This window comes from Tamandua tetradactyla, chromosome 15 (assembly GCF_023851605.1).
Source record: "Tamandua tetradactyla isolate mTamTet1 chromosome 15, mTamTet1.pri, whole genome shotgun sequence".
In the NCBI taxonomy this organism is placed as follows: Eukaryota; Metazoa; Chordata; class Mammalia; order Pilosa; family Myrmecophagidae; genus Tamandua; species Tamandua tetradactyla.
This window is the reverse complement of record NC_135341.1, coordinates 63,123,673-63,267,851: the sequence shown is the minus strand read 5'-3', so window position 1 is coordinate 63,267,851 and position 144,179 is coordinate 63,123,673. Positions and strand designations below refer to the sequence as shown.

General features: G+C 37.8%; 2 long non-coding RNA genes across 4 annotated transcripts; one reads left to right on the top strand and one right to left on the bottom strand.

The window, feature by feature from the left end:
* Positions 1-41,746: 41,746 nt before the first annotated feature.
* On the bottom strand, positions 41,747-101,191 carry LOC143658015 (uncharacterized). Of its 3 annotated transcripts, XR_013163070.1 has the most exons (6): positions 101,021-101,191; positions 56,262-56,391; positions 53,817-54,011; positions 52,320-52,435; positions 42,205-42,376; positions 41,747-42,009 (listed from the first exon to the last, which is right to left on the bottom strand). It is a non-coding gene; the product is annotated as an uncharacterized LOC143658015 (long non-coding RNA). The 3 variants fall into 3 exon arrangements; XR_013163068.1 differs by lacking the exon at positions 56,262-56,391; XR_013163069.1 differs by lacking the exons at positions 41,747-42,009; positions 42,205-42,376; positions 56,262-56,391 and adding an exon at positions 46,222-46,347.
* On the top strand, positions 73,719-80,409 carry LOC143658016 (uncharacterized). Its single transcript, XR_013163071.1, has 4 exons — positions 73,719-73,768; positions 74,153-74,217; positions 74,674-74,803; positions 80,312-80,409. It is a non-coding gene; the product is annotated as an uncharacterized LOC143658016 (long non-coding RNA).
* Positions 101,192-144,179: the final 42,988 nt, after the last annotated feature.

Here is a 144,179-nt window from a genome sequence, read left to right as displayed (position 1 = left end):
CCTTAGCTCACAGCTGAGCCCACTTACCATAAAGCTCAGTATAAAGATGCCTGTTCCGAGCATGAGTTTTCCTTCCTTTAGAAGGATACAGCTTCGGAGGCGATATTTCACTGTGCCTTTAGAGTTAGCAAAGGAGCTCGGTGGTCCTTCCTCATTTTGAGAAGAATAAAAATGTCACTTTATGAAATGGAGATACTGGGAAGAAGCAGGCACAGACTCTGAATAATCAAGTCTACATTAATTACTTTTTCTGTGCAAGGCTGCTAAATGAAGATAATTATCATTTCAGGAGGCTGAATATCACTATAAAGAGACAGTCACCCATCTTTCTCATCTAAAGGATTATTCTCCGTATCTACAGACAAGAGGTACGTTCAGGCTTGGTCCTTTTCAAAGCCTTAACGCTTTTATTTGAAGGTATGTGGAGCCGTTTTCTATGTGATCAGCTCTGTCTGGTTGCTGGGATATTTTGATTTATTCTAGTTCATCACTTTGATCCACCACAACAGTTTCTTTCCAGGGGGAACTCAGAAAAGAGTTCGTATTGATGTCTTGCTATTTGTTGAAGCCTGTCTTGGAGCAAGGTGGTTCTGGGGGCCTTGACAGTTTGGTTTCTGTTTAAAGCTTTGCTATTGTGAAAGTGAGGATGGATGCCTGCTGGGTGGAGGTGGGATTCTGTTTTGAAGCTATGTGATGAAACTTGAATTTTTATTACAACTCTTTAGCCGTTGTAATAAATGCTTCAAGTTAGAGTGACTTTAGTTTCAATGCGATTGTACTTACCTGAAAGTGAAACAGAGTGTTCAAAATCAATCTTTTCACTTAAGAGGATTTTTTTCTCAAACAACTGTACTCTATAGCAACTCTAAGTTTGCTGATCTTTCTGGTTTATCATGTCTCACAAAATCCTAAATTCAACCAATATAGTGGTATGTTTTGCTAAATCATTGAGATTTCCCAGAATGAAATATGCAAAAATTTTAATGTTGGAAACAGAGGCTTTATATATTTATGTTGGGGGGAGTGGGTATGAAGTTGGATGTTTAGATGAGCAATTTGGAAAGTAAGGAGCCAGACAGAAAACACTTTAAGCTTTGAAGGCCATAAAAGTCTCTTTTACAAGTACTTGGTTCCGCCATGTTCACAGGAAAATGGCCATAGATGGTACCACAAATAAGTGAGTGGCTGTGTCCCAATAAAGCTTAACATGAGGGCATTGTAATTTGAATCCCATATTATCTTCACATGTCACAATATATCTTTCTTTTGACTTTTTTTTCTTCTTCAGCGTGAAGGGTGGGCATCAAATGCAAAACAGGCTGTGAGCTAGATTTGACCCGCAGTTTGCAGTGTGCAAACCTCTGCTTTAGATCAATTAACAAGGCAGTTTCTCTTAAGAACCTTCGCGTAGTTTGCACTCACTGACTGCAATATGCTCCTGTGGTAGTGATGCTTTCCCAAACGGAGCTGGCTCGTATTCAGGGGATCAGTGTGTCCTAGGGTTGGGCTTCATAACTTGAGTTGTGGAAGAGACAAAATATTGCCAAAGAGTGAAGACACCTGGGGTGTCCTGGGCACTGATTCTGTCTGATCTAGGGAGGAGTCTGAACCTTTTGTATCTGGGACATTCTGTCTTCCCAGCTAGAAGCCTTCTACCCCCTTCCATCCTCTGCCAGCCTTCTTTTCGTTCTCACCCAGTTGCAGGATGTGGAGTTGTCATCTTGGCAGCTGTGTTTCAGCAGATCATATGGCAGATCTCTTTATGTACAGCTTTTATTGCTTTTCTGTGATTGCAAGGATTGTTTGAACAAAGGTATGCCTTGATGTAGGCAAGCCCAAGCAAAAGAAACTAACAGACTCATGCCACTCCACCTATACACAGGTAAGTATGTAAATGAATGAATGAATGAACAGGGGATATAACATTGGAAAAAATAATCCTTTATAAACAAAACCATTGTAAGTAATCCTTAAGTAATGTTCCCTTACATTCATTGCAAGTTTTCTCTAAATAATATATTCCTTAAATTTATTAAAAATAAGAAACTTAAAAGTTAAAAGTATGAGTTACTTGTGTGCTGTGTGACCTTATGCCAGTTACTTCACCTCTCTGTGCCCGAGTTGTTTTATTTAGTAAATGAAGACCTTTAGCTACATGAACTCAAAGAGCTTCTTGTCTACTCATGACTTAGGTTGTGTAGAGAGGTAAATATGTTTTTAGAAATCATTAGATGGAAGAACAAGAATCCTTTACTCGGGTATTATTAGGGCTGTGTATAGGAGGAAGTGAAACAGAGGCCATGGTACCAGGCATTACTCCCCGCCTCCCCCACCCCATTCCTTAGCCTATGGTCTGGAGGGATTGGTGGGGCTGGATTTGAACACAACGGTGATTGGATTATGTGGGCCTAACTGCTGTCCTTGAAGAGAAACCTCAGTGTTCTGGATCTCAAAGAATAAAGGATCGTCCTATCCCATTGTGAGTATAATTTACACGTGTGTCATAATTCATAGGGTTAAACATATACATTTGGCAAATATTTATCTCATGCCCTGAGATAGAGAAATAGAGAAGTAGTTCTCAACTGTTTAGTCTGCAGTCCATTTTATACTCATCATTGAGGACCTCAAGGAGCTTTTATATATGCGTTAGATCTATCAATATTTACCATATTGGAAATTAAAACTGAGAAAAATTGTTGTATTGAATAACAAATCTATTACATGTTAACATAACATAGCTTTTTCAAAAATAACTTTTCCCAAAATAAAAAAAAAAATTAATGAGGAGTACAGCACTTTTTCATATTTCTGTAAGATCTTTTAATGTCTGGCTTAAAAGACAGCTGATTCTCATCTATTTCTACATTCATATGTAGAATGAATACAAGCAGACATACAAGCTGTTGTGATGTCAAATGTAGTGGAGCCTCTGAAAAACTCCATTGTACACTCTTGAGAGAATGAGAGAGAGAAAAAAACAATATCTTAGTGTGGTATTAGGGAAATAGTTTTGCCTTCAGGGATGGCTTACCAGATGCTGCTGGGTTTGACACCAGTAACCCAAGAATCAATTGTGGTTCCTTCAATATAACCTGATCACAATATGACTTTTGATTAAACACCTTTAAAAATGTAAGCTAACATCTTAGGGTTAGCGCCGTGACTGTGTGTATGAAAGAGGCTGCTCTCCACAATTTAAAATGGTATGGCGAGAATGAGATATAAAAAAAGGAACAACTGTTATTCCTGACCCACATTGCCCATAGGATTTGGATTTGGTTTTGCACTCTGGTCGTAGTTTTGTATTTCTCTATTCATAGGATTCCATCCCATCAGTCATCAAGCATTTGAGTGCTACTAAAGATTGGCATGATAAGAAGTATAATGCCAAGAATTGCAGTTCTTTTCATCTTTTCAAATGAGGGAACACAGCCAAAGAGGCTAGGTGAATTGCCCGAGATGACCCAGCTAGGAAGTACAGAACTTGAAACAGAAGTTGGAATCTTCTTTTATATCACTCTGCGCTATTTCTCTGGGGCTTGTCCTCAGGCGGCATAGAGTTTCAAACTGAATATGATTATGAACTGAACCATTAGAGGTCAGAATGGGGGGGGGGGCATTCTGGTATATACAGACTGATCCTGGAGTCACCTGAGAGAAATGCGGGGACTTTAGTGGGAATCGAGGCAAACCCTGAAGTGCGGAGAGTTTGGATACAAACTAGGGCAGAAAGAATCGTCAAAGTGGAAGGAATGGCTTGGGGAAGGGCACAGGTGCAGGGAAGGTCAGGAAGGAGCATAGCCGAGTTGGCATGGAGGACACCTGTGAAAGAACAAGGCACACCGAGGCTGGTTGAAGGGGTGATGGCAACCATACATCTGCGTTTGTGAGGCGCCTCGTCTAACTTGAGGCACAGATAAATAGCTTGTAGACAGAGCCATGCTAACATAGATTTAAAAGGATTCCACCCAAGATTTCAACCATTTAACTTCGTGGATGAACAAACCCAACTAACCAGATGCAGATGCTTTGTTTATAACTGGAGGAATTCACGTGAGCTCAGTGATGACACTTCCCTGTCTATAAAATGCTGATAGTTAAACAGTGATACTGTGTAAAGCACTTGGAATCTCTGTCTTGAGAGGCAGTTCTTAAATGTAATGGTTTAATGGTCATTTAGCATGATGGGCCTTCAGAGTGTAATAGCATTTGCCTGCCAGTTAGAATGAACACTTCTCCATGGGAAGCCAAAGATCATGTCAACGTAACCTGGTTTTAGGTGACAGAGAGCACTCAGAAACAAATGCCAAAATCTAGAAACAAGAGCCTATGCCAAAGTACTACAGGGAACAAAATCTCATGTATGTCTAGACTGTACATAAATCCATTGTAATTAGAGAACACAACTAATTCTAACTAATTAGGGGTAAATACACTCCGGGCAAAGACTTTTTTTTTTCTAATTTAAGAATTACTGCTTTATTTACCTTCTCCGCTTCTCTCTTGTCCCCAGTCCTTTGTTGATAAAATTGAAGTTTTCAGAAAAAAGAAACTAAACTTCAACCCCACCCTAAAACTTCTGACTCCACTCCTGCTAGTATGTGGGGAAGGCTTGTGCCTATTCAAGTTCAAGGCTGGTTCTTCCCATCTCCTAAGCAGTCCCAGGCTACTAGTACTGCCCTTTCCCAATTCACCTTCTTTCTTCTGATCTGCAACTTCTTTCTGCTCATTAATTTTCCTCCCTAAGCTTAGAAACTTCCTATCCCCTTTTCTTCTCCCTTTACTACCCTTACTTTGAACTTGTTCCACCCCCACGCTTGGCTGTGACACGCAGTCACCAGCAGCGTCCTTGTTGAAGGCATGATCCCACTACTCAATCCTCAGAACACTGGATGTTCTAGAACTGCCCAAGTCCACGTTTTCTCTAGGGCATCAGCATGCCATCATCTTCTGACTCCTTTCCTGCTGTCTTCTCTTCCTTTCCTGAATGGTATTGGTGATCCTCCGAATTCCATCCGAGGTCACCTTCCTTGCTTGTGTTCCATGTGCGCCATGGGCAAATGTTGTTTGCACCTATTTTTTTTTAATAAGCATCCTACTACTTTTCAAATCCATATCTTCAGCCGTGTTCTTTCCCTCAAGCTCCAGAACCAGATATTCTACTGACAATTGGCCATTACTACCTCAAACACATCATCTCAAACCTGAACTTAGTTTTCCCTTCAAATCATTTTTTCCTTCCTTATTGCTAGTCTCGGGTGCTTGCATCAGCATCCTAAAGAAGGGGGTCTGCACACAATGGCCAGTTGGCCAGACTGCACATGGCTTTGTGGGTGTGGATGTATATCACGTGTTGGAACAGAGCCTCACCTGTTTGTGTTGCAAAAGAGACCAATTGGGCAGCAAAGCCTAACATATTTCCTATCTGGCCCTCTATGGAAAGTTTGCTAGTCCATTATTCTGGAGAATCAAAGTCACTTGGAGACTTTGTACAAACACTGGTTGCTGGGTCCTACCTCCAGAGTTTCTGGTTCAATATCTAAATGACACTGGTCCAGGAACCACATTTTGAAAAGACTCAAAGAACAGTGTTTCACAATCATTGCCATTCAATTCTATCTCCAGATTTGAGGTAGAGATCTGGGTTTCTACCATTTGATCTATTCTGTCCAGTGCTGCTAAGAGGATCTTTCATAAAAACACATCTATCCTATTATATAAATTGTCAGGGTCTTTCTCTTACCTACAGATGTGTCATCTTAATTAGCTTAAATGGGTTAATACAATAAGAGAAAAATGGGGACCATAATGGCACTCTGAGCATGAGCTGCTTTTGTTTTATGACAAGTACTTTACAGCATTAACTCATCAAATCCTCACAATCCTGTGAGGCAGGAATTTGCATCCCTATTTTCCAGATGAGCAAACTGAGGTTCAATAACAATGTCACACAGAAAGAAGGTAGTGGACTCATGATTTGGACCCAAGCCAACTGGTTCCAGAGCCCATCCTACACTGACGACTTCTCTCATAACTGCTCTCCCTATCCTCGTGCTGATTTTGTAACTTATTCTGGTATTGATTTAACACATAGACATATAAGCCTAGATATAGTTTCCTGTGCTGATTTGAAAGGATGGATGCCCCCTAGAAAAGCCATGTTTTAATCAAAATCCCATTTCATAAAGGTAGAATAGTTCCTATTCAATCTTGTATGTTTGAAACTGTAATCAGATCATCTCCCTGGATGATGTGATTTGGTCAAGAGTGGTTGTTAAACTGGATTACGTGAGGACATGTGTCCACCCATTTGGGTGGGTCTTGACTGGTTTATTGGAGTCCTGTAAAAGAGGAAACGTTTTGGAGAATGCGAGATTCAGAGAGAGCAGAGAATCCACCAGCCAGCGACCTTTGGAGATGAAGAAGGAAAACGCCTCCCGGGAGCTTCATGAAGCTGGAAGCCAGGAGAGAAAGCTAGCAGATGATGCCATGTTCGCGATATGCCCTTCCAGCTGAGAGAGAAGCCCTGACTGTATTTGCCATGTGCCTTCTCATTTGAGAGAGAAACTCTGAACTTCATCAGCCTTCTTGAACCAAGGTATCTTTCCCTGGATGGATGCCTTAGATTGGACATTTCTAAAGACTTGTTTTAATTGGGACATTTTCTCGGCCTTAGAACTGTGAACTAGCAACTTATTAAATTCCCCTTTTGAAAGCCATTCCATTTCTGGTGTATTGCATTCTGGCAGCTAGCAAACTAGAACATCTCCTAAGCTAATAGTTCCAATATGACCATAAAACCAAATCAAAGTGTATACAAACACAAGTCCATTAACATTTAAGTTAACAAATTGAAATGACACTTACTGCTTTACTGAATATTAAATTGTCTTTTGCAACATGAATTGGCATCAGTTTGCTGCAGTGAGGTTCTTGTGAGCTGGATATAAATGTAGCCTGTGGAATGTTACATTTGGTATTAAGTTTCTCTCTTCAAACACCTGTGAAACCTTCAGTTCTGTACCATGATGTGCTGTTTGGCCTGACTGTGTCATAGAGATACCAAGTTGATCTGCTTTCCCCTCATTAATCCATTTCTAGTTTATTGTATTGCCCAAACAAAGGGAAAATGCTGGTCTTGAATCCCACAGTGACCCTGGATTGTAAGGTGGCTGTCCTAAGACCCATTGGCCCCCCAGGATGAAGTCTAATTCTTAGGCTTGGCTTTTAGGCCTGGTCTCTGCCCTCCCACCCCCCATTTAATCGCTTACTATTTTCTCTTGTGCTTTACATTTCATCAATACTAAGCTGTTTGCTGTTATAAATACTAAGGGAAGTGTTTCCTTCCTCCGGACTTTGCATGTAATCTTCCTCTGAATGACTTGTCCTCCCAGTCCTCCACTTCTTAAATCTACTCTACTTCTACTCATTCTTTAAAATCCTGCTTCAGCAGGGATATCTCATAAACAAGCAAAGTGACATTTATGCAGTGTAAAAAGCTAATGTCTCTCTGTAATGCAAGGCAAGGCCCTTCTGGCTGTCTCCTATCATTCAAGATGAATCCCACAATGCCACAAAGCATGCATGATTTAAGAAAAAGGCTCTGTGGGAAAGGGAAAATTTATATAGCCAGGTGCTTCAGGGTCACAGTTATCTGCTGGCCTTAAGGTAAGGATTTGTGTTCCAGAAAGGGAGAATTCTTCCGCTCTTGCTTTTCAGGGGGTGAATAATAAGACCAATTTGGCTCCAGACAGGTTGGATTTTGGAGTAGCAGCTGTTTAGAGTGATCTTGGAAAGCCAACTGCCCGGCACCAGGACATCTTGAAGCCTGGGAGATGTTGCAACCCTCTCTTCCTTGTTGAGGGAGGGGGGCATGATGGTGGTAGGCCCTCAGTCCCATGGGAGTCTGAGTTCTGCACAGGCCCCTCCCCTGGCAGAAAGGGGAGCCAGGTCAAGTCCAAGATTAAAGCTCAGGGTCATTTTCAGATAGTCTTCCTCACTCCTCTCTTTCAGTGTTCAGTCCTACCAGATCTTCAGTGGTTAATTAATATGAAAATCAACTTTGGAAATCCTCTTCAGAGAAACCCACAAAAATAGCAAAAGGGAACGGATAGAGCTTGGGAAATTTCTGTTGACTGCCATTGAAATAAATGCTACCAAGCAAATTTCCAAAGGAAGTGTCAGGTTAACGATTCACTATTGAGATAAAAGTATTCAATATGAGATAAAAAGTACCCTTAGGAGTGATTAGGATTGAAGGTAAGTAACTCACCCCTACTGAGGAAAGATGCAATTCCATATCTCTGGATGGGTTACAAAGAGAGACTAAGAATTGATATCTCTGAGCTGTAAGAATCATCCAGTTAATTCTGCGGGGGCTATGTTAGCACTCAACAGAAATCCAGTCTTTAATGTTGATTCAATAAAATAGTATGAAATGCATATGTTGCATGTGGGTGTTAGTCTCTTAAAATATATCCAGCTGGTATTATCTATGGGAAACCTAGGTTTCTAAGATAATTCATTCAGTACACACCAAGAATAAAAGATGCTTCATAAAACATCTGTAACAAATGATACCAAATTTAGTGTTTAATCTGTTTATATGGCTGCTAAGGTGAACCATTGTCAAAATACTTCATATATTAACTCCATTTGTGGCTACTTTCCATTTCTATTTCTGTGAAGTAAGAAATCAACACTTCTCATATTATTTCTCTTTTGTCCGAGAAACTCTGAATAATTTATAATAAGGAATTCATAATAATGAAGCCTTCATTTATATAGGATGTCTAAATGCCCTCTGTCGAATGTTTAATTAAAATAGCTAATTGCAGTTAAAGTTTGCATATGTCAGATTTTCAGAATAGTTTGTTGATTATAAATCTGGTCAACTTTGGTATTTTTGCATGCAATATTTCGATATAGTAGAGAGAGTTCTTTTAGGAGGCAAAATCAGAGTACATTTTTAGAGTTTAGAATATAAGACTTTTGCACAAATAAAATTAAACCAACTAAAATCAAGTTTCATGAGCCTTAAAAAATTGAGCATAGCACTTATATCTTAATGAATTATAATATGCTCAATGTTTAAAATTTGTAAAAAACAGAAAAAGTTTAAAGGAGAAAATCACCCACACAGCATACCAGGTTTTTTATGTATGGATACATATTATCTCTCCTGTAGAATCATACTGTAAACTAACAGTTCTGTAAGCAGTGACATGTTTCCTTCACTAAATATTCTTTGAAAATGTGATTTTTTTAAAGATGTCTGCGTAATATTCCATCCTAGGGAAGTATTGTATCATATATTTAACCATTCTTTTTCCTTTGTTAGATACTAACATATTTCCAATTTTTGCGTTTTATACGAAGGGAACATAACTTAAAATGTGTAATATTCTGATTATACTTTAAAGATGGCTTCCTAGAAATGGAATCAATATATTAAAGGTCAGAAAAGGAGTTTTATCCATATTGACAAATATGTTTAAAATAGGGTACACTAATCTGCATTGCTTTCTGTAGTATATGAAACTACCTATTTTTATTTTTAAAAATCTTAAGTCATCTTTTACTTACTGCTGTGAAATGTTTCCTTTGTCCTTTGCATGCATTTCTGATTTCTCTCTTTGATTCCATCTGTTGATTTATACAGAGTTGCAGACTATATTAATTACTGTAACTTTATAGTAAGCTTTAATGATTGGGAGGGTTAATCCCTGTCAACTCTGTGTTGACGGTGTTTCCAGAACTTTTCTGGCTGTTCCCACTGTTTCCTTTCTTCTCCTCTGAACATTCGAATCAAATTGAAATTACGATTTTTGTTTGGAGAGAATTGCTATCATCGCAGTATTGAATTTTTCCGACCAAGAGCAGATTAATTTTTTTTTTAACTTATCTCTATGGATCTCTCTTTCTATCTTCATTTCTAAGTCTGGTGACTTTCCCAAGATATGTCTTCGTGTTGTTTATTCTGTGTCATTCCACACCCCCCTTCCCACCAACACGAAATTCAGGAGAGTGCTGATCATTCTCTTGTATATGATTTTATAATTGACATGCTTTCCTAGACAATATATTGCCTGTGAGTAGTCCAATTGTTTCATATACTCACCCACACTTTGTATTGCTAGACGTTGTTTTTTTCCAGCCTTGGTTGATGTGGAAAAATAGATCACTGTGGTTTTAATTGGCATTTTCTAATTTAGTAATACCGTTGTACATCTTTCATAGTCAATAAATGTTTGTGTTTTGTCTTGTCTTCTGTGAAATACCTGCAATATTTTTCTATCAATGTCTAAAAGGATTTCTATATATCCTGGAGTCTTGTTTCTTGTTAATTATTTTTTTGTAATCACTTCTCCCAGTTTGAAGCATTTCTTCTTAACTATCTTTCCATCTTTTGATGAACAGTTTATTTTAATGCACCCTAGTTTCTCTTTTTTATGACCCATCCCAAGGAAACAAAAATATTCTTTTCTATTTTCTTAAAAACATCTTAAAACTTTGCCTTTCAAATTTTATTTCATTCATTTGGAATTTTTGTGACTGATCCATTACAAAAGGGGTACATTTTTTTTCCCCAAATATGGAAACCATTTTTTCCAATCTTATTTACTTTATAGTTCATCCTTATCCCACTGAAAAATCTTTTGTCATAAATCAAGCTTCCAAATGTGTATTTCTGAACTTTTAGTTCTATGCTGTTGTTTGTTTACTATATACTGATAGGTCTTTGTCTAATTAATGTTCCTTATACTAAGTCTTGAATTCTGATAGGAAACTCTCTACTTTATACTTCAGGAATCTTTTGGATTCTCTTTTTCTTTGCTCTTCCTAATAATTTTAGCAATCAGCTTGTCAAGTTCCATGAAACTCTGTAGGATTGTGGTTGATCCGTAGAGATAAAACTATTCCAATCTAGGCAGACATGATACATTTGCAAATACCTACATATATTTGACTTATTAATGTATTTCAAATACACATATAATCTATAGTCTTCCATATGAAAGTTATGTAACTTTTGCTTGGCTTATTATAGATATTATTTTTTCACAATGTACAATAAATGGCAGCTTTTTGAAACCATATTCTCTGTTTATTCATAGCACATTGATAAAATTATATTTTTTAGATTTCAGAGTACATTTTAACAAGTAGTTAGAGAACAGAATTCAAAGTATTGGTCACAGTTCCACAATTTCAGGCATTTCCTTCTAGCTGCTCTAATACACTGGAGATTACAAAGAAATATCAATATGATGATTCAGTAGTCATACTCATTTGTTAAATCCTATCTTCTCTGTTCCAACTCCTCCCTTTCATTTGATCCTTCTCTCAACTTAAGGAATTTTGGGGCAATGACCATTCTAACTTCATGTTCAAAAGGGGTGTCAATATTATGGGGTAGGTGGATGCAAATGATTGATGTTCTTGGAGAGATTGGTACCCTTGGGTTTCAGAGCTAGTCTGGACTAGGAATTATCTGGAGGTTTTGGCTTTCTGAAAAGCTGAATGAAATTACTATGGAGTCTCAGAACACTCCGTATTCTTTAGGGTTTTCAGGAATATTGGTGGTTGGGGCTTGGCATACCATGACAATTTGCAAAATCTAGCTGAAGCTTGCATAAGAACCTCTAAAAGAGCCTCTCTACTCTATGTGAAGTCTCTAAGCCACTGATACCTTGTTTTGTTACATTTCTTTTCCCCCTTTTGATATTTATTTTTCTGAGACATTGCCAAACTGTCTTCTCTAGTGGCTGTACCATTATAGGTTCCCACCAGCAGCAAATAAGTGTTCCAATTTCTCCACATTTTTCCAACATCTGCAGTTTCCTGTTTGTTTAGTGACAGCCATTCTTACAGGTGTTAGGTGGTATCTCATTGTGGTTTTGATTTGCATTTCCCTAATAGCTAATGAAGATGAATACCTCTTCATGTGCTTTTTAGCCATGTGTATTTCCTCTTCAGAAAAAAATGCCTATTTATATCTTTTACCCATTTTATAAGTGGGTAAATACAATTATTTTTGTATCCAGAACCTCAGAAAGTTATACAGATTTTTAATTTGTTTGTAGCTTCCTTGAGATCCATATTAGTTTCTTGTTCTTTTCTAAGATTTTTAAAACAATAATTTTGCTGTGCCTGTTTATGTATGTGTCTCTGAGCATGCTCACGCCTCATCTCGGTGTGTGTGTCTGTCTGTGTCACAGGGTGGAGGGACAGTTGACAGGAAAGTGATGTGTCTCAAGAACACTAGTTAAAAACCCTAATATGTTTTGCTAATAGTACTTGGGATGGTGACCAGCCCTATCTTGTTCATAATTTTTAAGGGAGTATTTTTAACTAGTGTTTAGTACTTGCTGACATTTTTATATAATAACCTTTTAGATTAAGAAAAATGTACTTCTAGTCCTTGTTTTCTAAGAATTTTTATTGCAGTTGTTTTAGTCTCTCTCTTTTCTTTTTTTACATTTATTAAAATAGTTTTGTTTAATTTTTTATGTTTAATCCAGTGGTCTATCAAATCTAAAGTTGAACTCCTGATTTCTCTCCCCCATCCCCAGCAAACTTATTCCATGAATGTCTTTTCAACTTCTGCTATCCTCAAATCAATCAGACCAAAGACCTTGGAATTACTCTATACTCCTCTTTTTTCTCATATCAGACTTTTAATCAGTCAGGAAATCTTGTTAGCTCTTCTAGCAAATATATATAGAATCTGATCACTTCTCATCACCTCCAGTGGTCTGATGTATTGTCATCTCTTCGCCTTCTAACAGTTATCTGCTTAATACGTTTCCCCCCTACAGACTGTTTTCAAATAGCCGTTAGAGTTCCTTTTAGAAGAGTATATTAGGTCATGCTACTTGTTTCCTCAAAACCTTGGAATGCTTCCCCATTACACTTAGAACTAAAAGCCAGGCTCCTTGCAGTTCTCCCCTTCCTTGTATACACTCACCCAGCCCCACAGTCTATACTATTCCATGACAACAGAAAACACTCTCCTGTCTTGGAACCTTGTTTCAGTGCTTCCTTCCACCTGGAATGCTCTTTTGACCAGACATCTACTTGGTTAATACCGTCAACCCTTTCAAACCTTGGCTCAAATCTCACCACCTCAGTAAAGACTACTCTAGCCATCTTTTTTCCTACAAAAACTGTTTTCTAACATTCTGTGTCAGGGGTTGGCAACCTTCTCTGAGACACAATAGCAAAATTGTCAGCTCTGTATCATACCATATGGCACATCTACACAACTTTGCCATTGTAGCATGAAAGCAACCATAGACTCTGCCACTGTGTGTGTGTGTATACATATATGGCTGTGTTGCAATAAAACTTTATTTACAAAAACAGGTAGCAGGTAAGTCTTGGTCCATGGAGCATTATTTGCTGAACTCTATTTAATTTCTGTCTTTTTTTTCCTGCTAGAATATAAGCTGTACAAAAGTACTCATACTAGTTTTGTTTCTGTATGCAACTCATGAACTTTTTTTTTTTTTTTTTTTTTTTAAAGAGAGAGGGAGGAAGGGAAGGAAAGACAGAGAAGGAAGGAAGGATGGAAGAAAGGGAAACATTTTCTTGTTTTATTATATTTTGTTTGTTTGTTTGTTTTTTACATGGGCTGGGGCCGGGAATCGAACCGGGGTCCTCCGGCACGGCAGGCAAGCACTCTTGCCCGCTGAGCCACCGCGGCCCGCCTGCAACTCATGAACTTTTAACTCTACATGGCATACAGTAGGTTTCCAGTGATTATTTAAGGAATAAATGAATATGAAACCTAATGTTGAGCTGAATGTACTGTCAAAAAAATTCCAACATAAAAATAAAACTACCACCACTATTTTGACCATGATGTGTAATTGCTCATATATATTGACAGATTTGGTTTGTTAATGTTTTATTTAGGAAATCTGCATCTTAAGTTGAGGAAGATTTTTCTGTAACTTTCTTATTGTCCTTATCTGATTAAGCATCTGAGTAATTGTAATATTAACCCCACAAAATGGATTGAGAAGAGTTCCTTTCATCTCAAGTCTGAATAAGTTTGTAAAATTAGAATTATCTCTTGCATAAATAGTTTGTGAAATCATCTGGGCCTGGTATTTTCTTTGTGGAAATATTCTTATTCAATTTCATTAATGGTTTTAAGATCATTTAGACATTCTAATTCTTGGGGTCAGTTTTAATTTATTTTTAAATTCATAATTCTTTTTAATCTCTCTACCCCAGTCGTGTCTTTTGCTATAAATATAATTAATTCCTTTCATTTTTCTGACTCTTTGTCAGAAATTTTATTTAGTTTTTTCAGAGGACCAAACAAATTTTGTTGATTCTCTCTATGGTATGTTTTTCTAATTCATAAATTTCTGCTCTTATTTTTATTTAATACATTATTCTTTGGCTTTCTTTACTTTTTCTGTATACTTAGCTTGTTAATTATGGGTATTCCTATTTTTTCCCTACAATTGGCAGCTAATTTGAAGGAATTAGGGCTTTGGCTTTATCTGGTATATTTAGATATGTGGTATTAACATTTTTGTTTAGTCATTAGTATTTTCTTATTTGTGTTATTTCTTCTTTGACAATTAGAATCTATAAAGCACACCTTACCTAAGTGAAGTTTTAATTTTTTATGGATATTAAAAAAATTATTTTTAGAGAACAAAGTATGTATGGTACTATACTTAACCTTTGAAATTGGTTGAGACTTGCTTTAGGAACCATAGTTTTATGGTTTTCTATGTTAGCCTGAAATATATACTGTGCTTTGTTCTAACAATTTTAATTATATCAAACCTGCTAGTTTTTTTCTGTGACTAATTCTTTTAATCATCTGCTAATCTACTAAATACTAAGATATTTGTTAGTCTTCCAGAATGATGGTGCGTTTTAAAAAATGTAATTGTTATAAAGCCCTTCAAGTATTTTGAAGTTATGCTAATAGGTATAGGTAAGTTTACAACTTGTATATTTTCCTGGTGAATTAACTTGTAACATTTTGCTGTGATTGTCTTTAGTGATAACTATATTATCATATAGTCTATTAATATAGTCTTATAGATCATTTTGATTAGATTTTGACTCATTTCTTTTTTTTTTTATTTCTTGGTTTCTTTCCTTATTATTTTGGCCCTTTTAAGGTGTTTTGGGGGATAAATATCACAACTGGAATTTTCTTTTGCATTTAATAGTCTCTATCTTTTAAAATCTAGTACATTCATTTTTATAATAGCTATTTAAAATTTTGGCTGTTTTGTCTATTTGTCTTGATAGTGCTGTTTTATATTTTCTCTTTTAATTTTTCACTTGTTTTTTTCCTACTCTATAAGATATTCTTTTCTTCTAGTGGTTACTCTAAAAATGAACACTTTTACTCTAACTAATCAAAATATAATATAAATCAAAATCTTTATCTCCTTATAAATACGTGGAACTTAGAATGCATTAACAGGAATAAACACTCTCTGAATGTATATGCTTTTGTAATTAGATATTAGGGCTTTATTAATTTTTTTAATCCCACAAATTTAAGATTATTATTATTTTTTTTTAAAGATTCACATATGTATGAGTCCTTTCTTCTTTCCTTTCAGTCTTCCTTTTGGAGTCATTTTTCATCTAGAAATACATTGTTTTACAGACTTTTAGTAAAGCCAATATTAATTGTTCAAGTTAGTTCTGTATCTAGGAACTTTTTTATGTGTTCAGGATCAAATGCATCCTGAGACTGGCAAGCCACTGACTACTTTCTAGGCTCAGGCCGCCTGTCAGTGAGGTGGGGTAACTTGGAATGTGGGCCCTGGGCTCAGACTTCCTCCGATAGCAGGGAAACCATATGGTCTTTGGGAAGTTCCTTATGTACTTTGAGCCTCATATGGTTTGCCTGTAAAGTAGGGATCATTACAGTACTGAGCCATAGGTCTATGAGATTTTAATAAGTTAATGCATGCAGTGTTGAGGACTGCCCAAGTCTTGGAAAAAGTAAGCATGCAGATGTAAGATATTAATATGTGTCTCATAACTTTTACTGTTGTTTTTTGTGTGTCTGCCCTAATTGAAGTAATTGATGGTTTACAGGAAAGTTGCAAAAATATTTTAGAATCCCCATACATCTTTACGCAGCTCCCCCTGATGTTAATATCATCCACGACCATAGTACAATGATTAAATCTAAGAAAATGAGTTTGATAAATACTATTAGCTAAATTACAAAACAATGAAATTTCCCCAATTTTCCTGTAATGTATACTTTCTTTCCATAATATTAACCAAGATCCCACCTTACATTGAGTAGCCATGTCTTGCTCTCTTCCAGCCAGTGACGATTCTTCAATCTTCTCTTGTCCTTCAAGACACTGACACTTTTAAAGCACAAAACAGTTATTTTTTTTTAGAACACATGGCCCTCAGTTTGAGTCTATCTGATTTCTTCAATTGACTCAAATGTACAGTTGAGATTGTACATTTCTGACAAGAGTACCACAGAAGTATTCTTGGCCCTTTTAGTAACTGTCTTGGGGCTCCATGCTGTCAGTGTGGCTTATATTTGATGTTGACTTTGATCATTTTGGCTAAGGTGGTATATGCTTGGATTTCTCCATGGTAAAGTCACATTTTCCATGTGATTAACAAATATCTCGGAGGAGGTACTTTAGAACGATGTCCACATTCATTTTAATTTAACATGTAATATACTGGGAACACGTCCTGATAATTCTGAACTGCATTTTTCTTAGTTCTCAATTTCATATTGTATAAGCCAGAATCTTATATTACAATTTTATAAAAATTGTATCTTTAATATCTACAACATACTCATTGCTGGACGTTTTTTAGCTTTGGTAAACAACTTACCATCTTGTAATATGCCAAAACACAGCACTTTCTCATGAGTAAAAGCATAGTGCCATTTAGAAAAAGGAATTTAGACTGTGGCATTTTATTAAGAATTTATTACAATAGATAGATGTAAGAATTACAGCATATAATCTCATTCCCAGGAATAAGCATATTCAGATGTAAAATTTACATGAATTTACCATAAAATAGTAAGTAGCAAGAGAAAATAATCTATTAACCCTGAGGCTATCTTGAATATTAATAAGAATATTTAGGACTGGTTGAAATGACAATATATATATCTACTTAAATGCAAGTGCATTTTTTTCCACTATATATATTTCCTCTAACATTTATAAGCAGAATCTTAATTTGGAATAATATTTAATTTAATGGTTAGATATACTATATAAAAGTAATACCAATATAATTCTTAAGCTATTTGTTTCAATTTAAATAGAAGCATTTCTTACCTGCACAGAGATCTTTATAAAAACCCTTTCTTTAGTTCTGAAATACACTCCTCCAAAAAGAAAATATAGTAAACTCTGAAAAGTTGATCCATTTCTTCATGAAATTGGTCATAAAATCTATGATTTCATGTTTTTTTAAAGAACTATTTTTTTTCTTTTCTTTTCTTTTTTAGTAAATTCACATTGCTCCTTCTAAAAATCTAGAAAGTCTAGGAATAGAAAGCACCAGGATCCTTTAAAAGTGAGTTCTGGCACGGCCACAAATGGGACGATTTATTGGAAGCCTATACAAGAAGCAATTGTGATCATTTCAGTCTCCTTAGTAAAATCCTAGAGATTCATTTGCAAAAATGTGGAACTAACAAGACTAAAACCCTCCTCAAGGCAGGGTGATTGGGTGAAAAATCTACATACAGGAGAGGGAAATATCTAAGCCAGTTCCTCCACTGCCCTGAGAGCAGTGTCAGGCTGGCTGGTATCTCAGGAGGCCCTGTTTTTGGAGATGGAAATAAGGGCTTACAGGTATGACAGGGACGTGGCCTGTTAACAAAATGACCCACAGGTCACTCCATGACCTATTGTATCCTTAAGCCCCCGACGTGCAATTGGGCTCTACAATCAGACTTTAAAGAATATTATCAGGTTTCCTTTTCACTTACTTAGTTCTGGAAATATCTTTTTTAAGTGTCTTTGTAGCTGTGAGAATTGTCCAAAGGCAGGAGAGTTGGCACTGTTGACATCCTGGGCTGGGCCATTCTATGTTGTGGGGTCCACCCTGCGTGTTAGGGTGTTTAACAGTGTCCCTGGCATCTTCTTTCTAGAGGCCAGTAACACCACCACCCTCCCCGATTCTGATAACTACAAAAATATCTCCAGGCATTGCCAGCTGTTCCCCAGGGGGCAAAATCAGCCTGGTTGCCAACAGCTGCAAAAGGGTAGCTGCAGGGACCATTTGCTGAGGAACCCCTGGTGTTAGAATCTTTGTGGTCTCCCTCGGGCCGACCAAATTGACAGAGGAGAACCGTGTAATCTCACACCTGTAGAATTAGACCTGCTCATCTTGCAAAATTTGTATTTCCTTTCACTTTTAAAAGCGAGGCATTTGGTATGTGTGTGTTCCATGGGTTTTGACAGTGAGCTTATGATGTTGGAGTTTTATCTGTGGTCAGCTCCAAGGCCTGGGTTAAAGTGAGTACCCCCAGGGTGAGCCTTCTCCCTTTTACTGGGGGGGGGGGGGGCCCCTACCATCAAGAAGCATGGGCAGGCACCGGGAACTGAACCTGAGTCTCTGGCATGGCCGGCGGGAACTCTGCCTGCTGAGCCACCATGGCCTGCCCAATCAAGAAACATTTTTAACTGAACTCTGACTAGCAACTTATTAAATTCCCCTTTTGAAAGGCATTCCGTTTCTGGGTTTAGGATCACCTTGGTAGGGAATAACTTATGCTATAAACTTGTTTGAGGTTCTGCTTGGATTCTCCATTTCTCACTGGAGGTTTTTCTCTTTCACATATTGACAAGATTCTATAGAGATGGGTCTCTCTGCAGCCCCCAGGGTTGTTAGGGGGTGGGTTCCACTTTGTTTGTGGTTACACTAAATTGTGGATTTTGGGGTGCCATTATGTATTCAGGCAGTTTTCTCCTTTTTGAATCCCTGTCTTGGCAATTTCTTGAGCCAGTCTGCTGCCTTCTTTACCCTACAAAGCAGTGAGTACAGAAGCCCAAGGGCACCTAATTCAGTAAATGCTTTTAAGACAAAAACTGGAGAGGGTGCTTCACTTACCTGTCTCCCAGCTTTATGAAAATTTCTGTGCTTTGAATATTCCTGGCTTTATTGCCAATTAATTCATGTGTAATTTTATAAAACTTTATCCTAGAATTTTTAGTTCTCAATGCAAGTTAGTCATGAATGCTAGTGTGCCCAAAATTTAAACTCCGAAGATATTTTGCTCTTTAAAATGAGCAGCTAAGGAGATCAGACATTTGAGGAATGAGTACAATACACAAGACAATGGCCAAAAGAAACAGATAGAAAAAAAAGATCTTTGAAAAGATGAAAGTAATGCAGGGAGCAGAGTAAACTGGTGGGTGGGTTTTGGGGAATCTTGGGGGTGATAAAGGAAGATAATGACTCCACAAAATAATATGGGGCTATAAAATGAAACTTCTGAAGCTCAGAAAACATGAGTAGAACTTAAAAAGACAATTACATAAATGAAAAAATTAAATAGAATTTATGGGAGATAGTTGAAGATATGATGATTAAATAGTAGAAATAGGTAGAGATAGAAAATAACTGAAAAAATTAGAACCTTGAGTCTCAAAGTAGTACGCAAGGACTACTAAAAGATCCTAAGATCCTTGAAGGGGTTTCTGGGGGTGTCCCCTTTTCTACCCAATAGGTGAGAGACTGGATTTTCTTTCTAGAAACATTTAACCAAAACAGCATTTCCCTACAAATTAAATGTAGAAGAGGATATGAGAATCCCATTATCTTTTAAATCAGACAGTAGAGATTTTTTTTTAATGTAAAATAATACCATTCTCTTCACTAATTTTAATGTTTGGGGAAATATTACTATTTTAAAATATTTAATAGATAACTTTTAATATATCTGTAAATAGAATCCCCAAAAGCTTTTTTGAATCCTTAATTTTAAGACTGTAAAGAGATTCTGAAATCAAAATGTTTAACTGCTGAATTAGGAAATTGGACTAGGGGAATTCAACATCTGGCAAATAGGACTTGAAAAGATAAAATAGATGAAGAGGAATCTATCCAAAAAATAATTCAAAAGAACTTCCTGAGCAATGTACAAGAGTTTCCAGATTGAATGGACTCATGCAATCTTAGCAAAATGGATTAATTTGGATATATATGCATTTGAAAATCCTGGAGGGAGAAGAGAAAGTTGTGAACACTTCCATAAAGACATAGAAATAGATTCCATAAAAATGGGAATTATAATGGCATTGCTCTTTTTAAAAGCAAAACTGGAAGCCAGAAGACAATGGAGCAATAACTTAAATTCTGAACGAAGAAGAGTGGGTTGGTGCAAGAAAAACAGGAAGAGAAGAATGATGAATGGCAGCAGGTGTGAGATCCAACTGTTCAGAGTCTAGGTAAAAAAGTATCTCAGGAGGTATAGGACTAGAAAAAAGATGAAATGATCAGTTTTCTGAGCTCTTTAAATGTATTAAGTTGCACTTTGGCAGAGTTTATGGATGAACTGATGTCATTAAATTAAAAATGAAAAAAAGAAACAACTTTTGACTCTAAAGAAAACAAAATTTTATGAAAAGAGAAATGCAATCATGTATGACTGAGCTCTAAAAAATACTCATTTAATAACTGAATATTGATTAAGCCAATTCAACTAATACATTTGGAGAATGTTGAGAGAAGAGTTGTACATATGCGTGGTTAGTCGGGATGGCAGGCAGGAGTTTAGGATCTAAATCATCTTCTTCCATGGTAGGAATTTGGTGTGTGATATTCAGAATTGAATTCAAAAGCAATATAATGTATAAAAAAAGAAATATGGAAGGAAAGAGAAGAAAATACTATAGGAGTTGAAAATGTTTATATAACTTTGTAGTCTATGGGGACATAACCCTCTCCCTTTCAGCGTAAGTATCTAATTAGCACAACTAAACCAAACTTAGTATTTTATAGAGTTTTTACTTTACTAGAGAAGAGCAGAGTTGCCTATGTCCTCTCAGAGATCCACGACCCCAACACACTGGAGTCTGTCTAGAAGGCCTAGCTGGTTAACCAGGTATTGCTCAGTCAATTTCCTCTTTGATGGCAGAATGACCATTTTGCTTATCTTCCTCTCCATAGACATGAGACCAACTTCCAGATTGATTAAAAATAATGATAATAATAAACCTTAGAGTTTAAAAAAAATCCCCCTCTTCAAGCCAATCAGATCAATCTGTGTATTTTAACTGCAACCAAAGTCACTTTAATTAATTTTACAAAAGCCAATTGTGTTTAATAGTCCTAGTTGTCTTCTAATAATTACATTCCTTTGTATTCTATAACTCTTGCCCTTTGATATTCAGGAGTAAAAGATAAAAATTTATTTGGACATGTTTGAAGCCACGTTTTCAACTCTAGTATTAATGGTATCTTTAAACTGGTAAAGGAACCATTCTGAAGTCAAAGGAATAGTGTTCTGTGCAGTAAATAAACTTTTAAATACTATAAGAGTGAAGGAATCAAGAAAGAGGGCAAAGTGGGGACACTATTGTTTTGACATTCTAATTATAAATACATTAGACTTGGTGCAAAAAAAATCATCAAACCATCAGTCTTGGCGATGGTTAAGTTAATTCACTTCTTGAAGTTCAATAATTCATCTGTGAAGTGTCAGCAGCTGGGTCTTGTTAATGGTAAGCCTTTCATTCCTGTTAAATCAATTGTAAATAATAGAACCCCTCAGAGAAAAATGATGAAATGAGCATTGATTTCCAAATTGGGTGTCAGATACTGAGCATTAATAAAACACATTGCAAGCAAACAAGTACCTAATATACTCTCATCATTGAAATAGTAATCAGAGGGAAAAAAAATCAATGATTTTTGTGTAAGTTACTAGTCTTTTAACATTTCATTTGTATCTTTGCATCGTCATATCAAATTTCTCATTTTTGGCCTTATGTGGCTTTTTAAATGTCATTATCTTTACCGGAAAAACCTGGTTACTATTTAGCTTTGTATAATGTTAGGTTCACTTCCCCCTTATTCTAAATAGGTAGCGGCCAGCTGGTCACATAGTGTCTGGTCGCTTGACACCAAAGAATTTGTTGTGTTTAATGTGATACAATCATCACTTACAGCAAGTCACATAAAACACCACAGAAAAATGTAACACCTCTAATAAAACTTTTAAAGAAAATAAAGCTCTCTAGCAGGTGTCCATAAAAGTGCTTTATGCCCACAGACTCGATTAAATGTTAATATCAGTGCTCTGTGATTGCCACATAAGGAGTCTAAACTGAAAGGAAAATGCTTCTGTGAAATCCTGTGTTGGTTTTCTAGGAAAGGAGGTTGGAAGGGCAATGCCATATTATGCATTGGACTAAAATATGAAAGCAGTGAAGGGCTCTGCTCGTGCATTTTGCAAAAGACTGGTTGGAGAGAAAGTACATGAATTTTTAAAGTAATACATTGGGACAGGAGTGGAAATACCGAGGGCTCAACTTTCAGAAGAGTATACCTAAACTTCTCAATGTTGTATGGCACACATTATCCCCCCCTCCCCAGATGGTCCCTAAGGATAAAATAGCCGTGACATACTGATGATAGATGTTACCCTGAATTTTATCTAAGTGCTGTTTCCTCAAATTTCATTTCCAGTTGCCTTCTGTTTAGTCCATTGTGATCTCCTTTTTCTTATTTCTAGATTTCTTCATACAAACTCAAGTTCAAGTACTATTTTAACCATTACCAAATGGTTAAATAGCTCTTTGACCTCAATAACTGGCTAGTTAACCCTTTGTATGAATCCCAGTATGAAGAAGAGACAAACTCTTAATGGTCACTGCAAAAGTAGTCCTGTCCTTCAGGATAGAGCTTCTGTCCTGAAGCTCTTACGAAAAAGAAAACACCTCCTGAATACAAGGTGCAAAGTGACTGCCCAGTGTAAAACAACATGTTTGCAGAATATAGGGGACATGAGATCTGGCATGCTTCACATACACCCACACAGACATGAGAAATATTGGTTATTCAAAAGGCAACCAGGGAGGTGAAAAAACTTGATATTATGATAGGTGAAAAATATGTGAAGGAGCTGGAAAATTTTAGCTGGAAATAGGTAAGGCTCAGGTCATCTACCAGCTGGATGAGATCTGTTCTATTAGGATGACCATATAATTTATTCAGATGGAGGCACCTTTGAGAGTTAAAGGGATGAAGGTAACAATTCAGCTGGGACAAACAGTAAACACAGGGACTGCACTGGGCAAACAGGATGTGTGGTCATCTCTGTTTAAAGAAGAGTTTGCCAGCCTCAAAGTTCAAGTAGGGTCAGTGATCAATAGCTACAGAGAACTGCAATATAAGAAAGATTTCTAAGGAACTGTTGAGTGGCTGAGATAGACTGCCTTGGGAATTTAGAATTTACAGTTAGTCAGTGGAGTAACTCAAATGAAAGCTGGGGGGACGTTTGGCAAGCACATTGTACTGGGAATCTGAGCATTGGAATTATGGTTGAGCCAAATGAGTTTTAACATTGCCGACCTTGGGAATCTGGTTCTAAATTTTAAGTGAAGAAGTCTTATAGAGAACTTTAAGTTCTAAGTTAAGGTACTCTAAGAGCCTTAAAAGATTTGTATTTAGAGATTTGTATTCTAGAATTAGTACAGTCTAGCGTGGTTATCATGTAGCTGTAAATCAGTGATATTAGAAAGAAACTACGTTTCAGACAAGAATGAGCTGAACAGAAACCTTAGGATCTTAATTCTGATTTGGACGGCACAGTATTAGGACTGCAAAGCTAGGGCTGGAATTGGTTAAGAAAGACACAAAACTGAGATTAAAGACTTAGGCACACAATGAAAATTCCCTTTGAAGCAGGGTCTGCAATCCCATAGAATGCCCATTTATGCTTCTGGGAGGTGAGATTGACCTTTCATTTAACATGTAATACCCCATCTAACAGCTCTGTACATTAAAGTTGCATCACATGTGCACTTAATCTACCCAATCTGAGCTATGTACTTGTGTATTTAGTAGTTCTACAAAATTGTGCTCTGCTTTTGTATGCATTCTGTATCAATTATTACCTTATAGTGCGCTATATAGGCTGATTTAGGGAGTTTTCAATGGATGATTTTGTCTTTGAATTTAGCCTTGTTTACTGACTTACGTTAGAACTCCCTTGCTAGATGTAACCACACAGTGCTTCTGACTTCGACCTGTCCAAAAATTCCCTTCTTCCAATACAACTCAAGGCCCAGGTTCTCTGTAAAAGCCTCCCCAATAGTTGTAGTTAAGACCAGGCAACCTTCTTTTGAGTTCTGGGGGCACTTGTCGATGCAGTACATTTTGGCATTTATACTTTTGTGTCTGCTAGTTGTACCTTGGATATATTTGACCTCTTAACTAGACTGTAAGCCCCTTGGTGGAAGAGACAGAGTCACTGATCTCCTTGAAGTCCCCTAAAAGTTTTGTGCGGATAATACACACTCCATAGGTTATTCAGTTGAACTGGGTTTAATCACCGTTGTATTGAAAAGTAGGCCTTGCGGGAAAGGAAGCCTCTTATGATGCCCTCAACTCCAGGTGAAAGGATCTAAAGTTGACACTCCTCTAAGGGCAGCTAGAAACCTATAGAAAGGCCAAAGGTACCCATAAAAAAAAACAGTAAGTAAATGAGACATTCTGCCAGATCAGTTTTAGGCCACTGTCCTATATTTTTATGTCCATGGGTACAGACTGGGTACCCACAAAAGGTTTTGAATTGTTTTAAGCTTCTTCCTGCAGGAGATTTGTGCATAAACTGGGATGATTTCAAAATTATGGATTCATATTTAAGAATTGTTTTATATGTGATACAGTATTAATAGTTTGAAAAACATTTCTCAGCGAAGAACCTAGGATTCTATTTTTTTCTGCTCATTCCCACTTTTTAGAATCAATGCCATGGAGGTGTGGAAGTTAGTGTATTCTGAACACCTGCAAATTCAGGACTGTCAGGTACAAAATAGTGAGTAATGGGATTTAAATAGGACAAAGTTACATTTCTTCTGCTAACTAGTATATATGAGAACATTCAGAGGGAAGAAAAGAGGCAAAAATGCAATAGAAGATATTTTTTTACAAGCTACAATCTCAGTGCAAGATTTATAGCTAATATATTGGAAGATAAATTTTGACTGAGGCCAAATTATTATAGCCCATTTCTCTATCGTATATTAATTTCAAGCAGTGCTGGTGAATGTGAACACGAAATCCACTCCCCTGAGTTCCATTGCTCCTGAAACATTAAGAGTAGCGATTGCCCCTACTTTGCAGCTTAGCACAGTTTTATGATGGGATTATATCATGGCTGGGCTTATGTTAATATTTATCAAATGGCTAACACAGAAGCAACTGAACAGATATTCTTTCATCATCACAAGTTTGAAAACTATAGACAATAACCCAGCTTCTTGAATCATATTCAACTTGCACATCTGCTATTGCTAGAAACAATGTTCAGTATTATGGTTGGCTGTTCATTGTGACCTCGGAAGGCTTCTATTAACTTTTCCTTTCAATCTTTACCTTGTGATGGACCCAGCTGCTGACCACTTGGGAGGAGGACGGTCTTTATTTTTCATTAGAGAAGTTGTAGATTTATGGAAGAATCATGCTTAGAACACAGAACTCGCACATATCACCCTATTAACCCCTTGCATTAGGGTGGTACATTTGCTACAATTCATGAACGAACATTTTTAAAATTGTACTAGAAATTATGGTCTATTGTAATAGGGTTCACTATTTGTACTGCACAGTCCTTTTTGTTTGTTTTTTTCTAGTGACACCTATAGAACATTCAAATATATAATTCAGTGCTGGTAATTATGTTCATAATGTTGTGCCACCATCCCCAGAGGAGGACACTGACTTGCGGCGTCTCCACCAGGTTTTGGTTTGGCCAGCCGTGGTTTCACTGTGGCAGTCGTGCTCTGGGTGCTCAGGAGGAGACTGCTGACGGCCTTGGTGATAGGGGGCCTGCGGTGGTGATGGACGCATGGCGCCTCCACGCTTCTCTCCCCCGGATCCTGGCCCACTCGTGCTCTTGACTAGCTGTCCTCAGCATCGCTTGACTGCCTGACTCACAGGCCCATACTTTTATGATGGCATAAATCTTGGTTAGTGATTAAACTACCACGGGTCTTCATTTATGGAGGTAAGAAACCCATCCTTGTTGTGCAGGGATGCTGGAGTAGAAGATATGACCTTATCCAAACATTCTGAAACTCTGAAAGATGGGCTGGTTCTACATGGGATGTTCAAATTATTTTTTAAAGTGTCATAACGACAGTGATAACAGCAAACACATAATCTTTGGTGAAGGTTAGGCAAATAATATATGTGCATATATATGTGTGTATATATAGGGGTGTGTGTGTGTGTATTAACTTGTTAAAACTCACACAGAAACCCAGTGAGAGACCTACTGCCTTTGTCCCTTATTTTAAAGATAGGAGAATGGAGGGTAGAGAGATTGACTTGTCTGAAGATGCACAGGATTTAGTGATGAAGCTGGGAGTTGAACTCCGGCAGTCTGTTTTCTCAGCTTTTATTCTTAGCCATGAATATTTAACTAAAAACTCAGGCCCTGCAATTAGCCAAAGCTTGTTTGAGTCCTACCAATGTGACACTTCACATCCAAGCCTTTTCTCCCCCCATCAATAAAGAGAAAATGATAGGCTCTAGCTCTATAAAGTTGTTCTGAGATCTGTGATGTTCCTAGCGTATAGTAAGTGCTCAGTTAAGATGTAAACTTTAGTATTTTTAACAATGGAAATAGGACTGTCAGTTGGATATAAAATGGCTTGATGTATGTTTTGTATATTATGGGTGTACATGAGAAAGGACTATAGAATGAAAGTTGAGAGGTGGCCATATTCTTGTTTTAGAATATGTATTTAATCCGTTCTCTAAGGCTGCTGAGGCAGGAGTGTGGCAGAAGCTTTACCTCAGGACTTCGGTTCGGTTTCCTTCATTTTATAGCAAGTTCACCTCACTTTACAGCTGACAGTCCTGGATCTTATTTAACTGGAAAACAGCAACTGTCAAACTAATTTCCTCTTGATAATCTTATGCATTTCCTTTTCTAATTGGATAATGGAATTATTAAGAACTTTCAAATAAAAAATTGGATGATCTGTGAGCAGGAAGAGATAGCAATGGGTGATACTCCTTGAGGCCTCACTGCTTGCAACCCAACCCACAAAATGTGTGGATTCATCAAATCACTGGAACTGCCACCTCTTTCCTTTTTGTTTTTACTTCCTTTCACTGCTGATTGTGAGTGTGTATTACCGTGAACCATAATCATCACATCTTTTAGTAATTTTGCCTTCCTTGACTAATTCATCCTGTGGCAGCTGAATTTCACTAATAAGGGAGTCAACTTCATGCGTTTAAATTTGGGTTTTTAATTACTGAACTAATGCAGTAGAAAAAATCTTGACTTTTGGGGGGGGAAAAACCTGTTTTAGCAACCACCACTTACTGCAGTGTTTACATTTTTTGTGACCTTATATTAAAGGGAAGAAAATCAGCTCAGGAAATAGCAGGAGCAAATCTTTACTACTTCCAAAGAAAGCTTTATGTTGATGAAATTATATGTCACAAGTTATTGCCAATGCTCCTGAAATCATCATAACAAACATTTGCTTAGAAGTCATTTTAAGGTTTAACTATAGTGCCTGGATTCTCACTCAATCTTTTTCTTCCTTTCTCTTTCTGTGTGTTTGTGTGATTAGTTACCTCTTAAAATTAAAAATACATATTTTAGAGCTACCTGCAATGAGGATAAAGCCTCTCATTTTTAGGTTTAAATTAAAAAAAGAATTGTGTCCAAAATACTGAAAGAACTCCAGAAATAGAAAAGTTTCATGCTCTTAAAAGCTGTTCAGAATTTTGGCAGACCATTCAAAAACGATTATCTTCAGGCTGTGAGAATAGGCATGGAAAAATATCTCAACTCCAGGGTTTCTTGGATCACCATGAAAGAAAACCCTGATGATGAATGTTTGCGTAGTACATTCGTTATTATAATGTGATCACCAGCACACACAGTAATTGCTTTTATATCAACTCTGTTGCCAGATGAAAACGGTGAAGAACTAGGGTAACCTCGGTGTGGCTTGGGTGACGGCTATTGGTGTTAACATAGATGTGCCCTTCTCGTTCTTTTCCTAGAGTTTATCATTTTCCTGTCATCTCAAAGCACTCATCATTACGTGACAGTTACCTGCCGGTGCTGCAGGTTGGGAGAGTCTCAATAAGCACTGAGGTGACTCTTCCCAGTTGAGCCTCACCTCGTGTGTGTTCCCGACTTATAGAATCCCTGACCATGGCTGGTGTCACAGTTCCTTAGACCAGCCTCCCAGTTACTCACGGGGGATTCCAGGAAACTCACGGCCTGCTTTCAGGGTGAACAGCTGTCAGGGTCTCTGAGAATTCTGACTTGTGTTTCTTGGGCAGCACCATGGAGGAATGATTTTTATCTTATTTTTAATTGAGTGTAACTTTGATGTGTGGGCCCCCCCTGAGAATCTAGGGAAACCTTTTCGAACAGCTTGCCAGAAGGAATTGCTGGAGCATAGGGAGTAGAGCGCTGCTCAGAAGACTGGTCCCAGGCCCAGCGGGAGCCCAGCTAAGGTGAGAGGGTAAGGCCTGGGGATGGAGGTGGGGGGACAGCAGGGGGTGGATGGCAGATTAGGCCATCCCTCTACATCAGAACGGAATGTTACCGAATCCGGGTGAAAAAGGACTCAGGGCCTCCAAGGATGATTCAAAGCTTACATGGTTTAAGCTGTTCAATTGTTTCCCTTCCATCAATCTGACGGAGAAGTCTTACAGAGGAGTGCAGATGCATGAGAGACAAAATAAGAGATATTTTCTCAACAATTTCAACTTATACTGTATATAAAATGTTGTAACCTCAGTCCATAGACAAGATGTTTTTGTGTGAATGCCTATGATAATTTTATGGGAAGAGTATTGACTGCACGTTTCCTGCTCAAAAGGCCCTGTGACCCTCTAAACTAAAGCACTTGGAACTATGATTTTGCGAAAGATTAACAAAGAAAATTCCTATGTATAAAAGGGTTTCTTATATATAAAAGGGCCAGTCATTATATCCATATTTCTTTTCTCAATGTGTATTCATGTATGACACATGCAGTTAAAGAAATATGAAAGGCACACACCCAAAGCATGATGTTAAATTCAGTTGATGATCTTGACTTAATATGGAGAGAGACAATAGAGATCTGAAGCAATGAGTAGCCAGCCTCTTAGCTGCCTCCCTGGAATATGAGGATATGATTTGTTGGCAGTTGCTTTACACTGAGGTTGGAGTTCTGAGTTTCAGAATGGCCACATTCAGAGGAGCTGGCTAAGGAGAAATCCATGTGTGTTCTGTAGCAGATATACAACACCAGGGTGACAGCTAGTTGTAAACGGCCAGAGTCCTGCCCGTATCTCCTTAGATGCTTTGAACGAGCTTCAGTAATGGTGTGGGACACCTGTTGAGTGAGAACTTCACAAAGGTTTCTCCCCCAAAGCATGGGATTAATTCACGTTGGGATTCTGTATGACTAATTTGCTCTCTTGACCTTGACAAACATTGGAGTGGCCCCTGGGAGACTTTGGTAAGGTGGATCATATTTATATTCGGTTGTTCAGATGTGTTAGGTAAGCACAATGTCAAAATGGAGGGATGAAAGGAACATTAGAATGGATTATCGAATATTCCCTGAAGTATTGAGACATTATTCATAGCTTTAATATTTTTAACTGCCCACTCTGTGCCATGCACTATGGGACACAGAGATGAATAAGATGTGGCTCCTGACCTCAAAGAGTTTACTCTAGTGAAATAAAAATACCTGCATATGTAAAATTGTTTTTATGCCTATGGTCATGTGCATTTTCCAGGAAGATAGTCTACAGCACTTTCATTTGCTCTTCAAACAAATCACTGACTCCAAAAGGTTAAGAACTGTACTTTTAATCTACTTAATGCAAGTTGTGCTTTCCAATGATAATTATTCAAAAACTTCTGTGACTTAGCCAGCCTACTTTTGGGGAGCAATGATAAAATCATGAGTAAGAAGAAGAATTCAACTATTCAGCATATTTGTAGAGTAGCCACAATACATCAGGAATATATGAGATGCCAGAGAAACAAAGATAAGGAAGATACAGTTTTTGCCCTCATGGAAGCCAGTATCTAATAGGAACTAACAAATATGCTGCAAGATGTGGTGGAAGCTTGAGCTAAGTGTGCAAAACAAGAGTCCAGTGAAGTATCTCAAAGTGTCATTTAAATTGGGTTGGAGAACATGTAATCAGAGGCTTGTTTTCCTCTTTGCTTTATTGAGAGAGATATATTTAATTACTCTACTTGTTTTACTAAGTTTTATATAAGGCAAAACCAATCATATAGGACTTAAATCCCCTACATGACTTTGGAAGGTAAAACTGACTATTAATTACCAAGTGCTGTGCTAAGTGGTTCTTTTTTTGAGGGGTGGGGTGCATGATCCAGGAATCAAACCCGGGTTTGATTCTAACCACTGAACTACCCCTGCACCCTGTGCTAAGTGCTTTTAAGAATTGACTTAACCATTTAAAAGGTAAGTAATACCTCCATTTATTCAGATGAAGAAACTGAAGCTCAGAATTTTGTGGACTGTTTGGTATGGCACCGCTAATTCACTGAGAAGTAGATTAAAATAAAATTTGATCAATCTGTTAGATTGCAGCCAGCTCCCACTTAGATTTGGGATTGTGTTTTTCAAAAGCTGCTTCTGTTCTATCCTGAGCTCTGAATCAGTCATTATACTTGGGCTGCCTCAGAATCGCCTGGAGGGCCTGTAAAAACAGACTGCTGGGTCTTACGCTAGTTACTCATTCAGCATGTTGGGAGTAGAGCCCTAGACTTTAGGTCTGCTGGCTATACTTTGGGAACCAGTGATCAAGATTAAAGGAGCCTTATTTAAGTGTTAATGTTTGAAATGCAGTCATGGATGAATGCAAAAGTTTCGCTTTTTCTCCTTTTCTACACACTAATCATCTGTACCCCATTCGGTCCTTGTAATTTTTAAGCCTTTCAGAAGAGAAAGGGGAAGCATACCAAATGCATTCTTTCCCTCTTGCTGTTCCCGGTATTTCTCTAAAGCTTGCTAGAATAGTTTAGGGGTCTCGTTTGGATGGCTGATGAACTTGGAAAGGGGTGGTATATGCTCCTTCAATGAAAGAACAGACCTCTCTTCTATACGTCTCATACCAAAATTTGATCTGCGATGGAAACTGACCAAGAAAAATAATGCATTCCTGGTCTGGACTTGCCTAGAAGTTAACCCTACACATCCAGCCACTGGTCAGGCTCCTAAGAAAATAATACATCTCAATTTGCCTGAATGGGAAGCCATTGTCTGTAAGTTTTAGCCCTTGAGAAAATGGCTGGAAGTCAGAGGCTGTCTGAATTGGCATCCCTGAAGTCTGTCTCTGACACTTATGTCTAAATTAGACGGCTGCTAATTAAATAAACGTGTAAAGCCAGCTCCATGCCCTCTCTCTCCTCCTTCATAAAGCAGGGCATTGCCATTTTGCGTAGTTGTCTGTATTCGTCATTTCATAATTTCTAACCCTAGGCAGAGCTGTTTAACTCAATTAAATGTGACCAAAGTGAACTTTCCTGATAAACCTAATAAGATAAATACATGGAGTGAAATGCTTGGGGTGATTTCTGCAACTGAAGTTATGGCTATTAATTTTAGGCACTATGTGTAGTTCTTAATCCTGACATTTTTCAAGAGAAATTTCTTCTGTCCATATTATGCTTTTATAAAGGGAAGATTAAACATTTCCCCCATCTCTATGTTAATGTAAACTTCATCGCTGTGAGGTGCTCAAATTTCTTACTCCTTGCAAATAACAGAATTTAACTACAGAATTTTTCGTTAAAATATTATTCAGTACAAAATGAATACCTGATAAAAATTTTAACTTTATGCATTTGTTCATTCTTGTGCTGGGTCTCCTATTGCCTTTAATCAATGAAATCTTAGACCAGCAGGGACTTGTATCCGAGAATAGCAAAATGTTTCATTGAACACGGTGTTCTCAGAGATGTTGAGTTTTTCCTTAAAGAAGTTATTGGTCAAATAGGATGATAGTGTACTCTGATTATAGTGATATCTAGAAAGTACCCCCATGTATAGAGCAAATATTGTTGGAAGGCACTACATCTGAATGTTACCAGTATTTTGTTTTGTTAGGGTTTGGGTTAAGAACTTTTTTCTAATTTTTAATCTTCTATAATATTTCTAGTGTAGAGATTTCTTTTTATGACCATCCCATCTTCTAGAAATTCTTCCTTCCCCCATACTAGTCCCATAACCCCTATTATGATGGCTGCTTTTTGTTTTCTAGTCTAATATCTATTGTATTTGGCTTTTGTCCTTTTTGTTGCAAGTTGGCTGCTGCGCTGCCAGGCTTTACAACTGCATTCCAGGCAGGGAGGGCAAAGGGAGGTGCGGAAAACCTACTTTCTGAAGAGTTATGATTTTATTCAGAAGGACCCTTTCCAGCAAAATTCTATTGATAACTCCTTGGTCTGAACTATGTTTGGCAACCTCTTGCTTTTGAAGGTGATTTGGGAAATCAAGTATTTGGCATTCTAGTGTCTACCACAACAAAGCAGTTTTCAGAGTGTGATCCCCAGATGAGCAGCACCAGTACTACCTGTGAATTTTAGAAAAGCAAATTCTCAGGCCCCACAGTTGACCTTCTGTCAGGACTAGCTACTTAATTTGTGGGACAAAGTGAAAAGGTGGATCCCCTTATTCTTCTAATACTTCGAAAGTATTAGAAGTTAAGACAACAAAAGCAGAGCATTAAACCAAGTCCAGGACCCTCCTAAGCACGGGTCCCAGGAGACTCCAAATGTCACATACCCACGAAGCTGGTCCTTCCTTAGGTGCCAGAAAGAGTAAGGAGCCCCTCCAGGTTTTCTGTGGCATGTTCTGGTTTGAGAACCTTGGAAGTAGTAGATTTGACAGCCTAGAATAGGTACTTATTCCCCAGACCCTCCAGCTTCTTCAGAAACCTGCTGGCTGTTTGTAGGAAGGTTCAGAATCACTAAACATGTGAACATCAGGACAAGACGTGGCTTTCTTCACCATTGGTGAAAAACTTCTCTTGATATCCATCTCTCCTCCTCACTGGGGGTGGAAGCCCAGTGGGACGGGAGCAGCACCCGAAGGAGATTCTGTCGGCCAACAGCTGTGGCCAAGGATAAATTCCAGACTAATAAGCTGGGTAGTGCTGCTCCTCTGATAAATGGTCGTTTGAGGGGAGGGGGGGGAATTGCAGATGAGCCTTCAATGAAACTGAAATTAAAGTCATTTATCCCAGATCATTTGGAAAATATCAACTCCCTTCTTAAAGAAGGAAAATATAATAAAGCTCCCTCATAAAGATATAAAATATTTAACATGTGACTTCTGCTTTGTACCAACATCACCTCTTAATGGTCCCATTATTTTGTTATATTTAACTTCAATGAAAAATTTAGGAGGAAGGATGGGCAAATGTTTAACCCAAATCAGGTTTTTTTTTTTTTTTTCTCTCCTGAAATCTGTGATTACATCATTGGCACATTTGTATTGTGCGACGTTTTTACGATATAAGCACTTTTTCATTTGGACGGCAACCATAATAAATTGAAATAAAATTCAGTCTTGATTGATGTTGTAAGTGTCATGTATAGGGCAAGTCCCATCTATTAAGTGTGGTTTGCCAGGGCAGCAATAATAGTAGCATTTGAATGTTTTTCTTATTAAGGAGAAAAATGGCCAGTAACAGCGGTGTGGTGGACTCCGAGGACTCTGGTAAATGGGAAATGCCTGCTGCATGTGGAAGTCATTCCCAGGCTTCAGGACAAAGGTGGTCAGAAGCCTGCAAGCATTGTTTTTTCCTTTTTTTAAAATTAGGATAAACTATTATAGTTGGTGGAATGAAAGAGAGAGGCTGATTACAACATAATGGAGTGTACCATATTCATCTCTTTGAAATATGACCTCACCCGGCCTTTTCCATTTTACAATCGATTCTCTCATTCCCTTAATGAACCTTTGCATTCATGAGTCTTCCTTGGAAGTATGCACATGAGGTATTGCTAGAGCAAAGAGTAATTGTCTGCCAAGTAAGTAAGAACAAAGTGCTTCTCTTGTCGTTCAGTTCAATAACATTAGAAACTGTTAATGCATCATGTTGGGCACTGTATTGTTTTGCTTAATAATTATCTAATTTGCCAAAGCTTGCTTTAAAAACTATTTTTTTTGAAAACTGGCACAATAGAGTTATTTGCCTGTTTCTCTGAAGGGTAGGATGATGGGAGTGATGTGAATGTATTTAAGCACAATTTTAGTTCTTAAATTGTTGCAAAGCATATCTAATTTGAACCAAGTTGCATATTCAGTTTAAGCAACAATACCACAAAAGGGGAAATTTAGGGTTGTAACAGAAAGCCAATAATAGAGTTCTTGGGCTTTTAAATAATAACTCATATTTTAGAATGCATTTAAACAAGGTTCATTGATCTGATACTAGGAAGCAATATCATAGGTGGTACATAAACTAACCAAACTTAAAGTAAAACATGTACAAGTCCCATCTTCTGATTTCTTCCTCCTCTAGCTCCCTGACCAGTAGAAAGTTAACCATGCTCTGTTAAATATGCTAGTTGGGATACTACTGTTGATGTGAGTTGGGCAAAATTCTTGATGTGAATTGAGAGCAGATGGCATTAAGAGAATAGAACAGGCCCTAACCGTGACTGTACCTGTCAGTCACAAGTTTTCAAGGCTATGTTCTTTCCTGGATGCTTAAATTGACACAGTAGCATTATGGGCAAGCTGTTGAAAGTAAGGCTTTTCTAAAATAAAATGAAGAGGAAAATAGCGGGCATTAATGTGGGATCTCTATGTGAAAGGAGGAGATTGATAGAACAAACCAAAATCTATAGGGCTCATAAAAATAAAAAAGTAAACATATTTTCCCCAAAGCCCATGACAACCAGTTCTTAAACATATATGAATTACGCTCAGATTTATGTTAGCAAATAAGGTTCCATATACTAGTCTAGCATGCCCGTTCTCTTCTCTCCATCTAAAGTTACCCTTCTTGCAATGCCCCATTGGCCTTACTTCAGGAACTTTCTGACTGACGGAGGAAGGGAGAAATTGCTCTCCAAACTCGCACTTCTCTGAACAGTACTTTTACACTACAGCTGGTATTTCTTGCTCATTCATCATGCTAGGTGCTATTATATCTTTACCTAACCCTTTAGCCATCATATGAGACGGATACTGTTATCTGTTTTACAGATAACTGAGATTCAAGAGGTGGAGTGGCTTGTCCAAGTTCCTATAGCTGAGAATTAGCAGACTTGGAATTTGACCACAGACTTATCTGTTCCCAGAGACAAGACCATCATGAGCAATGCCTCTAAAACATTTCTTTGAGCTCATCAGGTTTTTATGTATGTGGAATGTCTCCTGCCTACCCTGTAAACCCTTCAAGGGCAGGAGGTAAACCAATAGAATGAGATGAGAGTATGAGTTTTCTGTGAACAGCCTTTCAGAGCCTCACACCCTGCCTCAGTTGAGACTATTTCTTCCTTCTTACTCTTCTTCCACTTTTCAAAAGAAAAGGCCCACCTTTCACTCTTCCAGATATTGTTGTGGCTCATTGGTAGGGCTTTCAGATTTAGACATATCCTGCTGTGGGCACAACGGGATGATAGAAGTGGGTCAACTGGGCTGTGATGGACATTTCTGGTTTTAGATGTACTCTGGAGTAAATGAAGAAGGTGGCTGATACTGCCCTCCTTTTCCATCTCCTGACGTGTCAAAGAAGGCTCAGCTCTGTCTGATCACCCTCTCTCTCCTCAGAAATAGTGGATGAGATGGTCATTATAAGATGTTTCACATGAAGAATGAAGGCATAACTTTTCTGGTAAAGTAAGCTTAATTTGGCTGGTTGGTTTGAAAATAAGGACTGGTTTTGTCTTTGTCAATCCAGTTATGGTAGATATTTTGCATTTGTTACCTGCACTAAATCTGTAGCTTACAGATTTTAACAAAAATATAAAATATATAGCATGAAAGCATATGATCATCTTTTTAATTGGTTAAAACTGTTTTTAAATTAATTTTTTAGAATAAATTAAGAAATAACATACCTCTAAACAGCAGAGTAATAGGCATAGTTAATAGTAATTTGATAAGTCTTTGAAAAACCTTTTTGGCTTCCAAAATTTATTGAAATCTTAAGAAAAAGCTCCATCTATATCATTTAAATGGATTTCTAATGCAGTTTCACCTTATGTTTAGTAGCTATTTTTACTACCTAATTTTTAAACCTGTGTAATAACAGAAACATAAGGACAATTCAGCCCAGAAAGTTTGTTTTTACATCCTTTTTGTCACAGAAAATAAAACTTAAAAATTTTGCCTTGTGGTGGCGGAAAATTAGGATGAGATCATAAGCATAAAAATATACTAGTAATAAATATGGATATGAAGTCCCTCAAGTATTTAGTCTATTGATACATTTAAAAGTAATAAGATTTATTTTGTCTGTATTTATAATCACAATATATTTATATTTGCTGTTATTTATCACAAAAAATATTTTATATTGTCAACTATTTAAACTTTTGCTGAAAACTTTTAGATGCCAAAAAAATCAATGCAAGGGGGATACCTGATTCTTCAGAATGCTTTTTTTTTTTCAATAGTTTATGCAAATGTTTATGGAAAACGGCCGCCCCATACTTCTTTGATCTCTTCTAGCCCTGGGCGCGGGTGCCTGTAGTAGCACAGTAACTGCTGGTGCAGTAACAGAGAACTTGTCTAAAGTACTTTTTCATGTAAATAATACATATCTCTGAAAGTGTTCAAGTGATTAAAACCCCCATAGAAACCTTTGGACGGGGGTAGTGTTGCAGTTATAGAAGGAGGAACTGAGGCTCAGAAGAGCCCTAGTTGACCGGAGTGAGTTATCCTGTGACTGAGCTCAGAGCTAAAAGCAATGACGCAAACTCTTCAACTTGGTCTCCAAGGCAAAATAAGTTTAATTTTAAAGTAATGGAATAAAGGGGAAAATTGCTTTAAAGTAATCCTTTTTTTTAAGGCATAGGTTATATAATCACAGATTACCCATAAGGACAAGAACTTGAAAAAAATAATAATGTATTAATAAATCCTTGAAGATGTGACCATTTTGAGAATATCCTAAAATAATTTTTTATCTTTAGGATCTTGAGTCTTAACTGGAATGTATCATGTCTCTGGTAAATTTTGAGGTCAGGGTTGGTAAAAGGAGCATATTTTGAGAAACCTAAATATTTTGGATTCCACAACATAGGGGAACTGAAGTATATTTACAGCTTGAAATGAAACTTTGAAATTAATTTGAAAATATTTTGCCATTATAATATAAAATAGTTTCAATGAGAACTCTTATTTCTTATTCTAGTTACCAAAGTCACGAGTCCTAAAAGAAACATTCTGGAGGAATGCCACCTGCCTGTAATTTGTTTTCCCAGGACATACATGAAGTTGGACCATAAAGTTTTGGCATCAGTTTCCACCTGTGTCTTGTGGAATTAGTCTTTTTCCTTAAGATGAAAGAAAATTGGATGTTGACTCCAGAAAACGTGGTGGGAGTCTTTGCTCTGGCTTTTACTAACCAAACGGGGGACTGTGGCTGAGCAAGTTGTCTAGCTTTCAGCTGTCTTTACTCATCTCTAAAATGGGAAAGATAACATTGACCTCTGTAACGCCCTTTTGAGGATTAAATGATTTGCTGTGTGTATGTTAGTCTGAGTCCTCTGAGAAGCAGATGCTGAGATGGGATTAAATGTTCAAACCATTTATCAGGGGAAATATCTATGAAAGAAATGGGGAAGGAGCCAGGAAAGGCCGGGAGATAAAACAGACTGGGATGATCCAAGTCTTGACCCCAAGAGAAGGAAAGAGGAATGAAAGGTTGGGGGAAGTGTCCTAGATCTCTGTGCAGTTGAAGGAAAGTTTGGCAAGACTATTGGGGAATCCTGAAGCCAGAGTCCCCAGTTAGGAGTCCTGTGTCTCCCAGGAGTGGCTAGCTTTAGCATCCCTTGTAGCACTCAGTCTCTGAGCAGCCTGTGAGAAGCCTGACCTTGGTGTAAATGTAAGGGGGGATTTCAGAGCCCAGTAACTGGGTCTTTGGACAATTATGCTCCCTGTAGTTGGTGGTCAGTGAGGTGCATTCTTGTGGGACCCACAATATACAGAGAGATCTGTCATGGAACTCTTCTCTTCATTTTGCTTTGCCTTTTATGCTTTTGGGGTCATAGCTTGTGTTTCCATGGCTTTAGTTTAGCCTAACTTTTTTCTTAAACCATTATTTCCCTTTGCTCTATTAAAAAAAAAATTTAACCAAAACCTTTAAAACGGGGTAAACCAACAGAAAGATGAATCTGTAACTTATTTATTTCACACATGCTAGAGTGAAAAGCCATTTCTTGTTTACACTGGGCCCTTGGGGATTCCTGATTTGATGGTTTTTGAGCTGTTAGAATCATAGTAAATTAGAGTATTCCAAAATAGAAATCCAACTATTCCTCCTTGTTTTTTCTCATCTTAAGACTAAATCGACCCTTTTTTAGTATGCCTTGAAAATGGCCCTGTTTATTTTAAGCATCTGACCACATCTGTTCTCACTTTGCTCATCTTTCTGCTCCAGTGCTACTGGTGATGGTCCTCAGTATTGATGGGCTGACTCGCTCCCATATGCACCCTTCTCTCTGAGCATGGCCAGTGAGACTGGATAGGGCTTATGGGAAAGCTTTCTCTTTCCTGGTTTAAAAAAAAAAAATCTGTCCTGGCAAGCAATTTGTCCCTTCCTCTTCTTTTCTTCTTTGCACTTGCAACACAGGCTTGAAGTCTGGAGCCCTCTTGAGTAAGGTCACAAGGATGAGGATGGATGCCACACACCAGAATGGTAAATCGTAACCATAGTGAGAGCCTGCATCCTGGAAAGTTTCACAGAGCAGCTGCACCAGTGTTATGAATGTTGGCATGGCCTGTAGCACAAGGATCTAACCTAGGCAGGGAAGGTCTCATTTAGACATGGTAACTCTTCACCTGAGTATAAAAATAGCCAGGTAGAGAGTAAACAATGGCGGTAAGAATATGCAAAGTTCTGGAAGCCAGAGAGAGTATGGTGTGTTTTTTCTTTAAATTTTTTTATGGCCAATGAGTAGAGTGGGAAGAGCACATGGTAAGTAACAAAGCAGGACAGGTAAACGAGCAGTAGTATTGATGAGTTCTAAGTAGGGTAGGATGAAGGAGGGTGTACAGAGGCCACATTTGCATTTTAGAAAGGCTGCTATGGCTGGTAGCTGGACAATAGGTGAGTCTAGGGGTTCTAGAGAAAGGGTATTATCAAATTTCAGGCAGAAATACTGGAACCCTGGTCTAGAACTATGGCCAAAGACTTGGAGAGGAGTGATTGACTGGATGTAGAAGAAGTGGGTAGCAGAAGATCAAAGATACTTTGGTTTAGGCAAAATGATAAGAGAACAAATGGCCAAGACGGGGAGCGTCATCAACAGCATTACCATTATACCCACGTGTGAATTGGAATTCTGGTCTTTATCAACTTCATGAGCTTAGGAAAGCCAAGCTCTCTAAGCCTTAAGATTCCATATGTATAAAGTCACACGAATCCTGTATACCTCACAGGGTTCTGTTAAGAGGACTAAATGAGAATTCACATGAAGCCTGGCTCATAGTTCCTTGTTGTTGAGTTGGATTGAGTGAATGTTCTAGTTTGCTAGCTGCCTGAACACAACACACCAGAGATGGATTGGCTTTCAATAAAAGGGGATTTATTAAGTTATTGTATAGAGGAAAGGCAGCTAACTATCAACTGAGATTCTTTCTTACATGGGAAGGCACGGGGCGATCTCTGCTGACCTTCCCTCCAGGCCTCTGAGTTCTAACAACTTTCCCTGGGGTGATTTCTTTCTACATCTCTAAAGGCCTGGGCTGAGCTGCAAGTGCTGAGATGAGGTATGCTGAGTTGCTTGGCTGTTCTACATTGAGCTCCCTCATTTAAGCACCAGCCAATTAAATTAAACATCATTCATTGCAGCAGGCACGCCTCCTAGCTGACTGCAGATGTAATCAGCAACAGATGAGGTTCACCTGCCATTGGCTCATGTCCACAGCAATAGAACTAGGCACCTTCACCTAACCAAGTTGACACCTGAACCTAACTACCACAGTGAAAGAAGGAAACAAGGTCAGGTTTGGGTAGGGTGAAATAAAGATGCAAGGACAGTCAAATAACAATATCCAGTAGGAGTATGTACGGCCAGTCTGGAATATTCATTCGTTATGCGGCCGGTGTTTATGGAGAACCCACCCTGTGATGGGCACTGTGTTTGGCACTGCAGTGTTGATGGTAGTTGGGGCTAGGAGAAAAAGGCCAAGGAGAAAGAAGCCTAGAAGGACCAGAAGGTTAAGAGCTAGCACAAGTGTTCTCTAAGTGTAGCATCAAAATCACCTAAAGGGCTTGTAAAAATGTTTCCTGGGCCCCACACCAGAGATTCTAATGCAGTGGATCTGAGATAAGGACTGAGAGTCTACATTTCTAACAGTCCCCTAGGTAATGCTGATTGCTGCAGGTTCAGAGACAAACTTTTCATAGTGTGAATTAGGAGCGAGACCTGGCCAAAACAAGACTAAAAGAGGGAAGAGCTAAAAGGGTACCAGGAGAAGCCAAGGAAAATGAAAACTTTATAAGGGAAGCATTAACTCTTAAATGCTGCTGAAAGTACAAATTAAATATCTCAGTGATCTCTTGTATTTGATAAAATAGGCAAGAAAGGCTGAGCAGAAGCTTGATTGGTAGAACTCCGTGAATGCAAGCAGTAAGAATATGGGATGGCAGATGTCAATTTAAGAGATTTTCTTCTGTTCTGAATATAAAGAGCTTTTGAACACTTTTCCCCAAGTGTTTTAAAGGTATATGAGTTGTAAATGAAAAAGAGTTCAACGGGTAGATGATAGATGTGCACTGACTGAACTAAAGCTGTCTGTTTTGTCAGGTCTTCTCAGTGCTTTTAATGTGCAAATGAACTTTGTGCATTGCCAACAGAGAAATCCAGAAGCAATGTGTCCCAAAATCCTTTGACAATGAAATACTGTCCTAAACAACTTAGGGACAGATGGTTCAAAGAGTACCCTTTGGAAATGGTCCCTCTGCAATCTTGAACTTAACCAGGATTTGGGGGATCACTATGTGCATCTCACATCCTTTATAGACCTCCAAGCACGGTTCTGGATTTGAGCAGGATCCCATGCTTGAATCTAGGACTATGTGTAAGTCAAAGTGCCACCCTTGCTAGGTGTGTAGCATTATATATAACACATGCCACGCCCTTGGACAATGGACAGTGAGAGAAAAAGTACTGCTGCTTTTTGGTCTCCTGGAAGTATACTTGGATTTTTCTTGTCAGTCATTGATTTAAAGCACTTGCTGCCTTAAAAAAAAAAAAAGTCTACAAAAGTTAACCTCTGCACAAATACAGTAGCTATGTACTTTTTTTGGCAAACATCTATTTTATTTAAAATATGCAGCAGTAGAATCTATACCAGAAGAAAAGATGCAGTCACCATTGGCTCTGTGCATTGAAAGCCAATACACTCACAGCCTCAGTCAAGAAAAATCAATAAAGCAAGAACCTTAACAGTGTGGATCTTCTCCTTGATAAGACTCATACTTGAATGCACCTTAGTGCAACAAACTGAACACAGTTCAGCTGCTTTGCTTGGGAAATATTTTCTTGAAGAGCAGAAACGAGGTCAAGTCGAGGACCTTAGTGGAAAGACGATAAACTGGATAAACATATAAAGCCGTTTCTAGCTCTAAAATTCTCTAATTCTTGAAGCAAGCATTTCTGTGTTTGGGGACTGACATTAAAATTAATCCACATTGTATGGAAGATCTAGGGAAAAGTAAAAGGAAATGTATTGACCTGTAGCAGCCCTTCATAAAGTAATGCCATCTTACCTTTCTAGTCCTATGATCCATCAATGTTAATTTATCAATTTGAGTTCAGTTTAAAATTTCTGTGCCTTGGCTTGTACTGACTTCCCCTATCTTCAACTCTCCAGGTACCACCCATTCATCATGGGCTTGCTTAAATCTAATTTCTCCATGAAGTGTTGATTTGCTGAGTATCCTAGCAGAAAAGAATACTATCATTAGTAGCTATTATTTTTATAATGTATTAACAATGTCAGCATATTTTAATTTAAAAAATTATCCTTTTTACTGTTCATGATAACCCTGGAAGGCAAGCTGTTAACATGTTGACCTGTCTGTGAGGGAGGAAACCAAGAATCCTAGAGGTTAAACATCGAACTGTAGTTTAGGATCCAAGCCAGGATTTCATGCTACGAATTTTATACCCTATTTTCTAATACTTGTCTGTTTGTCCTCTTTCCTCACTGAACTCCTGGGGTACTTGTTCATTCATTCAGGAAATGTTTATGGAGTACCTGCTGTATTTTGCTATAATGTGTATATCTGTAAATTAGCACATGTATACCTGGTAAATAGGGAAGAGATGTCTGTAAAACTGAGGGTTAACTTGTTTTTTTTCCAGCTCTTTAATTTATGAAAGTTCCCTCATAGCTTGCTGTACTCAGCTTTGCCAGTGATTAGTCCTGTACATGGTGTGCATGTCCCATAGTCTTCCATGACTCAGTTTGGCTCTTGCTTTGTCTTTGAAGCACTTAATACACGATTTACCTTTGACATTTTGCATTTTTATATTGCCTCCAGGACTTGGCAATGTTAACCTTTTCTTTTACCTACTTCTGTCAAACTACTCCACCTATTTTTATTTTTGGTAAGTTAAGATCCTTTTATATATTCAGATTTTATTTATTAGCTGTGCCAGTATTTTTATTAGGATTTTGATTTTCATTTGTGTTTAGTTACAAAGTACATATGTTTCACAGTGGTCTGCCCTTGACCTATTTTCATCCTTTCCTCATTTTTAATGTGAAATTTTGTAGGACATATGCTCTTTAATAACATATATTTTGCATGTTAACAGGAGTGCCTGTACCCGAGTAACAAATGAATGTGTATGGTTGTGCATGTATGTATTCTCCACAGTAAAGTATCTTTAATTCCATTTATCTTTCCCTGAAACACTGTGTCACAAAGGTAAAACAAAGTCTGCTGTTAGTTGTCATAGCTAAGGATTATAGAAAAGCTATGTGTGCTTTACAATTTCCTTTAATTCTCATGGCAACTCCATGAGTCTGGGTCTTTCCCTTCCCACCCATGGGAGTCTGACTCCATAACTCTTCCTTTTCTCACTCTTCCTTGTTGTGTCCATTTTTATAAGCTAAATATTAAATTTCATATTTTCAAATTGTTCTACCCATAAGTTTTATGGATTTTACCCTCAGGTCCAGTCTCCCTAATACCACATTGGGTTTTTTGTTTGTTTGTTTGTTTGTTTGTTTTTACACTAAACTCTCTAATGAAACTCTTTAGCAGAATCCCTTTCAAAGATAAGCAAACACAGGAATAACTGGAGGACGCATAATAATAAATATAAATACAAGCTTTGCAATTTTTCTATGCTTGTAAAAGAGGGTTATGCTAAAAGACAAGCGTAGCCCATTTCCAAATCCTAGAGGCTTAATGTAATAGAGTATGTCTTTCACTTAATAATCCAGCTTGGGTGTCCTGGTCTGGTTGGGCTTTTCCAAGCTTTAATTCAGAGACTCCGTTTCTTTTCATCTTGTGCCTCTACAATTTTCATGACTGGGCTTCAGACTGCCCCAGGGGTGTCGTCACCATTACAGCCAACCAGAAATAGAAACGACCATGAGGGTTGGGAGGGAAGGCTTGCATGTGTAGACCCACAAATGGGGTACGCAGCTTCTGTACTATTGTATTGGCTAGAACTGAGTCACTTGACCTTTCCCAGCCACAAGGGAGGCTGGGAAATGTAGTCTATGTGCCCAAAAAGAAAAGGACTTGGGTTTTGTGAACAGCTAGCCATTTTATACTACAGGGTAGATAAAAGTTCTTTAATAGCTCAAGCTTTATGTCTAAAATTATTGCTTCTAGTAGAATAAATTTAGCAAACTGTGATAAATGTTATGACTCTCTATTTTATTTTATAGCACCTTTGCTCCATTCCTTCTAAATTGCCTTATTGCATTTCATTATGGGTACTAATGGTGAATTAAGTTGGACTGCTTAATAATTAAAAGTATTTCTAGGATAAAACCTTCCTTTTTTTGTGCACGAAATCTATTAGATTTTGTTCAGAGCTACAACACTAAGTATAAGAATTAGGATTCTTAAGTGAATAAGCAGACTTCTCAATAAATGAAATTGACAGGATTGTTTAGTTTTGTCTGATTACCAAACAAACAAACAAACAAAAGTTACATAAAACAGGGGAATTTCCTACCAAGGTAACGTAAAGATGAGTGGTACAAACTTAATTATGTTGGGGATGCTATACCCCAGAATGGACTGACATGATTGAGAGAGAAATCTAGAAACAAGTTTCTGATGTATATTTGGAGAAGGATGACGGAATTGTGCTCTTATTGTTTTGAATCAACCATACGCATTGCCTTATTCAACCAAAGCAGGGTTACAAAATTTTTATTATCTGCTTTTGCTGTTCAGTAGTGTATTCATGTTTTCCAGAGAAACGGAATCAACAGGATATGGCTAAAAGGCTTAGAACTGCTGTTGTAAGAGGACTTGAATCTTAAGATCGGCAAAAACAGAACATATGACTAATTTAAAGAAGTTCAAGACTCCAAACCTAGAAGATGACATCTCAAAATGCTTTAAGGAAAAAAAAACAACAACAAACAACAAAGCCATGCAAGGGGCCAACCATTTTTACCAACACACTTATTCATGTACATATTTACCAAATGGAGTGCCTTCTCCATGCCTCAGACTGTGTTTAAATATCCTAGTGGGTGAGAGGAGAGTTGCTAGAAATCTGAGAATTTGGGAAATGAAAAAGGGAGCTCTGTAATAATGTCTAATCCATCAAGTGTTGGCATGAGACGCACAAGAGATCAAATCCCATTTAAGTAATATTGGGTGTGTTTTGGAGCATCTCTGTGCTTCCATTGGTTCTATATAAGTGAGATTAGCATATGTATTTCTTAGTAGTAGTATGAAACTTAGGTACACACAAAATACTAACTATGGTGCCTGGGATACAGTAAAATCTCAAGCCATAGTAGTTATTTGGCGCCTTTAAAATATTGAGGTTCTGTCACATACTAGATGAATGAAACTTATGACGGCCCTGTGGGGGCAGGGGTGAGGCGAGAAATGAATGGATCTGAAATATGTGAAGATACAGTTCAGTATGACAGAATTTTTAAATGATAATAGAGAAAGATAAAAATAGCACCGAGATGCAGGACAATGAACTCCTACCACTGGGAGTATTTAAACAGAAAAATGTACCATTTCCCACGGAGAACAGATTATCTTTCTACATGATTAAATTCAGTTGCCTTCGATGTTCCTCCTGCAGTTACTTTTCCATGATTGTCCACAATGACCGCCCTATAGATAAGGTATTTAGAAAGAACTTGAGTCTGATGATGGTTTTGGGGGATGCGTTTGTACGGAGATGGGGACTTGTGCTGAAAGGTTTCTTCAAGAAAACTGTATTTTCCAAAGACTAAATCGTTAATTTTATTAATTCCAACAAGAGATTAAAAGATAATCAGGGGGCGGGCCAAGGTGGCTCAGTGGCAAGAACGCTTGCCTGCCATGCCAGAGGACCCAGGTTCAATTCCCGGTGCCTGCCCATGCAAAAAAAAAAAAAAAAAGAAAGGGCAGGAAAATTATTGCATTCATGTCTTCTTTTAAGAAAACTTGATCCAAGTATATCTGAATTGACAATACATGTAGAAAGTACTGACTCTTTGCTTAACAGAAGGATTCTCCCGTGGGTTTACTTCAATTAACAGAGAAGTCAGTTACGGACACAAGTGCATAAAGTCCCTCATATATTTTTTAATGAAATCATTCATAATATCATGAATCGATAAATACAGCCAGCATCGGTCTCTTAACCCAAGGACAGATTGAAAAAAAAAATACATCTTCTGAAAGGATTTGAGCATTAATTTCTTCCTAGAACAACCAGGATTGGAAATTAAAGAATATATCAGAAAATATAGTTTATAAAAAAAAATGCTTTCCTATGTGTCTGTCACAATTAATTGACAACAATATGCCAGGAATATCTTCAATCAAAATGAAAGCCACATTTTCAAGTATAAGATGTATGCATCTCAGTCTGTTCAATAGTCAGCATAAAACTAAACCTGTCATTGACATTGGTTTTTATAGGCCCATATTTAAAACTTATTTGGGAAATGAAGTACTGAGATTAATTTTAATGACTGGGGTCAATAATGACATATTTCTGAATAAAACTAAAAGCAATATAAGAAAATGGTGGATTTCAAACATAAAACGGTGCTTGATCTTACCTCCAGTACTTACCTCCTCACATTTTGGTTTACTCATCATGTCTTAGAAATAGAAAAATTTGTTTTTAAAGCTAAGCTTTAATTCTAAAGCCAGCATCTCTGCCTCCGTTGTGCATTGAAAATGTGCAAAAAAAAAATGCTAAGTTGGCCAGATGCAGCCCCAGGGGAATGGGCAGGGCCAAGACAGTGACAGCCACAGGTGGGCTCACGAGCTCCATGTCCCTGGTCATGCAATGCTAGGGAGAGAGGATCAGAAATACCATCACCCCAAATCCTATACATGTCTGGCTCCTTTATGCCCCCAAATCATACAGCTCTGAGAGCTGAAGCCTAGAATGCTTAAATTTTCCTTATGTCCTCAGTTACACAGCAAGGACCAATCCAGGCTCAGGTCTCTTGACCAGTAACATTTTTCAAGGATTTTCCTGTGGTATCTTATTGATGGGAAGGTCCGGGGTCCCCCGGGGATGTTGCCACTCATTGAAACCTCAAAAATTTTGGGGGTGGGAGATGCTACATGATTCTCTTTTTTTTTTAGCAAAGATTAAAAAAAATATTTTGACAAAATAATATGCAAACACAAACGTTCTTAATATATAAACATTCCATACATGGTGTACAATCAGTGGTTCACAATATCATCACATAGTAATATATTCATCACTATGATCATTTTTTTGAACATTTGCATCACTCCAGAAAAAGAAATAAAAAAAGAAGAAAAAACTCACACATACCATACCCCATATCCCTCCCTCTCATTGACCACTAGTATTTCCATCTACTCAGTATATTTTAACCTTTGTTCCCCCTATTATTTATTTTTTATTCATATTTTTTACCCATCTGTCTATACCCTAGATAAAGAGAACATCAGACACAAGGTTTTCACAATCACACAGTCACACTGTGAATGTTATATCTTTATACAATCATCTTCAAGAAACAAGGCTGCTGGAGAATAGCTCTACAGTTTCAGGTACTTCCCTTTAGCCACTCAAATACACCATAAACTGAGAAGAGATATCTATATAATATGTATCTATATAATGCGTAAGAATAACCTCCAGGATAACCTCTCAACTCTGTTTGAAATCTCTCAGCCATTGACACTTTATTTTGTCTCATTTCTCTCTTCCCCCTTTCAGTCAAGAAGGTTTTCTCAGTCCCTTGATGCTGAGTCTCAGCTCATTCTAGGATTTCTTTCCCCTGCTGCCAGGGAGGTTGATACCCCTGGAAGTCATGTCCCACATAGAGGGGGCAGGGGAGAGTGAGTTAGTGTGCCATGTTGGCTGAGAGAGAGGCCACATCTGAGCCACAAAAGAGGTTCTCTGGGGGTGACTATTAGGCCTAATTTTAAGTAGGTTTAGCCTATCCTTTGTGGGGATACGTTTCATAGGAGCAAACCCCAAACATGATTCTTGAAGGCGGGAGCAGCCAAATATATTTTCTCAGGCCCCACCCTCCTCATAGGAAAAGGCAGATTAAGTCTCTGGATTTGACACGTAGCCATTGCTGCCAATTGGTATAAGAATAGTGGCCATAAGATAATGGTATAAGATAATGTGGCATCCCAGTTCTAGGATACATTCCACTAACCTGTCTGAACACATGCATGGCTGCAAATATACTTATGATCTTGTTTTGCTTACTGAAGTGGATATGATACCTTTGCTTTGCAGGGTAGACTCAGCTCTCCTGTGGAACACTTTGGAGATGCATGCTATTTGGCTTGACACTGATTGGAAAGATTGAAATGGCTGGGTACTTAGTGGTGAGCATTTCTGAACCACCGAATATGGTGGTTCTTAATAGGGAGATCCTAAAACTGAAGCAAGCAGACTACTTTGAAAGAGACTCTTTTAAAATGCTCTAGACTCATGCTGTCTAGTAGAAATGTGATATAAACTCAATATTTCATTTACATTTTTTTAGTAATCACATTGAGAAAAGTAAAAACATGGCCGAGATGAATTTTAGTAACTTTTTTGTTAGCGTCTCCAGCCTTGGGGGACTCACACAATGGCATTCTTCTGGAGATGCTAATATTTCATTCCTGGTGGGGATAGGGGTGTGTGGGTTGGGGGAAGTCCATGGGGCTGGGAATCAAACCTGGGTCTCCTGCATGGTAGGCAAGAATTCTACCACTGAGCTGCCCTTGTTCTCCATAAAGAGGTTTTAGAATATGACACCAAAAGTACAACTCACAGAAGAAGAAAATCAACACATCAAAATTAAATGTTTGCACTTCAGAAAAAAATTTTAAGAAAGAGAAAAAGCAAAGCACGGACTAGGAGAAAATATTTGCAAGCCACATAGCTGATAAAGGATTTGTATACAAAATACATGAAATATCTTATAATTTAAGACAGTTCAATTTAAAAATGGGCCAAAAATTTGACTGCACACTTCATCAAAATGCCCAATTCATTGGCCATTCGGGAAACATAAAATTAAAGCACAAGCTACTTCACACCCACTAGAATGGTTATGATAAAAAGCAGAGCAAATGTTGGTGAGGATACAGAGAATCTGGAACTCTCATAGGTTGCTTTTGGGAATATAAAGAGGTACAGTCACTTTGGAAAACAATCTGACAAATTTCTGAAAAGTTAAATATAAATTTACTACACAATCCAGTGAGTTTCCTAGTATGTGATAAAAGAGAAGTGAAAACACATGACCACAAAAGACTTGAAAGTGAATGTTAAAGTGACATTATTCATAATAACGAAATAGACATAACCCAAACCAATCTGTCAACTGATGAATGGCTAAATAAACTGTGGAATAGCTATAAACTAGGATATTCAACAATAAAAAAGGGTAATATATTCCATTGTTACCAGACAAAGGCCATGGATTCTTTTGCCCAATATTCTCTAGCTTTGTTAGGGAAAAGATGGGCAGGGTTTATGATAATGAGCGCAGTGGCCCCAGATGATGTAATTAGTGATGGTCTGATTATTGAGTGTGCCTAGATTGATTACATGCTTAGTCGCAGAATATAGGAAAGAAAATGGTGGAAGGAGGTATAGGTGACTTGTAGGTTAAAGTCTAAGCCATTGCGCATGTCAGACAGGCCCACTGTGGTTACATCCAGTCTCGGCCATCAAGATAACTTTGTACATGAGGTGGGTTAGTCCTGGGCTGACCAAGACCCTTCATTAATAAACATTAGGGGCTGTCTTTAGTGATGACAAGACTCTAAAGTTGAACAACTGGACAAATGAGATAAATGAATGCAAATGAAGGTTAGTCTTTTACAATCACAGGGGCGGAAGATAAGGGCTATACAACCATCAGAGATCAAGGCAGCTGGATTACAATTTAGAGATTTCAGGAATTTCCCTCTGTCTATTCCAGTATACCAGAAAGCAAAAAGGAATAGCTATATAATAATTCAGTAATCAAAATCATCCCTTAAATCCTGATTTCTCAGTTATACCATGACCTAGTTGAACCTTGAACATCTTGCTACGTGAAAGGATCCAGATGCCGAAAGACCACATCTTGTGAGCTTTCATTTATATGAACTGTCTAGAGAAAGCACATCTATAGAGACAAAGTAGGTAAACAGTTGCCTTGTGCTAGTAGAGGAAATGGATTGACTGCCCATGGGCAGGAAAAGTCTTCTTGGGGCTATAGAAAAGAGAATTGTAGTGATAGGTGTATAATTCTGTAATTTTACTAAAAATCACTTAAAACAGGTGAATGTTATAGCATGTAAACTCTCAAAGCTTTTAAAAATATATATGACACTTAAGGACTGATAGAATTTAAAATATTGGATTTTCTCTCTAGGGATATAGTAGAATTTTGTGGTGAAGAGCTGAGCTCTGGTATACAGTTCTTACTGTGTGGCTTCTAGAAGTTATTTAGCCTCTCTGATTTTTTTTTTACTCCTTTAAAATAGGAATAATAGTAACTACTTCATAACGTTAAGAAAATTAAATGGTGTCAAAGGTATTTGGCAAAGGATTTAACATATTGAGAGTTTAATAAATGTCAACTGGTTACTATGATGATGTTGGAGGATTGGCCACAAATTCACTGTTTCTTTTTGGCTCAAAAGCTTGATTTTTGAATAGGTGTTTGCTTTTGTAAGATGTGCTATTGGGCTGTGTAGATTTCCTTGGTGGAAGAGCTTAGGATGGTATGCTCTTCTAGTTCCTTGTTTGACATCTAATTTTACTCTATCTCTCTCCTGTCCATGGTGCCTACATTCTTATCAGACTCTTCAAAGTTCTGAGTCTAGCAGCTCCCTATTCCTCCTGCTCATTTGCAGCTTCCTGTGGTGCAGCTTAGCTCCATGAACAGTTTCAATACAATTATGTATAAAAGTAGTCCAGAATGGTTAAACTAGGGTCTTAGGTCTTTATAAAGTAAAACACATGGGATTTAAGGCACTCATTTTGTGACTCCAATACACTTATTTTTCCGGCTTATGGTAGTGTAATTTCTGGCTGACTTAAACTGGGAGGTATCCCCAGCTAATAAAAATAGGGTATTTGTTAATCTTTTCTTTCTTTGGAGTGGGAGGAGGGTGAGGGTGATTCTTCAATTTCTGTCTTCAAAAACTTGGAAAATACCAGTCATATGAACTGAAGAGCTTGAATTTAAGACTATTTGAAAATAAAAAGCAATTTTATTACTTTTCAATAACACTAACAATGTGAGCTAGCTGTTAACCAAGTGTTTTTATGAAGAGGTCCTGCTGGGACTTCTTTTAATTTGGCAATTAGCAGGATTTAAATACAAATAAAGAATGTTCTGAAGTCCTTAAAAATAGCTACTATCCACCCTCACCCTATTAGGGTCAACATCCAAAAGAAATCTTGTTAATCTTATTAATTTGTGGGACACATAATTTCCTTAATACACAGTGGAAAGATAATGTTACAACCAGCCCAAAAAGGGTAATCACAGATTTAAAATTGGATAACTGACTTTCAAGAACTCTTTCCCATAACTGTTTTCACCTCTAATTTTCCAGGTCCCACCTAAACATTCCAGTTTCAGCTGCTGTTTTCAGATGAAACCTAGTGTAAAATTGGAAGCTTAAAGAATCGCCAGTTCCTTCATTTTCCACATAAAGAGCCAAGGCAATGGTGACATGACCTGCCCAAGGTATCACAGCTTATTGGCAGCCCCTGTACTGGGACTCATCTTCCCTGATTGCCAATTCCATTATCTGCCCAATATATTGTATTGATACCTATTTCTGGTTATGCCATGATCCATTTCCAACTGTCTTCAGCTCTGTGGGTTATGAATGTCTCCAAAGAGCCAACTTTATGCTCATGGTTTAGCTCTTATCAAAGGAAGCATTAGTCCTTCTCACCTTTTGTCACTCATCTTTTAAATAGGTGCTGCATTTCTTTAAAGAGCATGTAGGAAGTAGTGAGCAAGTCCTGCTTATGTAATATGGTTTGAGTAGAAAATTAAAGTCCATTTTGCCCCTAATTAGTTCTTTTAAGCCTTCCATGGGCATCACCTTCCCTCCTACTGGCCTGTAATCTCCAATATTATTACCATGCTTTTAGTTCAAGGCTTGCCAGTACAGATGCCTATAAGACCCAAGCAGATAAGAACCAGTCAAGATAGTACCTGGTTGGTCTTTGCTACTCAGTCCCAGCTTACAGCTGCCAGCATTGCCAGATCTTCTTGTCTTTGAAAAGAAATGGAATCCAAGTTCCTATGCAGAATATCCCTATCAGTGAATGCTGGAAGATAATTTAAAAGATTTTAAACATTGGGTAGTTCAAGCAATTCATGAATACAGTCTATAGACTGTCAGTTTGTGACTTCTAATTTAGGTTCATTAATTACTTCACTCCAAAGGTATACATTGAGACCCAGTAGTGTGTCTAGCACTGTTATATACATTTATTCTATAGTCAATAGACGCCAATGAGAATAATACTGATTTCCCCCATTGTGATGTATCGCTGAATTCTTCTGCTCCCCAGAGCTGGAGTTATTGGAAGATTCTATCACCCTTCTCTTTTTCTTTCAGACCCACTTAAGTTTAGCCCTGCCCCAGACTCCAGAGCCCATTTTGTTCTTGATTAGGTGAAAATGAAGCGTTCCTGTATGAAATTTAGGAGACCCGCGTACCAATACAACTCACCTCTGGCCCTGCAGATGATGTACCTTGCTTTCAGCAATGAGCCTCTGCCTTGCTCTTCAGCTCAACTTTGGCTTATCCCTCTTCCTCACTCCAATATTCCATTAGTGAAGGGGTCTCCTCAGCTTCCCTGTATAAATCTCTGGATTCCTCATCTCCTCTCCATCTCCTTCCAAATGGTCTAGCCCAGAAAACCTCATCTTTGCCCGGAGAACTACATTTGACTTGTTGTCTTCAGCCATGCCCACTGGCCACCTCTCCCCCCATCAATCCTCACGCTATTACCACCTTGATCTCTCTAAGGTACACTGCCACAAATATTTTTTGAAGGAATTTAAGAATAAGCTGTAATGGTTTGATTTTCTATTAATAAACCTTGCCTTTTCCTGATGTTGAGATTTATCGAAAAGTTGCAAGACCCTGAGTAGGAAGTAAAAATCATGGGAATACAATGGATTTGTGTATAATAGTCTGCAACTAGTGATCCAGTGCACCAGGTCTTAGATGATATGACAATTCTAAGGCACAATGCATTTCAGATGCATTGATTCTGGGATTGGATTTGCTGAGTTGGCAAGTCTCAGATTTCATGCAGCCTTCTGTTACCTGCTCAACATTTTCTTTTTTCACAGAAATTAGCAGGCAGTCCTGCCCTGTGGTATTTATCCCTAGGTTCAGGAGATGGCAGTTGAACCCCTGGTTCTGCACGCTGTGATCCTATGAGCTAAGGCAAGTTAATTTCTCTAAGGCATCATTTCCTCATCTCTAACATTAGGATCCATCAGTTTCCTCATACAGAAAAGTGTTTTGTAAAACCACTTCTGTGTAAAAGGGTGGAGAATATAGCCTCAACAGGTCAAGAATCTCAGTTAAAATCTTGCTCTGCCGTTGCCATTTGTGGAAACTTGGGCAAGCCTGTGGAATGAGCATAAAAATGACTACATGAGATAATGTTTGGAACATGCTTATCACAATACCTCTGAATGAGGGATGGTGCTACTGCTGATGTTGGCGACGGGTGATTACTTCTGGCTGCATCCTTCCTCTGCAGGGAACAGATGATAATGACAGCTGACTTATGCTTTTCCAGGTACTGGGTTGAACACATAATTAAATGATGCAATCCTCACAACAGTCCTATGCCGTGGTTATTTGTAGGTGGATTGTTATTCCTGTTTTGAAGATGAGGAAATGGAGTTTGATAGAAGTATCTTGTCCAGGGTCACACATAACTTGGGAAAGCCATGATATATAGGACCGAGAAGTCTGTCTTCTAACCTACTCTTCTAACCAATAAATTCTGCAGCCTCATGGGTGGTAGAAAGAAGAGATTGGTAGGAAGTGGGTCAGTTCAGGGTAGATCAAGGGAAGGGAAAGCTGTGGTAGGCACTTAGAAATTTGAGTCTGAAGCATAGAGCACTGCATTTCCGAATGGCAAGACCAAGTGCCAATTGCTACAGCTGGTTGCTTTCAACTCTGCTGGGAATCTCTCCCAGAAATGTGTATGGGGGTGGGGGGGGGCAGGGGTGGGTTGCAGGGACACGTATCAGGGTTGTAGGTCCTTAGGATCTCTGTGGTCAGCTTGGCCAGGGAAAATCAAACCCTCAGACAACTCAAAAAAAGACTAATTTTACCAGAAAAATAATAATTATAAATCAGAAAATGTAACTTGCAAAGAGACTATATCCTTTCTTTGTTCTTGCCTTCTTTGTTTATATGCCACCGACTTTTAAAATGATGACTTGTAGCACGTTACAACAAAAGATACACAAACAATAGAAATGTTCAGACAAGGGTAAAAGGTCAAGAGCCTGGGTATTTGAGCTGTTCATTTAGCACATTATTTTCCCAGCTTGGAAATCTGTAAAACTGAACTAAGATCAGAAGGGTGCTTCATAATATATAGGTTAATTCTAGCAATATATCTAACGCGCTTAGCAAACCTCTTCGTATTTCACTATAATGGCCCAGCTTAATTTGTCATCTTTTTTTTTTACCCTCTTTTAAAGCATTGCTGAGAGTTTAAGATACTCATTGTGAATTAATTTGGGATTTGGCATAATAACATTAATCATGCTAAAAGAATTCATTTGACAGTAATGCAGTATAATTAGTGATGTACTAAATCCATTGAGATCTACCAATAATTATAGAATCGTTATTTTAAAACCTTATATAGACATTCCTTTTTACTTTTTTCCCCCCGCTGTTTTGAATCTGTAGCATGCAAAGGCAAAATTTCACTTCTGTCAATTTGCTTTTTGAGATACTGGGCAAAGGTATCAGAAATAAGCCCCGTTAGACTTAGCACTAACCTTAGAGGACTTTTGCTCAGGGCAAGGTGTTAAGAATTGCCTTAAAGAGTACTATTTAATCCTGAAGACAGCTATTTAAATCATGTGGTGGTATGGTGAAGGCTTGAGAAAATAAACACAACTGCACAGACCTAGAGTTTATTAGCTTCTGAAGCTTAAAGACTGGTAAAATTTGAGGGAATGCCTAGAAACTCCTATTTCTAGCATATGGTGTATAAATGCTCTTAAAAGTATTAACTCTATTTGGAATGGGAGGAGGTGAGAGGAAGGCAGTTTCTGCAGTTGTGGATTTTTAGAAATTTCAACAGAATGAGATTTTAGAATTCAATATGAAAAATTCGGTTGTATCATTTTATATTTAACTGAGGCCCATTGAGGTTAATGGCTGGTGCCAGTGCACAGTCCGGTAACCCAGCCGCATCTGTGCCCCAGTCAGCTCGGGCTTTCAGGCATCTGCTCTCCTGTTTTTAGGAGTTTAGCATCAGCTCTTCTCCCCTGGGCTCCTAGGGAGAATTAGGCCCCAATGCCCTAAGGCATCCCTTCCATTTACGATGGTACTAACTATATACTGAGACAAGTTCATACTCCAGAACAGGACAACGCAACAGAATTTCCTGCAGTAATGGAAATGTTCTATATCTGCATTGTCCCGTAAGGTAGTAACTGACCCTATGGCCACTGAGAACTATGAATGTGGCTAGTGTCACTGAGGAAATGATTTTTTTTTTTCAATTCTGTTGAATTTTCTTTAATTTCAGTTGGATAACACAGCTCTAATATACTTTTTTTTTCCACATGGGTAGGCACTGGGAATCGAACCCAGGTCTCCTGCATAGCAGGTGAGAACTCTGCCTGCTGACCACCGTGGCCCGCCCAGCTTTAATATACTTTTACCCCATCAATACATAGAGCCACATAATAATCGTGTGCTGCCAATGATGTTATCGCATCTGAATATATTTGAACTTTTTAGTCCCGATCCCCTGTTTTGCAAGGAGTGTATGTTTTACTGGCATGATCTCCAGGATCTGGGTTCAAATCCCAGCGCTCCCAGCTGGGTGTAAACTCAGGCAGTACCTTAAGTTCTTGCAGAGTAGAAATGCTTACCCTATAGGAATAAGGTGAAGCTTAAAGGTGTTAATAGATGTCAACTGCTTAGAACAGTGCCCGGCACATACAAAATGCTGCCTTCTTGGGCTGGATCAGTTCTCCTTGATTTCAGCAACTCAGGTATGGCCTCAGGTATATAAAAAAAAAAGAGCAGCACTTAATTGCTTAGGGTAGTGGCATAGTGAGGAGGGGGGAGGGGCAATGAGAGCAGTCTGCCCCAATGACAAGGAGTATTTTATCATTGAAATTGTTTAGAATTGCTGAAGCACAGAGATAATAAAAAGGCAGATGGATTTTTAGTCAGTATTTTTTTTTATCATTTTTATATTCTCTACAGAAAATGCAACCCCTTATTAACTGTTTCTGGGGATGAAAACCATCACTTCCCTCTCCCTCCAATATGCTTTTGGCATAGATGACTATATAGTAAGAAAGTAAGAAACGTCTAATCTTGTCATTTGCACTTTTCTTTTCCCAGCTTTCTACTATGCACTAATTAGTGAAACAAAGCAAAAATAACCCTGGCACCTTATACTGTACCAGGAAAACCCAAGCATTCAAACATTTACTAAAAGAATGTATGACTCTAATTCACCTTAACTGTAAAATACTTGTGAAATGCAGAAAATGACAGACTTCACTTACCCATGACCGGATTTAAGCAATATTCATGTTATGCCATATTTGCCTTAGATGTCTGTTTTAAAAGAAATCTCATGGTGGTAAATAGTTTTGAAAGCCCCCTTTACTCTTTCTGGAAGCTGGCAAGTTGTCACTAGACAGAACGCTGTCTTGGCATTTTCATGTTCAAATCTTTCAATAGCTAACTGGTGCTTTCCAAATAAATTATATTCCAAAAGGGAACATTTGGAATCCTCTACAGTACCATCCCAATCTTCCTTCATTGGGTTTCTTTTCTATCAAATGCAGGAGTATTCAAAGAATGTGTATATTAAATAGCGTGTATTTATCCCAACATGCGTTTTGATTTTATGATGATTTCTCCTTCAGAGTTAGTACCTACCCTCTCTTTAATCCAAGCTAGGAACTCAAGTGGTGCTAACTGTAATATGAAACACCCAGTAAGGTAATCTGAGAATATGTCCTTGCAAAGTGAATTTATTATTGGACAGCTCATGAGCCTCTGGCAATTATAGAACATATATAGTCATTAGGATATTTTAAGACCTCATTTTCTTAATGTACTTGCATTTGTAGGTATGATGGCAGGCTAATAATGTTGAGTCTTGTTTGAGAAAAGAACGTGAAGTAAAAGTATTGGGATATTATGTTTAAAATTAGGGAAGATGAGGATAATACTAACGTTGAGTCAGATTGCAGTGGAGGACATATGAAATTGAAGCCTGCCTTTGGGGTACAGGGTACTTTAAGTGAGAATTAAGTGGTGTTTCACAGCAACTAATTTAATCTCAATCTGCTATCTTCTGTGGCATTTGAATACAAATGGAAAAGACCTTTCTTTCAAATGCATGCTCTCCCTGACCTACAAGTGTCTGAATTAAGAAATGGAACAATTGTCTATGGATAGTGCTAAAATATCACAGGAAATGTAGGCAAGTCTCCAAGATTTGGTGATGTACTAGATGTGGCTATTAAATGAGAAGGATGAACTAGTGATGTCTTTGTTGTGTTTGAGGCCAAGTGAGAAAATGAAAATGCCAAAGAAGAGATGCAGAGATTTAGAGCTAATGTCGTAGTAAGAATGAGGAATTTGGTTTTGGATATATCAGAATTGAGGTGACAATAGGGTAGACATATATAAATACAAAGTAAGCTCTTAGAAACCAAAGCCCTTGGGTGTTATAGTCTAGGTTACTCTAAGAACAAATTATACTGTTCAAATATTTGTATTGTTACATCAGGATAAATTACTCAAATGAGCCTTAATATGATACTCCCATCACTACCTTGTTTTCAAACCAAATTTATGAGGCTTTGTTTGCTTGACTTAAGAAGTTAAGTAGAAAGGCCAAGCTGACTGTTTTCTTACCATAACTCAGCTGAACTTCCAAACAATAGCCATTGATGGTTGATTCCATTAATTTCCAAAGTACATACAAGACTCTTAAATATAGAGAATGGACTTCTGTCAACCTCCCTTCATGTCTAATGCAGCAGAATAGCTCAATCCAGTAATATTGGTAGCCTTTCCTCCCCCAACCTCAAATTATATATTTTTGTCAGACCATTTTTGTCTTTATGGAGCTAAATCACATATCATCCATTGGCTGTGACACTGAACTAAACTTTAAGTTTTGCCCAGAAAAAATGAACACCTGGAGATTTCCATGAGGGAACTGAATTTTATTATCACTATGTAAAACTGGCTTAATATTTCCTGAGATCCTCAGCTCTGAGTCCCCCAAGTGAGTGTGTATTCTACTGTTCCCAAAAGGATAACTTAAAAAAACAAATCAGATGTATGTAGTGGAGCTGTCTTTATAGGAGGCAATCTTGCAATCTACGTGGTTTCTGCATAACAATGTGATAGTTACCATAATTTGTGTCTTTGAGTTGGGATGTATTAGGGATGAAGGTTCTATGTAACTAACATCTGCTGACTTATCAAGTCTCAAATATAGAGTGTCTGAGTAGCTCTGATATGCATTGAAGATATATGGCCAGAGCTCAGGAACATATAAAGGCACCTGTAGTTTTCAAAGTTTCTGTAACCAAAGAACCATTCATACCCTGAACACATACTAAGAGACACTGTTAACCACAATTTGATCTGTGCATTATTGTATAGACTCACCAAACTACATTTTTTCTCATCATACTAATCTTGTTAAAGCGTATTTTTAGAGTATATCCCTGATGCTGGTTTTGGTAGGCATTCAGATGAGTGGGTATGAGAGGATGCTAGAAATTTCACACATGTTCTGTATACGCTAATACCAGCCAACAATAAATAAGAGAATTTATTGTGCTCTGTAGCTAAAGTGACAAACACATATTGACACACTTTGTTCCCTATAATGTAGGGTGATTCCCAAACCAGTTCCTCATCTTCTTTCTACAAGGTGATTGCTTTGTTGCTGAATCTAACAGGGAAAGCAGAGACTCAAGGGGTTCTAAATGTTTTTAAACAAGAGCGTTGTAAGTCAAAAGTATTCTTCACTGAGAATAGAAAATCAATTTGCGAAAGCAAAACATACTTCATAATGGAAATTTTAGGTTTAGGTGGATTTATGCCATTGAAAACCAGTGGATAATGAAGAAATGAAGACTCCATGTCAATTTTGATGACTATTCCTGTTGCTTATACATTGTCATAAATAAAGGAGTTACTTAACCCCTTATAAAAGAATCCCTGGTCTCAATGACTGGATTTAAAAGATCAAATGCTTTGAGCTTTTGTAGTCTGTATCAACATATGATGTCTGTTAAATATCTACCTCTTGACAACCTTCAGTGTATCATCCAATATAACAATGAAAGGAACTGAATGCAAACCATGGTCTTTAATTCCTGGATTTTTTTTTTTTTTTTACTTAAAAGAATCTTTCTCAACTTTAAAGGACTTTTCTTTCAACTAAGGGGATTGTTCCTTCTTTTCATATAGACTTAACCGTTTTTAACATACACTCAACCTCTGGAAGTTCATGTTTTGTGGTTGTGGGTTTTCAGCATTAGGTTCCTTAGCTAAAAGTGCCATTTCACTGCCTGCTTATGCTTTTCAGGGTTTTCTAGGAACCATGTAAGGTCTACATGTTCCTGCACAGATAGATACTCGTGGCTAATTCACATCCTCAGCCCCTAAACCCTCCCTTGAATTCCCTTGAATTATAGGAACATTTTCCTTCCTTTTAGAATTTCTTACTTCTTGACCAGGTAGAGTAATTCTAAATATCTAAATTCTAACTGTATCCTAAAGTCATCTTTATTTTGCATTAGTAATTCCTATAAGCTGGGTTAGTTTCAAGAAGCCAATTAGGTATTCAGTACAGCAAACCTTCAAACAGAAAAGAAAGTAAAAAAATTTAACAGAAATTGTTTTTCTGTAAAACATTATAAGAGTTTTTCTGAAAGTTACCTTAAGTTTTACTTCCATTACCGTTTTACTCTAAAACACTACAAAATATTTGGGTACTTTAGAAAACTATTCTTTATTTGTTGCAACTGATGAAATATGTATTTCAAAAACTTTTTCAAGTATTTAATTTGAAATGTGTTTATTTGATAAACTTTGGAAAATACAGGAAATCACAAAGAAACACATTTATTGCATTGTTATCACCCAGAAACAATTGTTAATATTTGCTTAGTTTTATACTAATCTTCATTGTATTTATTGAAATGCCCATTTTATGTAGAAAAAACACTTTAGAAAAGATAAGATGTAAAATCGATTTAAATAGTCTCCTAATATTATCCTCTGAAATGTACAATGTCCTTTGAAAATAAGATGTTTTGTGTAACAACCAAATTCATAGAGAAACTATTTTCAAATATTTCAGTAGAAAACAGAATGAGAACAACAGGTTACTAATTGGACCTCTTAAATGATCCCAATATGCTCCTTATTTTACATTTTAATAAATGATTTGAAAGTTACAGTGCAAAATGAAATCTCTGCATTTGCACATTACCCTAGCTAATCCTATAGATAAATAATAGGAAGATTTCACCATTCTCTGAGAGTAAGCAGAGACGTGACTGATTTTCAATAAAAATGCATTTAGGGGGAAAGATTGTCCTGAGCTGTAGTTTATAAGAAGATAGTTTCGGTGCTATCATCTATGAATAAGTGAAGAAGACCGGATTTATTCTGTCACTCGAAAATGATTCTATTAAAAAAAAAAAGCCAATAAATCAGTAATCATTCATTTGTTCTACATGTAATTATTCCGTCCCAGGACATAATTATAAATACCATGCTAGATTCTGAAGATGCAGAGTTAAACACACACACACACAAAGGAATTTATGGCTCCTTTGTAGAAACTAGATTGCTTAACTCTTACTCCCCTCTTTTTCTACCATCTCTTGGATCCGCTCCTTAGCATTTCTAGAGAGAGCTTCCAAACTTAAGTTTCTAGACTTCTATTTCCTTCCTGAAAGCATCATTTGCTAGAAAACTTGAGGCAATTCACATTGAATGCCAATTCACACCTTTGATTTTCAAACAGAATTTACCAATGTTTGGAACCTGCTTGAAAGAACATTTTATTCATCTTTTTACCTGTTCTACCCACCATATCCTCTGATGAGAAAGAAGTGATGTACCTCAGTGTTCGGCCCTCTTGTCTAGCACTGTCACAGTCACTGCCTGGACCTACGTGGGAAGTGTGTGTGTGTGTGGGGGGGGGGGGTGAAATGGGGGAAAGGGTGCGGTAACTCCTAGCAGCATCTCAACGTCGCAATCCTTAAAACTGGCCTAGGCTTCTCTCCCACTTTTAACTCCCCAGACCAAGGACGTGGAAAGATCCTATAGTAGCGCTAGTGTTCATTTGTATAGCGGCTTCCACCTGCTAGCATCCTTTTAAGTGGCTAATATATGTTACTCGAATTCTTTTGGTTGATATTAAATTCATGCTCATTAGCAACTCCAAAGTCATCAGGGTGACTTAAAAGGATATTTTTAATATCTCTTTCTCCCTACCGGTATGTACGTATATATATATATATATATATATATATATATATATATATATATATATATATATGTACACATTTATCTATGTGTTAAATAGTCCTGTAATTTGCTAATAACCCCAATATCTTCCATATGTTATCATAGGTTAGTAGTTTAAATTTGTCCAATTTGATATTAGTAACTTTTTAAAATGTGGACGCAAATAGCATTGTATTGAACAAGTTCCTCAGGACTGTATAGAGAAAGATTTTGATAAGAGGCTAAGAAAATACTAATTAAGCAAGGAATATCCATTAGGGTTGAATCATAATTGTTAGATTGGTCAAGAAAACTACCGCTAACAGAATTCATGGAGGTACTAATCTCTCCTCCATTTTTATTTCTCTCCCTGCACAGAGAAAGTAATTAACAATTATGGAAGAGAGGAAGCCCATATAATTTATTTACCAATAAAATATCCTTAAAGAGGGAACTAAATTCATTTAGATAGGCCCAAGAAATCTATGATCTTTCGTGAAAGTCAAATAAAAGTTTTTGTTTTTATTAAAAGTTTTATGTTTTATTAACATAAGTTTTTTTGTAATGTTTCGATTTGTTGCTCTCATGTCATAAATGAGGAAAAAAGGTCTAGGAAGAAGGAAGGAGCATAAAGGAATAAGAACAGTTGAGGTTATTTCCCTGTAGAGGAATTTATTAAAATAAGAAAGAAAAGGCAAAGCACACAAATCCTCCAAAATGTTCTTTCAAATAACTGCATCTTTTCAGCTTCTTAAATAAGAAGCTAAGATTGTGATTTGAAGAAAAAGACCAATGGCCATCATTTTTCATAACATGTTTTCTTGACAGACCTTTGTGAAAAAAATGAATGCTTGAAACATAAAACTCTTAGGAAAAATATTTTACATCTTTTACATTGTTTTTCTAAGACTATTTAAATTTTTTTCCTGAACGTTGTTTTGGAACACTGATAAGGGATTTTTCAAGAAGCCAAATGAAATAAAACTGAGTTTCAAATTTGCTAATGTTTGATTCACATCTTTTGCAGACCAGTCTGGTTAAATTAGTCTAGTGAAGTTGTTGGTCTAGTCCAAGCGAGTTTTGCCTTTTCAAATCATGACCTCTTCCAGTAGACTGATAGTAACACAAATTGGAACTTTTATGCTGATATATGCATCTGCAGCTGAGATCCTCAAGAGCAGAAATTACTAGAACGCTTAGAGAAACAAGTGCTGTAGATGATCAGAAACTTAATGCTTTATAAATGGAACCTATCTGTTATTAAATAATTTACTTGAGAAATAAGCAAAAGATCAATATATTTTTCATGATCACTTTTCTCACCATCCCTTTATCTTTGTGTTGCAGTGCATGCTAAGCTATATAATGCAGCGCATTAGAGAGCAGCAGACACAGCCTTGACAATGTATTGAGGAGCACACAAGACACATTGTATTGGCATTATAAACTCAAGTACATGTAAAAGTACATATGTATTTATACTCCTCTGTATTTGCCAGTTAGGTAATAAACTACATGCCTGCACTAATAAGAGCATAGAAACTGTCTTAATATCCTTGGAACTTAAGCTAACGTTTTGTTTTGTTAAGCAGACTTCCCACAGCTTGAGTGAAGTTCCCTTTGAAGAACATAGTGATAAATAATGGAGCTTTTTCAATTGTTGTTTCTCCAAAAGGTATTGTCTGGGTTTTTGTGTTCATCGTGACTTGTGAAATTCAGCTGTGTCCTTGGGGCAAGCATGCCAGAGGAGGGAAGAGGCAAAGCCATTCTGTTGTGGCTCTTTCCAGAGTGAAAACTCAAATGCCATGTTTTAATTGTTATTAATCTGATAGCTTCTTGCCTAACATTCCAACCAAGAGGTGGAAAAATTACTGGCACATCTCTAGCTGAGCCAACATAGCTCAGAGAAAATTCTTTCTGGTAAGAATAAACCTCTTTGTGTATGTTGTTCGTATGACTTCGAAGATTTAAATTGCTTTCACCTTTTGTGGTTACCTATCTGCTGAGGGGTCTATACCATACACACTATGAATTTCTTACTTTTGTTAAACTGGATTTGATCTAGTCTCTAAATTATATCTGAATAAGCCCCCAAGTCTCTGTTGATAGGAATTTCTGTCCTTTTGTAGTCTTATGCTTGAAACTAATAATTTCACAATGCTTATGTTCCAGCTGTAGTTAGTTTCAATAAGGGTTTTCATTGCTTTTATAATCAAAATATGAATATTTTTCCTACCATAAATAGTTATATCAATTTTAATGTAAAAGAAGAAAATGTCTGCTTATTTCTCTATACTGTTATGACCAAACACCATTTCATTTCCAAGTTTTTTATGGAGGAATTTGCTGCACTGGAAAAAGTTTGAGTGAGTTATCATAAAGCATAAAATGAATTTAGAGGCTATGAATGACGACTAAGATTTATCAAGCAGCAAAAAGCAAATTGGTACATTTAAAAGTTAATGGTATTTTGGAGTACTGAATTACAGTGGGAATATGACAGAAATATTTTGCAATTCCAAAAAGCACCCTAAAGACTTAAAGTGTTTAACGAACCAAATCATGTGGTGTTATAATATTGGTTTACATTCCTTTTGGACTATGATCGCGTTAACGTATGTTTTTTAGCGGTAGGTATTTTTGAAAGGCGGCTGCTTATTAATGTTTTGTCATTTTCTTCATAAAGCTCAGTAATGGGCTGTAGCTGGATAATTTAACCCATACAGCACTTTCATATTCTGTTGCAGGTTTTGAACAGAAATTGAATTCCATTGTTAAATTTAGGGAAAGAACAAAGGCATTATTTCATTCTATATGTATACAAAACAATGAGCTCCAACAGTTAAAAATATATATATGTTAATTTAATTAATTAATTAAATTAATTTAATTCCTTTCCTTCTCTGGTATGCTGTAGGTATATGGCCCCCAAAGCAAACATAAACCATCATGCCTCAAAACAGAACGAAACAAAAACTGTGACGGTATGGAAAGCCTGGTAACTTTTCTTATTTAAGCTGTTATTTCATCCCTCAACTTCCTTTCGAATCACTTCAACCCTTGCTCCTACAGTAGTCTGTTATGATTTCACAGTAGAAGTGAACTTGATTTTTAAAATCTGTTGTTAATGTTCGGAAACATTCACACTCCTAATACTATAGGCAGATATTGGCAAACTCGGTTTGTGCTGACTTTTCACAATCTCTGGGATGTGGAATGTGCTGCCATATGTTAGAGCAAGACGACTTATACTGGGAAATCGGTGGAGTGTTTTCAAGGAGGCCTGGCAGGATGAGGGAATCTTGTTAAGATTCAAGAATTGGATTGTTTGTTTTCACTTTCTTATTTGATTACTCTAATACAGCATAATCCTAACTGACTTGCAATAACATGGCAATCTGCTGGCTTATTTTTATTGCAGACCCATTGGCAGCGAGCTGTGTCCCATTGTTCATTGTTTCTAGTCAATTTTAATCTTTCCTTGTTTTAACTACTAATGAATTGGCACAAAATAGGTGAGTTTTGTTTCATGATATGTTACGAGAACGTATGAAATGAGAAAATAATTCAAGGGCTCTGGGTATTTGCTGGAGCTTATGCATCTTTGTAGACAGTGTGATGGTTGAAGAGCCAAAAGTACCTTCTTAAAAAGCCTCTTAGATTCTCAGAATTATATTCTAGAGATACTCCTCTAAATTTGTTTTTGTATTGTAAATTGCATTACCCTGCCATGTTATGGGATGTGGCATGGGTACAAAGCCTGCACAAGTAACAGCGTATTTTTGAGAGGTGTGATGCTGATGGAGACACAGAATCATTCCTGAGTTTCCCTTTGTTTTATAAAGTAAATTGGGTAAGGAGGTTTTCTGAATTTAATGTGTTGGGACCTGAGGTCACAACATGACAATGTTCCCCAACTGTAATCTGTAATTCAATGTCATGCCTTCTCAGAATACCCAGCTTCCGATTATCTTTGTTTAAAAAGTCACAGAACAGTATAGAGTATAAGGAGTTTTATAGTTTGGCTTAACCAAGAGTCTTAACAGAAGCAGCTAACAATTGACCTAAATGACTAATTTAATTTTCTACTCTTCTTTCTTAATCAGAATTCTTATGGAGGAATTAATTAGCAATAAAGCCCCATGAGGAAGAAGAAAAGAAAATGAGCGTAGATAATGCACAAACTACATATAATCATTCTTGAATAATCAAAAGTTAACTGTCATTAACATGATATTTGCTTTTAAAGCTGGGCAGAAAATTATGATTTTTGGCACTAACCTAATCTTTAATTATAACACAATACCATTCTTTCTTTGGGTTAGTTCAGATAGCTATAAATTATAGTAGTCTAGGGCTTTTGTGTCATTTCCTTTCCTTTTCCATGATTTATATAGTCAGAATACTGACCTATAATTAAGCATACTTGAGAATGGTCTCCAGTTAATTAAATGCTGTGGAGTATGTAGGGTATGCTTTGCCAAAATTCCAAAGGAACAGGCCATTTCTGGGTAAATATGAGAAGCCTGGTAAGTCTTCGACGCTGGCCATATATGACTACTGAAGCTGTCAAGAGAGGTAAAAAATAAATCTTCAGCCATTGTCTACAATTTAAGACTACCACTTCAAAAAAGTAATGGTCTCATTTGAAGTATGCCCTAGTTTTTTTTGTTATTTTTTGGGGGGGTAGGGTGGGGGGGGGAGTACATGGTCCAAGAATCAAACCTAGGTCTCTCTCATAGAAGGCAGGCGTTCTAATCACTAAACTACCCGTGCACCCTCGCCCTCACTTTTAACAATTGTTAAAACAAATATATTATTACGTGGAAACCAAAATTAAACACTTAACTTCCTTTCTCTCTTTTTTTTTTTTGACCTTTCATCCGTCCTCAAAAGAAATCTCTATTCTGAACCAGAAACAACCAGTTGCTATTCAGTTTGCTTCTATGTATATTCATTTCTGTGTGTGTTACAGAAGCTGAAGAGCTTCAGCACAACCAACTCTTGCCCAAAAGCCTAGCCACATGCCAGAACCTTCCCTAACTCCAAGGGTACATTGAAGCTTTGTCCTACATCATCCCACGTTGCATGCTACTGTCCTCTCCCAGCAACTCCCTTCTCCCAAATACATGTGTACGCCAGATGGCACAGAACATTTTTTCATTTCAAGATCCCAAGACAAATCCTAAGACCTGGACCAACTAAAGAGGAAGGAAATAAGCAGCAGAAGGGTGAAGGATGGGACTGGCCTTCATTTCTCTGTGGCTTGACTTAGCAGAGGAAACTCTAGAATTGTTCAGAGGCTGTGTCAAAAATTTCTCTGGGCCATTTCTCATTACAACCAGATCATTGGTATGGTAGTTTGGAGCTGTATGTACCCCAGAAAAAACATGTTCTTAAATTTAATCCATTCCTGTGGGTGTGAACCCATTGTAAGTGGGGCCTTTTGATGAGGTTCCTTCAGTTTAGGTATGGCTCAGCTCGATCAGAATGGGTCTTAGTCCTATTACAGGAGTCCTTTATAAACCCAATGAAATTCAGACACACAGAAAGGAAAAGCCACAGAGAGAGCAGCCAGAAGCTGAAATCAATGGAACTGGAAAGCAAAGGGAGAGGCCAGAAGAGGCCACCATGTGCCTTGCCATGTGACAAAGACCAAGAGTTACTGGCAACCAGCCTCAGAATGCCATGGTCTTCAGGGAGACAGCATGGCCTTGCTGATGCCTTGATTTGGACTTTTTTCCCCAGCTGTGATCCATTAACTTCTCATTGTTTAAGCCATCCCTCCGCATGGTATTTGCTTGAGCAGCCAAGGAAACTAAAACAATCAATATACAGCAGAGTATGCACACTGGCAGCAGGGGGGAGGGAACTGGGCACACAGATGTGCTTTTTGGCTTGCAGAATGTTTTTAAAAAATGACCCAACATTTTAGAAACTAAGAGATTTCAACCCCAAATCCAGATTTCTGGCTTGTTTTTAAAAGTCAGAAAATTAGTTTGTTTTTTCAAAGTAGACCTGAGTAGACTGGAGATGAGAAGGGCAGCCACATTTATAGATGATTTGCTTGTTTGATTATTCTATTGTTGTATGAGTTTGCATTCTAACCCCCAGATACCCAGACGAATGCACAGGTAGTGGCTTTTAGGTTGTTGGTAATGATTTTTTGGAGGAAGAGTTGGAGAAGTCCAGATGATCAAGGTTGACCTTTGCTAGGCCAAGATTAAGGTCTGGGTAGGGAGAGTGACAATCAGCCTTCCAGATACTAAGTTAAGGCATATGAATTTGACATTTTCATAGGTCAAAAACAAAGAAGTATCAGCAATTTTCTATTTACACTATCCCACCTACCTTTTAAAAGCCTCTACTACAGAACTAGAGTTTTCATTGCTTCTTGGCATTTCTAAGAGAACGTATGTTTCCATTTAGACCTTTAGACTTCTGGTGTTCCATGTTAGCCCTTTAAGAAACAGCTGTCCTCTTCATTAACCTATAGATATATATTTTTGGTCTTCAGCTCAGGAGATATTCTCTTTCTTCTTTGTTTAAAAAAAAGTGATAATTTACAGACAGACCACTGCTTATGATGCTTAGCTTCAATAACTTCAAATCCAGAAAGATTAATATATAAATAAATGCGTATATTTAAGAGAGGTGACAAAGGCAGATTGTGTTAAATGGTCCTTTTAAATTCAATGATGTATTTCCTTTTGTAATACAATGAAGATCCAGCTCTTCTTTTCTTTTGCCATGGAAAATATATGTATTGTCAAAGAAAAGGCAAACTCTTCCTAGGGATTCTAATCAAAATGAGTTTCTTCATCATCAAATTTGGATAACCACTATTTGCATTTTTCAAGCCAATAAGCAGCACTTTTTGGTTTCAAGTTAACTGTCTCTTGTAACACTTTTGTTTTAATTCCTCTGAACACTATCAGAGCTGCTAGCAAGCCTGTTCTTAGAGAAACTATACCTCCTCCAGGCTCCCCTTCTTTAATCCTGTAAATTAATTTAACATGTACGTTAACACATGCCAGACAAATACTTTCATGTAGTCATACACAAACACATGGGGTTTGACTACGAATACACATGCACAGCAGAGTGAGACAACCAATACAATCTAACATGCCAGTGACATGCCAGTTTATTCTGTTTTGTCATAAACCTTTCATTTTATATATATTTTATGCTTCTCATCTAAATCTCATAAGCACACTTTAATTTTATAATGTAAATGAGCTTTGCAGATATGAGTATAGAGTCAAAGTGAGCACTGAATCCCTTCACTGTTTACTTCCATAGAAAAGGAACATCATTTTTAGCAGTAATCTAAACACGTCATCTTTAAATGGTTGTGGCGGTCTTTGCAATCAAAGATGCGGTGCAAATTTCATCTTTTCGTAGTAACAAAGAGTTTCATTTGACAAGTTCATACCAAATAGTTCTTTCTAGTCAACCATGGAAATAATGGGAGCAGCTCAGTGGGTGGGAATTCTTCATTGGCTCAAAAAAGCCTCAGGACTGAGATACAGGTCTGTGTTGTTGACAATTGTGGAGAAGAGATTCAATGTGGGTAAGGAGGAGCTACGTCTGTTGTTTAAAGATCCAAATTAATCCCATCTCCTTTTGCTTTTAGTAATAGGAGATGGGGATAGGAACGATTATATACCATTTAAGTTTTGAAAATAATCATGCCAGTGAACTGTCTAGCTAAGCAAAAACTCAGATTTCCTCTCTATTTGTATTCTTTTCCTATGTTTTTTCCTTCTCTTGCACCCCTATGGCAATACCCCACAGGTGTTTTGTGATTGTTGAACCAATCTGATTGTTGAATCATTCCGAGTTCCAGTCCGTAAGTGTTCCCAGAATATCCCACCAATCTAACCTTCAACATGCAGGGATGAGGCATGGATCATAGAATTTCCTTCTGCCACTCAACAATGATGGGATATGAGTGAGTCATAGACTCTGGAGTTGCAAAGTTCTGGGTTTGTAGTCGGATTCATACCCTCACTGACTTTGTGAACTCAGACGTATCAGTTGACTTCTTTGAGTATCAAATTTCCATATTTTATATGTTCTTCTTGAGAAGTACAGGAATTTGGGAAGAAAACGAGGACAAGGACCAAGGGCTTAGTGAGATACTGGTACCCAGAAAAATGAACTCTGTCTAGGGACTTCTAGGAGCAGAGCCGGTAGACATTAAATTTGAAATTGCCTAGCCATCCATACTGTAAAACTATCCCCTTTCATTACTACCAACATGTCAAAAAATATTCTCTTGATCAATGATACATTAGATTAGGAATGAGTTAAAGGAAGAGGGTTCTGCTTTGAACTAACAGCAGGCAGAGACAAAAACTGCCATAAGAAAAAGATCAAGGATGGATAGGGAAAGTCAGAACAGAAAACTAAAGTAAACAGTTATTAGGGGAAATGGAGCCTTTCTGGCATTCTTGGAGATCCTGGACTAACTGGATTTCCAGATTTTTATTATGTCAAGGATGTTTTCAAAAAGCACCAATCATTCCTAAAACAAAGGACACTTTAATGCAAAAAAATAAGAAATAACAATGAAGGACCGTCTTTTAATTAGAATATTATTTATAGCTTTATGAAAAACGCAACATGTTGTCCTTACCTTTGCCTCATTTTGCCATAGACTGTTGATATTCATGCACAGCAGTATTCAAGCATTTGAAAATCTTGGATCTAGATCTCAGCTGCTTCTTGTAAAGCTAAGGAGATGGGTATCTATATGACCTAGCTTGCCCAATTTACATGGTTGGGAGGCCAAATACTTGGAGCTAAATTTCACATTTTGAATTTACAGTTTTCTTTCTGCCTCATTGTTCGGTTTGCTAATGCTACTGGAATGCAACATACCAGAAATGGATGGCCTTTTACAGAGAGGATTTATTAAGTTAAAATTCTAAGACCATGAAAATATCCAAATGAAGGCATCAAGAAGAAGATACTTTACTCAAGGAAAGGTCAATTGTAGGTTCCTAACTTTGAATATATGTCATTACAGGGAATCTAATATGAGATGGTAGCAGCTATTCTGCCAAGAGACATGTTTCCTGTTAGACAGGGCAAGTCTATCACTTATAGCTAAGGGGGCAAACTCAGCTAAAATTTGAATGTTATACTTAATTGATGCTTTATTTCAAACTTCTGTAAAAGGTCAGCTTGCAAGTTGTTATCAGTATTTAATATTTATCAGCTACAATGTTAAATATATTGTAAATTACATTTAAATGTAAACTTAATTCTTAGACTTTCTTAGCAGCTCTGCTATTGGCTTTCTCAAGAAAACACAGAGCCTTTGTAAAATATTTGATGTGTTGTCATAGATTATGTACAAAATTGGAAACAGTTTTTATATGTTCAGATTTTGTGAAACTAAATATTTTATCTTGGAATTATTTTATATTTACAGAAAAGTTGTGAAGACAATACAGAAAGTCTCTGTATCCCCTCACCCAGTTTCCTCTAATGTTTATCTAACCATGAGATGTTTTTCAGAAACTGTTAAGAAAGGCCAATTGTGTCAGTTTCTCTGTCACGTGGGAAAGCACATGGTAATATCTGCTGTCCTTCTCTCCCAGCTTCTGGTTTCAGACAGCTCTCTTAGCTCCTGTGGGCCTTTTGGCAGTTTTCTTCTGCATCTCTAAATGACTGTGTCTAACCATCTGCTCTCTGCGTCAGCTCTGAGCTCCTTTTCTCTCTGTGAGCTCCTCTAAGGATTTCAGTAAACTGATTAAGAACCACTTTGAATGGCTGGAGTCCATCTCCAGGGGAATAATCTAATCAAATGCCACACCCACAATTGAGTGGGTCATATCTCCATGGAAACAACCCAATCAGAAGATTCCACCCAAATAGGTCTGTCTCCACATGATTGGATTAGAATTAAGAGAGCATGGCTTTTCTGGGGTACATATGTTTCAAACCAGCTCACTCATCAAACTACCTCTTGAGAACAAAGTGTAGGTAATTAGAATTGCAGGCTGAGGAATTTAGGCATTTTTTTTTCCTGAAGGGAGGAAGTAGCACAGGAATGATTTGGTTATATTGATGTAGAAGTGTTCTTAGAATTTTTGATCCCATTTTCTCATTCTCTAGATGTTCTCATTTAGGTTTGGTTGAATTGAGTGATTTGTCCAAGGTCAAACACCTATTTCATGGATTTCATGGTGAACCTTGGGTTGAACCAAGGTTTTATGATTCCCTGTTCAGCTAGTCAGACATTCGACTGTGTAATATTTGAACATCCATAGAACAGTCATTGCATTAGGCACTGCAGATATAATAATAAACCAAATAATTATGCAGCTATGTTCATAGTTGTTGGAACAGGACAGATACCATTCAGAAAGCAACAGTTATAGAAGTACTAAATCCTAAATTTGAAATGGATGTTAAGGTCTATTCACTCTAATTTGGAATTTGGAACCTTAAGGTTTATTCACTCTAATCTAAAGAGGTAGCTTGGGATGAAGAGACAGAATCGAGTTATCCTGATGTTAAGTATCAATAAAACTTGAGGGCTAATTGATCATGATGGCTGAAAAAGATAGGAGACAAAGACAAGCAGAGGATTAAAAACTTGGGAGAACAACATAATGATTAAGTCTGGAATTTGAAGTTAAGTCTTAGCTCTGCCATCGCTACCTGCCTAACCTTAGTCATATCATACCACCTCAATTTACTCTTCTGTGAAATCAAGATTCCAATTTCTGGAATTTTATAAGGATCAAAATGCATAATTTTTGAATCTGTAGCATGTTGTCTGGCACATAGTAAGCACTCAATAGGTATTGCTGTCAAGGGTGTTAACAATATTGATTTAATGAGAAAAAAATGAGGCGTTGGTTTAGGCAATTATTTCTCCATTAACTTAATGGATTCAGTTTTTTATCTGAGTATCTAGAACATGGATCCATGACCTAACCATTCTTTGCCTGGTATCCTCAGGCTATCTTCATATTTTTAACTGTTAAAAAAAGAAAAGTTTTAAGGAAAAGAGGGAAGACTTGAGCTCTCAAGAGTTTGGTGAAGGCCAAAACTTGGAACCAGGATTCAATGAAAGATAAAGTAGGTTACCAAGGAGAGCGATCACCACCATGGATTCCATGATATAGAGCATGAACTCACTACTAATGCCAGACTAGTTTCTTAATTTAGATACCTAAATCGGGCCTCTCAAGGAAGAAATCTGTTGGGGTCATCTTAGTATTTAGCACTAGTAAGTAATATACTTCGGAGTTTGGTGAGAGAGAAGTAGTAACCAAAAGCATCACATAAAACAAACTTCTATTTCCTTTTATTGTACTTGGTGAAGGTTATTAAGAATGTAATTCTTTCTGCTTGCTGTGTGATTAGCAGCCAAACCTTTTGGGGGTAAATTTCCATTGCTATGCTCTTGTTATCGTAAATGGAATTTGCATGCCTAATTCTCTTCCCTCCATATTGAATCCATACCCCTTTAGGTCTAACGGCATGCTAAAAATGATTCCAAATCTCCAATGTTGATTGTGGGCCATATGTTAGCACTAATTATATAAATGAGACTTGGTGGAAATGTGACATGCTAAGCATTCTGAGCTTAAGGAATTATCTAAATGAATTCTAGCTTGAGTTAGTGCTAGCAGAGGCAAGAAAATGTGAGCGCAGGTTTTGAGCAGATGTTAACAGGTCTGCATGGCTCTTCATTGTCTTTATTTGTCTAGCTATAAGGACTGCTGATGGAACATTGTGTCAGAATATTTTAAGGTGCTATTTTCCTGAAAATTGCATTTTGTACCTACAGATGGATCCATTTTCTGAATAAGCAGAGAAGAATGACACAGAATCCAAGGTTAGAATCTGCAGTCTTGCTGTGGGTTTGGAAGCGTAGGATTTAGTGGGGTTAACTGTCATGGTCATCATGGCATGGAGGCTGGAGATTCCTAAAGGGACATTTCATTTCTATAGTGAACACTAGCAATTTTAATTTTCAAAATGAAATTGAGAGGTGTGAAAAGCACAATTCCCATTCAAAGAAAAGTGAATTAGCAAATGTTGTGAATATCTGATATTTTCTTTACGTGTATATTATTAAGGAAAATAGTACCCATGTATATATTGATCGAAGTGCTCAGAGAAACTTTAAGAGTCAAGCCCATGGAATACCAGCTCAACCCCCTTTTCCTGGATATAATGAAGTCTTCTTCCTGTCAAAATACACAATTGTATGTTTCAGAGCCAATGGCAGACCTAACTTCCATATGGGCTTCTCTCACTCACAGCCCTCTTGAAGTTGAATTGGTAAGTTGTTTTGCAAAAGTGGTTAGAAATCAGTTGCTTGGTAATACCCACTAATTAATATGCATATATTGAGCATCTCCTTTAGCACAGCATTTATATCCTTCTGTCCCATTTTCTCAGTTTCTTCTTCAAGGACTTTGATCCTATTAAGTACATAAACTCGACCATTTATTTCTGGTTTTCCAGTAAAAAGCCCAGTGCTTGGTGCAAAATAAATGTTTGCTGAGTGAATGTTGCTTGAATTCATAAAAATAGCCAACATTTACTGAGGACTTGCTATGTACTAAATACTTGACTAGCAATTTCAGTCAATCCTTACCTTTTCTAGTTGTGCTGATGGGGAAACTGCAGGCAAGGCAGATTAAGCAATTTGCCTAAATTAATGCAGGTAAAAGTGATAGAACTAGGATCTGAATGCAGGAATGTCTGACCTGTGCCCTTCACTTGGTCGTATAGGTTATAGATTGGCTTTTGCCTCCTCCCTGTTAACATGATTGTCATCAAACCTGCAAATATGCTTGAAGGTTCAGGAGTTTCCTCTGGTGAGCTGTTTTGCAATTGTAAAGAAAAAAAATGCAATGATAACGTAAGTAGAATGAATGTGAGTATATTCTTGATCATCTGGATGACCATATTGTGGGATGTTTACTATCATGTTAGTGCCAGCTACTTTAATTGTAGAGCATTATTCAGGGAGATACAGAGGCAGACAAAATATGGAGATAATAATGTGCTCATGCCTGTGAAGGTTCAATAACAATGAGGGTTTGGCAATGGTTTAAATAGAGACCCAGAGTAGAAAACATTCATTTCTACAGGGCACAGAACATTGGTGAAGTGACAACCCTACAGAAACTGTTCCATTGCAGTGGGACCATATTCATGTGACATATAAACTAATATTACCCATTATCTCAAAGATATGTGATTGGTGTCACTGTTTTCTACTTTTATGGACTTATTTGATTTTCTTTGTAAATTTTTTTTATATTGCCATAGAACACTCCAGAAATAACGAGTTTACAATTTCATGTTTGTATATATTTAAGTAATAAAAAAATGAATATCAGAATTGGGGAGGGAACTATCAGGGTTTATTTATTTATTTCTGCCCCTACGTCAAAGGGCCACTCTTTGAAGAAAGATGACTTAGATGAGTCTTTGGGCATCCTGTGATTCCCAGAGATTGAACTGAAACTAGGTCAGAATGGTAATGGGGTGTGTGGGTGTGTGTGCGTGCATGTATGCCTGCTGTCTGTGAAACATAAGTGATGGTAGTCAGAGGTTCATGGGATGGTTAAATAGTATCTCTGGGACCCCACCTATTTAGATCTTGACTCCAGCAAGAATTCATGAAGCAATTTTCCTCTCCCACATGACTCTTTCTCTGGGTGTACTGTCTATACAATTTCTATTGTACCAAATACACACAGTTATGTTGAAACAACATATTTCCAGAATCTTATTCTTGGTTATCCTCTCTTGCCAGAAATTAAAAGAGAATTCTTTTGGCACACTTGGTCACAGGAATATCTTAATATGCTATTCTCCAGTCACCAGACAGAAAATCTGAACATGGATGTATTTTTTGTTTTCCTTGACACCTTACACAACTCTCTACAGCATTACTGTTCTTTCAAGTCAGTAAGGTATCCATGGAGCTTAGGCATGGCAGGCAACTAGCCATTTTTAGTTATTAATGTTCTGTTTTCATCTGACACTAATTCTTCCTTGGGACTTTTACCTCTCACTTGTTCTGTTTAGAATTCACAGACTCAATATCTCAAGGCATCCTGAGAACTCCATATTGTAATCTGCAAGCATAACTGAAAGAAATTCAAGTGGTTTTTTAGTTAGTGGACACCCGATAGAATATCTTTTTCAGAGATGAATGTTAGTTTTACTAAAACTTAGCCAGATCAGAGTGGTAATTACATAACTGAATCTATTATCTTTAGAAAGTAAGAAGGGTGGGGAGTTAGAGGCAATCAGCACAGTGAAGCATGATGTTCTTTCTTTGCAGAACGTTTTGCAAATGTGGTTACCAAGTTCTTGCTAAAATAAATGCATATTTCTACTACAATGCATTGTTGGAAATACCTGGAATTATGAAAGATGATGCATTAATAATCACAAAGCTCATGAGAAATAATAGACTACTCAAAAAAATGCAACTTTGTTGTCTCTCATCATGATTAAGGCTAATTAGAAACAACTAGTAGAGTTCAAAAGACCTGCTCAGTCTCTCAAAGAAGTGTTTTATATGGTACTGTACCTTAAAAAAAAAGAAAATTCTTCCTGATGGAAGAGTTGAGGCTGCTGAGTTATGGGGATAAGAATAAATGAGGAAAAGAACCACTTAAGTCTTTCCAAGACAAGGCATGTGACCAAATCGAGCCAATAGGAGGAGTATGAATTGTGTATAGTATAACTTTCCTCCTTGGCTTTCTGTATTAGGGTATTTTGTATTTCTGTATTAGGGAAATACTGGTAATTTCCCAGTATTAACATACTGGGAAAAGTCATGCTTGAACCTACATAACTTCTTCTTTAGGCTGACATCACTCCTGTATTTACCAGTCCCATAGTGCCAATTTGTGTTACAGATGTACATTTTATAGCAAAACAGACTATTTGTTTATCAGGCCCTTAGAGAGATAATTCACCAGACTGAATTTTGGACATTTTATGTGTGAAGAGGAGTGTCATTTCATTTTGAGAAACAGAACATGTGTAAATCATAAAGTCACACTGAAAGAGCCTCAGGCTCTAAGCCTACATGTCCTCTACTCCGGGAAACATATACATCCTTATGTAGGATACAATAGAGGATACGTTTTTATGACTGTAGGGAAGGCATGCATATGCAGATGGCCTTCAGTGATGGTGGTGTGAGGCAAAGATGCTACATCCAGTCTACCAGAGTTAAAGTCATCTGCTTGGTTTCATTACTATAATAAAACATGTACTTAGCCATAGCGTACAAAGAAGTTGGAAATAAGACTATTTGGGACACCAGGTTCTGAAGTCAAACCTCTTATCAGGTCACACTGTCATTTAGTGGCTCTGTGTGATTCTGGCTCAATTATCTAAACTCTTGTCTTCCTTTTCAAGTCTACAATGTACATCCTTCAGTAAGGTGGTTGAAATTGAGACAAAGTTGTAAGAGGTGTTCAATAACATTGCCTGTTTTTTGTTTTTATTTTTCGAAACCTGGCTACGTAAAGAATATGCATTCAAGGGTCCTTGAATTCCATCTTTGCTCCATCCAAAACAACAGGTATCCACTTGATGATTCCTTTGCCATAGTCCAAACATGCACAAGCCTCTTTCTGATCCATACCCAAGGCTCATTTCAGGCCTATTTGCCTGGAAAGTTATGCTCAGGTTACTGAAGACAGGCAAAAAGGTCTCTAAGTAGGAAAGACTGGCAGCCCCAGGGATTTGAAGTCTGGATGTGCTCATTGCATGCAGTAGGATCCAGAGATAGGAAGCAGATCCCTTTGCCCACAGTGACAGGAAATCCAGGTCAAAGGCTGTCAGAAGGAGCTGGAAAAAGCAGAAGACTCGGATATATAACGAGCATTCCAAGTTCAAATCTTGACTCCTCCATTTACTAGCTGGGTGACATTGGTTTTTTCATCTGCCAAGTACAGAAAGAAAGACCACATGGCATATAGATGAAGCAAAAGCTGAAAGATGCTTGTTTATTGGTTTCCATCCTTCTCATGGGGTCCTTTTCTCTTAGGCAAGAAAAGCTCCTATGGCTTCTTTTCTATTAAGACTAAAAGAAGATTTAAGAGGAAAAAAAATCCTCCTGCTGTGAGTCAGTGTTGTTTAATGCCCCATCCATATAATAACATATAATCTCTTCTCTAACCTATGGCCAGTGAGAAATTTCTGCCTTAGTTGTCATCTCTTTTGCAAGGCAAAGAAGGTCAAGGGATATGCCTTATGCTACTGAAGCATAGGGCCCTTCGAGCTCACGTTACCACTTAGCCTATGCCATCTACCACTCGGGAAAACTTGCTTCACTTCTTTCTCCGTGTTTCTTAGTTCCATAACTTTCCAATATCAGAGCAACAGTTATAATTTCTACTGCAGAAGGGAAGTGAGGCTGTTCCTTACCAGTGGCCTTAGACAGTGGAGGGTTAGTTCACGGAGATGATATAGCTATGATTCTCTCCAGCTTTGCTGTAGATGGTGCCACCAAAGGGAAAATTCTTACATAACTACATATTTTTTCTGGTCACAGCTGACATGGTCACTCCAAGAAACTCCCCTCAGATATAGAAAAAATATAATTTTCTTCCCAGGCTGGTGCGAAAAGGGGGACCTCCGATTCAACTACATGGAAGAATATACAGTGAAATTGAGATCACACTGGATGAAAGGCAAATTGTCAATAACATAGCAACTTAATTTGTGCAGTGACTTATATTTTTATGATCTCCATGAGGACCCATGCCATATTAGGAAATTAAAACCAAAATTTAACTCAAATTGGGAGGAATATATACTTCTTGAATTCTTTGGTTCTATTTAAAATTTGTTTGACTTGGGTTGTTTGTAAGCATTCATGGGATTTCCCTTTGCAGAACGTTGTGCTAAAGTATCTGAGATGGAATAAAGAAATCGATGATTCCAAAAGCAAGTTTATAAATTGCATGCTTTCTGAGGGGACACAAGACAAATTTGATTTGTTCCTTTAATTTTTTCCTCTAATATCCCATAATCATGTAGGAAACACTCGCCTAGGTTGGCACCAGGTGTAGGAAACAGACATGAGATTCACCAGCCATCCATATTTTTCATACCTTTGGAATGCACCCAAGATCAGATGGAAGAGTGAAGGGCAGATTGCAGCAGTTGCAACAGTGTGTAACAAAAATATTGTGCCATTGAAATGCTAATGTGGGCGAGCATCACGTTGTAAAGCGCACATTGTTAGAAGGCAAGCCTAACCACTTGAATCACATAGACTGATTTTTATGGGAGACCTCTTATTTTATTCTTTAGATATTTCGTTTTCATTTTGTGTTTTCTTTGGAATTAATAGAGCCTCTTAAAAACTGTTCTCTATAAATTTTCTCTCCTACATATGTCTCAAAACAGTTTCATTTCTTCATTTAAAACATTACAGCCATTTCAAAATGCCCTATTTTGTATTTAATTTCACCATCTCATATAAAATACATGTTCTTCACATAATTATGTAAAAATGGGTTTGCAAATGCCCTAGAGATCCATATGATGGGCACATTATAGGATTCTAAGTAATAATAATCTCCTGTTTACATGAGACCTGATTTTCATGCCAGTTTTTATACTTTAATATATCCAGAATGTAGCTTTGCTCAAATACACTAGTTTATTCTGGTCCATGAAATGCATTTGAAATATCACAGATTAGTTTTCCTGGCAGAATGTGTAGCTACATCTGATGTTTTAGAGGTGAGCATAATGGAGCCAGAGATGGGAACCATTGTCAGCTTATTTGCTATGAACAGAGCTAAACAAAGCCCAGCGGGGTTCCTGGAAGACTAAAGGCATAGGGAGGAGAGGGGGGAAGCAGGAAAAGAAATAAAAAATTGAAAAAGAAAGCAGATGATCAGGGAAAAGAAAGAGAAATGAAAAGGCATTATGTAAGTGAGAGCCTGAGCACACAATAGGCAATTAGTAGAAAGAAAGCATCGCGTACAGCAGTGGTTTTCAACGTGTTGTCCCTGGACGAGTGCATGGGAACTTGTTAGAAATGCAGTCTCAAGCCCCCATCCCAGACCTACTGCACCAGAAACTCTGGCGTGAGGCTCAGGAATCTGTCTTAATCCTCCAGGTGATTCTGAAGCAAAAGTAAGTTTGAGAGCTACAAATCGACTGGAGGATTTAGTTTTAATCCAGTGTCTTGAGTGTTTCAAAGCTGCTGTGGGTTTACACTGAAGGACACCAAGCCCGGATGTAGGGTTAGGGAGGGTCAGATCTGAAGGACAAGTAGGTGAAGAGCAGCTAGGAGAGAATAGTTGTTACCTATGGAGCAAATGTTTTGAAAGCAAAGCAATGACTTTTCAATGACTGTTTTTTGTTTTTTTTTAAGGTAGCTTTTGACCATTAAAGGAGCTGTGTGAAAGAATGGAGAGAAGCATGTCGGACAGTGGGGTTTATGTATTCACGTTCATCACTCAGTGACAGGAGGTCCTTATTCTTGGTGTGTCTTTGCTCAAGCTCACCTCTAAGGCGTTCCAAAGACAAGTTCCAGGCAGAAAACACAGCCCATGTGACAGAGGAAAAGCATTGAGGTTTGGGAAACTGGGTGTGAATTGACACATCTAGAGCATAGAATGCTCAGGAGGCTATGTAGCTGAATCAGGCTATATCCTAGAATATTGGATACCCACAGGAGAGTTTTTCAGTCCTGAGAATCATGTGACCAGGGTCCAGTGAGAATGAACTGAGTGAAATAGAATGCTTGCTGAGGAAGTATAAAGAGATTAGTGCTATGGACTATCAATGATAGAAGTTTGGGACATTTGGTAAATGGGATCAATAATTTCTTACAGTCCCCTGCTAGGTACCTTTTGTAGAGCCATGGGCCCATCTCAGATATACCCACTCTGAATACCCAACTTTGATCTGGTCCAAAAGGTCTTGTCTACAGGTATTTGAGAGAATTATAATCTCTTCAGCAAGAAACTGATACTTGCTGCCCCCCCACCAAAGAATTAGAAGATGAAAAGGGAGAGATGCAGTTCCTTAAACTGTTCAGTCCTCTTTTTCATGAGTATGAAAATAGTAAGGATAACTTATCAGTTAACTTTATAAGTAAAGCAAACAGGGATTTGCTTCACTTTTGCTTTCTTGGGGAAAATAGTTTATACAAATTTAGATGATAGAAAACATGGTCCTGTTTTCTTGCTGTATGTAATGCATTGCAATTAACCCTGTAGTTATGAATAATTATCAAAATATTTTCAGTTCAGCCAGACACAAACAAGTAATTCAGCCTTGTCCATAGCTTTCCTTTTTAAAAAGAAAGTGGTTTAAATAACAGATGAATTCTAAAAAATAAATTCATTTTTATTAATTGAATGGATTTTTTCCACCTTTCAAAATTAAATGCACATATATTCCCTGGGATTTTAAGCTTGTCTTTGTCCCTCTCTAGGTGTCTTCTCTGTTTTACTTTCTTAAAATGTTCTATTCTCTATCACCTCCGGCTCCTAGCCGCTTAGTACCATTTAGTCCTTTGTGGAGTTCAAATGGTCTCTCCTGAAGTTCCATAAGGGCTAAAGACTGTATCCTCATGGCTCACCCCCAGTTTCCTAGACTGTAACACAGTGCCTGGTACAGAGGTGTTGAGTAAACAGGCATGAAGCCAATTAATTGCAACTGAAGACTGCTCAGTATACCTGCAGTTTGAGACTATTCTCTGTTTCCTTCTTTCTTTCTCATCTCCCTGATTGATCCATTACAAATATGTTAGTCCTCCAATTTCTCTAAATTGTCTATGTAAGTCATCAAATTATGTTAAAAGGTAAAAAGCCCCATAATAGAACTAATTTTGTTTTGCATTAGAAGCTGCATAATTTAGGGACATAAAATGGCTCACAATATGCAGTAATTAAGAAAGGATAGTTATATAGTATATCCTGTTGAAATTACTCATTTGGAAAAAAAAATCTTTTTGACATGTAGCATCAATTGGACTCCTTTGCGCCATAGCACCTTCCAGGAAGAAGCTAATAGAAAGCGTGAGCTGGCGTTTGAGGGCATTTAGATGCATGTAGATAAAAGGGTTCATGGGCAGGATTTCATGAAATTTGAATGTGAAGTGGTATTATGCATCTCTTTCATTTAAATAACCTAAAATGAGTAATTCACTCCCTAGAACATTTGATAAAAATCCTTGGAAGTTTGCCAGCAGGCACGGTGGGAGGAAGAAATTCATATTCAAAAGGCAATAAGAAAAAAGAGAGAAAATATGGGAGCAAAACCCTGAGAAAGCATTCTATACCTGATTTATTTCTAAAGTAAATTTAAACATCCTGGTAACAACTGCTTTAAAGGGCCAGGGCCTTGCTTTGTACCCCCAAGCAATGCAGTTTTCTGGAAACACTATGTCTGAAACACCGATGCATTTAAGAAGGGACCCAAGAACACTTTCTTTGCATTGTGTTCACCTTGGGCGACAGATCCCATGAACTTGAAGCTTGCTTCTGGAGTGTCAAAACACCCACGTGCCTGGTGATTGTTGCCATAGTGATAACTGGATGATAGATAGCTAGATGATAGATAGATGCTGAATAGGTAGTAGATAAATGATCTCATATGTCAGAAAAGGCTTTTGTGCCTAGAAAATTACAGATTTTTTTTTCAAAAACAATTCTTCTGTCAAAATCAAAAATAGAACTCTCTTTGCTTTACACCCACTCTATATGCATTCTCCTACTCTTCCAAAGCTTTTTTCTTATCACATTTATGATGTGTTACACCCTTTCAATTCCTACTTGACTTCTTGTCTAGGAGATTAACTTTCCTTAAAGGGGCAAATGTACTACTAATGCTAGGGGAATGGGGAGAGGTAGACCAGATGACCATTAAGTTTCCTTTATGTTATACTAAATAAAAGTTTAATTTTTTTCCCTTCTTTTGTAGCTCTCAAAGATCAGTATTTTCCCCTTTTCTTCCTTACATTTTACTTGTTTGTCCTTTTCTTTCTTCTATTCCTGTCCACCTGTCCCCCAACCCCTATTCCATTGCTTCCCTCTGACTTTCTTGTCTCACAGTTTTCTGTTCCTGCTATTTTTATGGAATTTTTCTAATTCCAGAAATTCTAATACTCATGGCAAATTGAGTCCATTAATTCTTAAAGTGACAAATTTCAACATATACATAAAATGATAGTAAGATAGAGGACCTTGAAAAGCCCACCTTAAAATTTGGCATGTTCCTGGATCATAGCATGGACTTTTTAGAGTAAGTGGATAAAGATGAGAACTCAGTTCTATTATTTCATCTGCAGTATAACCCGTGAAAGCTTGAAAAATCAGATCCGATTTTATGTGCCATTAAATAGTGGAGTCCTGCATTGTATTAAAAGCTAGGGGAGTGGGAAGTTAAGGCTTAAGATGCACAGAGTTCCTATTTGAAATAGTGGAAATGTTTCAGTAATGAATGCTGATTGTAGAACAACATTGTGAGCATAATTAACAGCACTGAAATACATATCTGAATGTGGTTAAAAAGGAAAATGTTAGGTTGTATGTATGGTAACAGAATAAATGTTTGAAAAAAAATACAAGGGAACTGTACTACACAAATAGTTAAACCCTAGACTATAGTTAATAAAACAATTATAAAAATTACTTTCATAAGTTGTAACAAATGTTCCACACCAACATAAGATGTTAATAATAGGATAGTATTTGGGAATCCTGTATTTTATTATTTTATGCTTAAATTGTTCTATAAATCCACAAGTTCTAATAAAAGAAAAAAAAAGTTGGGTGAAATCATGCAGAAATCAGACACTAGAACATACTCTTTGTGACAGTTGTAGAAAATCGTAGAACTAATTCAGTCCCCTAACTTAAGAGATGTAGGTAATTGATAATGAGAGCTTATGCTTTGTTCAATTTTACAGTTATGATAATTCCAAGTATCTGGAACCCTAAGACTGACTTGTGATCTAGTGACTTTTCCAATATTCCCCATTACAGAAAGGTGGGGAGAGGGAAGAGGGAATTATAATAGAGTGTCATTATTCCAGATGTAGTAGAATTCCGGGCTCTTCCCTGCTTGGGATACAAGTGGAGAAGGGAAACATTTTTAAGATAAAGGGGAAAGTTTCAAGTTTATGCTGAGGTAGAAGACAAAGATATAACTAGAAATCTCCTTGAGCCTTGGTTTTCCCAGTTGTTAAATAATACCTTCATTGTGAGACCATTGATGTGATTAAATGAGAAAATTAGAGAGGTTACTATGTAGTAAACACTCAACAAATAGTAACTATTATTGCTTTGGATTTGTGACTGAATTTTTAACCACATTTAAATGGATAACAGTGAATAGTAATCTATCAAAGGTCTGAGGTTGTTGAGGCTGGTTTTAAATATACGAGAATTATCAAAGTGCAAAGTCTACCTGGTTCTTAGGCCGAATCTGAATGCTGACCGTCAGCTGTTTACTTCTTGTCATTGTAATCCAGCCACAATCTCTGGCCTGCAACTGTATCATAGGGAGGTAATTTACAAACATAATGACTCTTTGACAAAGTGTGTAATAGATGAAACCAAGGGATTTGCCACATGCGGAAAACAGCTCTAATTTGGTCTCAATTCTGACAAAGCCTGATATATTGTATTTTCTTAACAGTGAAGGGACTGATTGTAATCATAGGTCATCCAAAGACTTAGAAAGTGGTCTTCATTCGGGTTCCCCAGGAAACAGATTGTCAGGTGAATATTTGCATGTGGGAGGGTTTGGAGATCAACCTGTAAGAGAGTAAGGAAAGCTGGATTTGCAGAAGGAGGAATTTAATACAGTTGTGACAAAGGTGTCAGCCAATCCCTTGGCAAGTTGTGGAGCTGGGATGTTCTTTTGAAATGTCCAAAATTAAGGCAAAACAGCTGGGTCTTTGTTGCCCACACCAGTTAGCCATTAGAAACTGACTGCCTTGGAGGAAGTGTGACTTTAAATTAATAAGGTATCTGCCTTCTGCTGAGGGCAATTGCCAGAGGGAACTTCCACCAAAAGCATCAGTAGTCAACCTCCCAGGCAGGAGCAGTGTTTCACTTTTGAAGAGGGCTATATACCTGTGCTGGTTTGAGATGATGTATGTACCCTAGAAAAGCCATGTTTTAATCCTAATCCCATTTTGTAAAGGCAGCTGTTTCTTTTAATCCCTATTCAGCTTTTTATGTTTGAAACTGTAATTAGATCATCTCCCTGGAGATGTGTTTTAATCAAGAGTGGTTGTTAAACTGAATTAGGTGGAGGCATGTCTCTACCCATTTGGGTGGATCTTGATTAGTTTCTGAAGTCCTATAAAAGAGGAAACATTTTGGAGAATGAGGGAGATTCTGAGAGTGCAGAGAATGACACAGCCACGAGAAGCAGAGTCCACCAGCCAGTGACCTTTGGAGATGAAGAAGGAACATGCACCCCCCAGGGAGATTCATGAAACAGGAAGCCAGGAGAAGAAGCTAGCAGTGATGCGGGTTCACCATGTGCCCTTCCAGATGAGAGAGAAACCCTGACCATGTTCATCATGTGCCTTTCCAGATGAAAGAGAAACTGTGTTTACCATGTGACCTTCCACTAGAAAGAGAAACCCTGAACTTCTTCAGCCTTCTTGAGCCAAGGTATCTTTCCCTGGATGCCTTAGATTGGACATTTCTATAGACTTGTTTTAATTGGGACATTCTCTTGACCTTAGAACTATAAACTAGCAACTTATAAATTCCCCATTTTAAAAGCCATTCTGTTTCTAGTATATTGCACTCCAGCATCTAGCAAACTAGAACAGGACCGAATGCTATGAAATCTATTGCAAAATCCAAACTATCTTCTAAATAGATCAGAGCAGATTGGAGAATATTGGTTTGTGGTTCTAAGGTAACAGAAGGCCTAGGAGGAAGAGTAAGGGCCCTTAGCGTCCAAAGAAAAGTATTTGTAATTTCTTAAGAAACCTAAAAACAGACTTCCTTCAAGTTGTAACAGATATCATTATTTCATAAATCTCCCTCAGGAGACTAATTGGAACTCTTTTGGCTGATGGCCCTACAGAGCTGTCAGTCTGTGAAACTGGAGAGAAGATGCCAAATGCTCTCCCTGTTTATATCAGCCTTTGTTCTAGTTTGCTAGCTGCCAGAATGCAATACACCAGAAATGGAATGGCTTTTTAAAAGGGGGAGTTTATAAGTTACAGGTTTGCATTTCTAAGACAATGCCAGTGCCCCAATTTAAGCAAGTCTATAGACATGTCATCTAAGGCATCCAGGGAAAGATGACCTTGATCAAGAAGGCTGATGAGCTCAAGGTTTCTCTCTCATCACATGGTGAACACAGCATCTGCTAGCTTCCTCTCAGGCTTCCTGCTTTATGAAGCTCCCTGGGAGATGTTTTCTTCTTCATCTCCAAAAGTTGCTGGCTGGTGGATTCTCTGCTTTGGGTTCTGCAACATTCTCTACTCTCTCAGAATCTCCAAAGGTTACTCGCTGGCTGCTGGATTCTGTGGTTTTCTCAGCCTCATGACTCTGCTCCGCTCTGCTGTGGCTTTCTCATTGTTTCAAAAGGCATTCTCTCCAAAAAAATCCCGGTAAACTAATCAAGACCTACTTGGAATGGGTGGAGACACATCTCCACTTAATCAAGTTTAATACCCACACTTGATTGAGTCACATCTCCATGGAGATAATTTAATTAAAGTTTCCAACATGCAATACTCAATAGAGATTAGAAGAAACAGCTATCTTTACAAAATGGGATTAGGATTAAAACATGGCTTTTCTAGGGTATATAAATACTTTAAACCCAACACAGCCTCTTATTGGCAGAATGACCAAATGGCAAAGAAAGGTATAAAGGGTCCAGAAATGTAAAGAAGATAAAAGACTGGTTGTAAGCCTGGTTGTCTACGCATAGAATGTGTGAACACAATGTTGTTTTCCAGATAATCTGAGTCTTGAAATGAATCTCTTGCCTTGATTTTAGTTTCAAGTAAAGTTGTTCATCGGTGGTTAGAATTTCCCAGACATTTATTCAATTTTTGGCCTCTTTTGTATGCTTAGCTTCAAGACCATTTGCTTTAATTCTTCTCTAGATCAAGCCATGTTTTTCTCAATAATCCCTAAGAGATTTTGCTCTTTTAACAATTCTTCATGTTATCTAGTTTCCATTGTTTCATACTCCCAGTTTATGCACTGGTTTGATGGATTTAAGCCCAACTCATTCCTCTGCCTTACACTTAAAGTGTAAGTTAAAACCTTTGGTGTGGATGAGTTGAGGCACACATAAACTAACATGAACTAATGAGTACTAAAGACAATTTGGATAATACAACCTTATCCTTCTTTGAGACCAACTGGTTTTTATCAGAAATGTTAATAACCATCATTTTTCTGTGGTTGATTGCTTTGTTAAATAGTCATTCTTTTAGAAAATTATACAAAAATGGCTCAAACAGAGCTACGTTCCTCTCACTTCTCCCATCTGTTCACTGCTTCTGCACTCTGCCTAGCAGTAAATACTTGTTGAAGAAATTCCATTTCTCAAAAATATCCCCGTTTTCACTAAATTGCCAAAGATGAAGTATGGGAGTCACCTTTAGTTTATGTCTCTCTCATACTTGTACATGTAATGCTACCAAAATCTGGCTGTATATCTTCTAAATATCTCCTTGAAATATCATATCTATGTCTTCCTCATAATTTCTGTTTTTAATGTCATCCTTTGGACCCAATTGTCTTACTGAGATGGTTACAAGTATAGGAAATCCCTACACCTGGGTTATCCCCCTCCAACCACCTTCCAAACTACGAGTGATCTCAAACAAATCCTTCAGTGCTTCCCTTTTAACCCCCCAGGACATATTTTAGATTCTTGTGAATGTCAGAGAAGACTGTTCACACCTGACTCTTAGCTCCTTCATTGGGTTTTTCTCATTCTCTAGGCTCCATGTTCCATTTGCCTCAAACTATTTCCCATGTCATCTCTTGTCATTTCTCTCTTACACCAGCCCTTCTTCTCAGGTCAACTGTTCATGGCCCAAGACTGAGTGTAATCATCACCTCCTCTACTGCCCCTGTGTGCACACCCCTTCTCTGAAACATTGCTTGCCTGCTGTGTATTCTCATATCGCTGTTAAAACGTACAAATTGTATAGAAATATAGTGGTCTTTACACTTCTTTCTCCCCACCAAGAAAGTGAACAATCTACAGGGAAGAAATTATTTTCTCTGTATTCACAATGCCTAGGACAGGGTTTGTACTTAATAGATATTGAAAAAGTATTACCAATTTAGCTTTTAAGTGGAAAAGAATGCTATGCAATATGGTTTTAGCTCCTTAAAGGCAGAGATATTTGACTTTGAATTATGATAATATTAATTCCTAAGTCAAATGAGACAAGATGAAACGTATTATTTTCTGATCAGATTATTTGTAAGTGCTTTGAGTTCTCGTAGCTATGGAATAGTCATCTTCTCTTCTATGCCTTGTAGAAAGAATACTCCCTCAAAAGAATTCCATATTTGGTTGATTTTAGAATTTAATATAATTTACTGATTTACTCTCTGGATGATTTTGTTAGACCTATTTTACCCCAAATCTTTTCAATTGCTGTTTTGCATTGTTGTATGATAATGCCCTTCATGATAGCTATTCAGATAAGGAGTATTTGTGGTAGGTGTACACGTGGGACTGGGACTAAGTATGGGAGACGGGGTTCCAAGAATAGGAGCCCTATGAATTACAACCTAGGAAGAATGAAGCAGAGGAGAGTTCTGGACTTTAGGCTGCTCTGGGAATCTTTCACACTCTGCCATTAACATGACTCAGGTCATTGGCCAGCCGGTAGTGGATTGGCTGCCCTTGGTGAGGTTTCCTTCCAAAGTCCAATCAGCTGTCATTGGGAAAGTCCAGTTACAGTATAGAATGTGGCTGGAGTGCAGAGTATGCCCTCATAGAAACCGTGAGTAGGTAAAAAAAAAAAAAATCATTTCTACAGGATATTTACAGTGGTCTTTATTCCTATTATATAGTGTACTGGTTTGAGGTTGTTGTGGACACCAGAAAAGCCATGTGTACTTTATCCTAATCCAATATTGTGGGGGTAGGCCTATTGTTTGGGTGGGATCTTTGTAATTAAGTTGTTTCCATAGAGATGTGACCCACCCAATTGTGAGTGGGATCTTGTGTTAGGTGGTTTCCATGGAGATAGCTCTCTACCCATTCAGGATGTGTCTTACTCTGCTTAGTGGAGTCTTTTAAGAGGGAGCCATTTTGGAAATCTCAGAGCCAACACAGATGGAGACATTTGGATATGCAGAAAGAAAATGCCCCTGGGGAAGCTGTTTGAAACCAGAAGCCAAAGGATCAGCAGATACCAGCCACGTGCCTTCCCAGATCAGCCTTTCTTGAGTCAAGGTGCATCTTTTCCTGTATATGTTAGTTTGGACATTTTTATGGTCTTAGAACTGTGAACTTGTAACTTAATAAATTCCCGTTATAAAGCAAACCCATTTCCAGTATATTGCATTTGGGTAGCATTAATAAACTAAAACATACAGTATTTACACTATACATATATAATAGACGTGAATAGCCCTAGATATAGTGAAATGTAATAATTAGCAGTCATAAGTTTTGAGTATTATTTCAGTTTTTAAGATGTTAATTATAAGTTTATTACTATTCATTAATGCTTGTGTTTGGCAACTGGCTAACAAATTCCTGAACATTTAACAACCTGCTATTGTAAGCCGGGACAAGCCATTTCTATCATACCACTGACAGGCCTCCAGAGTCCTAACTCAATAGCTTTTAATAATCAGATTTTGGAAGTCTCTTATTCACAATAAAGGGTATCAGGTAAGTTTTCCAGTATAATACTTATTAAAAACACAACAGAGTGTGACACCCTGCACCTCCTCTAGTAAGTTAGAAGCTTTCTTCAGCCATTGTGGAGATTTGCTGAACTTTAGAGTTAATGGTTTACTCAGAACTCATTCTCCTTATTGCCTCTAATAAAGGCAAGCATAAAACTGCTCTTTCTGTTCTTAATTAGTCATTTGGTTTCTAGACGTCTGCCAAAGCAACCATAAAGGCAATTTAATTAAACAAAAAACACAGTCATTAAAATTCTCCTACACCTGGTTTTAGAAATACATGCTGCTATTTTAGGTTTTTATTCTTTTTCCTTTTACATTGGTTGGAGTTTTTCTGTGGTTTCTTCTAAACTTCCATTGGCAGTGCTGGTTTGCGTTACACAACGAGGAGTGAACTCCTCGAAGTGGCTATTGTCTGAAGTGGCTATACTGAACATTATTTTACTGACTAGAACGTGTGAGTCCTGGACTTCATAAAATTTTTGGATTCGCTAATATGTTTTCTGATGCCTGATGGATGAGGTCTTTGGTCACATAGCTACTTTGGTTGTGGATTTATACTGGGATTCTCATTTGAGAGTTTTCATATCTTTCCAGGATTGTTTAAATGTTCTAAACCCTTTCTTTTTTATTCATCTTATTTAATCCCTACAAGAACCCTATAAAATCAGCATTATCTTTATTTTTACAGTTGAAAAAATGAGTCTTTGGAGAAGTTAGGACACTTACCCATGATCCCAGGGTTGGTAACTAGATTTAGCATTTGGATTCAGGTCTATCTGACCCCAAGACAGTGGCTGGTCTTCAAAAGAAAGGTGCACACACCAACTATCAGTAAATCACAGCAAGGGAAAGGATGGGATTGAACGTGGAGAACTTCTTGTCACTTATTCATGCAACTTATTTTCCGTTCAGTCTCCTCTGAATGTGAACCCCATCTGACAGTTATAAGATTGTGGTTTCCTATTTTGAGGCAAAAGCTTATTTAGTCCCAAAATTTGAGGTTTTAGGGCACATATCTCTGAATATAAGAAGATTACTTTCCAAATGTTCTTTAGGAAACCTAATGAAATTGGCATATTCCTGGAGTATATCTGTGCAGCACAATATGCTAAAGTAAGCTGTGTATCCAGTGACTTTTATATATATTGAAATGTGTTCTTGGGGAAAATATTTGATTTCCAAAAAAAATCTCACTGAAATGGTCTTCTCCCAAGATGTGCCTGATTCTTTCTTTTCTATCAACTAGATGCCCCTCACTTTGAACCAGTGCGTGCATGTATATGCACCTGCTTTTTGTGCATATTTGGTTGAAGGTGAAGCACAAGGCATAGGTGGTGTTGGCAGGAGACTGTGGGAAATGGGACTTTGGAAGCCTTCTGCATGTTCTAAAATGAATCATGAACACTTAATGTTGGTAATCTAACTACAACCATATATTGATAGGGCAAACCTTGTTTCAGTCTGAGTCTATATTTCCCACTTTAATAAAATTTGGAAGAAAATAGTACATACTTTTTAGCAGAGGATTGATGTTGATATAAATGTAGAGAATGTTTGGTGGGGGTGGGGAGAATGACTAGGAGATGAGTAGTTAGAGGGCTGGTTATGGAATCCAGGGATTTGATTTGAAATTTTGACAGTAACCGCAGGAGGGCCCAGGAGTAGGGTACGGATGGGGTGGGTTATAACTTCCGTCTCAGTGTCCCCATTCGTCACATTAGTTAAGTATGTCCTGTTAAAAATATTAGATGAAAGAAGGCTTGAGAAAACATTCCGAAAACTGTAAAGCAGGTCTGTCATTATCAGTTACATTTATTTATTATTACAATTAATAAATGGGAACTAGAATTTGATTGCAAATTGAAGTTGAGGCACCAAGAAATTTGTTATTTTCAATTCAATCATCAATATTTATCACTCATTACTGTGCAGGCACCCCTGCTAGGGCAGTTATACAATAGCTCTATTTTCCCATTCTAACCAACAACAAATGTGCAAATATTGTGCAATAAATAACGGAGAAGAATATTCACATTCTCACTGAAATATTTGTAACAAGAAGGCTCCTCCTAGTCTTTGTGGGTATTACTGATGATGAAATTGATAAATCACACACCAATTTGGCATTTACGGTGTCTGCGAGGATTTGTAAAGCAGAATTAAATTTTTAGATCTAGTGAGAACAGTAATAATTCTCGATTTCTGTGGGATGAATCATTTGAGATCTTTCAGGTCATTCAAAGAGATGAATTCAGTGACCCTCACTACCCTGTGTGTGGGAGAGAGTGGGGCATGGAGTCCTGGGCTGATCAAGGTGTCTGGGACTGGTGGAAATGAAGGCTCAATTCACAACCAGATTCCTGGGCTGGCCAAGAAACCAGGACTCCAAGACACCATTTGACCATTAGCGGAGCATGCAACTAAGAAGAGAACTGTAGAGTGGGGCATGAGTAGTTCAGTGGTAGAATTCTCACCTGCCCTGTAGGAGATCCAGGTTCGATTCCTGGCCCATGTACTACCCAAAGCAAACAAACAAAAATTCAACAAAATGGTGCTGCAATAATGGGATACTCACATGGAAAAGAATGAAATGTGACTCCCACCATACAGTATACCAAAAAAAAATATATATATATATAGAATTATGGGGTGTGTACTTGCCTTCCGGAAGGCAAGATTGAATCTTTTCATGACCTGACTGCCTAAGAGAAATTATTGTATCAGGCTTTGTGTTCCCTATAGAGTATCTTTTAAAGTATACCCTTAATCAGCCCGCGACGTCAGTGTTGGCACTGTTGGTATTTTGGGCCTGATAATTCTGTGTTGTGGGAGGCTGTGCTGTGTGGTTTAGGTGATATTTAGCAACATCCCTGCCCTCTCCCCACTAGATGCCACTAGCGCCCCCTAATTGTCACCATCAAACTGTCTCCAGACATTGCTGATCGTGTCCTGGGGCCAAAATCCCCCCCACCATGAGAACCACTGCCTTAGATAGTAAACTTGACAATATAAATGATTTCTGTCATGTGTCAGGCACTCTCCTAAATCCTTTCTACATGCAAATTCATTTACTCCTCACAGCTCTCTTAGAAGGTGGATTGTATTATTCACATTTTTTAGATGAGAAACTGAAACACAGAGAGGTTAAGTAATTTACTAAGGCCACCTAAGTAGAATTTAATCCCTTTCAGTCTGGCTATATAAAGCCTCATCACTTACTACTTATGCTTTTTGTTACTGCATAAGGGATTTGTGCCTACCCACGAGCCTTGTATTTTAATACCCTACAAACTTCTAGATTCCTTAAAAAAAAAGTTGTTGCTGCCTTCCTGTTTTTATTTTTTTTAATAAAGGAAAGTTGCGTCTTGTTCCAAGGGTATGGTGGCTCTCTTCTTGACTGTTTGAAATTTCATAAGCCCTGGGCAAGTTCCTTTGCAACATCAAGCAAAGGAGGACATTATTACAAATGCCAGAGAATAATTAAGGAGGTTCTCACAGGGGCAAGAGGCTGGGGACTCATCTATTTTTGTCCTTGGTCAGCGGTGTGGTAGCCAAAGCATTAAGCCTAATGGCTTCCCCTCCTTGTTGTCACGCTCATGGCTTCTTGATCTACTTTGCCTTCCTGTGCTCGCTTTGGCCTCACTTTAGCCTTCCCTGAGGAAGATATTATTTTCCATTACATTATGATTATTATTTGCCTAATGAGCCAAATTCAGGAAGCAGAATAACTTTTAGGACTAAACCCTCCAAATCTTGAAAAATGTATCAGCCTTGGAGAATTCAAGAAACCTGGCTAAAGCTCACCAGGCAGTCACACAGACAAGAAGCATTTCCTACACATGAAGTGGAGAAGAACTAGAAAGCATGGGTGGAGTGTTTCCCTTCGAGTAGATTTCTTGTCTCTCGGTCATATAAACGCACTTCAGAGAAAATGTCTAACAAAATTACGAACCTAGAATAAGTGGCTATCTTTCCTTTGTAAAACTACTTATTTAGGTTCAATCAATATTTAATTAATCTTCAAAAGAAATTTCAGGTCTGTGTACAATTGAAAATTTGAAAATTATTTACCTTCCTTTGAAAAAGTATATTTCTAGTGGATCACCTTCTATAAAATCTTGACCAGCAGAGGGCTTCCATACCTGGCAAATGGTGCCTGAACAGAACAGAACAAAAGGGACAGAAAGAATTTCCCAATATTTTATCATCATTGCTTTTCTTTCTTCTTTTTTTCCCTCCAGTTTTGATTATGAAAGTCCCTTCGTGTTGAGCTTTTAACTGAACTACAAGATACTGAGTGTGCCAATCCCTGCCCCGCATATACTTAGGGAATAGCCAACACTTTCTAGTTTGTAAAATGTAAGATCAGAGTTATGGCAATGTTTTCAGTCTATTTGGTTAACGACAATGTTTATTGCAATTGATTTTCTATAGAAATTTACCAGTCAAATAGATTTATCAGGGGAATCTGTTCATTACCAATCCCCATTAAAAGAGACAGAGAGAGAGACCCTCTTTTTTTCTTTGCATTCGTGACGTGAAGGGAATGCAGTTATTTGCATCAAGCTACTGGTTTCTTGAATCTTTTCAGTACCTGACTGCCTAAGAGAAATTCTTTCATCAGATCACCATACTTCCAATTTTATATTCCAACGCTTCGTAACCTATCAGAAAGCTATAGACTCTGGAACCACTCAGGAGGCTGGTAAGAGCTGGAACGTGATTACTCTGAGCATATAAACAGGCGCACACTGGGCTGGTGTGAGGGTGTGCTGAGGCTCACGCATGCCTCGCCCACAAGTTTTCTTTCCTGTGCTTTACTTCTACAGAGCCAGCCACGTTGGTGAAGCTGGCGGGCCCACCAGTCAATGTGCTGAATTCCTCACTGTAAATGTGAGTTGCACGTGGCCAGAGGAGGCTCTACCACTCTTCTCCCGCCAGACTTCCGGTACACCCTCACTGAGGTTCTTTAAAAACCATGCCCTCCCCTGATGGGCTCCTCCAGGGGAGTTCTCTAATAGCAGGTGCTCTGGATACCCTAAGCCTGCTGGGGAAGCTGTCTGTGGGCAGGTGCTTCAGATTACACCCTCAGGGTGGATGCTCATTTGTACTGATCTCCCTTATGAGCTGTATGTAGTTTTTGGAAACACAACTAAAGATAATGTGAAAGTGAGTTGCTTTGATGCTAAAGACAGAACTGGATCCAAAGTCTGTCTGTACAGAAACTCTCATGTAATGAATTTTCCTTCTTTAATGTTGGCTTCTAGAAATTCCAGAGCCTTGTCTGTAGGGTACAGGATCTCATGCTATTGACATCTGTGCTCCCCTCATTTCTTTCCACTTATTTTCTTGTACTGAATAGATTTTTGTCAGGTATTTCCTATTCCTCTGAGTGCCCATGAACATATTAAAATTAAATATGTAGACGTCTTAAACCCTGGAGTAGAGTCTTCTGCCAAATGGCGTCAATAAAAAAAATTTCAGACCTGGCTCAGCTGCGTTACAGTACATGAGTTGTGAGATGTATTTGGAAAAGTTAAAAAAAATAAAATAAAATCAGCTAATGTGACTCCTCTATCTTTGAATACCTTCTTTGTTATTTTAGAATCCTGTTAAATTATTTTTTGGCACTGACCTGTAACATTTTTAATACTTAATTGCAGAGGCATTTCAAAGTAGAGTGGACATATATCTATTATTGGAATTTAGGGAAGTCAGTAGGAGAGAGGGAAGTTGTACCTCAGCCAGGAGTAAGATTGAAGACTGGGTGGAGAGTTGGAGGAGAGCAGTATCTAAGCATGTAGGAGAAACAGTATTGGAAAATGAAAGAAGAGGGGTAGGTGCTGGACGAAGACTTGGGGATTTCTATTCATATTGTCTCTTTCCATCTCTCACACAATACTAACAGGTGGCTTGCATTTCTAACCAGCCCCTCTATCTTATTTCCCTGGTGATATGGTTTCCACACCCCAGTGTGTGTTTTTCTTAGTGTACTCCTTGGTCTGATTAAGTACAGGAATGTGAAGGGTCAACCCTACCATCATCTGTGTCTGACCTTGGATAGACTCGGCTCTCGCTGTCTCTGAAGTCCATAACAAGAAGCAGAGCAGTGACGATGCCGGGCAGATGTTGAACACAACTAGAAGAATCTAAAGTAATGGCCTGACACTTCATAAGACAACAAAATTTGGGATCTTTTTTTTTTTTACCTCTTTGATTATCAGTATACATTCTTAAAATATTCTATGGATAATCCCAGCTCAGATGGGGGTTAGAAACATTAATCACACCCAGCACCCTCCAATTACCTTGAACTACGCACTCTTTGCTGAATTCACCAGGCACTTTGATTGATTCCTTACTCTGCTCATCCTGGAAACCTTTTTATCATGGATGTTACAAACCAGCTGCATATATTAAAATTTTAATCTGTTGATGTTTCATTTGCTTTGCATAGTTTTTTTTTAAATTGGACTTCGTTGTGTATACTTCAAAAACAGTATTTCATTTAGAATTAGGGCTTTCCAGATTATCTTTAAAAAGCAGATCTAGCAATTCTGGGCCCCTGTTTTTCCTTAGCAGTGGCCAAAGCTATGGGGTGGCTGCCTCCTTTGACATTGTATAAGTTATATGGTTGGTCACAGTTGCCACAACTCCCATTTGCTTTTTTTCCCCCCTAGACTAGATTCATTCCTTTAAAGTACCTATCTGTCTCCTGTCAAGTTTATATTTATGACCCTGGAGTAGAGCCCTGCTCATCCCTGAAGGCTTCTTAGGTTTGCCCAAGCCCCTCTGTTTCCTTTGGCAGGTTGTTAGTTCTTTGAATTGCAGGTAGCTGCTTTATGAATTTGTCTTCTCAACTCAGATGGTCAGCTTTTAAGGGCACAGTTCAGTTCCTTCTTAGGTTATCTCTGCCCCAAGTATAGTGTTTCTCACACACACATGTGTGCATCAGTATTTCTACCAGGATAGAGAAATGAACTGGTTGAGTGATAGTGAGAACCTAGGAGTGAGTTATTACCCTATCACAGGCCTTTATGGTCTCGTCTGCAGTCATGTAATTAAGAAGGCATTCACAATTTGCTTTATAGCACTATCAGAGTTTCCAAAATGAATAAAATAGCCTCATTAATAATTTGGATTCATCATTTTTGACCCAAAGGCATCCCAAAGCTAGTGACTGCAAATATTATTTTAAGCAGTTTAATGGATTACTGGACAGATAACTAATAGATTAACGGGTCAAATAAATTAATGGATAAATTGATGTGAACATGTGGTTGAATGACTTTCCAATTGTAATCGTAACTGTAAAAAGCAGACACCCTGAGGGGGAATTAAGCAGTAGCAACAAACACTATTATCATTAGAGTTTCCGGAAGCAAGTATAACAGGCAGGATGTTTTCTAATGAAACTGTAAAACAATTGTAATAGCTCTTTGGAGCTTTGGTGGCTTTTTTTGTTTGGATTGGTTTTTCTTCCTAGTGTGTCCAAAGGAAGAAGCTGCGTTTGGAGTGTCAGTCAAAGATTCACAATTATTCTAAATAACTATCTACGCAAGGGACAAGATGGACAACAAAATAGAAAAACATGCAGTACATAAATATGCATAAATCCAATACCATCTGGCACATCGTCCAGCTTGGCTAGTTGTCTTTATATGCCTGCAACATAATTCAGTTTAAAAGGGCTCCTTGAAGCAATGTCCCTTGGAATGACTGAGTGAAAGAGCTTCTTTACCTTTTGTTGAGACTATAGTTCTCATGTTCCCCATCAGCAATAAAATATTTTACTTCTGATGGAGGGGGAGTCAATTAACTTTACCATATAACAAACCGCCTTAGAATTTAGTGGCTTAAAATAGCAATCATCTATTTAGTTCATGATTCTACCTGAACAGTTTTTCTGGGCTGGATTGAGTTTGGATGATTTTGGCCAGACTCCCTCGTGCTTCTGTGGTCAATTCACTAGTCAGCTGGGGGCTGGCTAGTACTGAGTCTGGTAGTTAGCTGGTTGTTCCTTGGGCAGCGGAAATAAATGGGCTACATATCGTCCCATTCTCCAGCAGCCTAGCCAGGCTTGATCACATGATAACCAATGCGTTCTAAGAGCAGCAAGATAAGGAAAGCCCCAGCATGCAGGCACATTTGTAGTCTCTGCCTCACAATTGTTATTGAACCATTAGCCAAGGCAAGTCACATGGGTAACCCCAGAGTCAGTATGTGAGTGATTTCCGCAGGGACATGGACACAAAAATGAGAGGCCATTTTTCTGATAAGCTATCATATCGTTTTAGTTGGCTAATACTGCTGGAATGCAATATACCAAAAAAGGGTTGGCTTTTATAAAGGGGATTTATTAAGTTATAAGTTTACAGTTCTGAGCCCATAAAAATGTCAAAACTAAAGCATCCAGTGAAGGATACTCCTTGACTCAAGAAAGGCCAATCTGGGAAGGCACATGGGTGGCATTTGCTGGTCCTTTGGCTTCAGGTTTCAAACAGTTTCCCTGGAGACATTTTCTTTCTGCATCTCCAGAGGATTCTCTTTGTGTCAGCCCTGAGCTTTTTCCAAAATGGTTCCCTCTTAAAGGGTTCCAGTAAGCAGATTAAGACCCACCTTGAATGGGCAGAGGCACAGCTCCATGGATACAACATGATCAAGAGGTCCCATCAACAATTGGGTGGGTCACATCTCCATGGAAACAAATTAATCAAAAAGACCCCACCCAAACAATAAGTCTACCCCTACAAGACTGGATTAGGATAAAGAACATGGATTTTCTTGTGTACCTAACAGTTTCAAACCAGCATATATAGCACATATGTATTCTTTCAGATTCATATCAGATCACATTTATTGAATACCTCCTATGTGTGTTCTAGTTTGCTAGCTGCCAGAATACAGCACAACAGAGACAGATTGGCTTTTAGTAAAAGGGGATTTATTTCATTAGTTCTTCCGAGGAAAGGCAGCTAACTTTCGACTGAGGTACTTTCTTACCTAGGAAGGCACAGGGCGATCTCTGCTGGCCTTCTCTCCAGGCCTCTGGGTTCTAGCAACTTTCCCCGGGGTGATTCCTTTCTGCACCTCCAAAGGCCTGGGCCGAGCTGCAAGTGCTGAGATGAGGTGTGCTGAGCTGCTTCAGCTGTGCTATGTTGCACTCTCTCATTTAAGCACCAGCCAATTAAATCAAACATCATTCATTGCAGTAGGCCCGCCTCCTAGCCGACTACAGATGTAATCAGCAACAGATGAGGTTCACGTACTATTGGCTCATGTCCACAGCAACAGAACTAGGCATGTTCATCTGGCCAAGTTGACAACTGAACCTAACTCCCACAATGTGCTATGTACTTTTCTGGGTAATTTCACATAAAAAAAGACTTCTTATAATCAATAAATTATCTACTTAAGCATAGAGAGGGTAAAAGTATGATTTATAAATTCTGATGCAATATTTATGCTAAATATATAAATTTGTAGAAATTTACAAATGTATTAATTTGTAAAATAATATGTGAATGATATTTTGAAGTTTTATATGTATATATGATTCAAATATAAAAGAATTTGTGTCTGTCACAGTATTTATTTTTACCTCACACCCTCAGTTTTCTCATCTGTAAAGAGAATATGATAAAAGTATCATCCCCTAAGAGGTACTGTGGGGACATGCCCAACACATTGTTAAGTCTCTACAAATGTGACGTGCGAGGGGTAATATGGTACAGCAGGGATGTCTGCTTCTGCTGTTGCTGTTGTTATTGTTAAATAGTAGTAATAAATTCAGTGACAGTATCTTTCCCAGAAGTAAGATTTTGATCATACAAGAGCCACCAATCCATTGATCTGGCCAGACATTGTTTTCCTGTAACTTGGCCACCTTTCAGATGTTAAAGTCAGTCTCTGCATGGTTTTATATAAGGTTTCCCTGAGTCTTTTTATTTATGTGCCATTTCTTTTCACCATACTAGAGCTTATATGCTCATTATATCTCTCTAGATACATCAAATTGCCGACTAATTTTGTTTTAAGAAGGAGAGGGGGGAGGGGCTGAATTTCAATTACTGTTTCCTCACTAAGCCTTCCCTATAATTCCCAATGACTGTGATGAGGCACCAGGTTCTGCTTCAGAGCTTTGGATAATAGGAGACGTGGAGAAGATGTTCCCTCAGAGAGCAGTGTATCCATTTAGAGCATTACATTTTCGTTGTTAACTATAGTTTTAGCTATGCATTTCCTCTCCAGCCAAACCCTATATGTAACTGAAGATCTGTGTCCACTACACAAAGTTCAAAGCTGTCAATAAAACCTTATGTTGGATAGGATAATACATATATGAACTACTTTGAAGTGAAAAAGTAAAGCTATTGTCTAAAACAGGAATCTGCAAACCTTTTCTGAAAAGTACCAGATAGTAAGTATTTTAGGCTATGCCACCCATGAGGCTGCTGTTTTGTAACTACTCAACTTAATACTCTTGTAGCAAAAGCAGCCATAGACAATAGAAAATGAATGGGTATAGCTATCTTCCAATAAAATTTTATTTACCAAAATAACAGCCAGATTTGACCTGTGGGCCACAGTTTGCTGACCTATAGGAAATTCTAAATCATCTTAGCAATGAACAGAGAGGAAAGAGCATCTATTTTCTAAGGAAGTTTCAGCTCACATATAAGTGAGGGTCTTTACTGTGGTGCAAATTAACACTACCGTCAGTTTTGCAGACTTCCTTCTGTAGCACAGTGCTATCCATAAACATTTAAGATAACCAAACAAGATGATGATTTTGTTTTCTTTATAAGGATTCCATTGTTTTGCATGGTCTCTATGTGTACTTCATGTTTAGAGATGGATAGTGATAGTGGTGTATTCATCTGGACTTTTGAGTTCACAGCCAAACATTTAAAAAAAACCATGTACCAACACTGGGTTTCCAATTAAAATAAATTCTCATAGTCACACACCTTGTCATTACCTACGCTAGCATCTATAAGAAAAGCATTTCATTTTTGTACCCAGAGTAAAGAGATCTTAAAGGATAGACCTTTGAGTTGGATTCATAGAGTATTGTATAAAATGTTACCTGTACTTTCTTTTATCTTCATGAATGCTTTGTCATGGACCCATTCTAAACTTCATACACTTGTATTTCAGAACCATCTCAATAAAAAGACTAAGATTTTACTTACTCTGTTCCCAAGTCATGGAAATAGGAAGACATCTTGGGAACTTTATGGCTTTAACATCAACTGAAGGACTTTTTACTGGATGTCCAAACTGTTTTCTCTAGCAAGGTGAGCTCATTGCTGACAGACCTGCATGAGATTTGTCCTCTCTTCAACTGCTGGTTGCTTATTTAAGAATTCTGATGGAATCTTGTTTAAAAATTCTATGAGCTAGGTATTTATGAAATCATATTGATATATGAGGAATTTCAGGCTGGGAGCATTGAAGGAATTTCCCCATCTTCACCTAAGTAATCACAGTTGAAGGTGGGCTTCGAATCCACACTTCTGTCTCTAAGCATGATTCTTTCTTTTTTAAACCATAGTTATCTGAACACCACTTCAGACATCTTTTATTGCAAAAATACAGGGAGAAGGCTATTTTTATTTAAAAAATGGGTTTATGCAGTTCATGCTGGTTTTTTGTTTACACTTTAAGTGATGATTTTATGGTATTTGAATTATATATCAGTAAAGCTCCTACATATATGTGTGTACATATATGTATATTTTTTACAGAATGAAAACCAAATTCCTGTTTTGCATGATGACATAGCTCATAAGAAAACTATTAAAAAATAATAAAACTATAAATTCTTAGCCAACCTCAACTACAACCAATAAAATTCACTCCCAAGAAGACTTCTACAATTTTCTATATCCATCCCTTTTGTCCTATACATTCCTGTTTCTCGTTCTGTGACAATCAGTAATTTTACTTTAGGGGAAAAAGTATTCTCTTTTTCCTTTAACAAAAATGCTTCCTGCATAGTTTACATGTTTAAATTACCAAAAAAGACCTTGAAATCAATCTTCAAGTCAACCTCCTACAAAACACTATTCTTTTTTTCCCCTTTTTTGTTGAAAAATAACATATATACAAAAAAACCACAACGTATTTCAAAGCACATCACAACAATTAGTTGTAGAACAGATTTCAGAGTTTGGTATGTGTCACAATACCACAATTTTTGGTTTTTACTTCTAGCTGAAGCATGGTTTTTTGCTACTGCTGCTCCTGTCCCCCAGCAGCCCACAGCTGCGACGTGACTCTCAGCACTGTGGTTCCGTTTAGTGCTGGTGCTTTCTGCTGCTGACACTGTTGGAGCTCTCATGTCATTGCTCGAACGTTCCACTCCCCTCTGTTCAGGCCAATCCAGTACACTTGGATCGCATTTCAAAGATGGAAACAATAATCAGAACATGATGATAATTGTATAAAATCCCATCACTAACGACACTTATCAAGGGGTTATGATATATTAGCACTATGCTGTGCTGGTTTAAAAGAATGATGTGCCCTAGGAAAGCCATGTTTTAATCCTGATGCAATCTTGTGGGGGCAGCCATTTCTTTTAATCTTGATTCAACACTGTAGGTTGGAATCTTTTGATTAGATTATCTCCACAGGGATGTGACGCGCCCAATTGTGGACATTAACCTTCCCATTCCTGGTGGGTCTTGATTAGTTTACTGGAATCCTTTAAAAGAGGAAGCATTTTGGAGAGAGAGAGAGAGAGAGAGCAAGCACCAAGACAGAGTCATGAGAACCAAGAAAGCCCATGTAGCCAGAGACCTTTAGAACTGAAAAAGGAGGGCATCCCCAGAGAAACTTTATGAAGAAAGAGGTCTGGAGAGAAAGCTAGCAGACATGGCCATGTTCACCATGTGCCTTTCCAGTTGAGAGAGAAACCCTGAACTTCATTGGCCTTTCTTGAGTGAAGGTAACCTCTTGTTGGTGCCTTAATTTGGACATTTTCATGGCCTTAAAACTGTAAACTAGCAACTTAATAAATTCACCCTTTTAGAAACCCTTCTGACTGGTATATAGCATTCTGGTGGCTAGCAAACTAGAACATATGCCAATTGCCTTCATGTACTACCTCATTTATTTCTCACAACGTATCTAAGATGTGCATGTGATTATTATTCTTATCGGACCCTTAGCTATTTTATTCCTTTCTTGGGCATTTTGTTTGTATTGCAGCCTGACATTATTTGCAAAACAATGTCAGAAAAACTAAATCTTGCATATATTTAGCATTTGAGGTGATAAGCATCTTTGGAAGTTTTGAACACATATATAATCCTGGCAGTGGAATTAGAGCAATTTTAGTGGTTTAGAGTAGAATATATTGATTACCGTAGTTCCTCATGTATCAGATATTGATATATCTGATATATTTCTTACAAATGATTTATATACACAATTGAAGCTTATTCTCTAAGTGCTAAAACCTAAACGTACATTTTATGATTTTTTAATGCAAGTTTATTGATATTGTTTTAGTTTGCTAGCTGCCAGAATGCAATATACCAGAAATGCAATGGCTATTAAAAAAGGGAATTTAATAAGTTGCTAGCTTACAGTTCGAAGGCCAAGAAAATGTCCCAATTAAAGCAAGTCTATAGAAATGTCCAATCTAAGGTATCCAGGAAAAGATACCTTAGTTCAAGAAGGCTGATGACGTTCAGTATTTCTCTCTCAGCTGGAAGAGCATGTGGCAAACGTAGTGGTATCTGCTGGCTTTCTCTCCAGGCTTCTTGTTTCATGAAGCACCCCAAGAGGTGTTTTCCTTCTTCATCTCCAAAAGTTGCTGGCTGGTAGACTCTCTGCTTTGTGGTTTTGCAGTATTCTCTGCTCTCTCAGAATCTCATGGCCTTCTCTTTTGTTGTTCTCTAGCTTTTTCCAAAGGGTTTCTTCTTTTAGAGTCCAGTAAAACCAATCAAGACCCACCTGGAATGGGTGGGAACAGGTCTCTACCTAATCAAGTTTAATACCCACACTTGATTGAGTCGCATCTCCGTGGAGATAAACTAATTAAAGTTACCAACATACAGTACTGAATAGGGATTAGAAGAAACCATTGCTCCCGTAAGGTTGATTAGAATTTAAACATGGCTTTTCTAGGATACATAATCCTTTTCAAACTGACATATCATATTCATATATCATACAATCATCCAAAATGTACAGTCAGTGATTCACAGTAATATCATATAGTTGTACATTCATCATCGCAATTGATTTTTCAACATTTTCATTACTCCAAAAAAAATAAGAATAAAAGTTAAATACAAGTGAAAACTCCCAAAGCATCCCATACCCCTTCCCTCATTATCAATTTATTTGTCTTTTTTTTTCTTACTCATATGTCCATACACTGGATAAAGGGAGCGTCAGTCACAAGGTTTTCACAATTACACAGCCATACCTTAAAAGCTCTATAGTTATTCAGTCATCTTCAAGAATCAAGGCTGTTGGATTATAGTTCGACAGTTTCAGGTATTTCCCTCTAGCTACTCTAAAACACCAGAACCTGAAAGGGGCATAAGAATAAAACTCCAGAATGACCTCTCAGCTCTATTTGAAATCTCTCTCAAACAAAACTTGATTTTGTTTCACTTATCTTCCCCTTTTCGGTCAAGGAGACTTTCACACTCCCACAATGCAAGAGCCAGGCTTGTCCCCTGGAGTCATGTTCCACATTGCTAGGGAGATTTACATCCCCGGGTGTCATGTCCCAGTGAGCTCACCTGCAGAGTTGACTTAGAGAGGCCACATCTGAGCAACAAAAGAAGTTCTCAGAGGGTGACTCTTAGGTATAATTATAAGCAAGTATAGCTTCTTCTTTCAGAAATAATTTCATAAGGGCAAGACCCAAGATTAGGGCTTGGCCCATCAAATTGGCAGTCCCCAATGCTTGTGAGGATATCACGTCTTCCCCAGGTGGGGAAGTTTATTATTTCCACTTTTTCCCTTGTCCCTCAAAGGGACTTTGCAAATACTTTTTAATCTTCTACCCACATTACTCTGGGATGTATTGAGGCACCCCATTAACTTATAAACCAGCAAGCTCTCACTCCTTATTCAAGTTTCTATGTAATTATGGTGTTTGAATAAACTGACCATACAAGTTAGTTGAGATAGTATGCTACCAAAAATATAAATTTTATACCAAATAAATATCTCTTCCTTTCATCTCACCCAGAAGTTGAATAAACATACTTTTTTTTAACGTTCCATTTTAGAAGGTTGTCTTTCTAGGCAGGTATTGTTAAAGGAGGTGACTACCCAATCAGGGCAGTGCCTTCAACTTCCTGGGGAAGTAGTAATATTAATCTTCTGGTATTTAATCAAGTTTTTTTTTTTATTATCACAACTTGTGCTTGGTAAGAACTGTTTATTTGGTGTATGAAATATATATCTATATCCTATACTCTTTATATAGTCAGTGGATCAAAAGAAATTTGGGGATTTCATACCAAGAAATGAAGTATTTTTAATGTCATGAGTAGATATTAACTTTTACAATCGTGCTTTTGAAAAACCCAATTGGAGGGTAATTTTTTGGTAGAGTAGCTATCCCAGTGATTTATATTTTTCACATGCCACCTCCTTGGTCCCAGCCTTAGAAATGCCACAATATATTTGAAATTAACTGGCCTGACTCAACATAGGCCTCTGAAGGAAGCTAAAGAAAATCTCTTTACATTATTCACCATCATTTCTGTTAAACAACAGTGTTCCCTTTTAGTAAAGTAGCTATGAGTCTTTTAAACAAGTATGTGATACCAAGAATGAAACAAGGGAAATTACAAAATTTATAATGAAGCTTTCTCAGCCAATGAAAGGGGTAAAAGGGGCAACTTCTCAAAATCATTGGAAGTTTTAAAGAGGAAGAAAGTTCTGAGAAGTCTTTGGCAATGACTGAAGTTTTGTTTACACTAGTTAGCACTGTCCAACAGCATTTTCTGCAATGATGAAAATGTTCTGTCATGTTTGTTTAGCATCTAGAGTTACACTGCTCAATATGGTAGCTGTTAACTGTTTATGACTATTGAATAGTCACTTGAAATGTGAATAGCAATGACTGAAGGCCTGAATTTTAGACTTTAAGTTTGATTAATGAATTGAATTGAATTACGAAGATGGACTGAATCAAGGATGCACCCATACCCCATTCATAATGAATAGTACAAGGATTTTGACTATCAGCTGGACCACTGAACTTACAGCGTGCCTCTCAGGTTAAGAAATAGAAGGATTGGGGGGTTCGATTCCTTTCGCTTAGTTGTTCAAAAATGATGGTTGCTACTTATAATTATTACTGCAATTAATATTTGTTCAAGAAAAATGTTTAATTACCTATCACTGTTCTTGGCACTGCTCTTGGTGTTGGGGGTGCAATGATGAAGGAATCTGACAAAATTCCTATCCTTATGGAGCTTACATTCTAGTGAATTACTCTTTGGTTAAATCATTGTCAAATGATTTATCAGAGTGGGAATCAACATGCTACACTGAGATGTGAAAAGAGAATGTGTATGTTTAAATCATCTGTATTTGATTCTATATGTCCTGCCCACCACCCCTCCCCATCATACAGGATGAGGAAAGGAAAAGCTTAAAAGGCTAATATGGTTCTATTGAGTAATTTTGTCTGAATCCAAGGCAATAATTTAAACAGAGGTGTTTTTTTGGGGGGGGGGGGGCGGTGCTAAGTTGGGAGCAGAAACGTAAACACAGCTTCTTTAGGGAAAACTGAGTTTCTTGTGTTTTTACCTTCCTGCTCCTAAATTTTCTTAGATGGTGTTGGGAGTCTGAAGGACAAGTGTGGCTAATGCAACCTTGAGACAGTGAGAAGAGCTAGGGAGTGCTGGCTCTGCCTTCAGCATCCCTGTGCTGTTCCCTGGGTCCACGCCAACCTCTGCTGCAGGTGCCTCTTCACTACGTGCTCTGCTGGTGTGGGTGATCAGATGACCTGTGGCTGGTGGGGCTCGTGGTGCAGGATCCTCTCAGCTTGGTCAGGGCCCCAGTTGCTCTTTCTGGTTGACTCCACCACCTCCCTGAGATCTGGCTTTGACTCTGCAGCTCTCTGCCACAGGTCGACTTTGTCCTCCTCACTGTCCTTCCAGCCTAATCCTTAGCTGGATGCTCTGTTAATTCCTACACCCCATTTCTGAGTGTGAGGGAGTTTCAGGCTCTCATCCAAACCTCGGGGAATGAAGGCTGGTTTAGGAAAGCTGAACTTGGCTGTTCCTTCTGCCTGACCACATGGTACTGTGTGGTCCCATTCACTTTGATGTGGCCATTCTCCAAGGGGTGAGGGCAGGATGGGGTGGCCTAGGAGGCTATTTCTTTCTGAGTCTTAGATGGGGGGCTGGGTCCCTCCATCATCAGCTCTCCTTTCTACTTATGTAATATTTTCTTCTCTGGGCAGAAAAAAAATGAGAGATCAGAGGACAAATATCTGAATCCCTCCCTTTTCTTCTCTGCCCTTAATTCCTTGGAGTATTTTTTGTTTTAACTCTCTTTCTTCCTAGTCTCAACTTGTCCTCTGTTAGTGGCTCTTAGTAATAATCATACCATCTCTGGGAGGATTTTATGCATGTGTGGGTATTTGGAAGTTAGAGTGTCATAATGATTGGGGAACCAGAGGAGCAGGAGTATATTTTCAGGGATGCTGGACATTCTACAAGGTAAAAATGAATCTCTCATCCAGCAACAAATAACCCTGTGTCTGCATGACTTTCAAATGCCCTTTCAAAAACTGACATAGCTAACTAAGAAACCTGTTTGAAATTACCGAGCCTATCCAGTAACTCCTTTTTATATATGAATACACAATATTTCTGTGTCGTTTTAATATATTTTGAATTTTCCAAGAATGTAACACCCAAAGAGAGAGTATTTTATTTTGTTTGTAAATTTATATGCATCACTGACAGCAGTGCCTCTCCTGATATTTGAGTGCATAAGAAAATAAAACACACATGCGTATTTAGCATTTGTAGTTGTCACATTCCTGATGATATTGCATATAGGGGTAAACATCTGCTAACCTCATTATGTGTTCTAGTGGAGTTACACCTGAACACTTACAGTGGGAAATAAACATGACATCTTATTTACTTTCCTTTTGTTTCTCCTTTATCCTACTGTTACTGATTTTCTATAAGTTATGCTTTTAAGGTTAGGTTATATTTTCTATGAATCTCATTTCAGGATATTTTATAAATATTAAAAAGGGATCTTTGGTCTGTCTTATTTCCCCTCTATGACCTCAGCCCATGGCTAAACCATAATGCATGATAGAAAGTGATTAGCTTATCAAATATGAGGAGGGTATGACATTTCTACATTAAAATAGTTCAATTCCAATTCTTACTAAGTCTTAAGATACTTAAGAGCATGGTAGATAATTCCAAACAGGATAAATATAAATACAAAAAATTATGTGCAAACATTGCAGTGAATTAAACCATTTTTAAAAGAGAACCAACAGTTCCTGAATAAGGTCTATTTACTTTTCATTTTTTATGATTCTCAGTAATTATAATCTAGGCTGTGATGACTCTTTTTCCACTACCCCATTTGTATCATTACAAATTAATAAAATTATTTGGGAAAGCAATTTAGCTATAAGATCCAGAGTTATTACAATGTGCATTCCTATTGATCTGGTAATTCTTTTCTGAAAATTTAAGCTAAGCCAAGCAAAAGGGAAGAAATAAACCAAACAAATGAAGGTGTTCATTGCAATATAAAAGTAACTTTAGTGGCAAAGAACAGATGGGATTGTTAATAAATATAAAGCAATCACAACATAGAACAAACACAAAACAATTATGTATACACCGTACAATCTGTAACTGTCCATTCACTCATGTATTCATTCATTCGACTATATTTATTTAGCACATATTAGTGACAATGTATAATGGGAATATAAGGACATTTAAGTGATGGATAGGAAGATATGTTTGGGAAAGTGAGGGTTCTTAAATTCGTTTCTGGATCAGTGAAAATGTAAATTCAAAAATCTATAGCTGTAAGTGGCTCCTAATTCAAACTCTGCTACTAACCACCTTGGCATTGCTGGGCAAGTTTTCCTTTTTTCTGAAGCTCGGTTTTCTTATCTGTAAAGTGGGGAGTTTGACTTTCAGAATTCAGAGACATCATCTTATTCAGTGATTCTGCCAGTGTCATAAATATGTATTTGGTTTTTTTCTTCATCACCCTATCTTTGACATGGCCAGTTAATGACCGATTCTGCTAGTATGGAAACACATAGGAGTTGTTTTTGCAATTATTTATGGTGATTTTGCCTTTCATTTAATGTCCTTTTGCTTGTTCATATTTTAACATACTAATTACCTTGTGTTGGGTGTTGTAACAGATAATAAGAATCTCCCTTCCACACTATGAACTATAAACGGGTCCTTGAGATTGCATAGGAGTATCTTGCAACTTTCAGCGTTAACTGAACTTGGGTTGTGTTTCCAGCTCTGCTCTGCAATTTTGCTAGTGGTTATTCTTGACCAGTGTGTTTCCCAACTGAACAATAGTGTATTTGGGTTAAGCTAAGGAGATAATTTTTATGTTTGTTGAATCTGAAAGGAACAAAAACAAACACATATACATACACACAAGCATATCTTTGGTTCAATGGGTTACTTAATGGATGATTTTACCCAAAGCAATTTTTCCTTGTAAGTTTTCCTTTCCCTTGTAAACTGGTGGGGTGGGGGGGTGGGGGCAGGGGGAGGTGCAAGGAACATGATTCAGGGAATCTTAAATACATGCATGAACCTGCAGATGGGTAAAAGGTAAAGAAATAGATGTCTGCCTTTATGACAAGCGGAAGTGTGAGCCTTTTGTTTCCAGAAATTTTATTTTTCCATTTTCCGAGTCATGCCTTTTCCGAACAGCTCTCCTCTTTTGTACTGAGTGCAGCAGCTACAACAGCTGTGTTAATTAAATAGATATGTCACCGTGTGGAGGACGGTGCCTGCTCCACGTTGGCAGCCACCGACCTCCAAGCATGGCAATATCCTGCTGCAGTCACAGCCATAGACCAACAGGAAGCACAGGGCCAAGCTGCAGAGAAAAAAATAATAATAATAAACTAAGGCCAGAGACTTAGCGCTCATCTGTGCTTGTGTCCATATTAAAAATACCATAAAATATTTATGGGATTAAATATGAACACAGTTTTCTCCCTGGCCTTGGGATATTTGAATATAATTCTAAGAACCATGGGTAAGATCACCTAGAGTAGTGACAAGCTGTTTTTAAGTGCTAGACTATAAATTGATTCTGAACACCAGGTAGTACAGTTCATTTACTCAGGAAATATTTATTGAATGTCTGTGTGTTCCTGCCCTGCATTAGGGGCTGAAATTAAAATTCTATAGAACCTGTTCGATTCCAATAAATATATCCATTGTAATAAAAATGTGAGATGTATTTATGCACGTATCACTATCCAGTGTTACTAACCAAATTCCCAACTTTGATCTCTTCTACCCACTTTAAGAGAAAATCTGGCTAATGTGGATATATATCAGTGATCAAGAATATGAAAATTATTTTAGGAATATGTGAGTCTCAGTTCTGCAGTAAAATTTTTACCAAAATCAGCCCTGCCTGTTTGTTGACTACTTTGGGATTAATGTCCAAATGGGTTTGTGGTTTTAGTTAAAGAAATATTAATAGTAGTTAATGTTGTATCACTGAAATTTAATTTGTCTTCTCTGGATTTCTGCTTGCATAATGCTATTTTTTTGTTCTAATTGATTCATAAAGATCATTAAACAAGAGAATAAAAACAATTTGTAGTTAATTTCTGGAGATTGCAGCATGTGTGTTTTATGGTTCAAATAACAGATGTTATTTCGGAAAAGCCAAGCAGTACAGTAACTTCACTGGAAGTCAGTGTGGTGAGTCACACTACAGCCCTGCCTGTCTTCCCAGCATAGCTGCACTGTGAACCCCCGTCCCTTCACTGAGACGGAGATAAAGCTAACCACAACAGTTTCATCTTGCTGTGGGGTTCTGTGCTCCAGCTCAGTGGAACCAAGAGGAGCTCACCAAAGCTTCAACCTAAGATCATTCAGAATTCAACTTTGGTCGTATTTCCATTTTCAGAAATCTGAAACTCATTCAGAAAAAAATGCAGCTTTGAAAACACAACGTGTCTTATTAAAGTTCTAATTAAACCCACCAAGCTTTTTAGCGCTGTAACTCTTATTAACCTTCAAGAAGTTACTTGTTTAAATCTTGAGGCAGTGAGTATAATACATATTCCTAGCACAGACTTGGGGGGAACTTACTCGTTATGGAAAATAAATGTTTAGCAATCTCCTGTTTCTGTTGTTCTGCAGCCTGGATATCAAAGTTAGCATCTGTTCCTTTGGTCCCTCTCCCCATTTTTTATTATAACTTTTCAAGGTAAAGACTTGTACCAACTAAAGCGTCCGGAAGGGTCAACAGGATGCAAGTGCAACAAGAAAGTAGTTTAGTGGTTGTGAAAAGGAGACCAGCCAAGAAGAAAGGTCTGGAGAAGGAGAAATGATGCAGTATGAAAAATGATGACCCTAAAGGGACAGATGGAATCTTTATCATAAATAAGTACTTCAAAAGGGACTTGGGGGTTTGGAGGGGGTGTCAGAGAAAAGGGGAGAGAGTTCCTCTTATGTGATCTTATACTATCCGCTTGCCTTTGGGCAATTGAAGAAACAAATTCCACTTTTAAGACAAGAGACATAAACCTCCTGAGGGAGTGTATTACACAGCTAACAGCTAGGATTAGAGAAAAAATATATATGTGGAGAGATTTTGAGGTCTGTATCATGGTAGTAAGAGGAAAAGAAATTCCAAATTTGATTCCATAGACAATCCCCCCCACTTCCACCCACTCATTGTCCATAGCCTCCAAGCCCAGGCTGGTCTAGCCCGGGAAGGGCCTTCTTGAGGCTCATGGGCCCTCCGTAATACTTGAACCCATTTGTAAATAGAACTTTTGAAGATCTTACTAGTTAAGGTATGCTCATAATGAAGGAGGGTGAGTCTTAATCCAGTATGGCCAGAGACTTTATAAGCAAAGTGGATGCATAAAAAATGCCAGTGGAAGTGGCACTGGAAGCTTCAGAAGCTGGAAGTCAACGGAACTTGGAAGAGAAAGAAGATACCAATGCCAGGGGCATTGCCATGTGATGGAAAAGCTAAGGAACCCCAAAGTGCTAGCCAGCCAGAGGATACCAACCATGGGAGGAAAGAATCCCTTTAGCCTCTGAAACTGAAGGCCAACCCATTGTATGGTGTTTGTTCAAACAGCCGGGACACCAAAACGTAGCATTATCTCCAACTTGTCAATTGTGAATCTAGATTAATAAATGTATGGTTATAAATCATTTAAATCTTACTTGGGAATTAAGTCTTTACATCATCATGTAATGATCTTCTGTATCTTAAGTAATATTTTTAACCCCTCAGTGTGCTTTGTTGAACATCAGGATAGTTACCTAAGTATGTTTTTTGGTTTTCATCAGCTTTTAATTCCAGAAGGTCTACTTCTTTTCAAATCTGCATGCTATTTTTTTCTTAGTTACTTATTGAATCATGGTTTTCAATTTTCATTTTCACCTTCCAAGGATTGTGCCTATGTTTATAGGCTCTCATAGATTATTTTAGCTCATTGGGTGCTAATTCTCCCTTGCTTACCCTCAGCTGACTCTCATGGTGATTCATTTCCTTTTATTTGCATCTTTTGTCTTTTCTTTGGAGCCCTGTGCATCCTGGGCTTTGTTTTACTCTGCTGGGGCCCTATGGATTTGAGTTGATTAATAGAAGATCTCATACCATGTGTATCATGTACGTAGCACAGGTGTGGTATCTATTTTCGTGGAAGACAGTTTGTCAGTGCGGATATCCTCTGATTTGACAGAAGCCTTCTTGATGCTTTTACAAGCTGAAGTTTTTGTGCTATTCCTTTTGGGTTCAGGACAGCTATTTAAAGAAGCTTAGTGAAGGCACCTATCTTAATGAGTTTAACCACTTATTCTGCCCTCCCCTTTTATCCTAAGGATTTACGTCTAGTTCAGAACTTCTCATGTTTCTATAGTCTGCTAGAGATTACCAGTTTAGCTCTATATCCTTTCTTTATTATTTCTGTCTTCTAGGGATTTCCCTTTTTATTTTTCTTAGAAGCTCAATTAAGAACGAAAGTTTTCCATTTTATTTTGACCAGCATATATGCACATTTTAACAGGGGAATTATTAGTCCAGTACATCATAATACTAGAATTTTGGTGACATTTCTTAAAACTGTTTCAAAAAATCCAAATTCCTGCAGAAACTTTCATGATGTTTTAAAAAACTTTATTGGTATCAATTTCATGCCATATCCCTGAAAAGTAAGAGTTATATATACCTACAATGTGTTAGATATCCTATTAGGAAGTTTCTCATGTCTGGTTTTAGTGTATTGTAGAGGTCACCTGTAAGGTATTATTCTTACACTCCAAGTTAGAGAACTTGGACTGAAATAGATAAAACAACTTGTTTAAATCTTCCTTTTCCTTTATATTGATAGATAAACAGACTCCACTTTAATTTACAATGATATATACTGAGAGATTTAAGTTCTTATATATTTGCTAAATGATCATCTCATGATGTTAAATTAGATGTCTTGCAATGTTGTGTAACACATACTGCTAGTCATATTATAAAAACTTACCTTATGTTGCGTGCATACATGTCTCCAAAAATCTCTTCTGTCTGACACTTTTATGTGAGTACTTTATTCCAGTGAGACATCAGGTTCTGCTAGTGTGCATGCTAAGTTTTGGGAGAGAGGCCTCAAGATACCTTTAACACACCAGGGAAGGCAGCTTCCCATTGTTTGTAGCCCACATCCTGTGGGCATTGTGTAATGAGGCAGGTCCAATTAATGAAACAAACTCTACTGATGCATACTTTTGCATGTGTCTGCTTAAACTTGTTTAAACTCGATAGTTGATGACATCAAGTAATTAATTAGGCACAAGCAGAGAGGAAAGAAGCATGGTTGTCTCTTGGACTGTAGTGGTTAAATTAAGACCCAATCTGAAAATGGCAAAATGAGGCTGCTATCACTCAATACACCTTTGGCTGTATGCTGTAAATACAACTTAGACTTGCTGAACCACAAAGGACTTTGTTAGTTCCCGTTGCTAAGATCCCTAAGGGGGTAGACTGGGCTTCAAACATAACAGTATCCCATTCTCTAACGCCATCCCTTGGCTCGGTTGTGTCAATTTTAATTTCAGGAACATCCTCTCCACATCCTCCAGCAAGAGAATGGCCCCCAGAGAGCTCCAGGTTGACTCCTTCACAGTTTTTTATCCAAGGTGTGGGTGAAAGAGAGAGATTACTCCCTTCCTCCACCCCCCCCCCCCCCCCCCGCCCCAGCTGCCACATTAAGCCAAGAAAATATTTTGACTACTCTGCTTAGATCATGAACTCACCCCTGAGATTTGTAACTGCTGGGGAGGGAACACACTGGCTAGTCAGAGTTACATACTCAATAAGGCTTCAATCAGTAGAAGGAGAGACGTCATTTTTTAAAGGAAAAAAAGGTGTTATGTTTCCAGAAGAGAGACAGGATACTGAGCTGACCGGAGCAGAATTTCTACTTACACATGGTTGCAATAATTTAGGGATTCTGTTAGTTTCATGAATTTAAGATATTGGTGCTTTACTTACTTGCTTAATGCAGATTTTAGACTTTCTCCATTTATCTCAATATAAATTAATATAAGTATTTCATAGACCTTGCAACTACAGAAAAAAGAGAGGCACGGACTACAATACTATGGCCATGACCAAAATATCTTCATGTACCAGATTAATTATGTGCCACAGTCATTTTGGCTCAGTTCTCTTTTTGCAGAGATAGTTTTGTTTGTTTTTCATTTTCTTTTATGTGGATTTGTTTTTCTCCAATAGAAGTCTTAAGTATTACATTGGCCTGCAACGCTGATTTAAAAAAAATTACCCACAGGTTTCTTTTTTTAAACTGGCAAATTTAATTTTTTCTATATCTATGGTCTGTAAGAAAGAGCTGTTAATTGTGTATGTGAGTTGCAAATGCATACCTAGAACATCATCACATATGTGCATGAATGTTTCTTTTCTCAGATGTCTCCAGAAGTTTGACTCTAGAGAAGTTGTGAGCATAATTTTTCCTTAAAGATACATCAGCAATAATTCTACTCTTAGAAATGCTATAGTTTACACTAGCTTATACAGTATTAAGTACTGTAGTTTATACATGCATTTGTTCATTGAAAGTGTATAGAAAGATTAACTTGTGATTTCTCTCAGCAGCGAGAGATTGTCCCAATAAAGTGTGGATTGCACAAATAGTTGGACACTTTGAACAGAACTATACTTGATTTTTTTTAATTTATTTTTTATTTTTTTGTATTTTACATTTGATTTTGAAGTGAGCAGAACTTGGAAGAGCTGTCCCACCAAAGCATGGGTTTTAAGCCTTTTCAAAAGTAGATATTTGCAAACAACTCCTAATTTCTCAGTGACAGTGTGATTAATGGTTTGACTAATCCTGAGAAATTCATGAAAATTGGAAGGGTAAATAAGGTGCAAATTAATCATGTTAAGGAGATGAAAGGGTTTTTCTACTAAAGCTGCTAAACATAAATAAAGCCAAGTCTTAAAATGTTTTTAACCAAGTGATATAATGCAAAACCAACTGCAGTTTTACTTCTAAAAAAAACCAGTTTTTAGCACTAGAAATTTTTAGTAGTGGATCTGATCCAGAATGTCAAGGCATTCCATCTAGAATTCTAATTTGTTCAAAGGAACAAATGACCTTAAGAGGTTTTGATATATCCACAGACCAGTCAGCAAAATAGTGGTGTGGTTATTTTTCACCTTTATTCCCAACTATCCCTTTTCCCTCAGGAAATAAAAAAGTTAGGGGGGTCAGGGGTAGCGGAGATCTGTCTTACATGTTGAAGTGGACAAGTGCTTTAGTGATTGACTGTGGGCCTTGACCTTCTTGAAGTTAAATGAAAAGATCTGCTAATAGCCCCATGGCTTCACTTATGTCTCTCCATGCTTGTTGTTCCTCCACTGATGTACTGAGAAGAAAAGAAATCAATTCAAAATGGTGTGCTTGGTTTTAGAAGCATTGATAAACATTGCTCCATCTCATCTTGGCTGAATGCAACTAACATGGACAATTTTTTTTTTAATTTTTATTTCAAGTTCTCTTTACACCTATAGCTATTTTGATCATGAAGTATGTTCACTGGATCCTGTCACTATCACACTATCATGGGATTCATGTTACAGTGAAATTAGGGAGTTGTGTCAGTAAAGATTCTCCAGAGAAACAGAACCACAGTGTGTATGTTTGAGTGTTTTAAGATATTTATTTTAAGGAAATGGCCCTCATGATTGTGGAGTCTGGTAAAAATCCATAGGGCAGGTTGTTAGACTGGAAATTCTGATACAAGATTGTGATACCATCATGAGCCTGAAATCTGTATGAGAGGATGGCAAGCAGGAAGTTGAGAGAAGACTTGATTGAATAGTCCTGAGGCAGAATTTCCTCTACTTTGGGAAACCTCTGGTTTTTGCACTTAAAACCTTAAACTGATTGGATAACCCACCCATATTATCAAGGGCAATGCCATTTGAAGTCAACTGACTGTAGATGCTAATCCCATCTGCAAAATACCTTCATCACAACATCTAGATTAGTGTTTGACCAACAACTGAATACCATAGTCTAGCCAATGGGATACAGAAAATTAAACATCACAGGAGGCAACTTTGGTTTGGGAACCTAAGGTTTCTGAAGTTGAAATGTAAAATCTACTTCTTGTTCGACGGTACTCACCCAACATTTGTGGGGCACCCTCTCTGTGACAGTCATTGTGCCAGGGTCTTGAGATACTGAGAAGAAAGCACAGTTTCTGCTCTAAGCTGGTCCCTTGTCTGCCTTGGAAGACAGACGCAATAATTTATGTCTCACCATGAAACATAGAATCTTGTAGACAAATTATTCTTACTTTGGAAATGTTTACACACTGCTTTCCCAGTGCTTGGAGCAGTACCTGGAACAAAGGAGGGATGGATGTAAGAATGAATGAGTCAAATGCTGGCAATTATGCACTCAACCATACATTGGCCAAGCCACATCTAGACCAAAACACTTTGTAGAGTTTAATTCACTAGGTCTTGAATGTATCTATCTTATTTTAATTTTATATGAAAAATTACCTTTTTAGATTATAAAGCTTCCCATAGAAAATTAGCAGTTTTTATAAAAGTATAAAGAAGTCTAAAGTCATCTAACTCTTTGGCATATTTGCTTTCTGGGTTTTCTATGATACATCTGTATTTGCATATATATGTAAATATAAATTAAATATGTATATGAATCCACATGCACTTATACAGAGAGAGGCTCAAATATGTAGCTGTATTCCACATTTTTGCTTTTGCATCCTTCTTCAGAATTTACCAGCTTACCACCAGACAAGTGACTTAGCATCTTAATGTGTTTTGTCATCTATAATATGGGCATAGTAAGAAAACTATCTCATCATGGTAGATAATTGATTTTATATAAAAAATACTTAGAAAAGTGTCGGGTACGTGGTTAGTACTATGTAAATACTTGCTATAATTATACTTATGATCACCTTACAGTAATGAAAGATCCTTACAAACACATTTATTGTTCGTGCAATATTATTTGAATCGGTGTAATACAATGCAGCCATCCCTCGATTGTTGGACAGTGTTGTTTCTATGTCTGTATTATCTATAATGCTGCAGTGGTCATCCTTGATCTCACACCTCCTCCTATATGTATTTTGATCATTTTTGTTTAATTCTCTGCTTGAACTGTTCTTCCAAGAACAGAAAGTATAATGCACATGAAAACACAAAACAAAACATGCTATTGAAGTGAAAATCATTAGGAACTACTTGCATTTGGGTTTAATTTGGGAAGGAAAGGCATAACAGTCATGAGATGTAGTCAGGCCAGCTGGCAGGAATGCTCAGCATGTCAGAGTGGACCTGAAACCAAATTCAAATTAATAATATAGCACTGAAATTACAAAATGAAGTCTATTTTTCAATAATAATAATTGAAAAAGCACACTGGTAACAGTGACATTGTTTTCTCTCATCTCTACTTTTGACAGCTATATATTAGCACTGGTTTATACTTTTTTCAGTTCTGTAGATAGTTCCTATATTTTCCACTAGCCTCATTAATAAAACCAACACTTATTTGATACCTTTGTGTATTAGATCCTCATAAAGCAGAAGGAAAGGCAATGATTTGGCCTTAAAGGACTTATATTGGTTAGAATAAAATATAATCTGTGCTAGAATAAGAGTGTTTAGTAAACAAAGTTGGCCAGGGTTAGGAAACAGGAAATCACTCTTTGCCTCAGGGAGATATGGCATAGTTCATAGATTAGAAGCCGCAGGAAACTCTCATGAAAGTCTTCTTCCATCTTGACCGATACAATCTATACTTTGGTAACCCATTTACTTCATAGATTGACGTGGTTTGGGAGCAGCATAGGGCTTCCTGCTGGCCAAATTATTAATCTAAGAGAACAGGTCTTCGTCATCCAAGCATGGAGTTTGGGCATGGCAGCATTGCACAGGCTTTGCAGTGGAAACACACCTCAACTCTCAGTGCAGGAGCCAAGGAAAAGGTTATTTCTTTCTCACACAAAGTCCAATCCAAGTTCTTACATGTAGAGCTTCGGGGATCCAAGTTTTCTCCACCTTACGATGCCACTATTTCATCAACAAGGGAAGGGAGAACACAAAGTTTGCATGGAATGTTTTTATGGGCCATGCCCGAGATGAATATACCATTTACAGCCATATCTTGTTGTCAGAATGCAGTCACTCGGCCCCAACCTCATAGCGAGTAACCCTAGAAAAATATATATTTCCTGTGTTCCCAAGCAGACAAACATAAAATGTGATTTAGTTGATACCTAGTATTGTCACTTCTACAGCGTAATATTCAGATGCCCAGGATACCATTTAGCCTCCACTTACTCCCAGTAGCTAGCATTTCTCACAATTTGAGATGTGAGACAACTGAAAAGTGTAGCAGTTTCCTGATAGGTATTACCTGTGAAAATCAACTGAGTAGTATTCTTTAGAGTTTTTAGCTGTCATTGTGATAGAGAAAATCTACATAATCAAGTATTTTGAATTCTAATTCCTCCATCCTCTACTACAGCTTTTCCTATCAGCCAGTGGAAATTCATTCTTAGTCATTCAGGCCGTAATCTTGGAGTTACCCTTGATTCCTTTATTTCTCGCATCCTATGTCAAATCTTAGAAGCAAATTCTGTTGGTCTTACTTTCATAATGTGTTTGGCATCCAGCTGCTTCTCACTGCCTGTATCGCTACCAACTTAATCCAGACCACAAGGTCTCTGGAATAACCCCCTGACTTGTCTTCCTGATTCCACTCTTGTTTCCCTCTTTCCGCCCTTGCCTGTATCAGTTATATTGATGTGTAACAAATTATATCCCAAAAAATAGTGCTTTAAAACAATGAACATCATTTCACTGCTTCTGCAGGTCAGAAGTTGGGAGGAACTTAGGTGGTTGGCTTTGCCTCTGCGTGTCTCCTGAGGTCACAGTTAAGCTCTCAGCCAGGGTTGCAGGCTTACCTGGGGCTAAAGGAGGGGCTCATGCAGAGCTGAGCATCAAGAATGTTGGCTCCTGTACTCCTTGTATTCTGTTCTCTCCAAGGCAGCCAGAGCAGTTTATTTTTTTCTAAGTCTAAATCAGATTCTATTATTCCTTTGCTAACAGTGTTCTAATGTTTTCCCATTTCACTCAGCATAAAAGTTCAAGTTCTAGAAAGTTCTATATTATATAGCCCATGACTGCCTCTCTGACCTCATTTTCCACTCTTTACCCCTTTCTTATATATTCTAGCCGCACTGGCTTACTTGTTTCCTAGGAGCAAAGACAATCACACTTCAGGCCCTCTGCACTACAGTTTCCTTTGCCTGAAATGGTCTTCCAGTAGCAACCCAAGAGGTTTGCTCCCTCATTTCATTGCAGTCTCTACTCAAACATCATATTGTCAGAAGGGTCTTTCCTGAAGACCTTATGAAATTGTCATCCTCCGGCATACTCTCTCCTTTTCCCCTACTTCATTTGTAGCCATAGTACTTAGAAGCACTGATACTTTGTATCTTCATTTGTTTATCTCCTTAAACCCAACCTAGCTTTATGAAAGCAGAGATTTTGACTGTTTTGTTCCTATTCTCAGTACTTGTAATTATCCCTGGTATATTGTAATTCAAACCAAAATAAATTACCATATGATTGACCTTAGAGTAGGAGATAAGTAGATATACAGCAGAAAAAGTCTTGACTTTGATTTTTCAAATAAGGAAGACCACAAAGTTTGCATTGAATGACCATGGAACTCCAAATTCTTTAATGGTGTTGCTGTTTTGTTTTATTTTTTAAACAAAAACAAAAACACAAAACATCACTACCACCTGTTTGGCATTCCCTTCTGGCATTTAATTTGGAAGACTGGGCTGCAGTTTGGATGATTGGAAATTACATCTTTGGTGGTAAATTTGATGCCTTGTTCTAATATGTAAAAATGATGAGACAGAAACAATCACAAAAAATGATTCAGCATTTGGCTATTTCTGTTTTAATCGAGGCCTGTTGCAAAACTCTTTAGAAATTAATCCCGAGCAATGAGGTAAAAAATAATAGGTTTTGAACTTGGATTTTTGTTCTCTACTATATATTCTTCTAGTTGTGATCACTTTTACAACAAAGGCAAACATTACACTTTGGAATCCTGTTTTGAGTTTTGCTTTCTCAAGTATTTGTTTGATATACAATTTCACTAAATATTAGCAAATACATTTTTTCAACAAAATCACATTTTTCTATATCCAAGAACGGGTTTTATATTAGTCAAGGTCAGTGATTAAATGTCCTCCAATATAACATTCAGTAATAAACCATAGTGTTTATATAGTCCTTTTGATTTTCAGTGTGTTCTGAATCAGAATGGGTATGAAAACTGCAAAGAATCTGAAAACAGGTATGACTTTCAACCCTGAGTTTGATTTAAACTTCAAACTTTTAGCATCTATCAAATCTAAAAGATGAAACACGAATCCAGTGATACTTAAGAAACCTACACTCAAACAAAAGGGCACAGTGCCTGAATCTTCTGATTGCTACAAATAGGAAGGGAAAGGAAATGATAATATTTGCCTTTGATCTTGCTCAGTGGAAGTCGCTGAGGGGGTCTTAATTGATAAAGCATGCTGTACTAAATGTGGCACTTAATGCTGACTACCAAAACTGCACTGGTATTTTTCTGAAAGCAGTGTGTGAATTTATTAGGGAAAAAGAAAATTTAAAAGCTCCAATGAATGCTGGCTTAGGAGCTTCAAGTGCCTACTGTACAATAAATGATTCTCAAAAGTCACACTTTCTCTTTTGTTTAAAGATTAAAGATGCTCGAAGAGGCCTATTTTTCGGTTTGAGCTATATGGTGTTCAACAATCCATGATGTGTCTTCATGGTGAAGAATGCCCTGGGCTTGGGGTTAGAGGATGGTAATTTTGATTCCATACCGGCCATACCACCATAGCATGACTCTGGGCACATTCTCTAAGCATTTTGAGCAGTAAAGCCTTGTTGACTTTTCTATGTCTAACTCCCGAGGTTGTTGTGGGTGTGTTAAAATAAGAAAACGTATGGTTGAGACATTCACACAGCTTTTTTGACCTATGAAGTTCTCTATATATTCTAGCGTTAATTGAATTTTTAACCTCTTGGTTAGATACTGGTGTTTTTAACTCTTGTAGTAAATAATCTATACATAGATATATTTGCCCACAGGCTGAAATATAGCCCCTAAAACTGCCTTATTTGACCAGTATAGAGTTTTGTGAAAGTGTGAATTTGAATGCGTTTGGGCTGGACATTCAACATTTTTTCAACAAACTCTGTGACTCCCTGTAATTTTGTAACTTTTGGGTGAAGCCCCCCCTTGGCCTCTCCCATTTGCTCCTGCCCACAGATCACCGCTTCTCTGACTTGTCTCAACACAGATGCAGCTGCCTGCTTTGCTGCAGGAGCTCTGCCTCTCAAAACCCAATGGCCCTAATAGTTTTGGGCTCTAGTTCAATCCTCATGTTCTGCCTCTGTGAAGCCATTTTCTCATCTTTTCAGTCTCCCCAAAGGCGCTACTTGCAAGTCTTTGAACGTCTTGAAGTGAGAATTTGTGCAAAATATTGAACCCACCTCAGTGAGGTTCCATCTTGGTCCCACAGTCCTGTCTGCCTTGATAACTTCTCCAGTGCCTTCAAACAGAGATTTAGTGTCATCACCATCATCATCATCATCATCATTTTATCCAGCTCTCTAGACCTCATCAGAAAAAATTTTGCTCTAAGCCAGCCCGCCATTTCCAGAAGAAGCCCTCCCTATTTTTTTAACCCCGTCTGATTCACGCTTTGATCACCAGCACCTGATTTAACATAACCAGTGGTGAACAATGGCTTTCCTCATTTAAATGCTTCACAAATTCTTATTTGTCAATTTGCAGGGTTTCATTATGTAGAACTTACACTAGGAAATTATATTGCAGTAGGATCCTTAAGTAGCAAGCAGTGGCCTCTTCACTGGTTTTAATTTCTTATTTCTAATCACTTTGAGTTTCCTAAGAATCAAAATCAATGAAAGAAAAATCTCTTTCCTTGAGAGAAGCATTGTGGCCCATTAAGTCCTTGCTCAGGAAGCCAGGTTTAGGCTATGCTACTAGTTTTGGGATCTTTGAGCAAATCTCATAATTTCTGGTATTTGGCTGATTACAAAATATGCCTAAAATTCTAGGACTCTAAGAAGAGAGATCATGGATGTGGGGGGTGAGGAATAGGAAAAATGATAGAAGATAGTTATCCGCTTGAGTCCATAATTCCATGGCTTAGTTAATGAAGCAATTATCTCTTTAAAAAATATCATGCATTTCACTTATTTACACTGAAAATATTCCAGCAGTTAACCACATCCTCAGCCCTACTTAAAGCAGTCCTGACCTCACCTCTCTCCTTTTACCCTCCAATCCTGCTCACAAAGTAAATGGGTAATTGTTGTCAGCATAGACATTCAGACCCCGAGGCACCAGGATGCAACTCTAACTTCAAGTTGTTGTTGCAAGATCCTTAGTTTCAGGTCATCTCCTTAGATATAGGAGTTTCTTAATTGGCAGGAGGGAGTCCCTGTTCCCACTTTCCCTAGATTCATTGCTGGTAAGACCTGAGAGCTGTTTGGCATTCCACAGCTTGAGTCGCCAAGGGATTCCAGTCCCAACTCCACCAGAGCTGACCTTTCCTCACCACGCTCTCTTGCCAGCTTCTGGGATTGTGATTTGGGGTAAGCCTTATTCCAGAAGGGTTAGAAGGGGGATGGGAAATATGCTAGTTTCTCTTGTTCCGTCTGGAAAAGGTCAGAGTGGAATGACTGCGGTGTCAGGGTTAGGGGAAGCAGTGAAAAGGAGACAAGCAGGAAGGAAGGGATAATTTAACTGAACCCAACGTGAACCTTTAAGCAGTTCAGTACAGGGACATCACTGACGTCAAAGCTGTTTCTTATTTTATAAGAGCCAGGCTGTCTCATTGAAGTAGCCCCTCTTACCTTCTACTAGACCGAAACGCTGGGCCATGACCCTTTGGCTGATTGTTTTTTATAACCTTAATTCAGGTAAAGGTTTTCCTAGTATAAATAATCTTTCTTTCTCTTGCAATAGAGAATCTCAGTTTTTTGTTTGTTTGTTTGTTTTTTTTGTAATACTACGAAGCAAAGCACAGAGACGCTAAAGAATAAATTTTACATCCTTACGCCATCAAATTTCATATCTTAAATATGAGCCTCTTCCCCTGTGATTTCATGCTTTCTCCAAACTTAAATTAAAAATCCCTCTCTGCCCGGTTGAAACTAACCCAATTAAGAGAATAAAAACCTCAGTAAGTTTTAAGGAATTGCCATGACAATCAGTAAGTATATATGCACAATATAAAAAAGGATCTGTATAATTATAAGGTACGGTGAACCCTGAAAGTGTGTCTGTCATACTTGAAAAGTGTCATCTTTTGTTTTTCAGGCAGACTTGAATTGGGTTATATAATATTTCTACCAATTTAAATTTATGTCCACCACTATGTTGATACCTTTATTTGGAAGCAAGAAATTACTGTAGAGATTCAAATTCGGCTAACATTTATCGGAGAATCTCTTACATGTTTCTCACTGGGATAGATAACATGTGTTTTCTTATTTAAACCCTACAGCATCCTAGTGAGAGGGATTTGTTATAGTCTATTCTTTTGGAAGAACAAAGTGATGTTTGGGGAAGGTTTGTGATTTTCCCAGAGTTACACAGCTCTGGCAGGTAGTCAAGCTGGAATTTGAACCCACATTAATTGCCTGATATCCCATGCATATTATATTGAAAATGCGCCTTCTTTGTATTATGTTAGAGTGGATGCTGCAACTATGGAATGTACAATTGGCTATTATTTAAAAAATATTTGTCGGGCATATGTACCAATTTTAAGTTCTGGAGCCATGGCAGCAAACGAGTCAAAGTTCGTATCCTCAAGAAGTTTGCGTTGTAGCCAATGAAGCCGGCAATGCAATCTAGGGCCTGATCTATGGAAAAGTTTCAGTCACGTTAGGGGTGGCCAAGTCTGTAGGCTTTGGAAGTGACTTGCATCTTAGAATGCTTAAGAAATTAATTGAAGTCACTTTTGAACCCAGTGTTTATCTTTAGGGTGGTAATAATCCTTGTTGTGCCTATCCATTAAAAAGAAAAAGTACTATGTTGGAAACTACAGACTTGGATTTAGTTCAGCTTCCATACCTGAGAAAAAGCTGATATATTTCATTAAACAAGCAAACTGAGCAAAAATCAAGGGGACTTTGGAATGCATAAACCTGCTCAACGTAATGACCTTCTGTGGGGAATGAGAAGTCTCTCAGGACAGAAGGGAACAGAATACACTGCCACTGCACATCTACTTTGCATCCCACTGATCAGGGTGTTGATTTTTATCTTATCCAAAATAGTCATTTTGAAACTCTCAAAGTAGGCTTTCTTTTTTTTTTTTTTTTTTGCATGGGCAGGCACCGGGAATCGAACCTAGGTCACCGGCATGGCAGACGAGAACTCTACCACTGAGCTACCTTTGCCCACCCAAAATTAGGCTTTTTATACAGCTGGTTTGCTGGTTTTTTAATTTCTAAGTCACCTTTTCTTTTAGGACTTGAAAGACTTCCTACCTAACTTATTCCAGATCATGAAAAAAAAAAAAAACCCAGCTTATTGGAGTGGATGGGGGTTATCTTGCATTGAATGAGAAAGAAATAAGTGATGTTTGTTAATTTATTAGGAGCAACAAGGAAATTCCTAACTCTTGCCAGAAAATGAAGGACAATATTTTATCCAAGCCCCTAGATAATGAAAATGACAAACTAGAGCCCTTTCTCTCATAGTGGTTTGTATATCATATTTTGAGAACCAAAAACCACATGCTGGAAATCATGTTATCTAGTGAATCAAAAAGACTAAGTGACCACTAGAGCACTTTGCTTTTTGTTTTTTTGAAAGTGACTCACATGACAAAACAAAGAGTGCTTGCATGTTAAATTTGCATGCAACATCAGTGAGTATAATGGATAGTAGCCTGTGAAATAAGATCAGAAAAGTGCACAAAGGCTGTATAATTCCTAAAAGAAGTCAAACAGCTCTGATAATAGGAGGTTAGGAGGCATGGTTTGGTATAAGCAGAGCTTTTAAGAGTGGTGTGGGAAAATGCAGACACTAAATTAACTGCGTTGAAAATCTAAGGGCTATTGAATAAGGTTACATTTATTGATGGAGAAATTCATCCTGCTTTCTGGTGTGTGCACATTAAGATACTGAAGTTCTCATTCCATTCATTTCTTTACTTTAGGAAGCTTAAAAAAGTCAAAATAACTCTGAAGAGATCCTGCTTTGTTTGTCTAATCCTTAATATTCAGAAGATTGGCACTTTTTCCTCATCGGTGATGATGGCAAGGACCAGCCTAGCATAGGGTGAGCCTCTACTTACGACTTGCATCTGCTCCTGTCACCCTATTCCAGGACTTTCGTCTCCTTCCCCTGAACCATGTGGCAGTAGACTCCTACCTGGCCTTCTTTCCTTATCTCTCTGCTAGGTACAGCCTCTTAAGTTACATTCCTAACACCCGGGCAAGCCCCATTTTCCTCCTCCTACAATAATGTGATTTCCCATATCAGAATCAGATCTGCGTGCCTGATATTATGGCCAAAGACACATGCTGCTGCTAAATTGATGAGATCAATCACTGTCCCCCAAAGATGCCCATACATTCATGCCTATAGGCCTTTACTCTTGCATGTTCTCTGCTCAGAATCTCCTTAATCCATTGTCTACCTATCTCAATTCTTCAAGGCCCAATTCCTATGACACCCTGCCATGAAAACTTCTCTGACTTTTCTTTGATCATATTTAGTCATGTTTTTCCCTTTACACTCACATGAAATATTGTTTATGGCTCTCCTTGATATTTTAGTAATTCTGCCTTGTGTTATTGTCTTTCTAACCACAGTTATCTCTCCATACTTCCTCTCTCAACATGACTACCAAGGGCAAAGTTCTATTTTCTCCAATGCTTAGCATGCACAATACCTGTTTCTATCAGTGACTCCATTCATGTTCCTTGAATTGAATCAAGTTAACCTGTATCTGTTCCATTACTGTTTGATTCCTTCATTCAACAAATATCATAAGTGCCTACTATGTGCCTGATGCTGTTCTAGGTGCTAGGGATATAGAAGTGAATAAAATAGACAAAAATTTAGGGTACATAAGTGGTTCAGTGGTAGAATGCTCACCTTCCATACAGGAGACCTGGGTTCAATTCTCTACCACGTGCTCCCCCACCAAGAAAATCTCTGATTTCATGAAACTTACATTCTAGGAGAGGAGGACAAATAATTATCATAATAAATAAGTTATATGGTATCAGATAGTAACAAGGCTATGAGAAAATCAGATAAGTGAGAAGGTGGGGAGAGGTTGCAGTTTTAAATAAAATGGTCATGGGAGGTGACATTGAACAAAAACCTCCAGTTGCTGAGGAAGTGAGTCCTGTATGTATCTTTGAATGTATGTATGTGTGTATATATATATATATATAAATACTAAATATGTATATATACATAAATGTACTTTTTTGTTCAAGATTTTTAAAAAGTTGCATTTAAAGTTCAGGGGACTTCTCCATCCGGTTGTAGCTACATTTAGTTAATACCATCCTATAACGGACTTTAGGGTTATTTTGTCCAGGCTTCTCTTCCTCCATTTTATAGGTGAGGAAATTGAGGCTTAAAAAAGTCAAGTGTACAATATTTTCTATTCTGTCTTAGATTGTCCAAGGGAATCTTAGAAGCCTGTTGAAATTCCAGTTGAACATTTAGATCCAGTTCATGCCTCCATCCATCTACTTACTAAGCAAGCTCTTATCACATGCCTACATTGGCAATTACTGCTTAAAGTGCTAGAAAGAACATCAAAGAGAAACCATGGTATCGTGTTTCAACAGCATCTTGATGAACATGTTAAATTCTCAAGGTTAATATTAACATCCTAAAGTATCACTATTTTAAAATCATTTTGTGTCCTATTAATAAGAAAGTGGTTGGCAAATCTAGTGGATAAGCAAAATCATCGAGACAGTGTTTAGAAACAGTTCTTCCTTGGTTCCACGTCCTGATGTTTTGACTGAGGTCTTGAGTGGAGAAGCGGAATAAGTTTTACAAGCTCCATGTAAATTCAGATAATCAGCCACCTGTTGTAGAGGGCTCAGTGTTCTGTTTGCAGCTCACTTCTAGCTGTTGGAAACTTGAATGATATATTGATTTCAATTTTAACTGTCTTAACACACATGAACGGCCTTAAAAGAAAAACAGCCTATTTCATTGTTTCTGTAGGTTGGCGTATTTTGACTTCATAATTAGTGAGCTTCTAAATGTTAGGCTGTTTGGGGTGATTTAGATTCCTTTTCCTTTAGGTATTAGGAAAAATAAGAGGCTCCACTTTCTTTCTAGGGAAGAGTAATCTACACAAAGTGATAGATAGCCAAGTCCATGCTCATAACACAGAATAATTCGATTAGCATGTGGTCTTTATTGTAAATAAAAACTACGGTGGGAACACCTGAAAAAATGGGAATGTTAATGCCAATTGCATAGGTCGAATAACTGATTTGACTATAAGGTGCCTAGTACAGTTTCTGGCACACAGTTAGGACTCTTCAATACAAATGATAGCTGCTATTATCATTAAGGGACCTCCTTGATGTCTTCTTTAGGCTGAGACCTGATTGGACCAGTTACACAAAATAATTGGTGTATATGGAGGAAGGAAGGATGGGTGGCATGGGAATTGTTTCATCTGGCACAGACCCACTCTACGACTGCAAACCTTATTGGTTCAGCTCTAGCCTTGAGGACTACACCTGAATGAACATAGATGTAGGCAGTACACTGCAGAGAGTAACGCCTTAAGGAAATTGCCAAATGGTTGCATTAGATCTGGTGCTCTTTCAGGGTTCAAGAACAACTTTGGGATAAAGACCAAAGTTTAGTTTTGCTTGAGAATCTCAGAACAATCTCTGATGTTTAGGTCAATCTGGGAACCACTCTTATCTCCTCAAAGTGTCCTAGATGAAAGCTGCCTTCAGCCCTATGTGGTTTTTTTTTAACCTAGCTGATGCCTGCCTGGGCTGTATCTGCTGTCTTCTCCTAAGTGTCCAACACACTCTCTGGCTTTCACTGAATTCATGCTGAACTGTTATCCTGACCTGTATCTTGTTCCACTTCCCTGCCTATTCTTGACCATCTCAGCTTCTGACTTTTTAAATAGTTTTCACATTCTTATCTTCCCCCATCATGAAGACCCTCATGCTTGGTGCTGCTTCATGGGCTCTGACTCTGATTTGACCCCTAACCATGATCTGCCCTCTTCCTGTTGACACTGTCCGAGGCAGCTGTTCTAGGTAAACAAACACTCTGGTTCTAGGCTAGGATAATCGAGGACAAGAGAATTTACAGCCTGAAAATAGCCTTGTGTTCTAGTTTGCTAGCAGCGGGAATGTAATATACCAGAAATGGAATGGCTTTTAAAAAGTAGAATTTAATAAGTTGCTAGTTTACAGTTGTAAGGCTGAGAAAACGTCCCAATTAAAACAAGTCTATAGAAATGTCCAGTCTAAGGCATCCATCCAGGGAAAGGTACCGTGGTACAAGAAGGCCAGTGAAGTTCAGGGTTTCTCTCTCAAGTGAGGAGACACATGGTGAGCACAGTCAGGGCTTCTTTCTCAGTTGGAAGGGCACGTGGTGAACACAGCATCATCTGCTAGCTTTCTTTCCTGGCTTCTGGTTTCGCGAAGCTCCCCGGGAGGTGTTTTCCCTATTCATCGCCAAAGGTCGCTGGCTCGTGGACTCTGCTTCATGGTGTTGCAGGATTCTCTGCTCTCTCTGAATGTCTTTCATTCTCCAAAATGTTCCCTCTTTTATAGGATTCCAGAAACTATATCTGGAATCTAATCAAGATTAGAAACTAATCAAGACCCACCCCAGTGGGTGGGGACATGTTATCACCTAATCCAGTTTAATGACCACTCGACTAAATCACATCTCCAGGGAGATGATCTGACTACAGTTTCAAACATACAGTGTTAAATAGGTATTATTTTGCCTTTATGAAATGGAATTTAGATTAAAACATGGCTTTTGTAGGGGACATACATCCTTTCAAACCAGCGCACCTTGCTGGATGGCACTGATAGAGAAGCAAGGATGAGTTAGAGGAGGAGTGAATGCTGGTCATACAGCTTTCTCTCTCACTTCAGGGCTTTCAGGCTGGAGTAGAGGAACTGGACTGGTTCTTCCTCTTTAACAGCCTTTCTCTATCACTGAGGATTGTTTCAATTAGTAATAACAGGAACACAATAAAAATTGGCTTAAACAAGAAAAAGAATGATTTGACTCATATAATGAAAAGTCCGTGGTGGTATTAGTTTCAGGTATAGCTGGGTTCACGTGCTTAAATACTATTTTCAGGACTTTGTCCAGCTTTCTTACTCACTTGGTTCTGGGTTGGCTCCATTGTCGTACAGGTTCACTACTCATATGACAATGTGGCAGTTAGCAACTCTAGACTTGTATTCTATCCCTTTATCCACTTGAATTGAAACTGAACACTTCTTTCCTGGTTGTTGTCTAATCTTAAGTCTTCATGTCATGGAATCCTGTTCCTCCAAAAATGACCTCCAATTCTACATGCTCTTTTCCAATAAAGCTTTGTGGCCCATCAACAGTTGGAATCTATTTCTCTTTCCCTCAAACTTGGGCTGGTATTCTGGTTTACCTTAACTGGTAGAATGTGTCCAGAGTAAGCCTGCCTATCTTAAGAGGCTTGTCAGCTCTTGCTTCCATTCTGTTTCTACCTAGAAACTCCTTTTAAAGAAACTCAGGCCATCCATGTGGAAAGAGAGACCATGTAGAGAGACAGGTCTCACAGAAGAGAACTGAGGTTCTCTAGTTGACAGCAAGGCCAGACCCCAGGCATGTGAGGAAGGCTATTTTTTGACCTCCAGTCAAGCCTTCCACCCACTACCAGCATGCAGCTGAATGAGTGCCACAAGGACCAGAGATGGCCCATCCCCTGAATTCCTGGCCAATGGAATCATGGGCAATAAAATGGTTATTTTAATGTACTAAATTATAAGATAGCTTGTTATCCAACAATAGAGAACCGGAACGGTCTTGGACCCATTCTTAGAGAACATAGATGGAAAGTAGAGGCTGGGTGGCCCCAAAAGAAGTCAAAGTGTCATCATAGCAATGATTATGCCCACAAAACCCACTGATGTCACTTCTCCATCTACTTTGGTTGTATTTCCCTAACTATGTACTCCTGTTTCTGTATGCCTTTATAAGGGTCTCCAGAGAATAAGCTAATTCCTACTTCCATTTTTTATTTCTCTGAGTGTGCCACATTCATCAAAAGAGCATTATTTATCTACACAAGATGTGAAGTGCTTATTGTAGGATCTCTCTACATTTTGTTTTCTGTTCTGAAAAAATTTGACTTTGAGAAAATATATAAAAAGATGTTCCATATACATAGAATCCTGAAAATCTGAAGTTCTGCAGGAAATTAATATATGAAAATGTGATTTCACCTCAAAAATACCCATTAATGCTAACCATAGCATCTTACAAATAATCAAAAAGCACAGGAGGAAATGAAAATTCTTCTGGCTTGGGAATCCATTAAATGCAAAGAATTTAGCATGCTTTTATTTTTTTAATTCATTCTAAGTTTCTTTGCAGTGTTTCATGGGGAGGTGTGAGAAATACTTCGCACTTTGCAGAAACAGTCTTTCACTGGGAAAGAATATTATCCTTATAACTTGTTAAAACTGTGAAGTAAACTGATTTTTTTGTCTTCAAAGTAGAAGGACTGGTTGACACACTCCTTTATTTATGTATAAGAGATTTTTTTCACCTTGAACAAAGTATAAAGGGAAAATCAGTATTAGGAACTGTCAATAATTCCAAACAGATATGCAGAATTCATCTACTGTAATGTTTAGACATTGAGCCCCTTGATGCAATCTAAATTTTCTAGAAGTTGTTTATTGCTCTACATGCTGTTAGTTACTCGAAGAAAGGAGGCTGTTTTCTCTGTTTCTGGTCCTGGATGAAATACATTTAGTGCTTTTACACTATATTCACATGAATATGAACTGCTAGGCATTTCAAAATGTAATGAACCAAAGGACAGAGTGACAACAAGTAGGTGATTGTAATAAGTAGAGCCTTTTGGTGACTTTTATTGCAAAATATTGACCAGGTCAAAGCACTTTGACTCTGCAAGCCATATTGTGTTGACTCCTCCCACCACAACTCAACTGAGCCCAATAGATTGTTTTCTCTGATTTTTGCTCTATTTCTGTTTATAGACTAGACAATGCGTTATATAATCATTGGGAATATATTAATTTCTTCTATGAGCACCTTCTGTAGTCTTCAGATCTTTGGATTAAAAAAATGGGTGCCTGCTGCTTGTTGATTTAATTGATAAATGGAGAAGTGTTTGGAGTTGGGCAAGGAGAAATTCAGTCTAGCTGAGACAGGAGTTACCCAACAAGTTGTTACACACTACTTAGGTAACATGGAGAGCACAACTGTACCTATACATTTGAATATGAAAGAAATGAAGCAAGAAGTCTGGGATTTAGATATTTCTTAGATACTTGCATTGGTGCACATAAACCTCTCAAACTAATTCATGTCCAGTGGAAACCAATCGAATGATTTAGGTTGGAGCAGGGTTTCTCAACCTCAGTACTATTGATATTTTGGACTGTATAATCTTTGTAATAGGAGCTTTTTCTATGGATAGTAGGATGTTTTGCAGCATCGTTGGCCTCTACACACTAGATGTCAGTAGCACCTTCCCCCTAATTGTGACATCCCAAAATGTCTCCAAACATTGACAGATGTCTCTTGGGACAGGAGTAGAGAGGGATCATGTTGAGAATTACTAGTTTGGAACATTCATAGATATCACATGTAATTTTTAATTCAATGTCATAAAAATACTTTCTTATTGGAACATCAATAAAAATTATCATTTACTATACAAGGGCAAGTTCAGAAGAAATCCAGTTAGTGCAGTACGCAGAGTTGTCTTACTGTAAACTTAGGTGTGCTGTAAATATAATTCCTATTGTGATACCTCCCCCTTCCCCCACCCCCAGCCTCATTTTGCTAAGGTAGTAGAAATTTAATCATGGCCAATATAGTATTTCTTTTCTTCAGTGTATGCCAAACCTTCAGAGATGTAGAGCCCAAGAATCAGTGCATGGGTGTTTAGCATCCTCCACCCTTACTAGTAACCTCTGAGTTGTTCATCATTCTACCTGGATCTCAGTCACCAGTCCATGTTGGTTACTGCTAAAGCATTCCTCTCCCCTATCCTTAAATTTCCTTGAGATCTGGCTTCTCTCTGCTACTTCTGTGTTACTCTTGGACAAAAGGAAGTCATTCTGCTTCTCCTATACCATTCTGAGATGTTGGAACTTCCATGAAGTTGTCTGAACAATTGGGAAGACTGGAATAAAGGTATTATTGAAGATGGCTATAATTTAGGGCCATTTTCACCTTGCTGGAACCTTCTGTTTGAAGATGGACTGACACCATATGCTATGTGACTTTTGCCATAGTTGGGTTGTGGGTTGTTTTCACTTTGTATTCAAATAGCTCCTGTAGCAAGTGTTGAGTAGTATGTTACTATCTCTACTCTCTTGAACCATGCCAAGTTCAATTATTTCTAGATCTGATCCATATGAATTCTTGTACCCCATCCTTTTCTTCCTCTACCACCTTCCCTCCCTTTCAAAGTTTTATGTCCTAAATTACCTCTATTAGAATTCTATTCTGTGCTGCCCCCATTCCTCTTGATGGCATTTACAAGAAATTAAATATTGATAACCACCGGATACTTGCATTTTATTTACATTATTTCATTAACTCCCCTAACCTCTTTGGGTTCCAAGAAGGAGCATCCTGAGAATAAGTATTCCAAGAGGCCAGGTAGAAGTTGTAAGTCTCCTTACCTTGACTTAGAAGTTACAGGATCACTTCCACTGTACTGTATTGGTTACAAGTGAGTCACTAAAGCCATCTCAGTTTCAAGGGGGAGAGAATTAGACTCTGCTTATTGATAGGGGTATGGCAGGGTCACATAAAAAAAAAAAACACAGCATATGAGATGGGAGATGTTGCAGTCATCATTGGAAAATAGAATATGTCATATCCATGTTTGGATGTTTTCCCTGTCATTTACCAGATGACTGCTCTTTCCCTCTGAGAGCCTAAACATCAGATCTCTAAAATGAGAATTGAACTCCGTTATGACTAATTTCTGTTCTAGCTTTCAGTCAAAAGTTCTGCTTGTTTCCACACAGACCCCACATAACCCAGGCCATGTCTTCCCAAAGTTTAAACAAGTTGTTCATCATGTTAAAAAAAAATAAAAAGATATAGTGAAAAAGGAATACTGCCATTTTAGTGTACCTGCCATCAAAATTAATTCAGATATAAAATTTAAAAGGATTCTGAAGGTCAAGGTTCCCCTGGGGCACTGGCTTATCTGGAACACATTTTATATAATGTTCTAAGAAAGCAGTATCCTAATAACTGCCTTGGTTTTAGCTATTTGAATGATCAAATACCTTTGTGTTTAAAGATGAATATCTATCCATATGACAGGAGATAAGGAAGAAGCAGGAAGACAGCTCGTTAATACTGTGTCAGATAGAATCCATTTCTTTTAAGGTAAAATAAAAGGCACTTTTAATAAGTACTACTAAACTTACTGCCTGTGAATCAGGGCCAATCATTTCCTTTCTAAATGGAAGATTGCAAAGAATAGAATCAACTCTTGACATGTAGGTAGACTGAAAATTCTACAAAGCCTGTTTTTCAGTGTTTGGATGGTTGGCACAATTACAAAACACAGAGCAAAGCAAATACACAGAGCCTAGATGGATCATATTTCTTGAAACTATAGCCCATGTTAGGTGGTTACGTGCATGAACTGTCGTAAAAAGACACACAATTTTTCCTTCCCCTCTGGTCTCTCACTGACTGGAATTCCAGTTGGAATCATAAGCTATCATAGGCTAGAATCAAATATGGCAGCCAATGGAAACACCACCAAATCAGTTTAGAAGTATCATTTTAGAAAATTACAAACAATTTGACTATCTTGGCAGTATGTCCTAATAATTGAAGGACCTTTCTTTGAATACTATCACTAGTAGGCAATTGCTAAAAGGCCTACTTTTTTGAAACATAGGATGCTTAAGCAAAAACATTCATTTAAAATGCTGAGGTAATAATGGCCCATGGAGCTGGAAAAGTCATTGTATGTGAAGTCAGAAAGTTTGGGAAATTTAGCTTTCAGTTTGAGACTCAGTGCCCTGCTCTGTGCCAGGCTGAAGTTTGCTAATATGTAAAACTCTATGATTCTTTCCTGCTCTTGACTTCTATCCCCTTTATATTGTCTTTAAATAACAAGTGTTCTGGATGAGTGATGTAGCAAGAGACTTTTACAAGCACTACTATTGGGAACACATATTTTTAAACTATTTGATTTCAGAAAATGTCTTTCTTGCCATCCTAACTGAAGAGTCTATATGACAGGCCTCTTTAAAAACCTAGAGACTCCGAATTAAAAATGTTCTCATTTGTGGATTGGCTTACAAGTATGGCCTGGTTAATCCATGAACAGAAGGAAAACCAAAATTTGTTCAAATATTGAACTAGTTTTAAAGTTAAATGGTTTCAACCAAGGGGCAACTCTTGAGAAACCCCCTGTCATTGTAGCCATAGGGTTCCCACATCATACTTCATTTGAGCATTTCACTTAAGTTGTCCACTGAGCTTTACTAGGGAGAGAGAATTTTATGCCTAGTATTGTTGAATACAACTTTCTTAAAATTCCCTTAAAATGTTGAATCAAATTTAGAACTAATTTAAATATAATAGAAATTCAAGAAATCAAAACAAGGCAAATCAAATAAGCCAGCAGCTTGATAGAGACAAACATGTTACAGAGAGAACTATGATATGGTATATGAAGGGCAGCAGAGGAGAATAACCCATGCAGTTATGGCTGGGACAGGAAGGGGAGTGGCATGTGAAATCTAGTTTGTATATATAAAGGTGCCAGTGATGCCAAATTCCCTTCATTTTTCTTCACAGGTTTATAACCTTCTAAAAATAATTCTTTGTAGCTCAGAGTTCAGAAAGCTCTAATTTGCATTAATACATGATGTGCTGTGAATGTGAATATTAGCGCTTTTTATCTTCGCCTTTGAGGGGGAAGCATAGACAATAACCAAACCTTATAACTCCCTAAAAGACAGACAGGTAGGGTGTTCATTTCCATTCCCTTTTGCTGCAGGGGGAGGAAGAAGGAAGTTGAGGCACAGTACAGTTATTCTCTTGCTTGTTAGGAAGATACCTAACAAGTACCCAAGGAGGTTGGCTGGACGTTTTGGAAACCAGTATTACCCAACTCAGGCTGCCGCCTGCTGAATAGTCTGAGATTTAGTTGATGCTGAGTTTTATGAGGTCTTCCATGGGAGAACTTTTGCTCTGAAAGTAGCAAAGCAGGACTCAGAACTTGGAGATTAAAGAGACTTAGGTTGCTGTAGACTTGAGAAAGCTACCCCAAAGGAGCTGTCACCAGTCAGCCCAACTGTCTCGTGCTTAACTCTGGGGAACCGTTGTTCTTGTATTCCTGTTTTATGGGGGGCCTCTAGCCAACCTCCAAAGTGTGTGAAACCCTTCCTATATGACTGAAGATAAGTTGGGGCTATTGCCCAAACAAGCGCTTGGAGTAAAAGGTGTAGATTTATACTTGAGTCTGTATAGAGCATCTCATGTATGGGACAGGCACAACCACTTTATTTTGAACAACTAAGAATTCTATCTAGAGAAGACAGATTAGCCTAAATGTCCTCCCTCCATTAGTACTGATTTTGAATACCTATAGAGGTTAAATGAAAAGAGTTGATCTTTTAAGAAGCAGCAAAGAAATTTAGCTTGGTGTTGGGTATCATTGAATATGAGGCTTTTGAATATCACTTCAAATAAAAGGGCAGGTACTTATTTTGGGGAGATTACAACATGTATAGAATGAATAACCCAGCCAGGTATCCTGAAGTTTTGTGAAGAGTGCTTGAGAGTTTACTGAAATTTTCCAATGGCATCATTTTATGTGGATTCAAAAAGGACAGTATCCCAAATGGAAATAAAATGATGTACTCTGGAAAATTCTTAGATGATGAAACTGTGGTTCTCTTGTCTGAAAACATTGATGTAAAAGATGCATTCCTGCTGCTAGGTGCTTTACCTTTATCAAATAGTTGATAAATGTTGGTTTAGACACTGGGGTGACAATGATTCTTATCATTGAGAATCCTGATCTTATGAAACTTAGTCTAGACTCTAGAGGATGACAGAGACTTGATCAAGTAATGACATGAATCAACAAAATTCTAACCATGACAAGTGATACAAAGGATAGGGATTTTTAATAAAATAGGGAATTTTTGAAAAATGTTAACTTAAGTATATACCTGTAGAAAAGTAAAGAAATCATAAACGTACATCAGTAACTTTCCAAAAAGAACCAGAGCATGGCCAGTACCTCAGATACCTTTCATACCACCCTCCAGTTATTGCTTGGCCCAAGGGTAACCAGGAAACTGCCTTCTGAGCCGTAGATTATTTTTTCCATTTGTGAATTTTACATAAAGAGTATCACATAGCTTGTTTTTTTTTTTTTTATGGTATTAGCTTCTGGTTAATCAAGAGACCAATTTTATAATTTCCAAGCACTTGAGTAGGAGATTGATTAATTGACGAATGCAGTTAAAAATGATGTGCTCCTTTGTCTTTTCATTTACTGAGACTGAGATGAAAGCTGGGCTAGCCTTTTTATTGATTAAATGAAGGCCTGGGACCAATAGCTCAGTATGTCTTTATGAGCACTCATAGGATGTGCCGATGCAGTCAAGGTTTGCTTCAGCATTAAGAAAATCAAGATGATATGGCTTTCTAACAAAGGAAACATATCCTTTTTGGGTATCAATAAAAACTAGAGTTGCAGTTTCTCAAAGTCTTAGGCTCTAGAACACAATTTTAGGGACTTAGGATGAGCCTGTGCCACTGTGATCGATCATGAGAGTATGGAATATATAAATGTGGTATATTGATGTCTATATAAGAAAGAGCCATAAAAGGATAGAGTGGAAATTCTTTATGTGAGGTTATCTAGTGAAACCTCAAAAGATCGTAACAGCTATCTAAGCAGTCATTAAAATGACAACATAATGATCTAGAGAAATTAATTTAGAGTAAATTACAAAGTAATATATTCAGAAATCTCCCTTGATGTGAGTGTACTGGGGAATGGGTAGAGGATATATGAGTGTGTGTGTGTGTGTGTGTGTGTGTGTGTGTGAGTGAGTGTGTGTTTTATCATGACTGAAGTTTACTGCATATTAGCAGAACAATTCAGTACTCTCTCCAGACACTGGTTTCTACATCTATGAAATAAAGGCATTGACTTAAGATAATCCTTAAGGGCTGTCATGCTCTAAAGACTTGAGTTTTCCATTATTAAATCTGCCACAATAACATGTTCTCCAATGAGCCTTCCATAATAGCTTAATCCCTGATTCTCAGTTTGGAAAATTGGCAAGATTGAAAAATGTAGAAAATATGTAAAAATATATCTAGTAGATATTTCTTTGCAGTTCTGGGAAATCCTAGATAGTTCTATTTTTCTAGTCAAAGTTTGAAATGATTGTGTGATTTGGTTGATAGAGCCAGAATGCAATGATTTGGTTGCTATTACTTATTGACTGCTAGTCAATAAAACCATCAGAGATACTTAGGGTATTTCACATGCAGAAATATTTCAAAGTGGAGACTCTGGAGATGCAAATGTGTTGTACTTTTTAATCCATATAAACTGACATGATTAAAAGTAATACATTGGAGGGTAATTATAGAGATCATCATGAACATTAATTAAGCAACAAATTGTGCCTTTGAGATCAATTTCTACTTATCTTCTTTGCAGATAAGAAAAGAAGCCTAGAATAGGATTCTTATCAATAAACCAACCTAAAATTGTCCCTAAATACTAGGAGAAGTAACCTAACATACAGGCCTGAGAGACATTAGACACTGATTTCAGCTGCAGCAAGATAAAAATGTAAATGAATCTTGTTCTAAGCATTCATAGGAATAAAGACTTTGTATTCCTCCTTTGATGATGTCCTTCTGAAATACAATAATTAAGGCATTTCATCCACATAGCATTTCCAAGATGAACTTAAAGTGCGATTTAATTGTATTCAGATGATAGCAAATGCTAATGGTAGTTGTGAGCAAATTATTTCGTTAGTAACTTTGCTACCAACTGATTTTTGGGTCTCACAGTCCTCCTCCTTTTGACCTGTCTGCAAATAGGGAGTAATGTCTGTATCATGTGAGGTTTAACCCTATAGGGTTGTGCAGATCCCTGGTGGAACTTACCTTTGTAGGCTTGCTTTCTTGCCCCTAGAAGATTCTTCCTCTTGCTTTGTACAAATCAAATTGGTTGATGAGATTTGGAGCCAGCTAGGAAAGTCAGAGCTGGAGCCAAATGCATCAGGGGTTACTCACATCAATATGCCTGAGGCTGGGTGGGGTTTTGGTGGGAGAGCTTGTACTCCATTTATAGGGTGCAGCTTCCAGGAGGAACACTGGCATTATATGGCCAATCTCACATTTTTTAAGGAAACCAAGAATCTCAAGGTTCTTAGGCAAGTTCTTAATTTTTAAATGTTGGTAACTAATTTAAATGGTAAATAAACAGCTTTTGAATAAACGAAATGAATCATATGCATCTCAAAGCTTCAGAATTATGAAGCTATTATCCCAGTATAAGAAATCTGAAGAAGGATCTGAAGGAGGAGCCTACATGGTCAAATTCTATTAGATGGAAAAACAGGAAATTGCCATTTTTTTTAAGGTCAAAAAATATATCAGCATTTATCAGCAACAACCTAATAGTTGATTCAACATGATTTAACAACTTAATAGTTTGCAGTTCCAAAATACAGCGACTGAGAGTCTGTATTGCAAGTTAGATAGAAGAAAAACACAAAGTGAGTTTTAAGTTCTTATGAGTATCCCCACTCAGACATTTGTTAAAAGCTTTTTAGCCTCTCTTAGATGCAATTTTGCATAGAGTTGCAGAGTAGGGGTGAAAGGCAGTTACAAAACCTAGAAGCCAAGAATTTAGTTAAGGACCCATGTGCTAGGATGTCTAAATGCAATGGGAAACAGCTCTGCAAAGAGAGAAATCCTGACTTGTGACATTTGCTTTGGTATAAATACACTCATCAAGGCTGATATCAGGCTATGAACACGATGGATGTCACTGACTGTGGCCCTGGGAAGAGATCTGTGGCAGCACACCATTACACAGCATTTCCACCATACAGATGCAAGAGATGTAAAAAATCTCAAGGGCATAAAAAATAGTAAAATATAATGAAATAATTAGAAGATGAGCTTTTATTTTTTTTCATATAGTGGCTTTTACTGTAAATGTGTAGATTTTAATTTTTAGTACCGAGTTTAACAACCAGCAAATACTATTCCTGTAAATTTAATAATGGGCTCTCAAGAAGTAGTACAAGTCAGCTCTTGTACAACACTAAGTTGCATGGTCCTTAAGTAGAATTCTGTCTTTAAAAAGGGAAAAATAGGAGAACCTACTCTGAAATTATTAAGGGAGAATCTATGAAACAGAAAGACAGGATATCGGAGCGAATGAGCAGGAAGAATCCAAAATGAATGAAGAAGAGAAGTAATGGGGAAGTTTGTAAGGGAGAGCTCGTATTGATGGGCCAGTGAATTAGAGGGACATGATGAGAAGAGCGAGTCCTGGGTTGAGGTGACCTGAATTCCTCTCCTGTTCCACCCAAACAAGCTGGTGATTTGGGTAAAACAACCTCTCTGAGCCTCTTTTCTCCTCTTTCCGTATGATTTCTCAAGAGCTTTTCAACTCTAAAATTCTGGGATCCTTTCACTTACTAAACCTTTTCATTTCTTTGTCTCTGCAAGCAAGTTTGAAAAATAAATTGTTGAGGCATATGTCTGTCTCTTACATACAATACTTTACCCCAGAAGATACACTTTATGGAAAGAAAAAATGCACAATTCTTTCTAATAGTTAGCAAGATCATAAGAGACTTTTATCAAAACATATTTTTTTCCTTATGACCCATCGAGGCAATTATAAGCAACCCATTTCTGTGTGCATCTGGCATAAAAGAACAGGTATATGAAATATATCAGAAATGCAGGCAACCCAGATGGACTCTACTTTCAGTTCAGTAGTTGAGCCTGAGTGCATACTTTATGATTTGACTGTATCACGGCAGGGGACCTCATTGCTGTATTCTTAAAAAGGCCATTTAAAAGAAAAGTGGAGGTTTCATACACTTAAGCCCCTCTGTGAAAAACAGAGGTCTTCATTGGCTCATGGATTTTTCAAACTGTTCTGCAACTGTGCCCTCGTAACTATTTCAAAACTGTTTTGTAAATAACTACGTGTTAACTACCAACCAGAATAATCAGCTTATATTGTGTTGCTCACCTCTAGTGACTTCATTTTCTCATTAGATCCTTTCTCAGTGTTTCTCAAAATGTGGTCACTGACCAGCAGTTTCAGCATCACCCAGAAACTTGTTAGAAATGCAATTTCTCGGGCCCCACCACAGACCCACTGCGTGAGAATCTCTGAGGGTGGAGGGCAGCAATTTGTATTTTAACAAGCCCCCCAGGTGATTCTGATGCAGTCTAAATGGTGGGAAATTCTGTTATAGAAAACTAGTAGTCAAGCTTTCGCTTATTTTTTTTTTTCATCTCTTTAGGCCAATGGTTCTTAAAGTGGAGTCCCTGTATCAGCAGTATCCTCATCACTTGGAAAGTTGCTAGAAAATCAAATTCCCAGACCTAGACTATCAAAAATTCTGGAGGTGGGAGTCCAATGAAAAGGGAAGTTATTTAACAATATATAATGTAAAGTAATAGAATTGGGTAGCCCCTATTGGTATCGAGAAGAAGCCAGCCTCAGGATGGCAAAAAACCCACATTTTTCTGTATGGAGTAGACTTAAAAGAGAAAGGGTGAGAAAGAATGACTCAGTAGTTTAAAATGTAGGAGAAAGGGCTGTTGATATAGAGGAAAGCTGGTTAAAGAAGAAAGCTGTATATGCTGAAGTAAAATACATGGGCTGAGTTATCTCATTCCGACTTTATCATCCCCCTTGTTCTACCCTGCCACCCCACTTTATCTTTCAGCCCTAACCTTTGCTCATGTAGACCTGGAGCTTGGAGCCAAGGGAAGGTCATTCCTTCCCCATCAGTAATACAGGAGAGCCCAGGCATGTTCCCATGAATGTCCTAGGGTTGGGGTTAATCCATGTTCTCCAAAGGAAAGCCCCAGAAGGGCACATCCTAGCAGAGATCTCCTAGCAAAATCCTGGCTGCATGTAGAATAGTCTAACTTCACATTAGGACCTTCTTTAATGAAACCTTGAGTTGATTTGAGGGCATTTCACAAAAGAAGAAGTTTTCTTAGAGAAGTCGTCTTGCCCTTCCTCTCAAGGCTGAGACTAGAATCTAGCCCACCTGACCCCCAGGGCTTTTCCCACTAATATCCTCCCATCTCTCATAAAACCATAGGTCAATGTGGAGGAATCCGAGAGTCAAGTGGCTGTTCTCTCTTCTTTGAAAGCAGGAGCCCCAGCACAAAAAAAAGTGGGGGTGGGGGGGTGGGGGGGCCAAATCCAGGGATGAGAAATAAACCAAACGAACTGGTCCTGCATTTGGCCCTACTCTCATTTGCGTAACTACTCAAAACCAGTGACCTGGGAATGGACTCCAAGTAGAAAGTATTTCCAAGTTCAGTCTATGGATAAATGGCCCAGGGGAGTCCTTACTTTGGTCTTCATTGATGAGCCTTCTTAGTTTTCTAAAATGTTTGTCCAGTGGGGAGTTTCCTTTTCTCCATACGACTGTGACCCATTTCTCAACCACTTCACAGACACCCTAAAGCACCATTTAGCACTCTACGACACCTTGTGTATTAAAGATAATCCTTTGAGAGAGCTGGGTTCATAAACCAGTGAATAAGTCACGTGTGGTGCAGCATTGCTGCTTTTCCTCTCAGGAATGGGCAATGAGGGTCATGTTACTATTTCATCCAAATGGGAAAAGGAAATTAACGTGGGGGACAGAGTCAAAGTCAGAAATCCTTCAGTTGTATTTAACTGCCACAGAATACTGGGTCCAAGTACCCACACTATGGTAGAAATATCAGCTTGAAGATATATGGGGCAGGGATCAGTGAATTTCGGGACACGTGGAATAGGGTGTCAGGTGAAACAAATCACATCCTTCAGCTATACTGCTCTCGGAAAACCCTTTATTCCCCTGAGAGACAGATAGCTCATGCCATCAAATTGAGGTTGCAGGGCTGAGAATGAAGTCATGCAGAGTGATCAAGTAGATTGTATTACTGGTCAATACCTTTTCTATTATTATGTTACTGGAAAATGATGATTATCTTCTGCTCGGAGCCTGTGCAAGATTGAGAAAGATTAGGGGAGAGGAAAAATATTGTATTGTTCAACTTGTTTTTTATATTCTGCCCCTACAGGTGTTAAAGTTAGCCGTGCTGGCCGAAGATTACTTTGTATTTTTAAAATTGTCACCCTCGAGTGATTTCTTCTGTCTTCCTTTTTCATGACTGTTAAACTAGGCTGCAAATGTGATAACTGGAATTTATAATCAAAGCAAGAGTGTCGGACATATCACTGTATAACATTCTTTCACAGATTCGGTTTCAGTAAAAGACGTTCTATTCGTCTCCTTCAATTACATTGACGTCAAAATACGTAACGTATTTTCGAGTGAGGAGAATAGTCTGAAAACTTAATTTAGTGAAATTATTATATATATATATATATATAATCATTAGATCATTTCCAGGAAACTATTGAACTTTCTGGAGAAAGCTGTCAGGAATATCAGGCCCTCCTGAAGAGCTAACTTTTACCTGTGTCATTGTCTGTGACTCTCTTGAATTTACAAAATGTGTCTGGTCTGGTTTCTATAGCTTTAAATTTAAGTTCCTTTCGAGCAAGTGCTCTGGGGTATTTTTTCCTCGTTTGTCCTCTGCCTTTTAAATACTCAAATATATGTTGGTTGACTAAAAAACAAACCTGCTCTGCCCCCTTTAAAAGGAATATGCTGCAGAAAGTCAGTCTCTGAATATTCTGATCCCCAGATTTTGGTCTGCAGGCTTCCTCCCAGCCGCCTGCTATCATACGAATATATACCCTTTGTTTCGGTGAGCTACCGCTTTCTTAACTTGGGTACAATTGACATTTGGGGCTGGATAAATTGTCCCGTGTATAGTAGCACATTTAGCCTCATACCTGGCCCCTAAATTTTTCCTACAAATCCCAAGTGAAGAAAGCTCGTTGTTTTAATGAGACG